Raw genomic sequence first — 135,096 nt, forward strand, 5'->3', positions numbered from 1 at the left:
GGTTTAAAACTGTTTTATAAGATGTTGAAGCTTTGTCGAGTTGATTAGTTTTAGGATAAGATGTTACGGTTTTGTAGGCTTAAGTAGTTTTTAAGATAAGGCTTGTGGGTTTGTAAGATGTTTATATTTGTTAAGGTTGTAATATTTGTTAAGGATATTGTCAAGAAGATGCTTGTGATTGTAATATTTGCTGGACGTTTTGTTTGTTGTTGTATTGCGCATTCTTCTGGCCTTTTTCTCTCTCTGTCCTTCTGTCTTTCACACCGCCATGAAGCCAGCGATGTTGAGCCACGGGGCGGTGTAAGGGGCCGTAACCGTTGAACTGCTTTGGCTCAACATCGCTGCCAACCCCCCCACGATCTCGTAAGGGATCTTTATTGCAATGAAGAGCCGATCTCGTGAGCGCTGCCAAACTGTCCCCAACGGAAAAACCATGACATCCACCCGAAGTGCGCTTACCGAGTGGCACCTGGGCATTCCTGAAAATGGTTGGACTATTCGGGGAAACCGTGGACTGGGGCGATAAATGGGGGAGCCTCTGGCTTCTTCGTTGCTCGGTGGGCTCGGGGTGCTCGACTTCGTCATTGCTCGGCGGGCTCAGGGTGCTTGACTTCCCCATTGCTCGGCAGGCTCAGGGTGCTGGACTCCTTCATTGCTTGCTTCTTCGTTGCTGGTGGACTCGACCTCGTGTGTGTTGCTGTGTGTGCCTTCGCCGGGCTTCCTGGAGCTTGGAACATCATCATCACCCCGTGGCTGTGTCTTCATCATCACCTGCACCGAGACCGATCCAACGGGACATCGCTGGATTCGTGGTGGTGGTAATTAGCCGCATCTCTACCGTCTTCTTGCTTAGGGATTCTAACTTTTCCTTTCTTTTCCTCTCTGTCCTGTCGCTGTTGTCAGTTGTTAAAATAAAGCTCACAAGATTGTACGGCACCTGACCTCGTTTGTGCCTTAATCTTGGTCTCTTGGGATCGTTTAAGAACCCTCCCTGATATTGGATCGGGACGCATCTCCGAGTGTATTGTCTGCTCCTTAAACCTTTTCTCTCTCCTTCTCTTCCTGTATCTTTCCCACCACCGATCACACTTTCTATTACCCATGATAGACACACACAACAAGAAAAGTGCCTGCAGAACTAACCGCACAAGAAGTTTGGGATAAAATCTTTTCTTAACGATCTCCCTGCGTAATCTCACTCTGTCCTGCGTGTCCGTGAAGGGTAAGGGCTGTGATCCAGCTCCCGGGCTCTGGCGTGGATGGACTGGGCGAGGTCTAGAGCCCCCCAGGACCCCTTTAGGACTCCTCAGGACCCCTCTAGGGGCCCCGTAGGACCTCTCCACGACCTCCAGGGCCCCTCTAGCGACCCCTAGGACCCCTATAGAGCCCTCTAGGGCCCCCACGGGGTCCCCCAGAATCCCTCACGAGCCCCGAAGGACCCCTCCTGGGACAACCAGGACCCCTCTAGAGACACCCAGGATCCCTCTAAAGCCACCAGCACCCACAGGACGTCTAAACAGCCACCCAGGACCCATTTAGTGATGTCAAGGACCCCTCTAGGGGCCACCAGGACGCCTCTAGCACCTCCAGGACCCCTTTACAGACCCTCAAGATGCCTCTCGACTCTCCAGGATGACTCTAGGACTCCCCGGGACCCCCCGAATCATTCTAAGACCTCCCTAGAGCCTTATGGGACCCCGCTAGCACCATGCACCGCTAGAACCCCTAGGGGCCCCCAGGACCCCTCTAGGACCCCCAGAACTCCTTTAAGGACGCCTAGAAATCATCTAGGGACGCATAGGACCCCTCCAGAACCCCCGTGATGACTCTAGGGGTCCCCAGAACCGCCCAAATAACTCTAAGGCTCCTCGAGACCCCTCTAGAGCCCCTCGAGGGACCCCAGGACTCCTCTAGAACCCCCAGAAGCCCTCTAGGCCCCCGCAGGATACCCTGAATCCCTCTAAGAAGCCCCAGGGCCCCTCTAGGGATCCACAGGATCTCTCTAGACCCTCCAAGACCAATCTAAGGACTCCCAGGACCCCCTGAATCCTTCTAAGAAGCCCCAAGTCCCCTCGAGATCCTCACAGGACCACTCCAGGGACAACCAGCACCCCTCTAGGGACCCCCAGAACCCCTTTAAGGACCCCCAGGAACCCTCTAGGGATTCCCCAAGACCCCTCTGGAATCCCCTAGGATCCTTCTAAGACCCCCCCAGGGCCCCTCTAGGAACCTGCAGGATTTCTTTAGGGATCCCAGAACCCCTCTAGGGCCCCCCAGGGCCCCCCTCAATCCCTCTAGGAACCCCCAAATCCCCTCTAGATCCCCGCAGGACCCCTCAAGGGACAACCAAGACCCATCTAGTGACCCCCAGAACCCATGTAAAGATCCCCAGGACCCCTCTAGGGACCCCCAAGACTCCTCTAGAACACCCCGGGATACTTCTATGACCTTCCCCGGACCCTAGATGGGTCCTGGGGTGGGGGGGAGTTGTGTCTCCAGAGGGGTCCTGGCCTTCCCTATAAGGATCCTGGGGTCCCTACACGGGTTATGGGGGGTCCTAGAGAGGCCCTGGGGGAGCCTAGAGGATTCCTGGGCTTCCCTGTGGGCTTTTGGGGGTCCTGAAGGGGTCCTGGGGGGCCCCAGAGGGGTCCTGGTGTCCCTCGAGGGATTTGGGGGATCCTAGAGGGGACCTGAGGAGTTGCTAGAGGGGTTCTGGGGTCTCTAGAGGGTTCTGAGGGGTCATAGAGAGGGCTTGGGCAGCTCCAGAGGGGTCCTGGGATTCCCTATAGGGGTCTTTGCGTCCTTAGAGTGCTTCTGGGGAGACATAGAGAGGGCTTGGGCAGCTCCAGGGGAGTTCTGGGCTTCACTCTAGGTGTTTTGGGGGTTCTAGAGGGGTCCTGGAGTCCCTAGAGGGGGCCCTGTAAACCCCACCAGCACCTTGACCCCCCACGACTCTCTTCCCCCTCCAGCCCCCCAGTTCCCCCCACACCCTTAGGGCTTCGCCCTAGCCCCGCCCCCAGGCCCCGCCGCAGCCAATGGGAGGGGCCCGTCCCCGCCCCAGCCAATGGGAGGGGCCCGTCCCCGCCGCAGCCAATGGGAGGGGCCCGTCCCCGCCCCAGCCAATCGGAGCCGCGTCCGCGCGGGTCCAACCGCCGTCGGGGGCTGCGGGAGCCCCAACCGCATCGCGGAGGTTCGGGCGGCAGCGGGTCCGGGGGAGGCAGCGAGCGGCGGGTCCGGGGGAGGCGGGGAGGGGCGCGGAGAGGGGGAGAGAGGGAGGGGAGGGAAGGGGAGAGAGAGGAGAAGGGGCAGGGGAGGAGAATGGGGGGAGAGGGGGGAGGAGGAAAGGGGAGTGGCCTCACGTGCCTCCCAGGACCCATCTAGGACCCCCAGGACCCCTCTAGGGACCCCCCAGGACCTCTCCACGACCCCCAGGATCCCTCTGGAGCCCCCCAGGCCCCTTCTAGGACCCCCCCCGGCCCCGTCTCGGGACCCCCAGGACCCCTCTAGGGACCACTAGGATGCCTCTATGTCCTTCAGGACCCCTCTAGAGCCCCCCAGGACCCCGCTAGGACTCCTCAGGACCCCTCTAGGAACCCCCTGAAGGACCTCTCCACCACCTCCAGGGCCCCCCTAGGGATCCCTAGGAGCCCCCTAGAGCCTCGGGACCCGTTTAGTGATGCCAAGGACCCCTCTAGGGACCCACAGAACCCCTATAGAACCCCAAAAACCCCTGCAGGACCCCCCAGGACCCGTCTGGGGTTCCCGCCTGGGGGAATTGGGGTGGGAAAAAGGGAGAAGGAGCAGCTTGTGGAAGAGACTCTTGCAGCCCTTCCTGCAGTACCGCGATGCGGCCACACGGCGGCGGCACTGAGCTGGGGGGGGCGCTCTTTTCCCCTTTGATCCCCACCTTGTTGCAGGGGAGCTCGAGAGGCGGCCTGGAGTTCCCTAAAGGGGTTCTGGGTCCCCGGGGTGTTCTAGGAGGTCCTAACGGGGTCCTGGGGGACTCCAGAGGGGTCCTGGGGTCCCTAGAGGGTTTCTGGGGTGTCCTATGGGTGTCTTGCGGGGGTGCCTAGAGGATTCTGGAAGTTCCCTCTAGGGGTTTGGGGGTCCCAAAGGGGTCCTGGGGGTCTCCAGAGGGGTTCTGCTGTTCCTAGAGGGATTCGTGGGGTCCTAGAGGAGCTGTGGAGAGGGAAAGAAAGGGAGAGGAGGAGGGAAGAGAGGGAGAGCAGGGTGGGAGGGAGAGAGGGGAGAGGGAGAGGAGGGATGGGAGAGAGAGAGAAAGAGGGGAGAGGGAAGGGGCAGGAGAAGGGGGGCAGAGGGAGAGGCCGGGCCAGAGGAGGCCTCAGTGCTGAGGGTGCTGAGGATCAGCCCAGGGCCCTGGCAGCCAGGCTGCAGCCCAGTCCCGTTGCTGCCTGCGCTGACGCCCTCGCCTGCGTCCCACGTGCAGTTGATGCTCGAGGCGACCCTTCCGCTCGAGGCGATTCCCGAAGCGATTCTCGAGGCGATTCCGGAGGCGATTCCCAAGGCGATCCCTGCAGTGATCCCCGCGGCGCTGCTGCAGCCGCTCCCGGCGATCCCCGAGGCCCAGCAGAGCTCAGCCCCGGGCTCAGCCCCATCAGCCGCAGCTCCAGCGCGATGTGGTGCGGCGCAGCCGGTGAGCGGGGAGCGGTGGCAGAGGGGGGTGCGGGGAGCCGAGGGGCTCTGGAGGCCGGGGGCACAGAGCTCGGCAGCCTCTAACTGGTGCGTTAGACGGGGGGCAGAGCTACGAGCGAGTTGGGCTTTGGATGGCACGAGCGCTGGGAGTCCCGCTCGTCTGCGAGGGGGGATGTGGCAAAGCGCCGGCTTGGCTGCCTCGGGAGGGCTCTCCTCTGGGCTCTTGCGTAGCTGTCAGACAATATTGATGCGTGTGAGTGCAGGTAAACGAGGATCCAAAATGCAGAGGAGCCAAACGACCGCTCGGCCAGATCGCTACATTCCCAGCCGTCGCGCTCTGAGGATGGAGGTGGCCAAGTTCCTCCTGAGCCAAGAGCAGGACCCTGCCTTGGTGTCACCCACCAAGAAGGTGAGCGTGTTGCTGAGTTGCAGGGACTGCGCTGCTCCCTCCCAAACGCCCTCGCGGCCTTTCCCAGGGAAGCAAACTGTAAGTTGTGTCGCGTGGTTGCGTGAGGCTGACAGCCCCGAGCGCCGCTGCCTCCAGCTCTGCCCTTGAGGAGCCGGGGATGAGGTTGGAGCTGTAGGGCCTGGGAATGGAACGGGGACGCGGGACCCTGAGCGAAGCTGTTCTGTAGGGACGTGTCCCTGGGAAGAGCCTCTGGCCCTTGTGGGAGCCAAACACAGCTTTGCTCCGTTTTAAAGCCTCATCAGCCCAGGGGACAGAGCTCCTAGGCTGTGAGCCTGTGCCCAGGGACACTGCTGGCGGGAGCTGTTCCAGCACAATGTCTGCGTGGGGAGCCGCTCTGGAACGTGTCTGCTGGGTTCTGAAATCTCTGTAGGAAGCATTTGGTTCCTTGTGGCTGTGGCTTTGTCCGCTGGCCGTGAGACGCTGACCTGGCCGCTCTTCTGTGCTCAAATGTGAGCAGGAGAGCTTGCTGGTGTCTGAGGAAAAACCCCTTGGAGCTGTGTCACGGGTTAGCCCCAGCCCGGCTGATTTCAGCAGCTAAAACCGTGCAGTTGCGCTCCCAAATCCCTCCACTCCCTACCCCTGGAAAGGGGGAAAGGGAAATGAGAGGAAAGAGACTTGTGAGTTGGAAACTAAAACCGCAGCTTTAATTAAAATTACAATAATAATAATAATAATGGTTATTGATCTTATTAGGAGTGGTAATATATATATATACACACAAATATCTGAGATCGCGCCCTCGATGACTCAACGTCACCACAGATCCTGCAGAGCAGAATCGAGGGAATGGCTCCACAGCCAGGAGGGAGCTGAGCTCAGGAACTGGAGTCAGGAACACGCGGGTCCAGGGTCGGGGGCAAAGAGAGAGACGAGGTCCTCAGCGGCCGTCACAGAGGAGGGGGCCGACCCTCGTGGTCTTTGGGTTTCAAAGCGAGGGCGACGTAGATGGGATGGAACCCTCCGTTGGTCGCTTTGGGGTCACCTGTCCTGTTCGACCTGCCTTGACAGGCGCGCCAGAAAGCCTGGGCAGTGAGGCTGAACGGCTTCGATGTGGAAGAGGCAAAGATCCTGAGCCTCAGTGGAAAGGCTCCGAGCCCTACGGCAGGTGAGGGACAGGCTCTGGGTGAGGCGACTCGGCTGGAGAGCCCTGGGCAGGGGAACAGCGGCACAGAGGCTCCGCATTTGGAGGCATTGACCGGCTTCTGGGAGCTGCTGTGCACACCGGGCTCTCCCTAATCCTTAGGTGTCCAGCGGCTGAGGGGCTGTGTGACAGCTCCAGAGAACTGATTTACCAGAGCTGGTTCAGCAGTTCACCCCGGCAGTGCCGTTAGCGCCCTGCATTCCTCTGAGCGTGGCTCTGCTCTCAGGGCTGCATTTTCCCCGGGAGGGATTTCTCCTCGGGTGAGCAGGGCTTAGCTGGGAGGAAACGGGACCTCCGGTTAACAGAAGTGTTTCTCTGCACACAGGCTTTCAGAACAACGTCACAGCGCTCTGCGGGCACGAGGTGATGCCTGGGTGCGGCAGGAGGAAGGGCAGATACATTCCCTGCGCGCCAGAGCGGGTCCTGGATGCCCCAGACATCCGTGATGACTATTGTAAGTGGGCTGCGATGTCGCGCGCTGGGCATTGAGATCGTTGTGTAGCGCAGTGCGGTTCCTAGGCCAGCATGGTCTGAGGGACTGGAGCTCTGCCTGGGCTGTTTCGGTCTCTTCTGCCCTCGGGCTGGCATGGACCACTTCTGGGGTGAAGCCTTGTAGGAGCAGTGGTCCCGAGTGCTGGGCAGGTGGCTTGGACTGGGGCTGGGGGACACGCATACCTGGTGGAGGTGGAATAGGGTTGGACTCGGTGATCCGGTGGGTCTCTTCCAACCTGGTTATTCTATGATGAGCACCGGTGAAGGGCAGGGCTCTCCAGGGCAGCGCAGGGTGGCCTGCATTGCATTGCTCTTCCAAACGGTAGATCTGAATCTCCTGGACTGGAGCTCTCAAAACCTCCTGGCGCTGGCTCTGGACACCACTGTCTACCTGTGGCACCACGTCTCTGGGGAGATCATCAACCTCATGGAGACGGAGCACGTAGCTGATTACGTTTCGTCTGTGTCGTGGGGTAACGGAGGCAGCTGCCTGGCTGTTGGCTTGAGCAACGGTGAGGTCCAGGTGAGTGCAGGAGTCGAGCTGGAGCTGTTTAGGGGTTGCTGGAGCTGTGGGGCCTTGGGACGAAGGCTTGGCTGGCGCTAGAAGGATGCAACGCGCTCCGACTTGCCTGGTGTGGGCTGGAGATGTCCTCCGGCAGTGAGCAGCTGCGGCAGTGAGGCAGAGCTTGGGTTTGGGGTTCCTGACCCCTGGCGTTCTCCTTCCGTTCTGCGGGCAGGAGATACAAATAGTTCCCTGCTCCCAGAGTGAGCAGGCTGAATGGCAGAGCCTGCGCGCTGCGGTTTGTAGGGCAAAGCAACGGGGCTGGCGTTTCCTGGCCCTCTGGAGAACTTGTTGTTCTGCTTCCCTAGCTGTGGGACGTGGAGCGTCGGAAACGTGTCCGCACGCTGAGCAGCCACGTGTCCCGTGTCGGGTGTCTCAGCTGGAACAGCTACATCCTGTCCAGGTGAAGCAGTGGGTGGGGTTGGAAGGGCGGAGCGGAGCCGGTGCAGATCCTTGTGGATGTGCTCGGCTCACGCCAAGAGCCCGGATCTGCCGGCAGCACCGGTGTGAAACCCTGCGGCAGGTGCAGCCGTCCTGCCCCAGCGCCAGGATGGCTTTTCCCAGCACTGTGTGCAGCCTGACCCTGTGAGCCTTCTCTCTGCAGCGGGGCTCGCAGCGGCTGCATCCAGCACCACGACGTCAGAGTCGCTCAGCACCAGGTGGCCACGCTTGCTGGTCACACGCGGGAGGTGTGTGGCCTCAAGTGGTCTCCAAACGGCCGCTTCCTCGCCAGTGGTGGTGACGACCACGTGGTGAACATCTGGCCGAGCAGCCAGGGGGGCCGTGGAGGATTTGCTCCAGCGCAGAGCTTCCGTCAGCACCAGGGTGCTGTCAAGGTGAGCGCGGGGCAGCTGTGGGCTCGCGTTTGTGTGCGAGGCAGCCGTGCGGCACTGCCTGCGCGCAGGGTGCTCGTTGCACGCCTCAGGCTGACCCCTCTTCTGGCAGGCTGTGGCGTGGTGTCCGTGGCAGCCCAGCGTTCTGGCCACTGGAGGCGGAGGCGGCGACAAACGCATCCGCCTCTGGAACGTGTCTTCTGGCACCTGCCTGGGCAATATCGATGCCCGCTCCCAGGTGAGACGTGAGCGTCGGCTTGGATGTAAACAGCTTGTGGTGGGACGCCTGAGCGGAGCTGCTGGCTCCTGAGGCCCCGAGGCAGGGCCGAGGAGGGGGCCGTGCTCCTCTCGGGGTGCTGAGCATCGGCACGAGCAGCTCGTCTTCCCTGCATTGCCGCCTCCTGCCAGGTCTGTTCCATCGTGTGGTCGACCACCTACAAGGAGCTCATTTCGGGCCACGGCTCCGCAAAGAATCAGCTGGTGATCTGGAAGTATCCAGCCATGTCCAAGGTCACTGAGCTGCAAGGTAGGCAGGGCCCTTTGCCTGGGGCAGGGAGGGCTGCTGGCGGCTGAAGGAGACGTGATCCTTGGGTTGAGCGGAGCGGTGGCCCGAGCTGGAGCTCGGCTGGTGCGGGCTGCTGAGCAGAGGCGTGTGCTGCTCGAGGGAGGCCCTCCTGGGGGCTGCTGAAGGAACGCTGTTGGTGCAAATGCCCGCCTGGGCTGTGAATTCCTGCTGCTGCAGCCCGGTGCGGGGCCAGCTCTGCGAGCTGCTGGGGTTCCCGGGGCCCACGCAGTAAACGTGAGCGTGGTGGCAGAAGCAGAGGGAGCGGGGCGTGCGCCGAGCGGCCCGTCCCTGAGCGCACACCTCCTCTTCAGGTCACACGGCGAGAGTCTTGAGCATGGCTCTGAGCCCCGATGGCGAAACAGTGGCCTCGGCTGCTGCGGATGAAACGCTGCGACTCTGGCGCTGCTTTGCGGTGGATCCCATCAGGAAGAAGGAGAGAGAGAAGGCAGACATAGTCCAGAGCAGCTTCATTCGCCAGGCCATACGATGAGGGCATGGGGGTGGGGGGGGAGCGGGGAAACCTGGTTTCCCCTGTACATAGTTTCAATGGTTTCCCCTGTACATAGTTTCAATGGTTTCCCCTGTACGTAGTTTAAATGTTAATAAATGTTAATTAAGGTTTTAAAATTAACCAAGTGCTTTCCTTTGTCTTTTTTATGGAGTCTGCTGGAAGAGAAGGCCGTGGCTGATGGGAGCAAGCCCAGCGTGGATGCGGAGGACGAGTCCCGCGGTGTCCCAGCAGGACGGTCTCCAAGCCTGGGTCCCCTGCCTTCCTGCGCGCCGAGGAGGTTGCAGCGCCCTGCGCCCTGCGTGCTGCTCACAGAGACAGCCCTGGGGTGACGGCTGGGACGTCAGCGACTCGGGAGCGATCGCAGGGAAGCGTCTGCCGAACCGCCGAGCCCAGAGGCGTGTGGGAGCTGAGAGACCTCCTGGGAACGGCTGATGGTGTCGCCTGGGGATACCTCGTGACGGACTTGTGGTAAAGGCTCTCTAGAAGGCCCTTAAGGCCTCTGGGGAAGGGCTGCTCGTGTGGGGACCGGTGGGTCCTTTTCTAAGGAATTGAGTAACGTGAGCCGGGGGTGGCCAGGGCCTGCGGGCAGCGGCGACACCAGTGCTCCTGATTCAAGGAGCTGAAAACAGCTACGGGAGGAAATGCAGCTGCCTTTCTAGGGGTAAAGGTAACAGGGGAATTACCGTATCAGGACAGCTTTCAGAAGGTAAATAGATGGATGGCCTCCAAATACGCTTTGGGGTTGGTCCGTGCCCGTGGGGCAACGTGGAAAGGAAGAGGAGTGTTAACTGCACGAGGATCCCCCGTCAAGCACCGAGAAGAAATCCTGCAGTTGCGGGAAGACGTCGGGCAACGGAGAGAAGCGGCGTTAATGCATCGCAAGGCTCCTCGGGTGGGAAAGTCCCCGATGAAGGTATGTAGTGGACTGGCAGAGCGAGCAGCTCGAGGGCAGCAGGAAAAGGTATCTTGGTATTAATCCCTTCTGTGGAGAGGGATCTGAATATCCGTTGTGGGGGGATGCGAATGCGTTTGAACAATAATCCCGTCCCTCTCAAGTGCCATTTCTAGCGATGCTGATCTGGAACTGGCAAAATCAGTGAGGGCAACAGCAAACGAGAGGGGGTGGATGGTGACCCCTACAAAAGAGGCTGTAGTTTCTCCCTGGTAGTGCTAAAATTCATTGAGAAAAAGCATCAAGAAACTCACTGGGGAGCAGAGGCTGTAATCGATGATTTAAGGGGACAAGTAGTTAGCGTGAGGATGAGCAGGCTTGCTAAATCCATTGTGGGGAGGCCTGAAATCTGTTTGAAAAATAATCCCGTCCCTCTCAAGCGCCCTCCCCTAGGAGTTGCTCGCAGAGGAAATGCCCCCGGTGATCCCTGGCAGAGAGATTTCTCTGAGCTGCCCAGACAGGGCGGATCCCGGGACCTGTGGGGACCAGGAGCCACATTTTGAGGCTGGCCAGAGGCATTGCCCTGCAGCACCGTCAAAGCAAGAGAGGTGACTCAAACCTCCTTGTAGGGAATTTGACCAAGGTTTGGAATTGCCATAGGCCTGTTGTCAGCTAGAGGTCCTCGCTTTCTGGCGGGGATTGTACAAGAGCTGAGCCGAGTCCGAGGAATAAAATGGGCCCTGCACCCGCCCTGGAGCCCCCAGAGTAGTGGGAAGGTGGAAAGGGTGAATCAAACTCTGCAGAGGGAAAAGGGTAAAATTTGTGAGGAGACTTCTTTGTGGTGGCCTCGAGCTCTTGTACTGGCTGTGCTAAGAACAAGGCTACAGCCGAGAGCTGAGACAAAGAGCAGTCTGTATGAATCAGTGTTTGGGAGGCCTTATCAAATGACCCTTTTTCCTCGAGACGTGCTGCTGGAAGGAGAAACAGAGCTAAAATCTTCTCTGCTGTTGTCGGGTAAAAGAGTGAATGACCTGGGGCGGTGCGTAACGTGTCCTGAGCCTCTCGCTTTAGATTCTCCAGGACGCCCCTTCCAGCCTGGAGACTCCGTCGACATCAAGCCGTGGGAGAGCGGAAGTTCCAGAAAGCTGGAAGGGACCCTTTCAGGTGCTGAAAACAACACGCAGCTCCAGGTCGAAGGAATCAACAGGTGGATCCGTTCCATGCGAGTCGAGTCAGCGCCGAGTTGGGAGTGGAGAACCGTCCTTGAGCCCGGGAAGCCTCTCCAGAGAAAACTGCAGAGAAGAACCAGGGACTGACATTTGAAAAGCAAGGAGGTGGGTTTTCGCCCGTGTCTGCGTTTGGTGTATGGATGCAGGCGACTTTCAGAGGTTGTTTCCACAGAGGGTTAAAGGCCAGAACGGGAGGGAACTTTTAGCCAGAGGGGTGGTAAGTAAGTCCTCCTTCTGCATGGGGTCAGGAAATCGGGTAGGAGAAATGTACAGCTCTTGGATAACAGGAGTTCCCACTCCCCTCAGCTCACTTACAAACTCTGCTTTTCTGGGGCTCCTAGAGTGTGCTCTGACAGGCTTCGCCCTGCCGAGGGTCCTTGGCGCAACATTCCTTTGCGCAGACGCCTAAAGCTCCTTCAGCACCGGGCAACTGCTGTTGCTTCCAGGGATGTAGGAAGCTTCTCTGTAGGAATGGAAAATCCCTGTGCCTCTGTTGTGGGTTACCTTAGGGAGTGAAAAATTAACTCCTGGGATTTATCCTCCTTTCTCCCCGCAGAGGGAGCAGTGGCTGTGGCAGAGGTGTTCTGTGCTGGCCAGAAGGAATCGGTTGGTGGCAGTGATCAGCCAGTGACAGGTTGTTTAACTGATGAGGGAATATTTGAACGGCTCTTTTTTTCTTCCCTTAGTAATAATTTTCTGTTAGGTCTTCCCAGAGCGAGTGCTGTAATTGGATTCAAGTGTACGGTCTTCTCCTTCCAGAGATCAAAGGCGCTCCTGTCCCCTCTCTGGATTTAGAAGACCTGAGAAACCTCTTTGGATCAGAGGTATCTGGAGACAGCATGTGGTGTTCTGTGTTGAACCAGACTGAATGAAGATCTGCTTCAAAGCTTGTCCTGAAGGAAGCAGCTATGGGTTGTTTGTGTCAATTCTGACCTCAGCCCCCAAGAAACGCCATGGGATGAGAAGCTCTGGTGATGGATGCGCCTGCAGCCCAGAAGCCAACGGTGTCCTGGGCTGCGTCCAAAGCAGTGGGACCGGCGAGGGAGGGGATTCCAGCCCTCTGCTCCGCTCTGGTGAGACCCCACCTGGAGCCCTGTGTTCAGCTCTGGAATCCCCAACATGCCACTGACACAGACCTGTTAGAGCGAGTCCAGATGATGGATCTGAAAAATCATAGAGAATTCCCCCCCAGTCTGGATCTGTGCTTATGGCTTCTGGAGGTCCATGGTGCATCATTGCCTTACACAGATGCCTAGAGCTTCCTTGGACGCAGGGCAACTGCTGTTGCCGAAAGGGATGTAGGAAGCTTCTCTGTTTGCAAGAACTGAAAATCCTTGTGCTTCTGATGCTGGTGACCTTAGCGAGTGGAAAATGAACTGCTGGGATTTACTCTCTTTTGTCCCCACAGAGGGAGCAGTGGCTGTGGCAGAGATGTTCTGTGCAGTGGGACCGGCGAGGGAGGTGACTGCGGCCCTCTGCTCCGCTCCGGTGAGACCCCACCTGGAGCCCTGTGTTCAGCTCTGGAATCCCCAACATGCCAGTGACACAGACCTGTTAGAGCGAGTCTGGACGAGGGCTACAAAGATGATGCGAGGGCTGGAGCAGCTCTGCTGTGAGGACAGGCTGAGAGAGTCGGGGTTGTTCAGCCTGGAGGAGAGAAGGCTCTGGGGAGACCCTAGAGCAGCTTCCAGAACTGAAAGGGGCTCTGGGAAAGCTGGGGAGGGACTCTTTACAGGGGCGTGGAGTGACAGTACAAGGGGGGATGGCTGTAAATTGGAGGGGGGACGATTTCGATTAGGCAGTAGGAAGAAATTCTTGGTGCTTTGGGTGGTGAGGCCCTGGCCCCGGTTGCCCAGGGAAGTGGTGGGTGTCCCATCCCTGGAGGTGTTCAAGGCCAGGTTGGAAGGGGTTTCGAGCCACGTGATCCAGTGGGAGGTGTCCCTGCCCTCGGCAGGGCGTGGAACTGGATTGTTCTGTGTCGGTGACTTACTGAGTGGAAAATTAACTGCTGGGATTCATCCTCTTTTGTCCCCACAGAGGGAGCAGTGGCTGTGGCAGAGATGTTCTGTGCAGTGGGACCGGCGAGGGAGGTGACTGCGGCCCTCTGCTCCGCTCTGGTGAGACCCCACCTGGAGCCCTGTGTTCAGCTCTGGAATCCCCAACGTGCCACTGACACAGACCTGTTAGAGCGACTCAGTCTGCTCTCCCAGGCCGAGAGGGAGGCAATATTTGAGGGCACCTCATTTCCCGCCTGTGCCGGCAGGGCTCTCTCCGCCTGGGCACATCCGAGGGATTTGTCCAGTGTGTTTGGCAGAGGCCGAGCAGGGAGGCTGTTACCTTGACTCCGGCTCAGGGCAGAAAGAATTGCTGAGCGTGGTCTGGTTTTGAGAGAAAGTAATTTTGTCTGATTTTGAGATGTGGGACAGGCTCAATATCCAGGAGGTCACTGTAACTGACTTTGTCTCCCTTGTAAGTGAGCGTTCCCTGTTGCACTCCAGAAGATCTATTTAGGGTCACTGATTTCAGGCTAGGAAAGAAATAACGTTCCAAGTGCCTTCACTGTGAGAGGCTACAGACCTTTTGTGTTTCCAGCCCAGGGCTCTCCTGCTGTCTCCAGGAGTTGTGTGAACACTGCTGACCCAGTGGTCTTGCCCGGAGGGTGTGACAGTGGTTCCTTAGGCTGCACGTTTGTTGTGGGTGAAAGCATTCCCTAGTGTCCTTTCCCAGCTGGATCCACAGCGTGGGTCAGTGTGGAGAAGGAGAAAGAATGGCAATTAAAACTTCTTCCCTTAGTCCTTCCGTGCGTCCTGTCTCTTTGACATCAAAGCGGGAGGGGAGATGAACTTTCTTATGGATGTGATACCTTGGGCATGTTTTAACTCCATGGAATTTTTAATGGATTTGCTTTGTTGTTTAGTTTTCCTTTCAGAAACGTGTTTCCAAGGAAGTCTCTCAGGAGTCAAGGCTTGGCCAGTTCCAGGGATCGAGACAAAGCAAACATTAAAGAACAGCAGTGCCCGAGTACATTCTTGGTGTCCTTTCCTAGTAGCATTGCACTCCTCGTCCCCTGCTGTTACTCCTTACCTCCTCCCCCTACAGCTCCGTGGGGTCTCAGCATCTCCGCTGCTCTTCACACACACAGAATCACACACAGAATCACCAGGTTTTATAACCAGCTGGGGAAGGGGCTGGAGAAGAGGTCTTAGGAGGAGCAGCTGAGAGAGCTGGGGTTGTTTAGCCTGGAGAAGAGGAGGCTGAGGGGAGACCTCATTGCTCTCTCCAACTACCTGAAAGGAGGTTGTAGAGAGGAGGGTGCTGGCCTCTTCTCCCAAGTGACGGGGGACAGGACGAGAGGGAATGGCCTCAAGCTCCGCCAGGGGAGATTTAGGCTGGACATTAGGAAAAAATTCTTCACAGAAAGGGTCATTGGGTGACGGAAGAAAATATGGGACAACACGCAGTGATCAATATGATCCAAGTGAAGCCATTTAATCGAAGTTCCCAACACATTTTATACCCTACTTGCTGAAGCAAGCCATTGTTTTACAAGCTGATTTGACAATTCTCCATTTGCAACAAGTAATCATTAGTTACAATACATTATTATGTTTTCCCATGAGAAATAGCTATGTGAGCATTTCAGTCTACAAATTGATAGACTACAAAGTAACAAGTCAAGGACTACCGAGGAAAGCTTCCCCTGAGAAATGAGAGGCGTCTAGGGTAGAACGACTCTCTATTGTTGCAAAGAGAAACCTTGAAGAGAGTGTGTCATTTACAGCAGCTGCTGCTTCTGCAAAGTTAGCTTTAATTCCGGTGCAAAAGCTGTGAGGCCTTATGCTAAGGTGCCTTTGTTTCATTTAGCATAAGCTGCTCAGTGCTTGGGGTGCTCATTAAATGTCCTCTGGTTCGTAACCATCCATCAATTGGGCACTGGAACAGGCTGCCCAGGGAGGGGGTTGAGTCACCTTCCCTGGAGGTGTTTAAGGCACGGGTGGATGAGGTGCTAAGGGACATGGTTTAGTGTTTGATAGGAATGGTTGGACTCGATGATCCAGTGGGTCTCTTCCAACCTGGTTATTCTATAATTCTATGATTCTATGACTGGTACGTGAGGATGCCCCTGGAGCTCAGATGCTCGTGTGAGCAGAGAGACGCGAAGGGGGGGATTTTTTCCACTTCCCAGCCACTTGTGAGGGGCCTGGTTTGTGCGGTGCCCTTGCTGTGAAAAAGCCGGCAAGCACTCGCAGAGAGAGTATTATGGGAGCTCCGAGTGTTGAGGAGGCGACTCCAGGGAGCCGAGGGGTTGGTTAAATACAACGTGAGCCGGATTCCCCCTTGTCAGCTCGGTGGGAGCTGGTTCAATGGATCGCTTCTCACGCTTCGGATGCCCCTCAGCTGAGCTCTTGTCCTGCCGCACCCCCAGCGGAAGCGGGAGCAGCACAGCCTCCCTTCCCTCTAGAGAGCTGATGGACCTTGCAGGGAAGTGCCAGGCCATGAAGGCTGCCCCTTCCTCCTCTTCCCTTTCCTCTCAGCTCAGAACTAGGGACAAAATCCTTGGTTACCTGTGTGCGTTTGTGTGTGAGTGAAATCTCACGCCCGGGGCTGCACACGGGACCCAGCTTGTTCCCCTGTCCCAGGAGAACCTGCCTGTACACTGAGCCCCTTCCTGTTTCCAGGCTCACCCTGCGCCGTCCTCCTGCCTGTTTGGTTTGAGGACGGGGACGTTTATGTCTGTCCTTGCTGCGGAGGTGATGGATTGAAAGACCAGGCTCTAGGGTGTCAAGGTGCATCTGGCCCTGTGAAGGGGAAGGGATGACACCCATGTTCCCTCAGCCACTGCTCCTTACGCTCTATATTTTTCCCTTTCCAAAAAACCAGAGGCTTCTGGAACCATGCGCAACCCGCTTCACGTCACACGCCTGGGCTGCCTTCCCTCCTGCGTCCAGACCAGGACCCGCTGGTGGCTGCCAGTAGCCCAGCTCCACTCCGAGTGACCAGAGGCGGCGTGGGCCCCGTTTCTGGGACAGCTCTCAGGAATTGCCTCTCCTGCTCTGGACAACAGGGGAGGGTTTCGCATGCAAAACTGCAAAGGAACATACGTGGGCTTTAATTAAGAGGCTGCTTCTGTGATGGGAAAAGGCATTAGAAGCCACTGGCCCTAAGAGGGAGCAAAGCCGTCCCGTCTCCTGTGTAGCTGTGCCTGCTTGGAGGGCACCAGCATGTGAGCTTCGGTTCCATACGAGGAAGGGGAGTGACGCAGCTGGAGGGATCTCAGTAACCACCTTACCAGGCCCTCTGGCTTTGCCAGGAAGGAGACGCCCACGTCGGAAAACGATGGCTCTCTCATACTCCCGCACTACCTGCAGGGGAAACAAAAGCTGGATGCGCTGCAAAGGGAGGGTTTCAGCAGGTGTGAGCTGCCGGAGTTACCTGTCCCTGTGTCCCTTTACCCCCGCAGAGGACCTGACACAGAACTGCTGGCTGGCCTTGTGTGTGAGCAGAGAAGGAGCAGCCACGAGACACCCAGGATTTGGGAGAGCAGCCCATGTTAGAGGGGCCTGGGCTTTCCCAGGATGAGGCCAGCGTTCTGCTTCCTCAGAGCCTGGCCAAACTCAAACATCCTGAGCTAAAATTTTGCGTGCTTGTTGTTTGCCTCCGAGGGAACCGTGTGTGCATGTGCTCACCCCTGTGAGATCCGAGGGATGACACTGACACCCTTGTTGAGAGCAAGATTCACGTGAAATTTCCCCAGAAGTGGGAACCAAAATATGCCTACTCGTAGCCACGCTAGAAATGTGAGAAAAGGGGGAAAAGAGGGCAAATCCATCGGTACCTGAGAGACCAAACTCTCTTAACATTTTACATTCAAAACCTATTTACCTGCTGCTGCAGTGCCACTCTCTCTGGGCTGGGTGTGCTGAAGGCGATGTTTGAAAGTGAACAGACCTGCAAGCTGTTCAGCAAAAGAGAAACCTAAGCCCTTGCCTGCTGATAATTCAGCAGGAGTATTTGAGAGGTAGCGGAAGATCCCTGTGCAGCCCTTTGTTGCAGCAATGTGCGAGGAAGGAAAGTCAAAATTAACGATGGGTTGAAGAAGTGTAAATAGAACCTTAGACCCAGAAAAAGCTTTATGCTCACGTCCAAAACGTGCCGAACCAGTGAGTTACGTCCACATCAGACACCGACTACTAAGCCTGGGGAGGCCCCATGACCATTCTCACCTTCATGCAGAACCAGACAGAAACGGGGAAGGTCATTATGATGAACAGGAAAGACAAGATGGTCAGAAGCCACTCACAGATGCCCAGACCTGGAGACTTTACTCCTAGGGAGAAATACAAAAGGACCGTGTTAGCAGAGGCCAGCTCCCAAAATACCGACAGCCTGACAAGCGCCCGGGCCCGTCAGCTTCAGTGTTGGCCTTTGCCTAAACCCGGCGCGTGTGAACCATTTGCTCTCCCTGGAGCTGGCTCAGGTGAGCAGGAGCTGCCAGGATGCACCGACAGGTTTCGTCCCCGCTTTACTGCCAGAAATGGAGCCGTGCTTCCCCGTGGGGCCTCGACTAGAGAGCAGCCTTCAGGCTGAAGACCTGCAGGCACCAAGCGGTGTCCAAGGGTTTGGAAGGAGCAATTTGTTGGCTGACCTGGGAGCCCAGAAGTCCGTCGGGAGAGGTGAGCTAAGGGCAAAGAGAAAGATGGCGAATAGGAAGTTGATTTCAACGTGCACAGCCTGAAGCGCCCTTCCCTGTCAGAGGATCTCAGGCCCTTTGGAACAGGAGTTCAGTCGCATCCCAGCTCCCTGATGCGGTGGGACCGAGCCGCTGGTGCTACTGAAATCTCCCTGCGCCCTCCAGCGGTCACACCGAGGCGTGGGGGCTGACTGGGGTGCTCGGGTCAAAATGACCTTCCCCATCTCCCCAAAGCCAGGACGGGGCGTCTTGACCTGGCTGACCTTTGTTGTGAGGGAAAACCTGCAGGTGTGGCCTGGAAATAGATTCCTTCTGGGGTACCTAGACCCAGAGGGCGGACCAGCAGTGAAGTTAGCGTCCCTGCACGTCTCCCACTTAGATCTTCTCGAGCTCTTCCCTTCTTGCCCCTTTGCCTTTGGAGCTCTCTGCAGAGCCAGCAGGTCTGGAGGGAGGTTCACATGCCAAGAACCTGCGTGATCACTCTAGCTCTACAGCACCAGGAGGCTGTGAGGCTGGCTGGGGTCTCCCGTGTCTCACCCCAAGGAAAACTGTGTCTGTGCCAGGCGGGTGCGATGGCACTCACCGTGCGGAGTTATTCTGTGGCCGTACAGGGTCAAAGAGCCCACAGCTTTCCAGCCCTTCCCCTTCCATAATCCATACCTCCCTCTCGCTGCTCACTGTCCAGCAATGCCATTGCCTCCGTTTCATTCTTTGAGGATTTACACTATTCTTTGCCTAAAACTAGTATATATACCCACTACTTTTGTAAAGCGTGAGGCCTTTTTCTAGAAGGGCATCCAACTCAGCGCCGAATTGTAAACCAAAAATGTTATTGCCTTTGCCTCAAAGACTTGATCCTTTTCAAGGTTTTACCAGTGAATGAGCGTTTCCCACTTGGGACACAGGGGGGACTCCCCATGCCTGGGATTAGGGATGCAGGGAGCTGTGTGAGGGGCAAGGGGGCACGTGGAGCCCAGCGGGGAAGCACAGCTGGTGCTTTTTGGCCCTCGGGCTCTGCCTTTCCCCCCTCAGAAGGGGGGCTCAGGTGCCACTGACCCGCAGGGGCTGCTCCAACAGGGGAAAATTCCCGCCTCCTCCTCCCCCACCCCGCCATTTTCCCGCCAGGAGGCGGCGGCTCCGCCCTCGCGGAGGAGGAGGAGAAGGAGGGAATTAGGGGCCCAGGGAGCTCTGTGGTGAGTAGGGGAGCGCTTGGGGGTACAGGGAAGGTTCTTCATGGTCTGTGAGGGGCGAGGGTGCATCCGCCTTCCTGGAATTAAGGATGCATGGAGTTCTGTGGGGGGCAAGGGAGCACGTAGGACAGAGCAAGGAGACCCCACGCCTGGGATTAAGGGCAGGGGGGTCTCTCTGGGGGGCAGAGAATCCCCATGCCCGGGTTTAGGGGTGCAGGGAGCTCTGTGAGGGGCAAGGGAGCGCTTGGGGCTGGAATTAGGGATGCAGGGAGCTGTGTGAGGGGTACAGGGGGGACTCCCCATGCCTGGGATTAGGGATGCAGGGAGCTGTGTGAGGGGTACAGGGGGGACTCCCCATGCCTGGGATTAGGGATGCAGGGAGCTCTGCGAGGGGCAAGGGGGCACGTAGGACAGAGCAAGGAGACCCCCCGCCTGGAAGAAGGAGGTGAGGTCGCTGCTTATTACCGATAAAGAGGGTTTAACCCCAGCACAGCTGGAGAGGGGAGTACATGGCCATGATGGGCAAACCTCTCCCTCTACGTGACCTGGGCTTCCAATCCACCTTGGAGCTGGTGGCAAAAATGCCTGACGTTGTCAGAATCTGTCCTCAGGAGAAAGGCACGTTTATCCTCAAAGGTGAGGTTTTATTTCCGTAAAAGTGGAGGAGTTGTTTGGAACCTCGTACTGGTATGAAGCGATGCTCTAAAACCAGGAGGTGCAGAATGAATTGCCAGAGCTGTAGGTCATGTATCTCTGTCACTCTTTTTCTCATATAGCTCTGTTTAATTTTTTTGCCGTTGATGTTTTTTGCTGTGTCTTAATCTGCCTTTTTGTACCTTTCTCCTCCTTCCTCCTGGAAAATAACAGAGGCTTCCAGTTCTTTTTGTACATTTTGCACTCTGCTCTTGGTTTAGAAACTGCAGTAACGTTTCTATAGGAAGTTCAGTCTGTATCAAAGAACTTTTATCATTTTCCCAACAAAACTTGCAGCAGATGAGTTTCCTTTTGTGATCCTGTATCCAAGAATTGGACCCGCCTTTCTGCTTGGATCTGGATTTCTAGGGATGAGGGTGCAGGTTGGTTCTTGGCTGTTTCATCTGGTTCATTTCAGTTCACAAAGGGAGAGTAAAAGTTACCCTGTTGGAAATGCGATCTAGCGTGATTGGTTTTGAAAGACACGCCTGCTTCTGAAGAGGGTGGGGAGAATAGGAAAGAGGAGGACCTTTGCTTGTATAAAGCTTTCAGTAGTTTGCTGTCTTGGTAATCTCATAATTTCTTTCTTTCTTTCTTTGGTAGCCATTGCAGATGAGACCACCAAAGGTATTGCAAAACTGGTTGCCAGGCAGGAGGAAAGTGTTAAGTCACGAAAGAATGATGCTGTGAAGGCACGTGCTGCTTTTCCCTCTAGGAACACAAAGTGTCTCCCTCGCAGCCAGCGACTGGGAAGGCTGAGCTGCAGGATCTGCTGAGTTCCTCACCACTTCTGCTCAGGAACTTTGAGAGGGCCTATCGCAGACGCTTTGGCCGGCCGTTCCAGTATAGGCGATACGGATTTGTCTCTGTATTTCAAGTCCTTGAAAGTGTGTCCGATATCATTGTTGTTGAGCAGACAAAAGCAGGTTCCTTGCTGACCCTGAGGAAGTAGCTGGAAGGTGAGACAGCGAAGGAAGAGGTGCCGCACGGTGGGGCGCACAAAGAGGTGCCAGAAGGTGAGGGAGGGTATTATTTAACTGGAAGTATGTAGCTGCCAAGCAGCTGTGTTTCAAGTGATGTTGCTGCCTTTCCAGTAGCTGTCGTAGTCCTGGTTTCCCTAGGCTTTAGCGCAGAAGGGCTGCGAGGTACTGTAGAAGCAGCTGTTACAAGGGTGTTGTTGTGGTAGCAGAGAGCTTAACTGGAAGTTTTCTACGGTTTGCCACTGTTTTTCAGTGCGAGGTGAAAGAAGGGATGTTAAGGCCCTTTCTGAATGCGTGTATAGGACTGGAATTTCTAGTAATTCCAGGCAACAGGTAATAAAACTAGAAGGATCTCTGGCACGTCGGCTCCGCAGGCTGGTAAAGCCTTCCAGATGCGCTTTTTGAGGCTGAAGCACTAATCTGAAAGGCATAGCTATACTGCTTCTCTGAAGAAGAGCCTGTAGATATCCTCAGCGTTCCCCTAACAACTATGAGAGAAAGCAGAGGATTGCATAAGGTTCCTGCCAAATGCCTGACTTTTCTTAGCATCATTCTAGGAATTTATTTAGCCCTTGTCATGCTTGCAAGAGCAAGTGTGTTTTATTTTGCTTGAATTTATTAGTACGGCGAAGGATGCCTCTCAAGCAAATCCCCGTGACTGTGGGTGCTACAAGAGATGAGGAAAATGGCACTAGTACTTGTACGCTTTCATGGCCAGGTGTATTCTCCTTCTGCTTAATATGTAAATAAAGAATAACAACTAAACTCTCTTTACAGCTGCACCTGCAATTGAGATGCCTCCTTTGGAACCCATCCGTGATGCCAAGTGGTTTCACCTGCCGGCAGAAGAGAAGTCAGAGCCGGTGGAAGGACAAGCACTAGATATGAGTGATGTCCTCAAACAAGTAAGTGGCAGGATGAGTGATCTGTAGCTTTGTCATGTCTTCGTCCAGGGGGTGATAATTTTTTTCACTGCTTTTGTTTTTGCTTGGTTTGTATTGTTGATGCACTGTTGCTTCCAAAAAAAAATTGTACCTAGTTTAGATGAGGCTGGAGGTGACCAGAGTCATACTGACCTGATATATAACTCTATGTGCCCTCCAGCCTAGGTCTTTTTCTTGTCTCTTTCTGGTCTTGAGATCTCTGTTGGAGATCGTCCAAAGCCAGTAAAGCATAATCTTGTTCCCCAATAAGAGTGGAGACAATTCTTTTTGTGTTCTTAATAGCCTTCTTCTGAGAGTAGCTGTGTGGCATTTCCCCTGCTGCAGTAGCATGGGTTTAAGTGTCTAGCAGCTACGTGGCAGAGCTGAGGAATGGTCCTTGGAGACCTCAGTGCTGTCGTTGCCACTCTGCTCTTTGGTTGGACTCGAAAGTTTTGTTGCTGTTGTTGTGGTTTAGCAATGTATTTTTAGAAAGGGATGGAGAAGTACAGAGGCTCTGACCTGCCAGACCTGCTTGGGAGAATTTCTTTGTGCCCCCTCTATTTTTTTTTCCTCTTTTGAGCATCTTTAGGCCTTTGTTTTCTCAGGAAAGTTCTCCTGCTGCGAATTATTTCCTCTGCCAAGCTCATCTGGTGGTTCTACACAACTGTACAGTTGGAGTACCTAGACAGGGAAAGGGTTGCAGGGATTCTTTCTGAATTTGGTGTGCTGTTCACTTAATGAACTTGAAAGCTTAGGGCTACGAGTCGGACTTTCTGCGGTGTTTCAAGAAACATACCCTTTAGAAAACTTTGGCAGGCTCTTCTGATAAGACCTTGTCGTCTGGTGGGATGAAGTCCGTGGGGAATTTCCCTAGATCAAACAAAGTCTGCTTGTGGGAAGGGTAGAAAAGGGAGAGAGATGGTCCACGTAGCCCCATTTTTTTCTTGTTATGTGTCGCAAAGGGAATCTGTTTAAAGATTCTAGCAGGGCGAGTCTTGGAACGTGTTTGTACAACTCGTGTTTGCCATGAAGCACCAGTTTTGCTGGTTTGTTTTAAAAGTGCCCTAGAGAGGAGGAAAGTGAGCTGGAATGTGTTTGGGTAGGCAGTGAACCAAGATTTCAAGATGCTGCAAAGTCGAGGGGAAAGATGCGACCTGATTCCTGGCCTGCTGTAAGGTATGGAAGTATCTGGTGATGAGACGCCAATAGCGGAAGCGTTGTAAGGGACAAATGAGGGACAAGGGCCGAGTCAATCTGCTCGGCCCCGAGAAGGGTCAAATATATAGAGCTGCTGCTCTTGGCAGCTTTTTCTTGCCGTGCCGAGCAGAAGGAAAGTTGTCATCCACACCACTCTTGGCAGCTGCCGCTCTGGCTTAAGGCAAGGAGTTAGCCAGTCTTACGAGCCGTGCCTCTTCTAGGGCTAGTTTTACAGTGTGTTCGGTTGTTTACCTTTTTCTTATAATTTTCTTGCTATTTTGTGAAGGTGTTTTTTAAGCAGACATTTCTACGTCTTTCAAAGAAGTGTCTGTTGTCTCTGCCAACGTGTGAACTACGTGATAAACATCACGTGTGCCCGTAACAGTCTGACACGAGGAGCTTTCATGGAGCAAACCTGTCCCTTGGCAATATCACTGTTGACTGGCACTTCTGGGAGGAAATCCATGAAATGTAAGGGGATTTTAGAGGTGCTGCTGCTGCTCAGGCAAGAATTCCCTCAGGTACTCTTTAACTCAAAAATGTTAACTGCCTGGTTAACTCAATGTTTTAGTCAAAGTTTTTAACAAAAAGAATTCAAGGGTGTTCTTCCTCGCTCAGTCTGCAGGAGAGACTCTAATCTGCTTTTTTAAAAAACGGTTCGAAGGGCTAGTATTGTCTCTCGGTTGACTGTAGCCGTGTAAGCAGTGGGGTGTGCTGGAAGACAAATTTCCTGTAAGTTGTCTGGTGTGTGATGCAGTGGTAACTCGTAGCATATTCACAATGAGTAAAACTGGAATAGTTTTGACTTCTGGACGCTGGAGGAGTGCTGTTTGTTGGCACAAACCGAATCTCTGGAGGCAGTGAAAGTAGCTGATGTCTGATTAAGGTTTCCATGCACGCTGGTTCAAGTGGAATAAAGTTTACAGCAGCTAAAGAATGATGCAAAATTGCAAGCTGTGCCAAGAACTGATGTACAAATTTGCCTAGAATGAGAAAAGAATAGGATTTGTAGCGTTTGTATGTTTTTATCTTTTGGGAAATAGCTCTGGTGCGTGTGAGATGCATTTGTGCCTTCTGTGTCTTGAATTGTTTTCAGATAGTTTTTCTACTTCAGTCATGTGCTCTTTCATGGGGACAGAAGATAGAAACAGCATCTTTGGGGTAAAATCCAACAAGCGGGTGGGTTTTTTTGGTGTGAGTTTTTGATTTTTTTTTTTTCTCTTTATCAGTAGCCATTCAATATCTTTGTCTAAATACATAACGTGTCATCGGTTCCTCTTCTTTATTCCTTGAAGGAATATGAGGAAGGTATTTTTGTTGCACCCCTCTTTACACTGGAGGGAGAAAAGAGAGAAGGAAGGTGGAGGGTGTGAAAATAGGTGTTAGGATCCCAGGGACAGTTTTAATCCGAGTTTGCGCTATTTGTTGGGATTCTCTGATCTTCAGTAATTCATGGGTTCCCAGGAAAGCAGAACTACTTTTTTACCTTAATGCAGAGGCCAGTTATGTGTGTTCAGGGCGTAGCAAGACTTCTGAGCGCTACTTTCCTCTTGTCCCTTTGTAGTGTCAAGATTTAGATTTGAAGCTGTCAATCTTCAATCTGGCAACGACTCCAGAAATTCCCCCTGATGCTGTTCAGGACAGAAGCCTTTGCAGTTTCCCACCATTGGAGCGCTTGTGTTTGGTGGGAGTCTTTGTGGAATGTATAATCTCTCCTAGCCGGTTCTACATCCAAGCGTGCCACGCAGAAACATCCGATAAACTCCAGGATATGATGTTTGAGATGAGTTGAGGACGTGCTATGCTGATTCTGTGCTATTACCTGGGTATTTGCACTGAGGGAACAGGGCACCCGGCTGTTTGTTACCGTCACTACAGGCTTGACTTCTGGATGTGGAGATGCCAGTGCCGTACTAAATCACATAATCATAATGCTTCCGCATTCCTTTTATCTAGCAAGCAGTAAGTATCGCTAATAGTTTGGCTGTGTCCTAGACGGCCTTAAACTTTAAAAGCCTGGAAAAGTTGTGGAAAGGAACTTGAGGGTTCTGTATTGTTGACATTGCTATTGCTGATGTGCTTGGTTAAGGCTTTTACTTCCATCTCCAGCACTTACCAAAAGCAGCAGGTAATAAGCGTTAGTCATATCTATATTTGAAAGCAAAACCCCATCAGTGGGTTTGTCTGTCAGGTACGTTGTGCGTTTGGGACTCTTCCACTACGCTGCAGTTGCTGTTAGTCGTGTGCCAAAGTAAATACTGGATGTCCGTGGGGCAACCGTGTGATCGCAGGCTGCAGACAGGTACTGTGTGTGTAAGCCAGGACTCCGGAACCTGGCTCGTAAGAAGCCCTGTGCCAAGTCAGGGTAATGTTAAAAGTGAACGACTAGAATGGCTGTATTTAGTCGCTGATTAGCGCCCATTAGTTAACTTTTTGTTGGACCCCAAGAATACCATTTAAATGTTAAAAGTTTAGGTTTGTGTATTTATTGTCACTTGGTTTAAGTAGAACAGAAACATAAACTATCTATTAGAACAACTCCTGAAAATCCGTCTCGTGGAGCCTTTGAGAAATGAGGATTCTTCTGAACCCTGAAGTGTATTTCTGTTTATCCATCTCCTGCGCCCTACCAAGCACAGTTTTTCATTGTGATCTCTGGCAGACACTGTTACTTGAGTAAACTTGTTTCTGATCGTTCTGTCATGCCTGAGTCTTCAGTACGTCCTGGACAGCTTTGCTGTGTAACGGTCTCAAAATGGTGGTACCGCGTTATCATCCACCGCGTGATCAATGACCAAGAAGCAGAGGTGTTCTACGCAGATTACGGAAACCTGGGAATCGTCCGAAGGTTTGCCTGGAAATGGTTCTCAGGATTAGCTGTTCCATCGCCTTCCCAGGGATGAGGGTGAGGCTGCTGGGCCTGTCACTCTCCAGGAAGACGTCCCACCACGCGGGTTTCCTAGAAAGTGTCTATTTGGATTTTTTTTTCCCGTAGCAGTGCCTTGCAGGTACTTCCTTGCTTACATGTTAATGTGTGAGGTGACGTTAAGAACAAGATCTGCGGTGCAGATCACTCCAAGCCCTTTGCTTATCATCGCTGTGGGCTAAACCCTTTCCTCTTCCTTTATTCACTCTTGCCCCTTTCTGTCCCTTTCGAGCAAGCTCCCTAATCCTCTTCCCTGAGTTTTGTGAATGGAGGTAAACATCTCTTGAACAGACATCCTCCCAGTTGGGAGCATTTGTGGTGTCAGAGGTACTCGTTCTCCTCTGTAATTCAGTACCTTCCCCATATTTGCTTCTGCCCTCTCATTTGCCTCTATTCATGCCTGGCCATAGGCATTCTGTGTTTCAAAAGTGATTTTTCTCTGTCCATAACTTTCTTATCAAAAGAGGTTATGAGGAGAGGATGCTTGGGCAAGGGAAGGCGTAAGGGACCAGTTGTTATTGCTATTTCTGCTGTGCCCCTTCTCTGGCTACGGAGTGTTTTCCAAAGCTGCTGTCGGGCTTTATTCGTAAGCACAAAATGCGATATGTGCCTCTCTATTCCTAAGCTGATCTTAAAACCCAGAAGAGGAGGAAGTTCTGGCATTTGTCATCTCTTCCTGTGTGACGCAGCCACTAAGGACCATATCTACTTCCACGCTGTCTTGAGCAGTAGGGGATGTGCTGACATCTGTGGGAAGAACGTTCCTTCCCAGGTCAGGAGGGAGGCGTGTGCTTCTGACAGGAAAGGCAGGGAAAGGATTGGTTGGGTGCCTGTAGTGGAGAGATCTTTACCTTGAAGCAAGTAGTTTTGTGAAGAGCAAAACCGGTATTCCCTGCTTCCCTGCAATTTACTGTTTTGGGGCTGTATCCCACGGTGTCTATGGTGACGGCTTTCTTTTTGGTTAAGGTGGAATTCGATGATACAGCAGAGATGTTCTGGTTTAGCAGAACAAACTCTTTTCATCCTGACTTCTAAGAGTGGATTAGAAGGTTTCGGTACGGATTTTTAAAGTGGATTAGCTTGTTAATATTGCCGAAAAGGAAAATAGATGTTCTGAACATGAGGCCAAGCTGGGATGGAATTGAGGAGTTGTATTTGTAACTTTTCTAAACATTGTTAAATCCGGTAGGTTTTGTTAGTCATAAGTTGAGGCCTCCGAGTCATCCAGACCATGAGAGCAAGTCCATTAGATGTTACTGTCTGGCTTCAAGTAGCGCTGCATAGAATCGTAGAATTGCCAGGTTGGATGGTAGAGTCCAACCATTCCTATCTGCCGCTAAACCGTGTCCCTGAGCACCTTGTCTGCCTGTCTTTTAAACACCTCCAGGGACAGTGACTCAACCACCTCCCTGGGCAGCCTCTACCAGTGCCCGATGACCCTTTCTGTGAAATTTTTTTTGTCTGATATCCAGTCTGATATCCATTTTTTCTGCTAGCCAGTGGCACGGGCAGTTGAGTGAGGAACAGGGTAGTTAAATAAATAATTTTGGCCTTTCCTGCTCTAGGCCCCGGAGATTGGTTGTGCCGTTAAACTGAATTATAGATATGGTCTTGGCTTACAAAGTCTCTTTCTTTGCCAGTGACGTGTATAGTGCTGGACGGTGTAACCAGGGTAGATTGCATGTTGTGCCTTGAGCAGAGATTGAAGCTGTGAGCCAGCACAGAGAGCATTTATGATTTAGGCCCATCAGTGTTGCCTGAATGTCTCAGCTCCGTTTCAGCAAGAAGTCTGTGGATACGAAAACCTTTAGAAAGGTGCTGCAACAGTTTTGTATCTCAGCAGAAAGTCAGGCTTTGCAGCCCGGAGTGCTCGTATCTGTTGTTTCGTTTAGTAGATGCAGAATGCGTATTTTGGCAGGATTAAATCCAATAATTGTCTTTTTGCGTGTGTGTGTTCCATTTAGCGGGTAGGGGGCTATTGCTGGGTGATTTTATTGCTGGAGGGAGTTGATTTTCTTAGTAAGACAATTTCTCCAAGAATTCAGAGCTCACTTGTGGGTGGTGTGCTTCTTTGTAAAACCCATTAGAATTCTTTTTATTCTTTATGGTGGTGACAACTTACTTTTCTTGACTCAGCTGTTGGGGTTTTATTTGTTCGTAGGGATTTGAGGAAGTGAATCCTTCAGCCTTGTATCTTGAGCCCAGCAGAAAGCAGGAGAATGCTGAACCCGTGGAGCCACACCTTCGCTCGCAGCAGGAATCTTTGAACGTAAATAGTGACATAGCAAGCTCGAAGCTGGATGAGGATGAACTGTGGGAACAGGTGAGAGTTTGGCTGCGGTGTGACTATCGTTCAGTGGAATTGGCTCCAGGGATCAGTAGATGTGTTGGCTTAGTCCTATGCAGTGTCTTGTGGAGTGGTTTTTTTTCCTTTGCTTTTATAAAAAGCAAGCAGAACCGTGACGTAACAACAATTACACGTGGACCATAAATACGTCCGTCGCTGCTTGACCTCTGATCCCTTTGCAGACGTCAGGGAGTCTGTGCTCAGTGAGTTCTCCAACCTTCCATACGCACCATCGTTTTTGAGTTAGAGGGAGAATGGACTCCAAGAACTCAGACCAGTACCAGATCCCTGAGATCAGTTTGACTTAGCAGTTTCCTAGTTTGCACCCCAGGAGCCAAGAGGTGGTGTGGTCTCCTCTAGTGTCTCTGGGGTTTGGCAAAGGATGTGTAATAACTCGGGGTGTCATTTACGTGTGGGAAAGGAGCAGAAGAACTAGTGATGTCTTGTTTGCCTTAAGGGTCTTGCTCATTTTAAACTTCTCCGAAAGGAATCCATTTGCAGTCTTGGTTGTTACAGGGGTTAAAGTTGTACACGACTGGAGTTTTTTTTAAAAGTTAACTCTAAAAGCGACCGATACCCAGGTCTGGATACTGCTGTACGCCTTTGATTTCAGAGCAGGTTGAAGAGAGGAGCCCTTTGCTATTATTTAATGGATGAAAAAGAATGATGAACAGAGGGGTTAAGCAGGGAGTAAAATCCAGGTCTTGGGTGCAGTCTAGCACGGTACCGTTAGAAACACCAGGGGTATTGTTTTACAGGTCACTCTCTCTACTTTTGTGTGATTTAAATTGTAGTTTTTTCATGACACATTTTACTACTGACGCCAAGTAACTGTCAGCTGTTGAAGTGTTCAGCAGTGGGCCGGCTCCAGGGCTGTTTTTCTGACATTCCTCTGAAACGTAAAAACGTAAGAGTTACTGTAGTGTCGGTAACTTGTAAAGCGGTCATTTTAGCCAGGTTTTATTTTAGCCAACTGTGTGTCTGGGCTAGGGAAACTATAAGCTGCACGTGTTGGATATTGGTGGGCTTGCACTGTCAATACATCATCTGAACTGAAGGTCCCAAACATCGTCTTTATGTGGGAGAAATGAATGTGACCGAGACTCTGCAAATCTGAGTTTATTGTGATTTTTATGGTAAAATCTGGTTAAGTGCAGCAAGATCCATGTGTGTAAACGTCAGACAGAGCTGGCAATTTGGAGACTAGAGGAATGTTAAGTGCCTTCAGGTTTTCTTCTGTTTTGAAGGGTCTTAGAATCCTTTTCCAGGAACAGTAATCCTCTCTTTTCTGCTATTCTGTTTAGTTGCTCGAAACGATTCCTCTCCTCCTCGGTGCATCACCGATGTCACCATCAGTATCAACTCTAATAATTGCTCAAAGTGTTTAGAACTGGGATGAAATACGTCTGACTCTTGGTACTGCTCGGCTAGCGTTTTCTGGGAACTCCTCTTTGGCAGTGGGGAACTCCCTTTGTGTTGTCCAATCCTAGATTTGCCTTGTCAGGATTAACTCGACCCCCTCCTCTGCCCTTAAGTGCGAAATGGCTGGACGCCGAGTTGTCTCAGCTGTGCTGTGTGAAGGCACTTCTCCATGGTGAAATTCCTCAGAAGGCAGCAAGCAATAACCAGAAAAGATTGCTCAGATAAAACTGTCCTTTCCAGGTGGTAAGTTTTCCTGTGGAGTACAGAAATGAAAGTGGGAGTCAGTAGCTTTCCTTGCTTTGTCCGTCTCCTTGGCAGTGGCACCTCTCTGCTGAGGAGGAGTTAGAGGGGGATGTGTGGCCAGCTTTGGATGAAGCCAGTGTCCAAAGCACAACGGACCGAGACCCTGAACCTGCACAGGAGGATACAAAAGAAAGTCCTCCAGAGCTCATCACAGAGGCTAAGGTGAGAGCCCTGAGCAGAGCTATTGCAGTTGAGGAGGGTTATTCTTGGTTTTAGGTTGTGTGAATTGCTTTGACCTGTGGTTTTTGTTTTGTTTTTTTTTAAAGCGTCTGGCATGGCCTCGGGGCTGTGTTTTCCTCCTTGCTGTTGTTTCTGGGTGCTCGACTAGTGCTCTGCTGGTGCATTGAGGTGTGGTGGGAAGCAGACTACTCTTCTTTCTCTTTCATGCACAGTCCTGAGGGTTACTGGGAGTCATTGTGGGGTTTTCCTGGATCACTCAGAGGTCCCCCCTGGGTTAGGGGGATGGGTTTGAGAGGGTGGCATTTTGGGCTGTGCTTTGAGGCATTGTGTGGCACCAGTAACACAACTTTACTGCTTAAATAGTGGTTAATGATAATGGTAATGAGTCTGGCCGGGCCTGCAGCATGGCCTTTGGCCTGCGCTCTCCTTTGGGTTCAGCAGGGAGCCGGTGTCACTCAGGGTTTGTCGAGTCACAGAAGGTGTTATAGAGCTGGAAATGGGAGTGTGCCTGCAAGGTTTTGGATATCCGCAGCTCCTTACCCATCTGGAGATTGAGAGTGACTGAGACAAAGCGCTTTGTAGAAGGACGAGGGGGAAGTTGGCTCTCAGATAGTCTAAAGCAGAGCTGGAAGAACTGGTGGCGCTGGGAGATGTTACCTGAAGGGGATGGAGGGAAAGCAAGCTGGAAAGGGACCTTGAGAGAACGAGAGAGGAGGGAAAACCTCTCCTAGGAAGCGTGGGGAGAAAGTACGATGAGGTGAGATGAGAAGTAGGCAGATGAGCAGATAGCAATAGGGTCCTTGTGAGCTGACTTAAGTACTTCCCCACAAGTATTAAACGGCGAGTTCCAAAGCATAGGGATTTGCTAACTGGACCAGAGAAGGCCTGGCTACTCCCTGCTCCTCAAACACTCTCTAGGGTACCTGCTCTCATCTGCCTCTTGTGTGCTAACAGACATTTTTAGCGTCCACCCTTGCACCCTGTCTGTTTCTGCTTTGCTGTGGAGCGGCAGTGATGCTGCCTGTCCCAGTGAGGATAGCATGGGTGGCAAGAGGAGGTGATAGTCATCTTTTACATCTGTTTGGTTCTTTTTTTTTTTTTTTTAAACTCTTGTCCTAACAGTTTTTATTTTTACTGCATGTCAGGTGGGGATTTTACAGTGGGCTGGTGGGTATCGAGCAGAGTCCGGTTGGTTAATTGGATTCACCTCTCACCCAGGTTATTCTGTATGGGTGTCCTATCAGCGCAGAATTTCTGCTGCCCAGCCGTGTAGCTCTCCGTGCTGCTTCAGGAGCACCTTGTGGTCCCCTGGGGAGGCCAGTTTATGTTGTTTAAATCCTTTTTTTTTTTTGTGAAAACAATTGTTTTGTTGTGGGCTAATCCTCTGAACACACTTCCACCGAAGTGTGAAGCACCTTTGAATGGCGATTCACCCCTTGTGAGGATGGATGGCTCTCTTCTGCTGCCTTGACAACAGAAGAAGCCTAGAGAGCAAGTACCGGATTTTTGAACAGCCGTAGTTGGGCAAGGGGAATAGTTGCTTGTCTGTTGTTTCGCTATTTTTCTCGTCCGGGCTGCGTTAACAAATACAAACATTGGCTGTATTACCTGTCTGTGGCCGAAAGGTGGGTAATCGTCCCTGGAACTTGCTTAATTTGAGCAAAAATGCAGAGCGACGGCCTCTGACTCTGTTCCCGCTCCCTTGCAGAAACTCCCTCTGCTGCCATAATTTGTTCTGCGTGGGGCTGCCGAGAGGTGAGCCAGCTGTTCGCTCTTTGCTAAGACGTGGTGATTTGTATCTTGTGCTAATGTGTCCCTCTTTCCAGCTTGCTGTGCAGGAGAGCTGCCCTTTGGCCAAAGTTGTTAGTAATTACTGGTGTTTTGTTTTTAAATTATCCAGTTGCTCTCCTTCCAATTGAGAGAGGATACAGACCAGGGCAGCCGATGAAGCGAATGTACTAATCGTGCCTTCTCATGAGTTTTTGATATACCTTTGCAGACACTTCCCTCTCTTGAAGAGTCCTCAATACCAGTTGTCTTCTTCAAGTCGGTGGAAGACATTTATACCTGCTCCAGGCAACCAAGAGGAATGAGCCAAGATGACCCTGATCGGACAGAAAGATTTCCCAACGAGGCCCAACGTCTTGCTCTGCATCCCGCTGTTCTACTTATGGCAGCGCCATTTATGCTGGACGACCATAACAGTACGAATAGGTTTGTCAGTAAACTTTGAACACAGCAGAAAACTGAGCAGCCTGTAACTGTGCTGCGACTCTTGCAGTCGCTGTTGGGCACCTTGGGACTAGTGCTGCTGTTTTGCTAGAACAGGTGGAAACGTTGGTGTTCCTGTGGGGTGGAGATACGACGATAGTAAATAACCAGGTGCAATGCATCGGTTTGGTCTTTCGTGGGAACAAGTGCATTGAGGGTTATTTCTCTGATTTTTGCTGTCTTTTCTAGACTTCAGGCTGTTTTCGTGCAGAAGTCTGTTTCTCCATGCTAGCCCGTGTTCATTTCATACTGAATCTCTGACTGCCAGAGGTAAGGGACAAAAGCAGTTTTTTAACTTTGTAAGGTCCCTGTGTGGGTGTTCATCTTCCAAATGATGAAAGGATCCACCAACCTGTATGAGCTTTGCCCATTTTACAAGGCCAGTTGACTTGCCAAAGGCGGCGCCTGTTGTTTGTGCCTCGGAACGGATCTGTCTGCGCTCTCTGTGGAGTGGAGGCCCGGTTCTCTGGGCAGGAGCTACTCAATTCACATGTGACTTCCCCCCTCGGGGAAACGGATGGGAAATCAGATGTGAATTGAGTAGCAGCACTGGGAGGAGAGGGAGAGAGGCTCTCAGATTATACTGCGTTGGGCTCACCGAAGAGATGTGCAGTAGAAAGCCCTCTCGCCGTGACCCGGTAAGGTCTAGGCAAAAGGGACATCAGTCTAAAGTGGAGCTCTGAGAGTTGCCATTGTTGATGCCGTCTTTCTTTTCTGTGTTCCTCCTTATGCAGGGAAAGAGGAAGTGAGGAACAGACTTGCCCAGAAGTGCCGAGGTTGGCCTGTGCGGTGCCAGCGGGCTGTGTGACCAAGCGCCGTCTCTGAAACTGCTTGTCCCTCCTGTCACGCTAGCTGCCTTGTTCCCAGCTGCTCGCTTAGCCACTTGCGGTTCCTACTTGCAGTGGTTCCCCGGCCTGAGAAAGAACTTGAGAAGAGGGGAAGAAGGCTGAGCAACTGCCAAGGAAGGCTGCCTGGAGTAGCAAAAGCCACCGGTATGACCACGCTGTTATTTTCTTTGTTCAGAAATGTTTAATGTTTCAGGAAAACAGTTTGATTTGGTACTGATTTATTGCTCTTGGTTGTTGTTCTGCAGCACTGCATTAGAGTGTGACGTTGTGCTATATATCTTCTAAGTTTAGGAGAGGGAAGTGGACTACCTATCCCTCACTCCCTCAGTGCACAAGCAGTTTTGACATTGTGTGGGGAAATGGTTTTTTGATTTTTGACTTCACGGATGCTCCACACGCTCCTTGCTCTTAGGAGAGGTGGTTGTATCCCAGCTGTGGCCTCAGTCCGTGGTGATGCTGAGAACTTGCCAAAGGAAATCTCCTTCCCCGAGAGAAGGATGCTCTGAATTGTTGATGGATCGGGATGCCAGACCTACGAAGCATCGGGAATCCCGTGGTACAGATATTGAATGAGATCTATAAAGAATCCAGTAAGAGAAGGCTTGAAGCTTGACATTGGCCTTGTTTACGTAGCTCTTTGCCTGTGGCAAGAAATCCTCTTGGGCCTGAGTTTATTAATGCAGAGAAAAGTTGTGGGAAGAGATGCGCCCTGGCTGCGAATGCTGACATTCAGCTGCTTTGCTGCTGCCTGGACTGTTCTTCAGGGCTTCAGGGGCCGCTCTGCCCACCCCGAAATGTGCCAGAGGTGTGTTTTGCTGCTGAGCCCCAAGAAAGGCTCAAGGTGGGATTTAACACGAACGCTGAAACAGTTAAAAGCCCAGCATAAGAAGTTTATTGATGGTCTGAGACGATCTTTAAAGCTGTCTTTCAACCCAAACTCTTTCAGGATGTTGTGACTATTTTGTTTTGATTTCAGCATTTGGGGGTGGATTTGGATGTGTGAAAGGGCTAAAAAAAAAAAAAAAGGCAGAGAGAATCTGGGGCTTCTTGGGAGGGGAAGCTAGTGAAGGAGATGGGAGCAGAGAGGTGGGGAGCTATGGCTTGAGCAGGCAGGGGCTGTACAACCCTGTGGGGAGGTTTCTGGCTTCAGACTGGGGGCTTGTCTCACACGTTTGTCGTCCAGCGAAGGGAGCGGATGAAAGGGAGCTGAGCTTGCTCGGAGCACCGGGCGATGGGGTGTTTGTCCCAACAGCACCCTTTCTGCTGCAGCACGTGGGACCTGGGGCTGGGCTGGGGTGTCCGAAGGAGACCCGCGTGTCCTCCCCTGCTTGTCCCCACTGCTGCCGTGTCCCTGCTGGGCTCCACAGCTCGGCTCCCTGCAGCATAGAACTCTTCTTCTGTGGGGGATGAGGAGCTGCAAAGACTGCTGGGTGGGCAGCAGCCCTGTTCCCAGCTGGGGTTGCCTCCATCCCCGTGCCCTGCCTGGGATGGAGTGGGTCCTGCAGCTGCCTGGAAGTGTTGCTGGGGGCTTTTGGGGACGGCTTCCGCTGCGGCTCAGCATGGGATGTCCCGGGAAATTGGGAACGGGGAGATTCTGTCAGGGTCTGGAAGACAGGGTGCGTGGACGCCAGGGGCTTCTATGTGCAGCAAGGGAGCAGCCAGCAAGTATTAAGCAGCGTCGGGACATTGCCTGTGACTTGGGAGCACCCTAACCTGCCAGTCTGGGAGGGAGGAAGCATATTCTGGGCTGTTAGCACTGCACATCACTCTTCTTGCACACTCCTGGGTACCTGTTGGAGGCGGGCGCAGGGCTCTGCTGTGCTCCCATGTACCTTTGCTGGTGCTTCGCTTGTCAGGATAGCATGTTTTCCTACAAGCTTTTGCCATTCACGTGTCTGCGAGTGCTTGAATAGTTTTCCACGCCCTTTTAATCAAGAGAAAAGGTGCATCTCAGAGCATCTCAGCTCACATTTCTCATGCCTGGCAGGTCCCTGTTTGTACATTTGTTCCTTAAGGCACTGGAAAAAGAGAAAGGTGCCTCAGGGGACTGTAAAGTGACTGTGACCCCTCTGGAGATGAAACCCCCTCTGGGACCCCCAGGACCCCTCTAGGATCCCTCTTGGGTCCTGGGGGGGTCATAGAAGTATCCTGGGGTGTTCTAGAGGAGTCTTAGGGGTCCCTAGAGGAGTCCTGGAGGTCTTTCCATGGATTCTGGGGGTCACTAGAGGGGTCCTGGTTGTCCCTTGAGGGGTCCAGCTGGGATCTAGAGGGGATCTGGGGGTTCTTCGAGGGATTCGGGGGCCCTGGTGAGCCCTAGAGTGGTTCTGGGGTCCCTAAAGAAATTCTGCAGGTCCCTAGAGGGGCCCTGGGGGGGTCTTAGAAGGATCCTAGGGGATTCTAGAGGGGTCTTGGGGAATCCCTAGAGGGTTCCTGGGGGTCCTTAAAGGGGTTCTGGGGGTCCCTAGAGGGGTGCTGGTTGTCCCTGGAGTGGTCCTGTGAGGATCTCGAGGGGACTTGGGGCTTCTTAGAAGGATTTAGTGAGTCCTGGGAGTCCCTAGATTGGTCCTGGAGGGTCTAGAGAGATCCTGTGGGTCCCTAGAGGGGCCTTGGGGCCTCTTAGAGGGATTCAGGGTATCCTGCGGGGGCCTAGAGGGCTTCTGGGTGTCTGTAAAGGGGTTCTGGGGGTTCTAGAGGGATGCTCGGGGGTTCTAGAGGAGTCCTGGGGTCCCTAGAGGGGCCTTTGGGGGTTCTTCGAGGGATTCGGGGAGTTCTGGGGAGCCCTAGAGGGTTCTGCAGGGCTCTCGAGGGGTTTTGAGGAGTCTTAGAGTTATTCGGGGTGTCCTGGGGACCCCTAGAGTCGTCACGAGGATTCTAGAGGGGTCCTGTGCATCCTTAGATGGTTTCTAGGGGTCCTTAAAGGAGTTCTGGGGGTCCTCGAGGGGTCCTGGGGAGAGTGAGATGATGCAGGGAGATGGTTAAGAAAAGGTTTAGTAAGAGGACACACAGAAGCCCTCTAGAGCCCCCAGGACCCCTCTATGACCCCCAAAACCCCTATAGGGAAGCCGAGGACCCCTCTAGGGACCCCCTAGGCTCCCTCTAGGACCCCTTCGAGCCCCTCTAGGAACCCCTAGAATCCCTGTGGGGACCCCAGGACCCCTCTGGAGTCCCCCAGGACCCCGTTAGGACCTCCTAGAACACCCCGGGGACCCAGAACCCCTCTAGGGCTCAACAGAACCCCTTTAGGGAACTCCAGGCCGCCTCTCGAGCTCCCCTGCAACAAGGTGGGGATCAAAGGGGAAAAGAGCGCCCCCCCCAGCTCAGTGCCGCCGCCGTGTGGCCGCATCGCGGTACTGCAGGAAGGGCTGCAAGAGGTTTGTTTTTTTTCTTTCTAAGTTTAGGATAGAACCACCTAGAAGTTTCTAGACTCAAACAGCACATGCGCGTTACGCCTTAAAATCGCTTTATAAGGAGGTGTGGAAAGGGATTTTCCCACTGCGCATGCGACCTCCAAATCGGGCGAAGCAGTGACCGCGTGGACTGCCAGGGCCTCAGACGCTTCTTGGTATTTTTCTTTAAAAATGTTGGTGTTAGTCCCCATCTTTTATACCCTTAGCGTTATAGCATTGATTCTCGTGTTTTGCCTTTGTATACGTGTATTTTTTCCTCATGAATGTCCGCAATGTAAACTATTGTGTTGTCGTGCTGACTCGTCGGAGGCACCAGAGGCGGGCCCGGAGGCACCGACGGTCAACGAATCGGAGGTTTAAAACTGTTTTATAAGATGTTGAAGCTTTGTCGAGTTGATTAGTTTTAGGATAAGATGTTACGGTTTTGTAGGCTTAAGTAGTTTTTAAGATAAGACTTGTGGGTTTGTAAGATGTTTATATTTGTTAAGGTTGTAATATTTGTTAAGGATATTGTCAAGAAGATGCTTGTGATTGTAATATTTGCTGGACGTTTTGTTTGTTGTTGTATTGCGCATTCTTCTGGCCTTTTCCTCTCTCTGTCCTTCTGTCTTTCACACCGCCGTGAAGCCAGCGATGTTGAGCCACGGGGCGGTGTAAGGGGCCGTAACCGTTGAACTGCTTTGGCTCAACATCGCTGCCAACGCCCCCACGATCTCGTAAGGGATCTTTGTTGCAATGAAGAGCCGATCTCGTGAGCGCTGCCAAACTGTCCCCAACGGAAAAACCATGACATCCACCCGAAGTGCGCTTATCAAGTTGAACAGCAGCGCACGACAATGCCTTCCTGGACCACGACGTCTACCCGAAGCGCGCTTACCGAGTGGCACCTGGGCATTCCTGAAAATGGTTGGACTATTCGGGGAAACCGTGGACTGGGGCGATAAATGGGGGAGCCTCTGGCTTCTTCGTTGCTCGGTGGGCTCGGGGTGCTCGACTTCGTCATTGCTCGGTGGGCTCAGGGTGCTTGACTTCCCCATTGCTCGGCAGGCTCGGGGTGCTGGACTCCTTCATTGCTTGCTTCTTCGTTGCTGGTGGACTCGACCTCGTGTGTGTTGCTGTGTGTGCCTTCGCCGGGCTTCCTGGAGCTTGGAACATCATCATCACCCCGTGGCTGTGTCTTCATCATCACCTGCACCGAGACCGATCCAACGGGACATCGCTGGATTCGTGGTGGTGGTAATTAGCCGCATCTCTACCGTCTTCTTGCTTAGGGGTTCTAACTTTTCCTTTCTTTTCCTCTCTGTCCTGTCGCTGTTGTCAGTTGTTAAAATAAAGCTCACAAGATTGTACGGCACCTGACCTCGTTTGTGCCTTAATCTTGGTCTCTTGGGATCGTTTAAGAACCCTCCCTGATATTGGATCGGGACGCATCTCCGAGTGTCTTGTCTGCTCCTTAAACCTTTTCTCTCTCCTTCTCTTCCTGTATCTTTCCCACCACCGATCACACTTTCTATTACCCATGATAGACACACACAACAAGAAAAGTGCCTGCAGAACTAACCGCACAAGAAATTTGGGATAAAATCTTTTCTTAACGATCTCCCTGCGTAATCTCACTCTGTCCTGCGTGTCCGTGAAGGGTAAGGGCTGTGATCCAGCTCCCGGGCTCTGGCGTGGATGGACTGGGCGAGGTCTAGAGCCCCCCAGGACCCCTTTAGGACTCCTCAGGACCCCTCTAGGGGCCCCGTAGGACCTCTCCACGACCTCCAGGGCCCCTCTAGCGACCCCTAGGACCCCTATAGAGCCCTCTAGGGCCCCCACGGGGTCCCCCAGAATCCCTCACGAGCCCCGAAGGACCCCTCCTGGGACAACCAGGACCCCTCTAGAGACACCCAGGATCCCTCTAAAGCCACCAGCACCCACAGGACGTCTAAACAGCCACCCAGGACCCATTTAGTGATGTCAAGGACCCCTCTAGGGGCCACCAGGATGCCTCTAGCACCTCCAGGACCCCTTTACAGACCCCCAAGATGCCTCTCGACTCTCCAGGATGACTCTAGGACTCCCCGGGACCCCCCAAATCATTCTAAGACCTCCCTAGAGACTTGTGGGACCCCGCTAGCACCATGCACCGCTAGAACCCCTAGGGGCCCCCAGGACTCCTTTAAGGACGCCTAGAAATCATCTAGGGACGCATAGGACCCCTCCAGAACCCCCGTGATGACTCTAGGGGTCCCCAGAACCGCCCAAATAACTCTTAAGGCTCCTCGAGACCCCTCTAGAGCCCCTCTAGGGACCCCAGGACTCCTCTAGAACCCCCAGAAGCCCTCTAGGCCCCTGCAGGATACCCTGAATCCCTCTAAGAAGCCCCAGGGCCCCTCTAGGGATCCACAGGATCTCTCTAGACCCTCCAGGACCAATCTAAGGACTCCCAGGACCCCCTGAATCCTTCTAAGAAGCCCCAAGTCCCCTCGAGATCCTCACAGGACCACTCCAGGGACAACCAGCACCCCTCTAGGGACCCCCAGAACCCCTTTAAGGACCCCCAGGAACCCTCTAGGGATTCCCCAAGACCCCTCTAGAATCCCCTAGGATCCTTCTAAGACCCCCCCCAGGGCCCCTCTAGGAACCTGCAGGATTTCTTTAGGGACCCCAGAACCCCTCTAGGGCCCCCCAGGGCCCCCCTGAATCCCTCTAAGAACCCCCAAATCCCCTCTAGATCCCCTCAGGACCCCTCAAGGGACAACCAAGACCCATGTAGTGACCCCCAGAACCCATGTAAAGATCCCCAGGACCCCTCTAGGGACCCCCAAGACTCCTCTAGAACACCCCAGGATACTTCTATGACCCTCCCCGGACCCTAGAGGGGTCCTAGAGGGGTGGGGGGGAGTTGTGTCTCCAGAGGGGTCCTGGCCTTCCCTATAAGGATCCTGGGGTCCCTACACGGGTTATGGGGGGTCCTAGAGAGGCCCTGGGGGGGGCGGGCCTAGAGGATTCCTGGGCTTCCCTGTGGGCTTTTGGGGGTCCTGAAGGGGTCCTGGGGGGCCCCAGAGGGGTCCTGGTGTCCCTCGAGGGATTTGGGGGATCCTAGAGGGGACCTGAGGAGTTGCTAGAGGGGTTCTGGGGTCTCTAGTGGATTCTGAGGGGTCATAGAGAGGGCTTGGGCAGCTCCAGAGGGCTCCTGGGATTCCCTATAGGGGTCTTTGCATCCTTAGAGTGCTTCTGGGGAGACACAGAGAGGGCTTGGGCAGCTCCAGGGGAGTTCTGGGCTTCACTCTAGGTGTTTTGGGGGTCCTAGAGGGGTCCTGGAGTCCCTAGAGGGGGCCCTGTAAACCCCACCAGCACCTTGACCCCCCAGGACTCTCTTCCCCCTCCAGCCCCTCAGTTCCCCCCAACACCCTTAGGGCTTCGCCCTAGCCCCGCCCCCAGGCCGCGCCGCAGCCAATGGGAGGGGCCCGTCCCCGCCGCAGCCAATGGGAGGGGCCCGTCCCCGCCCCAGCCAATCGGAGCCGCGTCCGCGCGGGTCCAACCGCCGTCGGGGGCTGCGGGAGCCCCAAACGCATCGCGGAGGTTCGGGCGGCAGCGGGTCCGGGGGAGGCGGGGAGGGGCGGGGAGAGGGGGAGAGAGGGAGGGGAGGGAAGGGGAGAGAGAGGAGAAGGGGCAGGGGGGGAGAATGGGGGGAGATGGGGGAGGAGGAAAGGGGAGTGGCCTCACGTGCCTCCCAGGACCCCTCTAGGGACCCCCAGGACCCCTCTAGGGACCACTAGGATGCCTCTATGTCCTTCAGGACCCCTCTAGAGCCCCCCAGGACCCCGCTAGGACTCCTCAGGACCCCTCTAGGAACCCCCTGCAGGACCTCTCCACCACCTCCAGGGCCCCCCTAGGGACCCCTAGGAGCCCCCTAGAGCCTCGGGACCCATTTAGTGATGCCAAGGACCCCTCTAGGGACCCACAGAACCCCTATAGAACCCCAAAAACCCCTGCAGGACCCCCCAGGACCCGTCTAGGGTTCCCGCCTGGGGGAATTGGGGTGGGAAAAAGGGAGAAGGAGCAGCTTGTGGAAGAGACTCTTGCAGCCCTTCCTGCAGTACCGCGATGCGGCCACACGGCGGCGGCACTGAGCTGGGGGGGCGCTCTTTTCCCCTTTGATCCCCACCTTGTTGCAGGGGAGCTCGAGAGGCGGCCTGGAGTTCCCTAAAGGGGTTCTGTTGAGCCCTAGAGGGGTTCTGGGTCCCCGGGGTGTTCTAGGAGGTCCTAACGGGGTCCTGGGGGACTCCAGAGGGGTCCTGGGGTCCCTAGAGGGGTTCTGGGGTGTCCTATGGGTGTCTTGCGGGGGTGCCTAGAGGATTCCTGAGGTTCCCTCTAGGGGTTTGGGGGTCCCAAAGGGGTCCTGGGGGTCTCCAGAGGGGTTCTGCTGTTCCTAGAGGGATTCGTGGGGTCCTAGAGGAGCTGTGGAGAGGGAAAGAAAGGGAGAGGAGGAGGGAAGAGAGGGAGAGCAGGGTGGGAGGGAGAGAGGGGAGAGGGAGAGGAGGGATGGGAGAGAGAGAGAAAGAGGGGAGAGGGAAGGGGCAGGAGAAGGGGGGCAGAGGGAGAGGCCGGGCCAGAGGAGGCCTCAGTGCTGAGGGTGCTGAGGATCAGCCCAGGGCCCTGGCAGCCAGGCTGCAGCCCAGTCCCGTTGCTGCCTGCGCTGACGCCCTCGCCTGCGTCCCACGTGCAGTTGATGCTCGAGGCGACCCTTCCGCTCGAGGCGATTCCCGAGGTGATTCCCGAGGCGATTCCCAAGGCGATCCCTGCAGTGATCCCCGCGGTGCTGCTGCAGCCGCTCCCAGCGATCCCCGAGGCCCGGCAGAGCTCAGCCCCGGGCTCAGCCCCATCAGCCGCAGCTCCAGCGCGATGTGGTGCGGCGCAGCCGGTGAGCGGGGAGCGGTGGCAGAGGGGGGTGCGGGGAGCCGAGGGGCTCTGGAGGCCGGGGGCACAGAGCTCGGCAGCCTCTAACTGGTGCGTTAGACGGGGGGCAGAGCTACGAGCGAGTTGGGCTTTGGATGGCACGAGCGCTGGGAGTCCCGCTCGTCTGCGAGGGGGATGTGGCAAAGCGCCGGCTTGGCTGCCTCGGGAGGGCTCTCCTCTGGGCTCTTGCGTAGCTGTCAGACAATATTGATGCGTGCGAGTGCAGGTAAACGAGGATCCAAAATGCAGAGGAGCCAAACGACCGCTCGGCCAGATCGCTACATTCCCAGCCGTCGCGCTCTGAGGATGGAGGTGGCCAAGTTCCTCCTGAGCCAAGAGCAGGACCCTGCCTTGGTGTCACCCACCAAGAAGGTGAGCGTGTTGCTGAGTTGCAGGGACTGCGCTGCTCCCTCCCAAACGCCCTCGCGGCCTTTCCCAGGGAAGCAAACTGTAAGTTGTGTCGCGTGGTTGCGTGAGGCTGACAGCCCCGAGCGCCGCTGCCTCCAGCTCTGCCCTTGAGGAGCCGGGGATGAGGTTGGAGCTGTAGGGCCTGGGAATGGAACGGGGACGCGGGACCCTGAGCGAAGCTGTTCTGTAGGGACGTGTCCCTGGGAAGAGCCTCTGGCCCTTGTGGGAGCCAAACACAGCTTTGCTCCGTTTTAAAGCCTCATCAGCCCAGGGGACAGAGCTCCTAGGCTGTGAGCCTGTGCCCAGGGACACTGCTGGCGGGAGCTGTTCCAGCACAATGTCTGCGTGGGGAGCCGCTCTGGAACGTGTCTGCTGGGTTCTGAAATCTCTGTAGGAAGCATTTGGTTCCTTGTGGCTGTGGCTTTGTCCGCTGGCCGTGAGACGCTGACCTGGCCGCTCTTCTGTGCTCAGATGTGAGCAGGAGAGCTTGCTGGTGTCTGAGGAAAAACCCCTTGGAGCTGTGTCACGGGTTAGCCCCAGCCCGGCTGATTTCAGCAGCTAAAACCGTGCAGTTGCGCTCCCAAATCCCTCCACTCCCCACACCCCTGGAAAGGGGGAAAGGGAAATGAGAGGAAAGAGGCTTGTGAGTTGGAAACTAAAACCGCAGCTTTAATTAAAATAATAATAATAATAATAATAACGGTTATTGATCTTATTAGGAGTGGTAATATATATATACACAAATATCTGAGATCGCGCCCTCGATGACTCAACGTCACCACAGATCCTGCAGAGCAGAATCGAGGGAATGGCTCCACAGCCAGGAGGGAGCTGAGCTCAGGAACTGGAGTCAGGAACACGCGGGTCCAGGGTCGGGGGCAAAGAGAGAGACGAGGTCCTCAGCGGCCGTCACAGAGGAGGGGGCCGACCCTCGTGGTCTTTGGGTTTCAAAGCGAGGGTGACGTAGATGGGATGGAATCCTCCGTTGGTTGCTTTGGGGTCACCTGTCCTGTTCGACCTGCCTTGACAGGCGCGCCAGAAAGCCTGGGCAGTGAGGCTGAACGGCTTCGATGTGGAAGAGGCAAAGATCCTGAGCCTCAGTGGAAAGGCTCCGAGCCCTGCGGCAGGTGAGGGACAGGCTCTGGGTGAGTCGACTCGTCTGGAGAGCCCTGGGCAGGGGAACAGCGGCACAGAGGCTCCGCATTTGGAGGCATCGACCGGCTTCTGGGAGCTGCTGTGCACACCGGGCTCTCCCTAATCCTTAGGTGTCCAGCGGCACAGCGTCTCCGCATCTGGAGACTCTGGGGGTGTTGGTTGACAGGGACTGAACAGGAGCCAGCAGGGGCCCAGGCGGCCAAGAAGGCCAATGGCATCTTGGCTTGTGTCAGAAACGGTGTGGCCAGCAGGTCCAGGGAGGTTCTTCTCCCTCTGGACTCGGCCCTGGTGAGACCGCTCCTCGAATCCTGTGTTCAGCCCTGGCCCCTCACCACAAGAAGGATGTTGAGGCTCTGGAGCGAGTCCAGAGAAGAGCAACGACGCTGGGGAAGGGGCTGAGAGAGGTGGGGGCTTTTAGCCTGGAGAAGAGGAGGCTGAGGGGAGACCTCATTGCTCTCTCCAACTACCTGAAAGGACGTTGTGGAGAGGAGGGTGCTGGGCTCTTCTCCCAAGTGACAGGACGAGAGGGAATGGCCTCAAGCTCCACCAGGGGAGGGTCAGGGTGGACATTAGGAAAAAATTTTTCACAGGAAGGGTCACTGGGCACTGGAACAGGCTGCCCAGGGAGGGGGTTGAGTCACCTTCCCTGGAGGTGTTTAAGGCACGGGTGGACGAGGTGCTAAGGGGCATGGTTTAGTGTTTGATAGGAATGGTTGGACTCGATGATCTGGTGGGTCTCTTCCAACCTCGTCATTCTATGATTCTATGACTTCTCCAGGAATTCTGCTCAACTGGAGCCCTGCGTCCAGTCCTGTAGCCCTCAGCACAGGAAGCATATGGAGCTGTTGGAGCGAGTGCAGAGGAGGCCACGGAGATGATCTGAGGGCTGGAGCACTTTTCTTCGAGGCTGCCCACCTGCCAAACCTTTTCTGTTGTTTCCACTATTTCTAGTGAGCTTCCACCTAGGGGCACTGAACCTCCAGTGAATGTGGTCACTGTATTTATTGCTGATGGGTGGAGAAGGAATTCTTGCTTCACGTGCCCAAACTCAGCTGCACGTGCCCAGCTGGGGTGGCCTGGAAACGGTAGGGTTGGGTCCTTATTATTCCAGCTCTCCCAGTTCCTGAAAGAACTGCTGGCACTGTTCTTCATGCTTCAGAAAGCGACCCTTCAGTTCAGTCAGCTTCTCTTGCACCATTTGCAGGGGTCTTTTCTGCTCCCTACGTTCTTCTGTCTGAGCCCTCCTCAAACATTCGCCTCAGGAGCATGGATTTGATCTCCTCATGCTCCTTCTCCAGCTCTCTTCTCCTTTCTACTGCTTGTCTTGTGTCTTTCAGGTTGTTCTCGACCTCTTCCAGCACCTCTGCCACTTGTTCGAGTTTCCTTTTCAGGGCAGCATTTTCCCCTTGAAGCTCTTCTGTCAAACCCACCTGCCTACGGAGGTGAGCGTTTTCCTGGGCCAGGCAGGAGTAGGCATTCCTGATCTTGGTGAGCAGCACCCGCAGTGCCTCACACATTTGGTAGTCGGTGCTGGCAAGGGAGTCCTCTTCATCTGCAACCACTCGATCCTGAGGCTCCTCCGCCACGTCCTGTGTGAATCACAGAATCACGAGGTTAGAAAAGACCCACAGGATCCCTGCCCCCCCCATGGCTGCGGCGGCTCGATGCTGCAACAGCTTCACCGGGCACTCGGGAAACTTCTGGCCTCCTCAAGAAGCGGCTGGGAGGGAGGCAGCCCTGCTCTGAGGCTTTGCTTCCCAGAGCTCCCTGCTGAGCCCCACAAGGAGTCCAGCCACGCGCCCAAAGCAGATCCAGGCTATGATCCTACAGCTCTTCACTAAGTTTGCTACAGCTCTAAGCCAATTCCATTCCGAAGGAGTAAGGTACAAAGCAAAAAACCAATTCAACAACCGGCTTGAGGATCCCATTGATCCCACGTTTTGGCAGCGAACGCTTGCTCTCCTCAGCCAGAGTGTGCACAGGCATAAACCCCAAACCCTCAGCTTGCTGAGAAACACAGCGAGCAGAGTCTGTGAGGGAAGAGCCGGGAAGAGCAGCCCCCAACTGTCTGGGGCCGGGCGGGTGCCAGTCGATCGCTGCTGGTGTGCAGATGGAGCAGGAGCACCCAGGAGTTCCCTGCGGGGCAGGTGTCCCCAGCAGCCCAGCCCTGAGCAGCATTTACCTGCCTGTGGTCAAGCGCCTGAAGCGCTTCAAGGAATCGCTCCATGTCAAGCCTGAATTGCTCCTTGTCCCTCTTCAGGTCCTCCTGGGCCGTATGAAGGCTCTCCAGATTGCGGTGGAAGGAGACCTTCTGCAGCTGCAGCTCCTCTTGATCCTTTTTCAGCTGGTCCATCTCCCGCTTCAATTGAGCCTTCTCCATCTCCACTGTCTCCTGGGATGTATGAAGGCTCTCCAGATCCTGCTGGAAGGAGACCTTCTGCAGCTGCAGCTCCTCTTGATGCTTTTTGAGATCTTGCCACATTCTCTGGAGCTCCTCGTTTTCCTGGGCAAGGTGGGCCTCCTTCACCTCTAGCTCCCTCTGCCGTATTTCAAGTTCATCTCTCCTCTTCTCTCTGAGGGAACCGGGCACCATTGATTCTGCTGACAGCAGGGAGGTCGAGGTTTCCTTCTCTTGCCTTCTCTCTTCTGAGGAGAGTGGCAGGCGCTGTGCAACGCCTGCTGCTGGTTCAGGGGATGAATTCCTCTTAGTCACTTCCTCTTGATTCTCTGCTTTAGGGGCTATTGCTCTTTTTGCATGACTCTTTGCCTGCTTCTTTCTCCGGGAATAGCTCCAGCAGCAGCCAAGAAGCCCCACCGATGCAGGGATGGCATCGAGTACAACATCGTGGAAGTAGAAACGCATTTTACAGACCCTGGGCTGTTCCCTAGAAGGAGAAACAGAAACCATGGTCAGACGGTCACAGGGAAGGTTACAGGAAGGTTCAAGTTGATAAATGCCTTCAGGGATTTCTGTTTGCATCAACAGGCTCTGGGAATTCCGTCTGCTCTCCCAGCAGAGCTCCAGGGATCCCTAGACACTGATCACCAGGGTACTCCTCACTTTTCACCTCACCCTGAGGCCTGAACCAATTTCCCCTTCGTTCGGTGAGTGCTCTGGATGCTGAGGGCTCCCTGCCCCCGGGATGGTCTGTGCTGGCGACCGGCTGCTTCAGGTCTCCCCCAGAAGAGAGAAGAGGACAACTCCCCAGTGACTGAGCCCCCATGCTCTGCGGGGACAGACCCGAGCGCACTGTGCTCCCTGCCTCCTCTGTCTCCCCCCGGGGAGGCTTATGCTGTCAAATCTCAAAACTAGTGGAAGTCGAGGCTGGAGTTGAAGAGCATCGTGAAGGATCACGGAGCAAACGAGCAGGGAGCTAAATTGGAAAGGAGCTTCAGCAGCCAGGCCACGATGCCTCCCTACAAACGCTGCAGTCAGCGATCCAGCGCTCAGGAAAGAAATACGATTGTGGAGACAGAGCGCTGGGCAAGGCTGGCAGAGTGAAACCAAAATGGGAAACCTCTGGGCTCTGGGCGTTTCCCAGCAGAATTTATCCAGAAGGCATAAGAACAGGAGCTGACAATATTGTGAGGGACTGGAGGCCCTTCCATGGAGAATAAAATCATAGAATCATCGAACAGTTTGGGTTGGAAGGGACCTTAAACATGACCCAATTCCAGCCCCTGCCCTGGGCAGGGACATCCCACTGGCTCAGGCTGCCCAAGCCCCATCCAGCCCGGCCTTGGACACCTCCAGGGATGGGGCAGCCACAGCTTCCTGGGGCAACCTGGGCCAGGGCCTCAGCACTCCCATGGCGAAGAAATTCTTCCTAGTGTCTAGTCCAAATCTGCCCCTCTCCAGTTTATCCCCATTGCCCCTCGTCCTGTCACCACAAGCCTTTGTGAACAGCCCCTCCCCGGCTTTCTTGGAGCCCCTTCAGGTACTGGAAGGTCACTATAAGATCTCCTTGGAGCCTTCTCTTCTCCAAGCTGAACAACCCCAACTCTCTCAGCCTGTCCTCGCATGGGAGGTGCTCCAGCCCTCGGATCATCTCTGGAGCTTCCTCCGGGCCTATTCCAACAGCTCCATCTCCTTCTTCTGTTGGGGATTCCAGAAATGGACATAATACACCAGATGAGGTCTGACCAGAGAGGAACAGAGGGGCAGAATCCCTTTCTTTGTCCTGCTGGCCACACTGCTTCGGATGCAGCCCAGGATACGATCGGATTTCTGGGCTCTGAGGGCACTTTGCTGGCTCATGTCGAGCTTCTCATCGACCAAAAATCCAAGCAGTGACTGCCCAGAAGCAGACACGGGCAGAGCTGACGTACCCTTCGCGCAGACAGATTTTCTGTTCCAGCAGAACTGGTACGGGGCACTGCAAAATCCAAATGGCAGCCCAAAAGCTTTGTTGATCTCGCCCTGAGAAAGGCACAGGCAGCTCCCAGTGGAGAGACCACCTGCCTCCTGCAGATCCTCCTGGGGAGTGAATCCAGAGTGTGCTTGCCCTGGGCACCAGAGATGTCTCCAAGGCAACAGGGGAGCATCACAGAGGATGATATCACAGACGGCCGGGGCGGGGCCTGAGGGCCTCCTTTCAGGTAGCTGGAGGGAGGAATGAGGTCTCCCCTCAGCCTCCTCTTCTCCAGGCTAAACACCCCCAGCTCTCTCAGCCCCTTCCCCAGCTTTGTTGCTCTTCTCTGGACTCGCTCCAGAGCCTCAACATCCTTCTTGTGGTGAGGGGCCAGGGCTGAACACAGGATTCGAGGAGTGGTCTCACCAGGGCCAAGTCCAGAGGGAGAAGAACCTCCCTGGACCTACTGGCCACGCCGTTTCTGACACAAGCCAAGATGCCATTGGCCTTCTTGGCCACCTGGGCCCCTGCTGGCTCCTGTTCAGTCGCTGCCAACCAACACCCCCAGGTCCTTCTCCCCCGGGCAGCTTTCCAGCCAGACTTCTCCTAGTCTGGAGCTGCTCAGGGTTGTTGTGCCCCAAGTGCAGGACCCGGCCCTTGGCCTTGCTAAACCTCATGCCACTGCTCTCAGCCCAGCGGTCCAGCCTGTTCAGATCCCTTTGGAGCCTCCCGGCCCTCCATCAGCCCTCCTCCCCTCGGCTCAGCTCCTGCCCTTTCACTTCCCATGCAGCATCTCTCCTCGCTTCAGAGCAGACCTCCCCTGCAGAGCCATTCCCAGCCCAACAGGCCGTTGAACAGAGAGATCTTGAGTGATATCAAGAAGAAGAGAAATGTTTATGGGCTCTGGAAGAGGGGACAGGCCTCTTGGGTGGACTACAGGAGGGAAGTGAGATTGTGTAGAGAAAAAATCAGAAGGGCTAAGGCTCAGCTGGAAATCAGATTGGCCAAGTCTGTGAAAGATAACAAAAAATCCTTCTATAAATATATAAATAATAAAAGGAGGACTAGGGAGACCATACAGTCCCTATTGGACGCAGAAGGAACAACAGTGACAGGGGATGAGGAAAAACCTGAGGTGCTTAATGCCTTCGTTGCCTCAGTCTTCAGTTGTAAAGAAAGTCGTTCCGTCTGTGTGCAAACCCAGGAGCTAGAGGAGCGAAATGAGGCTCCCACGATCCAAGAGGAGGTGGTCAGAGCCTTTCTAGCCCGACTAGACACCCACAAGTCTGTGGGGCCGGATGGGATCCATCCAAGGGTGTTGAAGGAGCTGGCGGATGTGCTGGCCAAACCCCTTTCCATCATCTTCCAGCAGTCCTGGAAGACTGGGGAAGTCCCACTGGACTGGAGGCTGGCTGATGTTGTGCCCATTTACAAGAAGGGTCACAGGGAGGACCCAGGGAACTCCAGGCCTGTCAGTCTGACCTCAGTGCCAGGGATAGTCATGGAGCAGGTGATCTTGAGTGCTACCATGAAGCACATGCAAGAGAACCGGGTGATCAGGCCCAGGCAACACGGGTTCACAAAAGGCAGGTCTTGCCAAACTAACCTGATCGCCTTCTATGACAAAGTGACTCGGCTGCTGGATGAGGGAAAGGCTGTGGCTGTGTCTTCCTGGACTTCAGTAAAGCCTTTGACACAGTCTCTCACAGCATTCTGCTTCGGAAACTGTCACCTCTGGCCTGGACAGGCGCACACTCTCCTGGGTGGAAAACCGGTTGGCTGGAGGGCCCAGAGAGTGGTGGGAAATGGTGTGAAATCCAGCTGGAGGCCAGTGACAAGTGGGGTTCCCCAGGGCTCAGTGCTGGGTCCAGCCCTGTTCAATGTCTTTATCAATGACCTGGATGAACGCATCAAGTGCACCCTTAGCAAGTTTGCGGACGACACTAAGCTGGGTGGAAGTGTCGATCTGCTGGAGGGTAGGGAGGCTCTGCAAAGGGATCTGAACAGGCTGGACCGCTGGGCAGAGTCCAATGGCATGAGGTTTAACAAGGCCAAATGCCAGGTCCTGCACTTGGGGCACAACAACCCTGAGCAGTGCTACAGACTAGGAGAAGTCTGGCTGGAAAGCTGCCTGGAGGAGAGGGACCTGGGGGTGTTGGTTGACAGGGACTGAACATGAGCCAGCAGTGGCCCAGGTGGCCAAGAAGGCCAATGGCATCTTGGCTTGGATCAGAAACGGCATGTCTCTAAATTGGGGGGGGGAAGATTTGGATTAGGCAGTAGGAAGAAATTCTTGGTGATTTGGGTGGCGAGGCCCTGGCCCAGGTTGCCCAGGACAGTGGTGGGTGTCCCATCCCTGGAGGTGTTCAAGGCCAGGTTGAAAGGGGTTTCGAGCCACGTGATCCAGTGGGAGGTGTCCCTGCCCTCGGCAGGGCGTGGAACTGGATGGGCTTTTAGGTCCCTTCCCACCCAAACCGTTCTGAGATCTGTGATTTGAATACATTTGAAATATATTCCTGCTCGGGATCCCCTGGGTGGTTGGAGTGCAAATCTAGCCGTGTGCAAGAGAAAGTCAGAGACCAGTCAGCTTTGCCCGGGTTCTCTGGAGGGACAAAGGCAGCGCTACCAACCTAATCCTCACCGTGTCTCACAGGAACTGCAGCTGAAGCGTTAGCTCAAGGACCCTGTCATTTCTTCAACCCGGGGACAGCTTGAAGCTGAAGATGCCAACAGCTGCCCGAAGCGCGGAGCAGAGGAAGAAACATTGGAAGGAAAGGAGGAAATTGCTGTTGTGCAGGTGTCTGTCGTAGCTGCAGGGCGCTGCTTTCCAGCAGGGCCTTTTTATTTCTCGCTGGCTGCTTGCAATGGGAAACAGCATGAAGATCAGCCTCTCGGCCTTCCGTGAAACACAGAGTTTTAAACTAAATTCCGTTTGCAAGGTTTACATAGATGTGCTGTGAAGTCGTTTAGAGATCTTCAAGCAATGCCCTTGTCTGGCACCATGATGTGTTTCATAGCGTCACTCAAAGCGACCGAATGCTTCAGCTTTCAAAATGTTTCTTTTAGGGGTCCTGCCAGCAGCTGCTTAGATTTCAGGTGTCAGCGTTGTCTTTGCTTCTGTGTTTCAGAGAAACAGGCAACTGATGTTGCTTGAAGGGATGTAGGAAGCTTCTGTGTTTTCAAGGACTGAAAATCCTTGTGCTTCTGTTGTTGGTGACCTTAGTGAGTGGAAAATTAACTGCTGGGATTCATCCTCTTTTGTCCCCACAGAGGGAGCAGTGGATGTGGCAGAGATGTTCTGTGCAGTGGGACCGGCGAGGGAGGTGACTGCGGCCCTCTGCTCCGCTCTGGTGAGACCCCACCTGAAGCCCTGTGTTCAGCTCTGGAATCCCCAACGTGCCAGTGACACAGACCTGTTAGAGCGACTCAGTCTGCTCTCCCAGGCTGAGAGGGAGGCAATATTTGAGGGCACCTCATTTCCCGCCTGTGCCGGCAGGGCTCTCTCCGCCTGGGCACATCCGAGGGATTTGTCCAGTGTGTTTGGCAGAGGCCGAGCAGGGAGGCTGTTACTTTGACTGCAGCTCAGGGCAGAAAGAATTGCTGAGCGTGGTGTGGTTCTGAGAGAAAGTAATTTTGTCTGATTTTGAGATGTGGGACAGGCTCAATATCCAGGAGGTCACTGTAACTGACTTTGTCTCCCTTGTAAGTGAGCGTTCCCTGTTGCACTCCAGAAGATCTATTTAGGGTCACTGATTTCAGGCTAGGAAAGAAATAACGTTCCAAGTGCCTTCACTGTGAGAGGCTACAGACCTTTTGTGTTTCCAGCCCAGGGCTCTCCTGCTGTCTCCAGGAGTTGTGTGAACACTGCTGACCCAGTGGTCTTGCCCGGAGGGTGTGACAGTGGTTCCTTAGGCTGCACGTTTGTTGTGGGTGAAAGCATTCCCTAGTGTCCTTTCCCAGCTGGATCCACAGTGTGGGTCAGTGTGGAGAAGGAGAAAGAATGGCAATTAAAACTTCTTCCCTTAGTCCTTCCGTGCGTCCTGTCTCTTTGACATCAAAGCGGGAGGGGAGATGAATTTTCTTATGGATGTGATACCTTGGGCATGTTTTAGCTCCATGGAATTTTTAATGCATTTGCTTTGTTGTTTAGTTTTCCTTTCAGAAACGTGTTTCCAAGGAAGTCTCTCAGGAGTCAAGGCTTGGCCAGTTCCAGGGATCGAGACAAAGCAAACATTAAAGAACAGCAGTGCCCGAGTACTTTCTTGGTGTCCTTTCCTAGTAGCATTGCACTCCTCATCCCCTGCTGTTACTCCTTACCTCCTCCCCCTACAGGTCCGTGCCATCTCAGCATCTCCACTGCTCTTCTAGCTGGCTCTACCGCTTCCCCCTCTGTCTTTGCTTGTCCTCGACCTTCTCCCACAGCCCTAATACCTTTCCAGCTTTGCCTTCCTTGTAACAGCTCTGCTACCCCGGCTTTCCCCTGCCCGCAGCTCTCCCGCCTGCGTGCCTCCTCCCTTCTCCTCAGCCCCTCCAGGGGTTTTTCCTCTGGGCAGTGTGGCCCGGTTGCGTATCTGATCCCGGGGACCTCCTCCACCCTCTGGCCTCAGATGCTCCAGTTCCCAGCGGGCTGGTTGGGAAGAAATTGTACAGAAGGGTAGGGGCAAATGCTTGTTCCCCTTGGAGTCCTTTTCTTTGGAAGGCTTCGTCCTTCTTTCCGAAGGTGTGAAGCAGCCTGAAGCTGGGTGTGATCCTGAAGGCCTTTCTCGAGCTGCTGTCACTGGAGAGCTGCCTGCGGCCAAGGTCACAAACCCAGAGCTCGGCTGATGCTGGTTCACCCTCTCGGGGCGCTGGGATGGCACTTATCACCTGCTCCTTCTCCCTGTGGTTTCCGTGTCTGGCTCCCCACCCGCAGTAACCCCTACAGCCTATGGAAACATTTATATATCACAAATCCTGAAGGTCATTTTAAATGCTACCAAGAGCCCTCAGCCTCGGCCTCTCCAGGTCGCCAGCGCGGGAACGTTGGGCTGGGAATGGCTCTGCAGGGGAGCTCTGCTCTGAAGCGAGGAGAGATGCTGCATGGGAAGTGAAAGGGCAGGAGCTGAGCCGAGGGGAGGAGGGCTGATGGAGGGCCGGGAGGCTCCAAAGGGATCTGAACAGGCTGGACCGCTGGGCTGAGAGCAGTGGCATGAGGTTTAGCAAGGCCAAGGGCCGGGTCCTGCACTTGGGGCACAACAACCCTGAGCAGCTCCAGACTAGGAGAAGTCTGGCTGGAAAGCTGCCCGGGGGAGAAGGACCTGGGGGTGTTGGTTGGCAGCGACTGAACAGGAGCCAGCAGGGGCCCAGGCGGCGAAGAAGGCCAATGGCATCTTGGCTTGTGTCAGAAACAGCGTGGCCAGCAGGTCCAGGGAGGTTCTTCTCCCTCTGGACTCGGCCCTGGTGAGACCGCTCCTCGAATCCTGTGTTCAGCCCTGGCCCCTCACCACAAGAAGGATGTTGAGGCTCTGGAGCGAGTCCAGAGAAGAGCAACGAAGCTGGGGAAGGGGCTGAGAGAGGTGGGGGTGTTTAGCCTGGAGAAGAGGAGGCTGAGGGGAGACCTCATTGCTCTCTCCAACTACCTGAAAGGACGTTGTGGAGAGGAGGGTGCTGGGCTCTTCTCCCAAGTGACAGGAGACAGGACGAGAGGGAATGGCCTCAAGCTCCACCAGGGGAGGGTCAGGGTGGACGTTAGGAAAAATTTTTCACAGAGAGGGTCACTGGGCACTGGCAGAGGCTGCCCAGGGAGGGGGTTGAGTCACCATCCCTGGAGGGGTTTAAGGCACGGGTGGACGAGGTGCTAAGGGGCATGGTTCATGTTTGATAGGAATGGTTGGACTCTGTAGAGCCATATTTACAACAATGGCTTTCAGAAAGAAGTATCAAGGACGTGTCGTCCTTGTAAAATGTGAGTCATACTGATTAAGCAAAACTTAAATGTCAAAAGAAAAACATGTTGAGGGAGTAGTCAAGATGGAACATAGCTGTGCAAGCATGATAAACCGCAACTTCTGCAAATGAATGTAACCAATCATGAGCTAAGCTTTTGCAATATGTATGAGCTAATTAAACACTGTATAAAAGAAGCAGCCGTGAATCAATAAAACTGAGCTCTGATCACCTATCATAGTGTGTTCGACTCCCTCCGTCGCTCTCCAATTTCAACAGACTCGATGATCTGGTGGGTCTCTTCCAACCTCGTCATTCTATGATTCTATGACTTCTCCAGGAATTCTACTCAACTGGAGCCCTGCGTCCAGTCCTGGAGCCCTCAGCACAGGAAGCATATGGAGCTGTTGGAGCGAGTGCAGAGGAGGCCACGGAGATGATCTGAGGGCTGGAGCACTTTTCTTCGAGGCTGCCCACCTGCCAAACCTTTTCTGTTGTTTCCACTATTTCTAGTGAGCTTCCACCTAGGGGCACTGAACCTCCAGTGAATGTGGTCACTGTATTTATTGCTGATGGGTGGAGAAGGAATTCTTGCTTCACGTGCCCAAACTCAGCTGCACGTGCCCAGCTGGGGTGGCCTGGAAACGGTAGGGTTGGGTCCTTATTATTCCAGCTCTCCCAGTTTCTGAAAGAACTGCTGGCATTGTTCTTCATGCTTCAGAATGCGACCCTTCAGTTCAGTCAGCTTCTCTTGCAGCATTTGCAGGGGTCTTTTCTGCTCCCTGCTTTCTTCTGTCTGAGCCCTCCTCAAACATTCGCCTTCCACTGATTTCCTCAGGAGCATGGACTTGATCTCCTCACGCTCCTTCTCCAGCTCTTCTCTCCTTTCTGCTTCTTGTCTCGTGCCTTTCAGGGTGTTCTCGACCTCTTCCAGCACCTCTGCCACTTGTTCGAGTTTCCTTTTCAGGGCAGCATTTTCCCCTTGAAGCTCTTCTGTCAAACCCACCTGCCTACGGAGGTGAGCGTTTTCCTGGGCCAGGCAGGAGTAGGCATTCCTGATCTTGGTGAGCAGCACCCGCAGTGCCTCACACATTTGGTAGTCGGTGCTGGCAAGGGAGTCCTCTTCGTGTGCAACCACTCGAGCCTGAAGCTCCTCCGCCACGTCCTGTGTGAATCACAGAATCACGAGGTTAGAAAAGACCCACAGGATCCCTGCCCCTCCCATGGCTGCGGCGGCTCGATGCTGCAACAGCTTCACCGGGCGCTCGGGAAACTTCTGGCCTCCTCAGGAAGCGGCTGGGAGGGAGGCAGCCCTGCTCTGAGGCTTTGCTTCCCAGAGCTCCCTGCTGAGCCCCACAAGGAGTCCAGCCACGCGCCCAAAGCAGATCCAGGCTACGATCCTACAGCTCTTCACTAAGTTTGCTACAGCTCTAAGCCAATTCCATTCCGAAGGAGTAAGGTACAAAGCAAAAAACCAATTCAACAACCGGCTTGAGGATCCCATTGATCCCACGTTTTGGCAGCGAACGCTTGCTCTCCTCAGCCAGAGTGTGCACAGGCATAAACCCCAAACCCTCAGCTTGCTGAGAAACACACCGAGCAGAGTCTGTGAGGGAAGAGCCGGGAACAGCAGCCCCCAACTGTCTGGGGCTGGGCGGGTGCCGGTCGATCGCTGCTGGCGTGCAGATGGAGCAGGAGCACCCAGGAGTTCCCTGCGGGGCAGGTGTCCCCAGCAGCCCAGCCCTGAGCAGCATTTACCTGCCTGTGGTCAAGCGCCTGAAGCGCTTCAAGGAATCGCTCCATGTCAAGCCTGAATTGCTCCTTGTCCCTCTTCAGGTCCTCCTGGGCCGTATGAAGGCTCTCCAGATTGCGGTGGAAGGAGACCTTCTGCAGCTGCAGCTGCTCTTGATCCTTTTTAAGCTGGTCCATGTCCAGCTTCAGTTGAGCCTTCTCCATCTCCACTGCCTCCTGGGATGTACGAAGGCTCTCCAGATCTCGCTGGAAGGAGATCTTCTGCAGCTGCAGCTGCTCTTGATCCTTTTTCAGCTGGTCCATGTCCAGCTTCAATTGAGCCTTCTCCACCTCCACTGTCTCCTGGGATGTATGAAGGCTCTCCAGATCCCGCTGGAAGGAGACCTTCTGCAGCTGCAGCTGCTCTTGATCCTTTTTAAGCTGGTCCATGTCCGGCTTCAATTGAGCCTTCTCCATCTCCACTGCCTCCTGGGATGTACGAAGGCTCTCCAGATCAACCTGCAAGGAGACCTTCTGCAGCTGCAGCTGCTCTTGATCCTTTTTCAGCTGGTCCATGTCCCGCTTCAATTGAGCCTTCTCCATCTCCACTGCCTCCTGGGATGTATGAAGGCTCTCCAGCTCCTGCTGGAAGGAGACCTTCTGCAGCTGCAGCTCCTCTTGATGCTTTTTGAGATCTTGCCACATTCTCTGGAGCTCCTCGTTTTCCTGGGCAAGGTGGGCCTCCTTCACCTCTAGCTCCTTCTCCCGTATTTCAAGTTCGTCTCTCCTCTTCTCTCTGAGGGAACCGGGTACCACTGATTCTGCTGACAGCAGGGAGGTCGAGGTCTCCTTCTCTTGCCTTCTCTCTTCTGAGGAGAGTGGCAGGCGCTGTGCAACGCCTGCTGCTGGTTCAGGGGATGAATTCCTCTTAGTCACTTCCTCTTGATTCTCTCCTTTAGGGGCTATTGCTCTTTTTGCATGACTCTTTGCCTGCTTCTTTCTCCGGGAATAGCTCCAGCAGCAGCCAAGAAGCCCCACCGATGCAGGGATGGCATCGAGTACAACATCGTGGAAGTAGAAACGCATTTTACAGACCCTGGGCTGTTCCCTAGAAGGAGAAACAGAAACCATGGTCAGACGGTCACAGGGAAGGTTACAGGAAGGTTCAAGTTGATAAATGCCTTCAGGGATTTCTGTTTGCATCAACAGGCTCTGGGAATTCCGTCTGCTCTCCCAGCAGAGCTCCAGGGATCCCTAGACACTGATCACCAGGGTACTCCTCACTTTTCACCTCACCCTGAGGCCTGAACCAATTTCCCCTTCCTTCGGTGAGTGCTCTGGATGCTGAGGGCTCCCTGCCCCCGGGATGGTCTGTGCTGGCGACCGGCTGCTTCAGGTCTCCCCCAGAAGAGAGAAGAGGACAACTCCCCAGTGACTGAGCCCCCATGCTCTGCGGGGACAGACCCGAGCGCACTGTGCTCCCTGCCTCCTCTGTCTCCCCCCAGGGAGGCTTATGCTGTCAAATCTCAAAACTAGTGGAAGTCGAGGCTGGAGTTGAAGAGCATCGTGAAGGATCACGGAGCAAACGAGCAGGGAGCTAAATTGGAAAGGAGCTTCAGCAGCCAGGCCACGATGCCTCCCTACAAACGCTGCAGTCAGCGATCCAGCGCTCGGGAAAGAAATACGATTGTGGAGACAGAGCGCTGGGCAAGGCTGGCAGAGTGAAACCAAAATGGGAAACCTCTGGGCTCTGGGCGTTTCCCAGCAGAATTTATCCAGAAGGCATAAGAACAGGAGCTGACAATACTGTGAGGGACTGGAGGCCCTTCCATGGAGAATAAAATCATAGAATCATCGAACAGTTTGGGTTGGAAGGGACCTTAAACATGACCCAATTCCAGCCCCTGCCCTGGGCAGGGACATCCCACTGGCTCAGGCTGCCCAAGCCCCATCCAGCCCGGCCTTGGACACCTCCAGGGATGGGGCAGCCACAGCTTCCCGGGGCAACCTGGGCCAGGGCCTCAGCACTCCCATGGTGAAGAAATTCTTCCTAGTGTCTAGTCCAAATCTGCCCCTCTCCAGTTTATCCCCATTGCCCCTCATCCTGTCACCACAAGCCTTTGTGAACAGCCCCTCCCCGGCTTTCTTGGAGCCCCTTCAGGTACTGGAAGGTCACTATAAGATCTCCTTGGAGCCTTCTCTTCTCCAAGCTGAACAACCCCAACTCTCTCAGCCTGTCCTCGCATGGGAGGTGCTCCAGCCCTCGGATCATCTCTGGAGCTTCCTCCGGGCCTATTCCAACAGCTCCATCTCCTTCTTCTGTTGGGGATTCCAGAAATGGACATAATACACCAGATGAGGTCTGACCAGAGAGGAACAGAGGGGCAGAATCCCTTTCTTTGTCCTGCTGGCCACACTTCTTCGGATGCAGCCCAGGATACGATCGGATTTCTGGGCTCTGAGGGCACTTTGCTGGCTCATGTCGAGCTTCTCATCGACCAAAAATCCAAGCAGTGACTGCCCAGAAGCAGACACGGGCAGAGCTGACGTACCCTTCGCGCAGACAGATTTTCTGTTCCAGCAGAACTGGTACGGGGCACTGCAAAATCCAAATGGCAGCCCAAAAGCTTTGTTGATCTCGCCCTGAGAAAGGCGCAGGCAGCTCCCAGTGGAGAGACCACCTGCCTCCTGCAGATCCTCCTGGGGAGTGAATCCAGAGTGTGCTTGCCCTGGGCACCAGAGATGTCTCCAAGGCAACAGGGGAGCATCACAGAGGATGATATCACAGACGCGGCTCCCACAGGCCGGGGCGGGGCCTGAGGGCCTCCTTTCAGGTAGCTGGAGGGAGGAATGAGGTCTCCCCTCAGCCTCCTCTTCTCCAGGCTAAACACCCCCAGCTCTCTCAGCCCCTTCCCCAGCTTTGTTGCTCTTCTCTGGACTCGCTCCAGAGCCTCAACATCCTTCTTGTGGTGAAGGGCCAGGGCTGAACACAGGATTCGAGGAGTGGTCTCACCAGGGCCAAGTCCAGAGGGAGAAGAACCTCCCTGGACCTACTGGCCACGCTGTTTCTGACACAAGCCAAGATGCCATTGGCCTTCTTGGCCACCTGGGCCCCTGCTGGCTCCTGTTCAGTCGCTGCCAACCAACACCCCCAGGTCCTTCTCCCCCGGGCAGCTTTCCAGCCAGACTTCTCCTAGTCTGGAGCTGCTCAGGGTTGTTGTGCCCCAAGTGCAGGACCCGGCCCTTGGCCTTGCTAAACCTCATGCCCCTGCTCTCAGCCCAGCGGTCCAGCCTGTTCAGATCCCTTTGGAGCCTCCCGGCCCTCCATCAGCCCTCCTCCCCTCGGCTCAGCTCCTGCCCTTTCACTTCCCATGCAGCATCTCTCCTCGCTTCAGAGCAGACCTCCCCTGCAGAGCCATTCCCAGCCCAACAGGCCGTTGAACAGAGAGATCTTGAGTGATATCAAGAAGAAGAGAAATGTTTATGGGCTCTGGAAGAGGGGACAGGCCTCTTGGGTGGACTACAGGAGGGAAGTGAGATTGTGTAGAGAAAAAATCAGAAGGGCTAAGGCTCAGCTGGAAATCAGATTGGCCAAGTCTGTGAAAGATAACAAAAAATCCTTCTATAAATATATAAATAATAAAAGGAGGACTAGGGAGACCATACAGTCCCTATTGGACGCAGAAGGAACAACAGTGACAGGGGATGAGGAAAAACCTGAGGTGCTTAATGCCTTCTTTGCCTCAGTCTTCAGTTGTAAAGAAAGTCGTTCCGTCTGTGTGCAAACCCAGGAGCTAGAGGAGCAAAATGAGGCTCCCACGATCCAAGAGGAGGTGGTCAGAGCCTTTCTAGCCCGACTAGACACCCACAAGTCTGTGGGGCCGGATGGGATCCATCCAAGGGTGTTGAAGGAGCTGGCGGATGTGCTGGCCAAACCCCTTTCCATCATCTTCCAGCAGTCCTGGAAGACTGGGGAAGTCCCACTGGACTGGAGGCTGGCTGATGTTGTGCCCATTTACAAGAAGGGTCACAGGGAGGACCCAGGGAACTCCAGGCCTGTCAGTCTGACCTCAGTGCCAGGGATAGTCATGGAGCAGGTGATCTTGAGTGCTACCATGAAGCACATGCAAGAGAACCGGGTGATCAGGCCCAGGCAACACGGGTTCACAAAAGGCAGGTCTTGCCAAACTAACCTGATCGCCTTCTATGACAAAGTGACTCGGCTGCTGGATGAGGGAAAGGCTGTGGATGTGTCTTCCTGGACTTCAGCAAAGCCTTTGACACAGTCTCTCACAGCATTCTGCTTCGGAAACTGTCACCTATGGCCTGGACAGGCGCACACTCTCCTGGGTGGAAAACCGGTTGGCTGGAGGGCCCAGAGAATGGTGGGAAATGGTGTGAAATCCAGCTGGAGGCCAGTGACAAGTGGGGTTCCCCAGGGCTCAGTGCTGGGTCCAGCCCTGTTCAATGTCTTTATCAATGACCTGGATGAAGGCATCGAGTGCACCCTTAGCAAGTTTGTGGACGACACTAAGCTGGGTGGAAGTGTTGATCTGCTGGAGGGTAGGGAGGCTCTGCAAAGGGATCTGGACAGGCTGGACCGCTGGGCAGAGTCCAGTGGCATGAGGTTTAACAAGGCCAAATGCCGGGTCCTGCACTTGGGGCACAACAACCCTGAGCAGTGCTACAGACTAGGAGAAGTCTGGCTGGAAAGCTGCCTGGAGGAGAGGGACCTGGGGGTGTTGGTTGACAGGGACTGAACATGAGCCAGCAGTGGCCCAGGTGGCCAAGAAGGCCAATGGCATCTTGGCTTGGATCAGAAACGGCGTGTCTCTAAATTGGGGGTGGGAAGATTTGGATTAGGCAGTAGGAAGAAATTCTTGGTGATTTGGGTGGCGAGGCCCTGGCCCAGGTTGCCCAGGACAGTGGTGGGTGTCCCATCCCTGGAGGTGTTCAAGGCCAGGTTGAAAGGGGTTTCGAGCCACGTGATCCAGTGGGAGGTGTCCCTGCCCTCGGCAGGGCGTGGAACTGGATGGGCTTTTAGGTCCCTTCCCACCCAAACCGTTCTGAGATCTGTGATTTGAATACATTTGAAATATATTCCTGCTCGGGATCCCCTGGGTGGTTGGAGTGCAAATCTAGCCGTGTGCAAGAGAAAGTCAGAGACCAGTCAGCTTTGCCCGGGTTCTCTGGAGGGACAAAGGCAGCGCTACCAACCTAATCCTCACCGTGTCTCACAGGAACTGCAGCTGAAGCGTTAGCTCAAGGACCCTGTCATTTCTTCAACCCGGGGACAGCTTGAAGCTGAAGATGCCAACAGCTGCCCGAAGCGCGGAGCAGAGGAAGAAACATTGGAAGGAAAGGAGGAAATTGCTGTTGTGCAGGTGCCTGTCGTAGCTGCAGGGCGCTGCTTTCCAGCAGGGCCTTTTTATTTCTCGCTGGCTGCTTGCAATGGGAAACAGCATGAAGATCAGCCTCTCGGCCTTCCGTGAAACACAGAGTTTTAAACTAAATTCCGTTTGCAAGGTTTACATAGATGTGCTGTGAAGTCGTTTAGAGATCTTCAAGCAATGCCCTTGTCTGGCACCATGATGTGTTTCATAGCGTCACTCAAAGCGACCGAATGCTTCAGCTTTCAAAATGTTTCTTTTAGGGGTCCTGCCAGCAGCTGCTTAGATTTCAGGTGTCAGCGTTGTCTTTGCTTCTGTGTTTCAGAGAAACAGGCAACTGATGTTGCTTGAAGGGATGTAGGAAGCTTCTGTGTTTTCAAGGACTGAAAATCCTTGTGCTTCTGTTGTTGGTGACCTTAGTGAGTGGAAAATTAACTGCTGGGATTCATCCTCTTCTGTCCCCACAGATGGAGCAGTGGATGTGGCAGAGATGTTCTGTGCAGTGGGACCGGCGAGGGAGGTGACTGCGGCCCTCTGCTCCGCTCTGGTGAGACCCCACCTGGAGCCCTGTGTTCAGCTCTGGAATCCCCAACGTGCCAGTGACACAGACCTGTTAGAGCGACTCAGTCTGCTCTCCCAGGCTGAGAGGGAGGCAATATTTGAGGGCACCTCATTTCCCGCCTGTTCCGGCAGGGCTCTCTCCGCCTGGGCACATCCGAGGGATTTGTCCAGTGTGTTTGGCAGAGGCCGAGCAGGGAGGCTGTTACTTTGACTGCAGCTCAGGGCAGAAAGAATTGCTGAGCGTGGTGTGGTTCTGAGAGAAAGTAATTTTGTCTGATTTTGAGATGTGGGACAGGCTCAATATCCAGGAGGTCACTGTAACTGACTTTGTCTCCCTTGTAAGTGAGCGTTCCCTGTTGCACTCCAGAAGATCTGTTTAGGGTCACTGATTTCAGGCTAGGAAAGAAATAATGTTCCAAGTGCCTTCACTGTGAGAGGCTACAGACCTTTTGTGTTTCCAGCCCAGGGCTCTCCTGCTGTCTCCAGGAGTTGTGTGAACACTGCTGACCCAGTGGTCTTGCCCGGAGGGTGTGACAGTGGTTCCTTAGGCTGCACGTTTGTTGTGGGTGAAAGCATTCCCTAGTGTCCTTTCCCAGCTGGATCCACAGTGTGGGTCAGTGTGGAGAAGGAGAAAGAATGGCAATTAAAACTTCTTCCCTTAGTCCTTCCGTGCGTCCTGTCTCTTTGACATCAAAGCGGGAGGGGAGATGAATTTTCTTATGGATGTGATACCTTGGGCATGTTTTAGCTCCATGGAATTTTTAATGCATTTGCTTTGTTGTTTAGTTTTCCTTTCAGAAACGTGTTTCCAAGGAAGTCTCTCAGGAGTCAAGGCTTGGCCAGTTCCAGGGATCGAGACAAAGCAAACATTAAAGAACAGCAGTGCCCGAGTACTTTCTTGGTGTCCTTTCCTAGTAGCATTGCACTCCTCATCCCCTGCTGTTACTCCTTACCTCCTCCCCCTACAGGTCCGTGCCATCTCAGCATCTCCACTGCTCTTCTAGCTGGCTCTACCGCTTCCCCCTCTGTCTTTGCTTGTCCTCGACCTTCTCCCACAGCCCTAATACCTTTCCAGCTTTGCCTTCCTTGTAACAGCTCTGCTACCCCGGCTTTCCCCTGCCCGCAGCTCTCCCGCCTGCGTGCCTCCTCCCTTCTCCTCAGCCCCTCCAGGGGTTTTTCCTCTGGGCAGTGTGGCCGGGTTGCGTATCTGATCCCGGGGACCTCCTCCACCCTCTGGCCTCAGATGCTCCAGTTCCCAGCGGGCTGGTTGGGAAGAAATTGTACAGAAGGGTAGGGGCAAATGCTTGTTCCCCTTGGAGTCCTTTTCTTTGGAAGGCTTTGTCCTTCTTTCCGAAGGTGTGAAGCAGCCTGAAGCTGGGTGTGATCCTGAAGGCCTTTCTCGAGCTGCTGTCACTGGAGAGCTGCCTGTGGCCAAGGTCACAAACCCAGAGCTTGGCTGATGCCGGTTCACCCTCTCGGGGCGCTGGGATGGCACTTATCACCTGCTCCTTCTCCCTGTGGTTTCCGTGTCTGGCTCCCCACCCGCAGTAACCCCTACAGCCTATGGAAACATTTATATATCACAAATCCTGAAGGTCATTTTAAATGCTACCAAGAGCCCTCAGCCTCCGCCTCTCCAGGTCGCCAGCGCGGGAACGTTGGGCTGGGAATGGCTCTGCAGGGGAGCTCTGCTCTGAAGCGAGGAGAGATGCTGCATGGGAAGTGAAAGGGCAGGAGCTGAGCCGAGGGGAGGAGGGCTGATGGAGGGCCGGGAGGCTCCAAAGGGATCTGAACAGGCTGGACCGCTGGGCTGAGAGCAGTGGCATGAGGTTTAGCAAGGCCAAGGGCCGGGTCCTGCACTTGGGGCACAACAACCCTGAGCAGCTCCAGACTAGGAGAAGTCTGGCTGGAAAGCTGCCCAGGGGAGAAGGACCTGGGGGTGTTGGTTGGCAGCGACTGAACAGGAGCCAGCAGGGGCCCAGGCGGCGAAGAAGGCCAATGGCATCTTGGCTTGTGTCAGAAACAGCGTGGCCAGCAGGTCCAGGGAGGTTCTTCTCCCTCTGGACTCGGCCCTGGTGAGACCGCTCCTCGAATCCTGTGTTCAGCCCTGGCCCCTCACCACAAGAAGGATGTTGAGGCTCTGGAGCGAGTCCAGAGAAGAGCAACGACGCTGGGGAAGGGGCTGAGAGAGCTGGGGGTGTTTAGCCTGGAGAAGAGGAGGCTGAGGGGAGACCTCATTGCTCTCTCCAACTACCTGAAAGGACGTTGTGGAGAGGAGGGTGCTGGGCTCTTCTCCCAAGTGACAGGAGACAGGACGAGAGGGAATGGCCTCAAGCTCCACCAGGGGAGGGTCAGGGTGGACGTTAGGAAAAATTTTTCACAGAGAGGGTCACTGGGCACTGGCAGAGGCTGCCCAGGGAGGGGGTTGAGTCACCATCCCTGGAGGGGTTTAAGGCACGGGTGGACGAGGTGCTAAGGGGCATGGTTCATGTTTGATAGGAATGGTTGGACTCTGTAGAGCCATATTTACAACAATGGCTTTCAGAAAGAAGTATCAAGGACGTGTCGTCCTTGTAAAATGTGAGTCATACTGATTAAGCAAAACTTAAATGTCAAAAGAAAAACATGTTGAGGGAGTAGTCAAGATGGAACATAGCTGTGCAAGCATGATAAACCGCAACTTCTGCAAATGAATGTAACCAATCATGAGCTAAGCTTTTGCAATATGTATGAGCTAATTAAACACTGTATAAAAGAAGCAGCCGTGAATCAATAAAACTGAGCTCTGATCACCTATCATAGTGTGTTCGACTCCCTCCGTCGCTCTCCAATTTCAACAGACTCGATGATCTGGTGGGTCTCTTCCAACCTCGTCATTCTATGATTCTATGACTTCTCCAGGAATTCTACTCAACTGGAGCCCTGCGTCCAGTCCTGGAGCCCTCAGCACAGGAAGCATATGGAGCTGTTGGAGCGAGTGCAGAGGAGGCCACGGAGATGATCTGAGGGCTGGAGCACTTTTCTTCGAGGCTGCCCACCTGCCAAACCTTTTCTGTTGTTTCCACTATTTCTAGTGAGCTTCCACCTAGGGGCACTGAACCTCCAGTGAATGTGGTCACTGTATTTATTGCTGATGGGTGGAGAAGGAATTCTTGCTTCACGTGCCCAAACTCAGCTGCACGTGCCCAGCTGGGGTGGCCTGGAAACGGTAGGGTTGGGTCCTTATTATTCCAGCTCTCCCAGTTTCTGAAAGAACTGCTGGCATTGTTCTTCATGCTTCAGAATGCGACCCTTCAGTTCAGTCAGCTTCTCTTGCAGCATTTGCAGGGGTCTTTTCTGCTCCCTGCTTTCTTCTGTCTGAGCCCTCCTCAAACATTCGCCTTCCACTGATTTCCTCAGGAGCATGGACTTGATCTCCTCACGCTCCTTCTCCAGCTCTTCTCTCCTTTCTGCTTCTTGTCTCGTGCCTTTCAGGGTGTTCTCGACCTCTTCCAGCACCTCTGCCACTTGTTCGAGTTTCCTTTTCAGGGCAGCATTTTCCCCTTGAAGCTCTTCTGTCAAACCCACCTGCCTACGGAGGTGAGCGTTTTCCTGGGCCAGGCAGGAGTAGGCATTCCTGATCTTGGTGAGCAGCACCCGCAGTGCCTCACACATTTGGTAGTCGGTGCTGGCAAGGGAGTCCTCTTCGTGTGCAACCACTCGAGCCTGAAGCTCCTCCGCCACGTCCTGTGTGAATCACAGAATCACGAGGTTAGAAAAGACCCACAGGATCCCTGCCCCCCCCATGGCTGCGGCGGCTCGATGCTGCAACAGCTTCACCGGGCGCTCGGGAAACTTCTGGCCTCCTCAGGAAGCGGCTGGGAGGGAGGCAGCCCTGCTCTGAGGCTTTGCTTCCCAGAGCTCCCTGCTGAGCCCCACAAGGAGTCCAGCCACGCGCCCAAAGCAGATCCAGGCTACGATCCTACAGCTCTTCACTAAGTTTGCTACAGCTCTAAGCCAATTCCATTCCGAAGGAGTAAGGTACAAAGCAAAAAACCAATTCAACAACCGGCTTGAGGATCCCATTGATCCCACGTTTTGGCAGCGAACGCTTGCTCTCCTCAGCCAGAGTGTGCACAGGCATAAACCCCAAACCCTCAGCTTGCTGAGAAACACACCGAGCAGAGTCTGTGAGGGAAGAGCCGGGAACAGCAGCCCCCAACTGTCTGGGGCTGGGCGGGTGCCAGTCGATCGCTGCTGGCGTGCAGATGGAGCAGGAGCACCCAGGAGTTCCCTGCGGGGCAGGTGTCCCCAGCAGCCCAGCCCTGAGCAGCATTTACCTGCCTGTGGTCAAGCGCCTGAAGCGCTTCAAGGAATCGCTCCATGTCAAGCCTGAATTGCTCCTTGTCCCTCTTCAGGTCCTCCTGGGCCGTATGAAGGCTCTCCAGATTGCGGTGGAAGGAGACCTTCTGCAGCTGCAGCTGCTCTTGATCCTTTTTAAGCTGGTCCATGTCCAGCTTCAGTAGAGCCTTCTCCATCTCCACTGCCTCCTGGGATGTACGAAGGCTCTCCAGATCTCGCTGGAAGGAGATCTTCTGCAGCTGCAGCTGCTCTTGATCCTTTTTCAGCTGGTCCATGTCCAGCTTCAATTGAGCCTTCTCCACCTCCACTGTCTCCTGGGATGTATGAAGGCTCTCCAGATCCCGCTGGAAGGAGACCTTCTGCAGCTGCAGCTGCTCTTGATCCTTTTTAAGCTGGTCCATGTCCGGCTTCAATTGAGCCTTCTCCATCTCCACTGCCTCCTGGGATGTACGAAGGCTCTCCAGATCAACCTGCAAGGAGACCTTCTGCAGCTGCAGCTGCTCTTGATCCTTTTTCAGCTGGTCCATGTCCCGCTTCAATTGAGCCTTCTCCATCTCCACTGCCTCCTGGGATGTATGAAGGCTCTCCAGCTCCTGCTGGAAGGAGACCTTCTGCAGCTGCAGCTCCTCTTGATGCTTTTTGAGATCTTGCCACATTCTCTGGAGCTCCTCGTTTTCCTGGGCAAGGTGGGCCTCCTTCACCTCTAGCTCCTTCTCCCGTATTTCAAGTTCGTCTCTCCTCTTCTCTCTGAGGGAACCGGGTACCACTGATTCTGCTGACAGCAGGGAGGTCGAGGTCTCCTTCTCTTGCCTTCTCTCTTCTGAGGAGAGTGGCAGGCGCTGTGCAACGCCTGCTGCTGGTTCAGGGGATGAATTCCTCTTAGTCACTTCCTCTTGATTCTCTCCTTTAGGGGCTATTGCTCTTTTTGCATGACTCTTTGCCTGCTTCTTTCTCCGGGAATAGCTCCAGCAGCAGCCAAGAAGCCCCACCGATGCAGGGATGGCATCGAGTACAACATCGTGGAAGTAGAAACGCATTTTACAGACCCTGGGCTGTTCCCTAGAAGGAGAAACAGAAACCATGGTCAGACGGTCACAGGGAAGGTTACAGGAAGGTTCAAGTTGATAAATGCCTTCAGGGATTTCTGTTTGCATCAACAGGCTCTGGGAATTCCGTCTGCTCTCCCAGCAGAGCTCCAGGGATCCCTAGACACTGATCACCAGGGTACTCCTCACTTTTCACCTCACCCTGAGGCCTGAACCAATTTCCCCTTCGTTCGGTGAGTGCTCTGGATGCTGAGGGCTCCCTGCCCCCGGGATGGTCTGTGCTGGCGACCGGCTGCTTCAGGTCTCCCCCAGAAGAGAGAAGAGGACAACTCCCCAGTGACTGAGCCCCCATGCTCTGCGGGGACAGACCCGAGCGCACTGTGCTCCCTGCCTCCTCTGTCTCCCCCCGGGGAGGCTTATGCTGTCAAATCTCAAAACTAGTGGAAGTCGAGGCTGGAGTTGAAGAGCATCGTGAAGGATCACGGAGCAAACGAGCAGGGAGCTAAATTGGAAAAGAGCTTCAGCAGCCAGGCCACGATGCCTCCCTACAAACGCTGCAGTCAGCGATCCAGCGCTCGGGAAAGAAATACGATTGTGGAGACAGAGCGCTGGGCAAGGCTGGCAGAGTGAAACCAAAATGGGAAACCTCTGGGCTCTGGGCGTTTCCCAGCAGAATTTATCCAGAAGGCATAAGAACAGGAGCTGACAATACTGTGAGGGACTGGAGGCCCTTCCATGGAGAATAAAATCATAGAATCATCGAACAGTTTGGGTTGGAAGGGACCTTAAACATGACCCAATTCCAGCCCCTGCCCTGGGCAGGGACATCCCACTGGCTCAGGCTGCCCAAGCCCCATCCAGCCCGGCCTTGGACACCTCCAGGGATGGGGCAGCCACAGCTTCCTGGGGCAACCTGGGCCAGGGCCTCAGCACTCCCATGGTGAAGAAGTTCTTCCTAGTGTCTAGTCCAAATCTGCCCCTCTCCAGTTTATCCCCATTGCCCCTCGTCCTGTCTCCACAAGCCTTTGTGAACAGCCCCTCCCCGGCTTTCTTGGAGCCCCTTCAGGTACTGGAAGGTCACTATAAGATCTCCTTGGAGCCTTCTCTTCTCCAAGCTGAACAACCCCAACTCTCTCAGCCTGTCCTCGCATGGGAGGTGCTCCAGCCCTCGGATCATCTCTGGAGCCTCCTCCGGGCCTGTTCCAACAGCTCCATCTCCTTCTTCTGTTGGGGATTCCAGAAATGGACATAATACACCAGATGAGGTCTGACCAGAGAGGAACAGAGGGGCAGAATCCCTTTCTTTGTCCTGCTGGCCACACTGCTTCGGATGCAGCCCAGGATACGATCGGATTTCTGGGCTCTGAGGGCACTTTGCTGGCTCATGTCGAGCTTCTCATCGACCAAAAATCCAAGCAGTGACTGCCCAGAAGCAGACACGGGCAGAGCTGACGTACCCTTCGCGCAGACAGATTTTCTGTTCCAGCAGAACTGGTACGGGGCACTGCAAAATCCAAATGGCAGCCCAAAAGCTTTGTTGATCTCGCCCTGAGAAAGGCGCAGGCAGCTCCCAGTGGAGAGACTACCTGCCTCCTGCAGATCCTCCTGGGGAGTGAATCCAGAGTGTGCTTGCCCTGGGCACCAGAGATGTCTCCAAGGCAACAGGGGAGCATCACAGAGGATGATATCACAGACGCGGCTCCCACAGGCCGGGGCGGGGCCTGAGGGCCTCCTTTCAGGTAGCTGGAGGGAGGAATGAGGTCTCCCCTCAGCCTCCTCTTCTCCAGGCTAAACACCCCCAGCTCTCTCAGCCCCTTCCCCAGCTTTGTTGCTCTTCTCTGGACTCGCTCCAGAGCCTCAACATCCTTCTTGTGGTGAGGGGCCAGGGCTGAACACAGGATTCGAGGAGTGGTCTCACCAGGGCCGAGTCCAGAGGGAGAAGAACCTCCCTGGACCTGCTGGCCACGCCGTTTCTGACACAAGCCAAGATGCCATTGGCCTTCTTGGCCACCTGGGCCCCTGCTGGCTCCTGTTCAGTCGCTGCCAACCAACACCCCCAGGTCCTTCTCCCCCGGGCAGCTTTCCAGCCAGACTTCTCCTAGTCTGGAGCTGCTCAGGGTTGTTGTGCCCCAAGTGCAGGACCCGGCCCTTGGCCTTGCTAAACCTCATGCCACTGCTCTCAGCCCAGCGGTCCAGCCTGTTCAGATCCCTTTGGAGCCTCCCGGCCCTCCATCAGCCCTCCTCCCTTCGGCTCAGCTCCTGCCCTTTCACTTCCCATGCAGCATCTCTCCTCGCTTCAGAGCAGAGCTCCCCTGCAGAGCCATTCCCAGCCCAACAGGCTGTTGAACAGAGAGATCTTGAGTGATATCAAGAAGAAGAGAAATGTTTATGGGCTCTGGAGGAGGGGACAGGCCTCTTGGGTGGACTACAGGAGGGAAGTGAGATTGTGTAGAGAAAAAATCAGAAGGGCTAAGGCTCAGCTAGAAATCAGATTGGCCAAGTCTGTGAAAGATAACAAAAAATCCTTCTATAAATATATAAATAATAAAAGGAGGACTAGGGAGACCATACAGTCCCTATTGGACGCAGAAGGAACAACAGTGACAGGGGATGAGGAAAAACCTGAGGTGCTTATTGCCTTCTTTGCCTCAGTCTTTAATTGTAAAGAAAGTCATTCCGTCTGTGTACAAACCCAGGAGCTAGAGGAGCGAAATGAGGCTCCCACGATCCAAGAGGAGGTGGTCAGAGCCTTGCTAGCCCGACTGGACACCCACAAGTCTGTGGGGCCGGATGGGATCCATCCAAGGGTGTTGAAGGAGCTGGCGGATGTGCTGGCCAAACCCCTTTCCATCATCTTCCAGCAGTCCTGGAAGACTGGGGAAGTCCCACTGGACTGGAGGCTGGCTGATGTTGTGCCCATCTACAAGAAGGGTCACAGGGAGGACCCAGGGAACTCCAGGCCTGTCAGTCTGACCTCAGTGCCAGGGAAAGTCATGGAGCAGGTGATCTTGAGTGCTACCATGAAGCACATGCAAGAGAACCGGGTGATCAGGCCCAGGCAACACGGGTTCACAAAAGGCAGGTCTTGCCAAACTAACCTGATCGCCTTCTATGACAAAGTGACTCGGCTGCTGGATGAGGGAAAGGCTGTGGCTGTGTCTTCCTGGACTTCAGTAAAGCCTTTGACACAGTCTCTCACAGCATTCTGCTTCGGAAACTGTCACCTCTGGCCTGGACAGGCGCACACTCTCCTGGGTGGAAAACCGGTTGGCTGGAGGGCCCAGAGAGTGGTGGGAAATGGTGTGAAATCCAGCTGGAGGCCATTGACAAGTGGGGTTCCCCAGGGCTCAGTGCTGGGTCCAGCCCTGTTCAATGTCTTTATCAATGACCTGGATGAAGGCATCGAGTGCACCCTTAGCAAGTTTGCGGACGACACTAAGCTGGGTGGAAGTGTTGATCTGCTGGAGGGTAGGGAGGCTCTGCAAAGGGATCTGGACAGGCTGGACCGCTGGGCAGAGTCCAATGGCATGAGGTTTAACAAGGCCAAATGCCGGGTCCTGCACTTGGGGCACAACAACCCTGAGCAGTGCTACAGACTAGGAGAAGTCTGGCTGGAAAGCTGCCTGGAGGAGAGGGACCTGGGGGTGTTGGTTGACAGGGACTGAACATGAGCCAGCAGTGGCCCAGGTGGCCAAGAAGGCCAATGGCATCTTGGCTTGGATCAGAAACGGCGTGTCTCTAAATTGGAGGGGGGAAGATTTGGATTAGGCAGTAGGAAGAAATTCTTGGTGATTTGGGTGGCGAGGCCCTGGCCCAGGTTGCCCAGGGCAGTGGTGGGTGTCCCATCCCTGGAGGTGTTCAAGGCCAGGTTGGAAGGGGTTTCGAGCCACGTGATCCAGTGGGAGGTGTCCCTGCCCTCGGCAGGGTGTGGAACTGGATGGGCTTTTAGGTCCCTTCCCACCCAAACCGTTCTGAGATCTGTGATTTGAATACATTTGAAATATATTCCTGCTCGGGATCCCCTGGGTGGTTGGAGCGCAAATCTAGCCGTGTGCAAGAGAAAGTCAGAGACCAGTCAGCTTTGCCCGGGTTCTCTGGAGGGACAAAGGCAGCGCTACCAACCTAATCCTCACCGTGTCTCACAGGAACTGCAGCTGAAGCGTTAGCTCAAGGACCCTGTCATTTCTTCAACCCGGGGACAGCTTGAAGCTGAAGATGCCAACAGCTGCCCGAAGCGCGGAGCAGAGGAAGAAACATTGGAAGGAAAGGAGGAAATTGCTGTTGTGCAGGTGCCTGTCGTAGCTGCAGGGCGCTGCTTTCCAGCAGGGCCTTTTTATTTCTCGCTGGCTGCTTGCAATGGGAAACGGCATGAAGATCAGCCTCTCGGCCTTCCGTGAAACACAGAGTTTTAAACTAAATTCCGTTTGCAAGGTTTACATAGATGTGCTGTGAAGTCGTTTAGAGATCTTCAAGCAATGCCCTTGTCTGGCACCATGATGTGTTTCATAGCGTCACTCAAAGCGACCGAATGCTTCAGCTTTCAAAATGTTTCTTTTAGGGGTCCTGCCAGCAGCTGCTTAGATTTCAGGTGTCAGCGTTGTCTTTGCTTCTGTGTTTCAGAGAAACAGGCAACTGATGTTGCTTGAAGGGATGTAGGAAGCTTCTGTGTTTTCAAGGACTGAAAATCCTTGTGCTGCTGTTGTTGGTGACCTTAGTGAGTGGAAAATTAACTGCTGGGATTCATCCTCTTTTGTCCCCACAGAGGGAGCAGTGGCTGTGGCAGAGATGTTCTGTGCAGTGGGACCGGCGAGGGAGGTGACTGCGGCCCTCTGCTCCGCTCTGGTGAGACCCCACCTGGAGCCCTGTGTTCAGCTCTGGAATCCCCAACGTGCCAGTGACACAGACCTGTTAGAGCGACTCAGTCTGCTCTCCCAGGCCGAGAGGGAGGCAATATTTGAGGGCACCTCATTTCCCGCCTGTTCCGGCAGGGCTCTCTCCGCCTGGGCGCATCCGAGGGATTTGTCCAGTGTGTTTGGCAGAGGCCGAGCAGGGAGGCTTTTACCTTGACTCCGGCTCAGGGCAGAAAGAATTGCTGAGCGTGGTGTGGTTCTGAGAGAAAGTAATTTTGTCTGATTTTGAGATGTGGGACAGGCTCAATATCCAGGAGGTCACTGTAACTGACTTTGTCTCCCTTGTAAGTGAGCGTTCCCTGTTGCACTCCAGAAGATCTGTTTAGGGTCACTGATTTCAGGCTAGGAAAGAAATAATGTTCCAAGTGCCTTCACTGTGAGAGGCTACAGACCTTTTGTGTTTCCAGCCCAGGGCTCTCCTGCTGTCTCCAGGAGTTGTGTGAACACTGCTGACCCAGTGGTCTTGCCCGGAGGGTGTGACAGTGGTTCCTTAGGCTGCACGTTTGTTGTGGGTGAAAGCATTCCCTAGTGTCCTTTCCCAGCTGGATCCACAGCGTGGGTCAGTGTGGAGAAGGAGAAAGAATGGCAATTAAAACTTCTTCCCTTAGTCCTTCCGTGCGTCCTGTCTCTTTGACATCAAAGCGGGAGGGGAGATGAATTTTCTTATGGATGTGATACCTTGGGCATGTTTTAGCTCCATGGAATTTTTAATGCATTTGCTTTGTTGTTTAGTTTTCCTTTCAGAAACGTGTTTCCAAGGAAGTCTCTCAGGAGTCAAGGCTTGGCCAGTTTCAGGGATCGAGACAAAGCAAACATTAAAGAACAGCAGTGCCCGAGTACTTTCTTGGTGTCCTTTCCTAGTAGCATTGCACTCCTCGTCCCCTGCTGTTACTCCTTACCTCCTCCCCCTACAGCTCCGTGGGGTCTCAGCATCTGCGCTGCTCTTCTAGCTGGCTCTACCGCTTCCCCCTCTGTCTTTGCTTGTCCTCGACCTCCTCCCACAGCCGTAAAATCTTTCCAGCTTTGCCTTCCTTGTAACAGCTCTGCTACCCCGGCTTTCCCCTGCCCGCAGCTCTCCCGCCTGCGTGCCTCCTCCCTTCTCCTCAGCCCCTCCAGGGGTTTTTCCTCAGGGCAGTGTGGCCCGGTTGCGTATCTGATCCCGGGGACCTCCTCCACCCTCTGGCCTCAGATGCTCCAGTTCCCAGCGGGCTGGTTGGGAAGAAATTGTACAGAAGGGTAGGGGCAAATGCTTCTTCCCCTTGGAGTCCTTTTCTTTGGAAGGCTTCGTCCTTCTTTCCGAAGGTGTGAAGCAGCCTGAAGCTGGGTGTGATCCTGAAGGCCTTTCTCGAGCTGCTGTCACTGGAGAGCTGCCTGCGGCCAAGGTCACAAACCCAGAGCTCGGCTGATGCCGGTTCACCCTCTCGGGGCGCTGGGATGGCACTTATCACCTGCTCCTTCTCCCTGTGGTTTCCGTGTCTGGCTCCCCACCCGCAGTAACCCCTACAGCCTATGGAAACATTTATATATCACAAATCCTGAAGGTCATTTTAAATGCTACCAAGAGCCCTCAGCCTCGGCTTCTCCAGGTCGCCAGCGCGGGAACGTTGGGCTGGGGATGGCTCTGCAGGGGAGCTCTGCTCTGAAGCGAGGAGAGATGCTGCATGGGAAGTGAAAGGGCAGGAGCTGAGCCGAGGGGAGGAGGGCTGATGGAGGGCCGGGAGGCTCCAAAGGGATCTGAACAGGCTGGACCGCTGGGCTGAGAGCAGTGGCATGAGGTTTAGCAAGGCCAAGGGCCGGGTCCTGCACTTGGGGCACAACAACCCTGAGCAGCTCCAGACTAGGAGAAGTCTGGCTGGAAAGCTGCCCGGGGGAGAAGGACCTGGGGGTGTTGGCTGGCAGCGACTGAACAGGAGCCAGCAGGGGCCCAGGTGGCCAAGAAGGCCAATGGCATCTTGGCTTGTGTCAGAAACAGCGTGGCCAGTAGGTCCAGGGAGGTTCTTCTCCCTCTGGACTCGGCCCTGGTGAGACCGCTCCTCGAATCCTGTGTTCAGCCCTGGCCCCTCACCACAAGAAGGATGTTGAGGCTCTGGAGCAAGTCCAGAGAAGAGCAACGAAGCTGGGGAAGGGGCTGAGAGAGGTGGGGGTGTTTAGCCTGGAGAAGAGGAGGCTGAGGGGAGACCTCATTGCTCTCTCCAACTACCTGAAAGGACGTTGTGGAGAGGAGGGTGCTGGGCTCTTCTCCCAAGTGACAGGAGACAGGACGAGAGGGAATGGCCTCAAGCTCCACCAGGGGAGGGTCAGGGTGGACGTTAGGAAAAATTTTTCACAGAGAGGGTCACTGGGCACTGGCAGAGGCTGCCCAGGGAGGGGGTTGAGTCACCATCCCTGGAGGGGTTTAAGGCACGGGTGGACGAGGTGCTAAGGGGCATGGTTCATGTTTGATAGGAATGGTTGGACTCTGTAGAGCCATATTTACAACAATGGCTTTCAGAAAGAAGTATCAAGGACGTGTCGTCCTTGTAAAATGTGAGTCATACTGATTAAGCAAAACTTAAATGTCAAAAGAAAAACATGTTGAGGGAGTAGTCAAGATGGAACATAGCTGTGCAAGCATGATAAACCGCAACTTCTGCAAATGAATGTAACCAATCATGAGCTAAGCTTTTGCAATATGTATGAGCTAATTAAACACTGTATAAAAGAAGCAGCCGTGAATCAATAAAACTGAGCTCTGATCACCTATCATAGTGTGTTCGACTCCCTCCGTCGCTCTACAATTTCAAGAAATGGTGACCCCGACGTGATAAGGGTTAACGGAGAGAAAACGGAGAATATACCCGGGTCCAGTGGAATAAAGGACGACCAAAGTGCTTCTGTGATAGCACCGGGTCCCGAGGGGCGAATAACGCATCGGCCGGAGGACGCTGCGAGGACTGCCAGACTGAGCTAAGCCATTAAGGTATAGATTTATGAATAATATTTAAAGAGAGATAAATAAGAGAAATATATAAATAAGAGAAATAAATAAGAGAAAATAAAAAAATGGAAAGGCAGGCAGTGTTAACCCTATTTACTCAATTTTTGAGACAAAAAGGGGTAAAAGAGATTGATTTAAATAAGGAACTTCCAAATTTGGTAGCTTATGGGGTAGTGAAAGGATGTTTTATCAATCCAAGTACTATCCATGAACTGTCAGAGTGGAGGAAGTTCGGGGATGTAATATGGGAGGCTGTATTGGACGACGATAAGACTGCAAAAAAGTTAGGAAAACAATGGCGGGTTGTTCATAATGTTTTATTGCAACACGCTACGGAAATAAAAGCTGCAAAATCCGCTCATGCTGCAAGTGCAAAAAATCAAGAGTATCTGGATGAGGCATCGGCGGGACCTCCGCGTTATAAGACTCTGGTAATGCCTATGTCGAGCAATGACCATGTTGCCCCCCCCGCACCTTCTCAGGCAGAACCTCCTCCGCCTAGCGAGGTCTCTGTTCCCGAAGAGCAGCGGCAATCGCTGGGATCGGAGGTAGCGGAACAACTGCGGAAAAGGGCAGAGTGTTGGTCGAAACTTGCCGCGGAATACATTACGCAGGGGGATAACGAAGCGGTTGAGTCGCTGGCCTTTCCTGTTATATACGAACGACGTGATAATAACGTAGTAATGCAATTCACACCAATAGATTGGAAGCTGTTATCACAGCTACGAGCAACTGTAGCAGAGAGCGGATTGCAGGGCGAGCCCACGATACAAATTTTAGAATATTTGTTTGAAAACAATACCATTATGCCATCAGAATGTCGGAATATAATGAAATTGATTTGTACCCCATCTCAACAGTTATTACGTGGGGCACATTGGCAGGCGGCAGCACAAGAATCCGTGGCCATGCAACGTCAACAAGGGGACCCGTTATTTGGTATAACGGTAGAAGCGTTATTAGGAATCGGTCCATATCATTCTATTGAGGCACAAGCGACATTAGGGCCAGATAGACTGCGAGAAGCAATGAGAGTATTCCGAAAAGCATTAAGTTTAGTCAAAGATGTAGGAGGAGTACCAGCTTATATGAGCATTAAGCAAGGACAAGAGGAACCGTTAGGGGCATTTATAGATAAACTGATTGCCGCGATAAAGAAGGCAGGAGTAGCAGTATATATGCATGGGGCAATATTAAAGCAATGTGTAATACAGAATGGTAATACCAAAACGAGACATATGTTGTCATCAATGGGTGCCAATTGGACAATAGAAGAGACCTTAGAAAGAGCAGCTAATATGCCACAAGGCCAGGCCGCGTTTGTTGTGCAGGCAATAGAGGAAGTGGGAAATCAGATAGCTGAAAAACTAAAAGAGGGTTTGAGAGAGGGGCAGGAAAATAGCTCACAAATAATGGCAGCATTAGCTCCTTTGAGGTCCTCTTCAGCAAGTCCTGTGCCAAGGCCACGAACCACGTTACATTGTTACCGGTGTGGACGCAATGGACATACCCAACGGGAATGCCGAACAAGATCTGTCTGGTGTAACCACTGTAATAGCGGCACTCATAACACTGCAGTCTGTCGACGGATTCCGGGAAACGGTCAGAACAGCGCGAATGCCAACAGCCGCGCCGGGACACAAATAGCTGCAGCAACGGTCTGCCCATCCAACCAGCAGGTCTACAACCCGCAACCAGAGGGAAATGCAAAAGCAGATGCATTGGTATCATGGGAACTCGATGGATTCCAGCTAAATGGGTGAAGCCGGCTCTGCATGATCGAGATGTGGACAATCAACATCTATCTTTGGATAGCTTCGACAACGACAATCATCCAGTCGCGCTCGTTGTGGACCAGGCCTCCGCGTGAAACTGTTTGGGTAACCATTGCCAACATTACCAACCAATCATCTATCTGTCTTGCCTTGGGATCAGTAACATCACCATTTCGTACATGTTTAATAGGTACCCCCACATGGAGACCAGAAGAGTTTAGTGGCTATGTAAACAATTTGACTTTGTTGAACTTTACAGCGGTTTATACAACAGTATATACAACCGGTCTATACCCTAGGCAAACAGATGGTGGTTGGCAATGTCAGCTAATATTGGGTTTGAATCAGACACTGACTAATGAACCTGAAGAACTGGAATTATTTGGTAGTCTAAATACCACCAATAGTACCAACAATGGAGGATGGTTTAGTTTTTGACCAAAAAACCACAGTAACTTTCACATTAAGCGTTATAAATGGGCATCATTATCTTCTGTTTTAGATCCCGGAAGTGTACACGAGAGTCTTTATAGCAATTGTAATGCTAGCAATGTCACCCAAGCGCATAGATTACCACCGGGAATATTCCTTATATGCGGTGACAGAGCATGGAATGGAGTCCCAAGTAATTTACAAGGAGGACCATGTTATATAGGGAAACTGGTATTATTCCACCCCAATATCAGTTCACTATTGTCATGGAGTAAGACACGAAAAAGGCGGTCTGTACATGAACTAGATTGTAACGAAATAGGGAGCCCGAAATTTTGGTCAGAATTAAGAGGAGTGATTACCTCAACGCTTTTGCCAGGCGCTTCAGCTAATAAAGCTTTAAATTTAGCCAAAGAAGTAGCATGTTGGGCAAAAGATGAAATAAATCGTACATCTGACGTTTTAGACTTGTTATCTCAAGATTCTGTTACTACACAACATGCTATTTTAGAAAATAGAGCAGCAATTGATTTTTTGCTTTTAGCGTAAGGACATGGTTGTGAAGAATTTGAAGGAATGTGTTGTATGTCTTTAACAAACAACTCTGTATCGATACACCGACGCATTGCAGAAATACAAGAACATTTACATGATTTAAAGGAAACAACCGGGTTTGACATATCATCTTGGTTTTCAAAGCTTGGTATTGGACCTTGGCTCCAGGGGTTGTTGAAAGAAGGTTTACGTTCGTTTGGTATCATCATTTTAATACTGATAGGCATGCAAGTTGCCATTAAGTGTGTATCAAAACGTATTAATCAAATTGTACTAGCAATACCTAAAGAAAACGGGGGAGATGTAGAGCCATATTTACAACAATGGCTTTCAGAAAGAAGTATCAAGGACGTGTCGTCCTTGTAAAATGTGAGTCATACTGATTAAGCAAAACTTAAATGTCAAAAGAAAAACATGTTGAGGGAGTAGTCAAGATAGAACATAGCTGTGCAAGCATGATAAACCGCAACTTCTGCAAATGAATGTAACCAATCATGAGCTAAGCTTTTGCAATATGTATGAGCTAATTAAACACTGTATAAAAGAAGCAGCCGTGAATCAATAAAACTGAGCTCTGATCACCTATCATAGTGTGTTCGACTCCCTCCGTCGCTCTCCAATTTCAACAGACTCGATGATCTGGTGGGTCTCTTCCAACCTCGTCATTCTATGATTCTATGACTTCTCCAGGAATTCTACTCAACTGGAGCCCTGCGTCCAGTCCTGGAGCCCTCAGCACAGGAAGCATATGGAGCTGTTGGAGCGAGTGCAGAGGAGGCCACGGAGATGATCTGAGGGCTGGAGCACTTTTCTTCGAGGCTGCCCACCTGCCAAAACTTTTCTGTTGTTTCCAATATTTCTAGTAAGCTTCCACCTAGGGGCACTGAACCTCCAGTGAATGTGGTCACTGTATTTATTGCTGATGGGTGGAGAAGGAATTCTTGCTTCACGTGCCCAAACTCAGCTGCACGTGCCCAGCTGGGGTGGCCTGGAAACGGTAGGGTTGGGTCCTTATTATTCCAGCTCTCCCAGTTTCTGAAAGAACTGCTGGCAGTGTTCTTCATGCTTCAGAATGCGACCCTTCAGTTCAGTCAGCTTCTCTTGCAGCATTTGCAGGGGTCTTTTCTGCTCCCTGCGTTCTTCTGTCTGAGCCCTCCTCAAACATTCGCCTTCCACTGATTTCCTCAGGAGCATGGACTTGATCTCCTCACGCTCCTTCTCCAGCTCTTCTCTCCTTTCTGCTTCTTGTCTCGTGCCTTTCAGGGTGTTCTCGACCTCTTCCAGCACCTCTGCCACTTGTTCGAGTTTCCTTTTCAGGGCAGCATTTTCCCCTTGAAGCTCTTCTGTCAAACCCACCTGCCTACGGAGGTGAGCGTTTTCCTGGGCCAGGCAGGAGTAGGCATTCCTGATCTTGGTGAGCAGCACCCGCAGTGCCTCACACATTTGGTAGTCGGTGCTGGCAAGGGAGTCCTCTTCATCTCCAACCACTCGAGCCTGAAGCTCCTCCGCCACGTCCTGTGTGAATCACAGAATCACGAGGTTAGAAAAGACCCACAGGATCCCTGCCCCTCCCATGGCTGCGGCGGCTCGATGCTGCAACAGCTTCACCGGGCGCTCGGGAAACTTCTGGCCTCCTCAGGAAGCGGCTGGGAGGGAGGCAGCCCTGCTCTGAGGCTTTGCTTCCCAGAGCTCCCTGCTGAGCTCCACAAGGAGTCCAGCCACGCGCCCAAAGCAGATCCAGGCTACGATCCTACAGCTCTTCACTAAGTTTGCTACAGCTCTAAGCCAATTCCATTCCGAAGGAGTAAGGTACAAAGCAAAAAACCAATTCAACAACCGGCTTGAGGATCCCATTGATCCCACGTTTTGGCAGCGAACGCTTGCGCTCCTCAGCCAGAGTGTGCACAGGCATAAACCCCAAACCCTCAGCTTGCTGAGAAACACAGCGAGCAGAGTCTGTGAGGGAAGAGCCGGGAACAGTAGCCCCCAACTGTCTGGGGCTGGGCGGGTGCCAGTCGATCGCTGCTGGCGTGCAGATGGAGCAGGAGCACCCAGGAGTTCCCTGCGGGGCAGGTGTCCCCAGCAGCCCAGCCCTGAGCAGCATTTACCTGCCTCTGGTCAAGCGCCTGAAGCGCTTCAAGGAATCGCTCCATGTCAAGCCTGAATTGCTCCTTGTCCCTCTTCAGGTCCTCCTGGGCCGTATGAAGGCTCTCCAGATTGCGGTGGAAGGAGACCTTCTGCAGCTGCAGCTGCTCTTGATCCTTTTTAAGCTGGTCCATGTCCAGCTTCAATTGAGCCTTCTCCATCTCCACTGCCTCCTGGGATGTACGAAGGCTCTCCAGATCTCGCTGGAAGGAGACCTTCTGCAGCTGCAGCTGCTCTTGATCCTTTTTCAGCTGGTCCATGTCCCGCTTCAATTGAGCCTTCTCCATCTCCACTGCCTCCTGGGATGTACGAAGGCTCTCCAGATCTCGCTGGAAGGAGATCTTCTGCAGCTGCAGCTGCTCTTGATCCTGTTGCAGCTGGTCCATGTCCAGCTTCAATTGAGCCTTCTCCATCTCCACTGTCTCCTGGGATGTATGAAGGCTCTCCAGATCCCGCTGGAAGGAGACCTTCTGCAGCTGCAGCTGCTCTTGATCCTTTTTCAGCTGGTCCATGTCCAGCTTCAATTGAGCCTTCTCCATCTCCACTGCCTCCTGGGATGTACGAAGGCTCTCCAGATCAACCTGCAAGGAGACCTTCTGCAGCTGCAGCTGCTCTTGATCCTTTTTCAGCTGGTCCATGTCCCGCTTCAATTGAGCCTTCTCCATCTCCACTGCCTCCTGGGATGTATGAAGGCTCTCCAGCTCCTGCTGGAAGGAGACCTTCTGCAGCTGCAGCTCCTCTTGATGCTTTTTGAGATCTTGCCACATTCTCTGGAGCTCCTCGTTTTCCTGGGCAATGTGGGCCTCCTTCACCTCTAGCTCCTTCTGCCGTATTTCAAGTTCGTCTCTCCTCTTCTCTCTGAGGGAACCGGGCACCATTGATTCTGCTGACAGCAGGGAGGTCGAGGTTTCCTTCTCTTGCCTTCTCTCTTCTGAGGAGAGTGGCAGGCGCTGTGCAACGCCTGCTGCTGGTTCAGGGGATGAATTCCTCTTAGTCACTTCCTCTTGATTCTCTGCTTTAGGGGCTATTGCTCTTTTTGCATGACTCTTTGCCTGCTTCTTTCTCCGGGAATAGCTCCAGCAGCAGCCAAGAAGCCCCACCGATGCAGGGATGGCATCGAGTACAACATCGTGGAAGTAGAAACGCATTTTACAGACCCTGGGCTGTTCCCTAGAAGGAGAAACAGAAACCATGGTCAGACGGTCACGGGGAAGGTTACAGGAAGGTTCAAGTTGATAAATGCCTTCAGGGATTTCTGTTTGCATCAACAGGCTCTGGGAATTCCGTCTGCTCTCCCAGCAGAGCTCCAGGGATCCCTAGTCACTGGTCACCAAGGTACTCCTCACTTTTCACCTCACCCTGAGGCCTGAACCAATTTCCCCTTCGCTCTGTGAGTGCTCTGGATGCTGAGGGCTCCCTGCCCCCGGGATGGTCTGTGCTGGCGACCGGCTGCTTCAGGTCTCCCCCAGAAGAGAGAAGAGGACAACTCCCCAGTGACTGAGCCCCCATGCTCTGCGGGGACAGACCCGAGCGCACTGTGCTCCCTGCCTCCTCTGTCTCCCCCCGGGGAGGCTTATGCTGTCAAATCTCAAAACTAGTGGAAGTCGAGGCTGGAGTTGAAGAGCATCGTGAAGGATCACAGAGCAAACGAGCAGGGAGCTAAATTGGAAAGGAGCTTCAGCAGCCAGGCCACGATGCCTCCCTACAAACGCTGCAGTCAGCGATCCAGCGCTCAGGAAAGAAATACGATTGTGGAGACAGAGCGCTGGGCAAGGCTGGCAGAGTGAAACCAAAATGGGAAACCTCTGGGCTCTGGGCGTTTCCCAGCAGAATTTATCCAGAAGGCATAAGAACAGGAGCTGACAATATTGTGAGGGACTGGAGGCCCTTCCACGGAGAATAAAATCATAGAATCATCGAACAGTTTGGGTTGGAAGGGACCTTAAACATGACCCAATTCCAGCCCCTGCCCTGGGCAGGGACATCCCACTGGCTCAGGCTGCCCAAGCCCCATCCAGCCCGGCCTTGGACACCTCCAGGGATGGGGCAGCCACAGCTTCCTGGGGCAACCTGGGCCAGGGCCTCAGCACTCCCATGGTGAAGAAATTCTTCCTAGTGTCTAGTCCAAATCTGCCCCTCTCCAGTTTATCCCCATTGCCCCTCGTCCTGTCACCACAAGCCTTTGTGAACAGCCCCTCCCCGGCTTTCTTGGAGCCCCTTCAGGTACTGGAAGGTCACTATAAGATCTCCTTGGAGCCTTCTCTTCTCCAAGCTGAACAACCCCAACTCTCTCAGCCTGTCCTCGCATGGGAGGTGCTCCAGCCCTCGGATCATCTCTGGAGCCTCCTCCGGGCCTGTTCCAACAGCTCCATCTCCTTCTTCTGTTGGGGATTCCAGAACTGGACATAATACCCCAGATGAGGTCTGACCAGAGAGGAACAGAGGGGCAGAATCCCTTTCTTTGTCCTGCTGGCCACACTGCTTCGGATGCAGCCCAGGATACGATCGGATTTCTGGGCTCTGAGGGCACTTTGCTGGCTCATGTCGAGCTTCTCATCGACCAAAAATCCAAGCAGTGACTGCCCAGAAGTAGACACGGGCAGAGCTGACGTACCCTTCGCGCAGACAGATTTTCTGTTCCAGCAGAACTGGTACGGGGCACTGCAAAATCCAAATGGCAGCCCAGAAGCTTTGTTGATCTCGCCCTGAGAAAGGCGCAGGCAGCTCCCAGTGGAGAGACCACCTGCCTCCTGCAGATCCTCCTGGGGAGTGAATCCAGAGTGTGCTTGCCCTGGGCACCAGAGATGTCTCCAAGGCAACAGGGGAGCATCACAGAGGATGATATCACAGACGGCCGGGGCGGGGCCTGAGGGCCTCCTTTCAGGTAGCTGGAGGGAGGAATGAGGTCTCCCCTCTGCCTCCTCTTCTCCAGGCTAAACACCCCCAGCTCTCTCAGCCCCTTCCCCAGCATCGTTGCTCTTCTCTGGACTCGCTCCAGAGCCTCTACATCCTTCTTGTGGTGAGGGGCCAGAGCTGAACACAGGATTCGAGGAGCGGTCTCACCAGGGCCGAGTCCAGAGGGAGAAGAACCTCCCTGGACCTACTGGCCACGCTGTTTCTGACCCAAGCCAAGATGCCATTGGCCTTCTTGGCCACCTGGGCCCCTGCTGGCTCCTGTTCAGTCGCTGCCAGCCAACACCCCCAGGTCCTTCTCCCCCGGGCAGCTTTCCAGCCAGACTTCTCCTAGTCTGGAGCTGCTCAGGGTTGTTGTGCCCCAAGTGCAGGACCCGGCCCTTGGCCTTGCTAAACCTCATGCCACTGCTCTCAGCCCAGCGGTCCAGCCTGTTCAGATCCCTTTGGAGCCTCCCGGCCCTCCATCAGCCCTCCTCCCCTCGGCTCAGCTCCTGCCCTTTCACTTCCCATGCAGCATCTCTCCTCGCTTCAGAGCAGACCTCCCCTGCAGAGCCATTCCCAGCCCAACAGGCCGTTGAACAGAGAGATCTTGAGTGATATCAAGAAGAAGAGAAATGTTTATGGGCTCTGGAAGAGGGGACAGGCCTCTTGGGTGGACTACAGGAGGGAAGTGAGATTGTGTAGAGAAAAAATCAGAAGGGCTAAGGCTCAGCTGGAAATCAGATTGGCCAAGTCTGTGAAAGATAACAAAAAATCCTTCTATAAATATATAAATAATAAAAGGAGGACTAGGGAGACCATACAGTCCCTATTGGACGCAGAAGGAACAACAGTGACAGGGGATGAGGAAAAACCTGAGGTGCTTAATGCCTTCGTTGCCTCAGTCTTCAGTTGTAAAGAAAGTCGTTCCGTCTGTGTACAAACCCAGGAGCTAGAGGAGCAAAATGAGGCTCCCACGATCCAAGAGGAGGTGGTCAGAGCCTTTCTAGCCCGACTGGACACCCACAAGTCTATGGGGCCGGATGGGATCCACCCAAGGGTGTTGAAGGAGCTGGCGGATGTGCTGGCCAAACCCCTTTCCATCATCTTCCAGCAGTCCTGGAAGACTGGGGAAGTCCCACTGGACTGGAGGCTGGCTGATGTTGTGCCCATTTACAAGAAGGGTCACAGGGAGGACCCAGGGAACTCCAGGCCTGTCAGTCTGACCTCAGTGCCAGGGATAGTCATGGAGCAGGTGATCTTGAGTGCTACCATGAAGCACATGCAAGAGAACCGGGTGATCAGGCCCAGGCAACACGGGTTCACAAAAGGCAGGTCTTGCCAAACTAACCTGATCGCCTTCTATGACAAAGTGACTCGGCTGCTGGATGAGGGAAAGGCTGTGGCTGTGTCTTCCTGGACTTCAGTAAAGCCTTTGACACAGTCTCTCACAGCATTCTGCTTCGGAAACTGTCACCTCTGGCCTGGACAGGCGCACACTCTCCTGGGTGGAAAACCGGTTGGCTGGAGGGCCCAGAGAGTGGTGGGAAATGGTGTGAAATCCAGCTGGAGGCCAGTGACAAGTGGGGTTCCCCAGGGCTCAGTGCTGGGTCCAGCCCTGTTCAATGTCTTTATCAATGACCTGGATGAAGGCATCGAGTGCACCCTTAGCAAGTTTGCGGACGACACTAAGCTGGGTGGAAGTGTTGATCTGCTGGAGGGTAGGGAGGCTCTGCAAAGGGATCTGGACAGGCTGGACCGCTGGGCAGAGTCCAATGGCATGAGGTTTAACAAGGCCAAATGCCGGGTCCTGCACTTGGGGCACAACAACCCTGAGCAGTGCTACAGACTAGGAGAAGTCTGGCTGGAAAGCTGCCTGGAGGAGAGGGACCTGGGGGTGTTGGTTGACAGTGACTGAACATGAGCCAGCAGTGGCCCAGGTGGCCAAGAAGACCAATGGCATCTTGGCTTGGATCAGAAACAGCGTGTCTCTAAATTGGAGGGGGGAAGATTTGGATTAGGCAGTAGGAAGAAATTCTTGGTGATTTGGGTGGCGAGGCCCTGGCCCAGGTTGCCCAGGACAGTGGTGGGTGTCCCATCCCTGGAGGTGTTCAAGGCCAGGTTGGAAGGGGTTTCGAGCCACGTGATCCAGTGGGAGGTGTCCCTGCCCTCGGCAGGGTGTGGAACTGGATGGGCTTTTAGGTCCCTTACCACCCAAGCCGTTCTGAGATCTGTGATTTGAATACATTTGAAATATTTTCCTGCTCGGGATCCCCTGGGTGGTTGGAGCGCAAATCTAGCCGTGTGCAAGAGAAAGTCAGAGACCAGTCAGCTTTGCCCGGGTTCTCTGGAGGGACAAAGGCAGCGCTACCAACCTAATCCTCACCGTGTCTCACAGGAACTGCAGCTGAAGCGTTAGCTCAAGGACCCTGTCATTTCTTCAACCCGGGGACAGCTTGAAGCTGAAGACGCCAACAGCTGCAGGAAGCGCGGAGCAGAGGAAGAAACATTGGAAGGAAAGGAGGAAATTGCTGTTGTGCAGGTGCCTGTCGTAGCTGCAGGGCGCTGCTTTCCAGCAGGGCCTTTTTATTTCTCGCTGGCTGCTTGCAATGGGAAACGGCATGAAGATCAGCCTCTCGGCCTTCCGTGAAACACAGAGTTTTAAACTAAATTCCGTTTGCAAGGTTTACATAGATGTGCTGTGAAGTCGTTTAGAGATCTTCAAGCAATGCCCTTGTCTGGCACCATGATGTGTTTCATAGCGTCACTCAAAGCGACCGAATGCTTCAGGTTTTGAAATGTTTCTTTTAGGGGTCCTGCCAGCAGCTGCTTAGATTTCATGTGTCAGCGTTGTCTTTGCTTCTGTGTTTCAGAGAAACAGGCAACTGATGTTGCTTGAAGGGATGTAGGAAGCTTCTCTGTTTTCAAGGACTGAAAATCCTTGTGCTGCTGTTGTTGGTGACCTTAGTGAGTGGAAAATTAACTGCTGGGATTCATCCTCTTTTGTCCCCACAGAGGGAGCAGTGGCTGTGGCAGAGATGTTCTGTGCAGTGGGACCGGCGAGGGAGGTGACTGCGGCCCTCTGCTCCGCTCTGGTGAGACCCCACCTGGAGCCCTGTGTTCAGCTCTGGAATCCCCAACGTGCCAGTGACACAGACCTGTTAGAGCGACTCAGTCTGCTCTCCCAGGCCGAGAGGGAGGCAATATTTGAGGGCACCTCATTTCCCGCCTGTGCCGGCAGGGCTCTCTCCGCCTGGGCGCATCCAAGGGATTTGTCCAGTGTGTTTGGCAGAGGCCGAGCAGGGAGGCTTTTACCTTGACTCTGGCTCAGGGCAGAAAGAATTGCTGAGCGTGGTCTGGTTCTGACAGAAAGTAATTTTGTCTGATTTTGAGATGTGGGACAGGCTCAATATCCAGGAGGTCACTGTAACTGACTTTGTCTCCCTTGTAAGTGAGCGTTCCCTGTTGCACTCCAGAAGATCTGTTTAGGGTCACTGATTTCAGGCTAGGAAAGAAATAATGTTCCAAGTCCCTTCACTGTGAGAGGCTACAGACCTTTTGTGTTTCCAGCCCAGGGCTCTCCTGCTGTCTCCAGGAGTTGTGTGAACACTGCTGACCCAGTGGTCTTGCCCGGAGGGTGTGACAGTGGTTCCTTCGGCTGCACGTTTGTTGTGGGTGAAAGCATTCCCTAGTGTCCTTTCCCAGCTGGATCCACAGTGTGGGTCAGTGTGGAGAAGGAGAAAGAATGGCAATTAAAACTTCTTCCCTTAGTCCTTCCGTGCGTCCTGTCTCTTTGACATCAAAGCGGGAGGGGAGATGAATTTTCTTATGGATGTGATACCTTGGGCATGTTTTAGCTCCATGGAATTTTTAATGCATTTGCTTTGTTGTTTAGTTTTCCTTTCAGAAACGTGTTTCCAAGGAAGTCTCTCAGGAGTCAAGGCTTGGCCAGTTCCAGGGATCGAGACAAAGCAAACATTAAAGAACAGCAGTGCCCGAGTACTTTCTTGGTGTCCTTTCCTAGTAGCATTGCACTCCTCGTCCCCTGCTGTTACTCCTTACCTCCTCCCCCTACAGCTCCGTGCCATCTCAGCATCTGCGCTGCTCTTCTAGCTGGCTCTACCGCTTCCCCCTCTGTCTTTGCTTGTCCTCGACCTCCTCCCACAGCCGTAAAATCTTTCCAGCTTTGCCTTCCTTGTAACAGCTCTGCTACCCCGGCTTTCCCCTGCCCGCAGCTCTCCCGCCTGCGTGCCTCCTCCCTTCTCCTCAGCCCCTCCAGGGGTTTTTCCTCAGGGCAGTGTGGCCCGGTTGCGTATCTGATCCCGGGGACCTCCTCCACCCTCTGGCCTCAGATGCTCCAGTTCCCAGCGGGCTGGTTGGGAAGAAATTGTACAGAAGGGTAGGGGCAAATGCTTCTTCCCCTTGGAGTCCTTTTCTTTGGAAGGCTTCGTCCTTCTTTCCGAAGGTGTGAAGCAGCCTGAAGCTGGGTGTGATCCTGAAGGCCTTTCTCGAGCTGCTGTCACTGGAGAGCTGCCTGCGGCCAAGGTCACAAACCCAGAGCTCGGCTGATGCCGGTTCACCCTCTCGGGGCGCTGGGATGGCATTTATCACCTGCTCCTTCTCCCTGTGGTTTCCGTGTCTGGCTCCCCACCCGCAGTAACCCCTACAGCCTATGGAAACATTTATATATCACAAATCCTGAAGGTCATTTTAAATGCTACCAAGAGCCCTCAGCCTCGGCTTCTCCAGGTCGCCAGCGCGGAAACGTTGGGCTGGGGATGGCTCTGCAGGGGAGCTCTGCTCTGAAGCGAGGAGAGATGCTGCATGGGAAGTGAAAGGGCAGGAGCTGAGCCGAGGGGAGGAGGGCTGATGGAGGGCCGGGAGGCTCCAAAGGGATCTGAACAGGCTGGACCGCTGGGCTGAGAGCAGTGGCATGAGGTTTAGCAAGGCCAAGGGCCGGGTCCTGCACTTGGGGCACAACAACCCTGAGCAGCTCCAGACTAGGAGAAGTCTGGCTGGAAAGCTGCCCGGGGGAGAAGGACCTGGGGGTGTTGGCTGGCAGCGACTGAACAGGAGCCAGCAGGGGCCCAGGTGGCCAAGAAGGCCAATGGCATCTTGGCTTGTGTCAGAAACAGTGTGGCCAGTAGGTCCAGGGAGGTTCTTCTCCCTCTGGACTCGGCCCTGGTGAGACCGCTCCTCGAATCCTGTGTTCAGCCCTGGCCCCTCACCACAAGAAGGATGTTGAGGCTCTGGAGCGAGTCCAGAGAAGAGCAACGAAGCTGGGGAAGGGGCTGAGAGAGGTGGGGGTGTTTAGCCTGGAGAAGAGGAGGCTGAGGGGAGACCTCATTGCTCTCTCCAACTACCTGAAAGGACGTTGTGGAGAGGAGGGTGCTGGGCTCTTCTCCCAAGTGACAGGAGACAGGACGAGAGGGAATGGCCTCAAGCTCCACCAGGGGAGGGTCAGGGTGGACGTTAGGAAAAATTTTTCACAGAAAGGGTCACTGGGCACTGGCAGAGGCTGCCCAGGGAGGGGGTTGTGTCACCATCCCTGGAGGGGTTTAAGGCACGGGTGGACGAGGTGCTAAGGGACATGGTTTAGTGTTTGATAGGAATGGTTGGACTCTGTAGAGCCATATTTACAACAATGGCTTTCAGAAAGAAGTATCAAGGACGTGTCGTCCTTGTAAAATGTGAGTCATACTGATTAAGCAAAACTTAAATGTCAAAAGAAAAACATGTTGAGGGAGTAGTCAAGATGGAACATAGCTGTGCAAGCATGATAAACCGCAACTTCTGCAAATGAATGTAACCAATCATGAGCTAAGCTTTTGCAATATGTATGAGCTAATTAAACACTGTATAAAAGAAGCAGCCGTGAATCAATAAAACTGAGCTCTGATCACCTATCACAGTGTGTTCGACTCCCTCCGTCGCTCTCCAATTTCAAGAAATGGTGACCCCGACGTGATAAGGGTTAACGGAGAGAAAACGGAGAATATACCCGGGTCCAGTGGAATAAAGGACGACCAAAGTGCTTCTGTGATAGCACCGGGTCCCGAGGGGCGAATAACGCATCGGCCGGAGGATGCTGCGAGGACTGCCAGACTGAGCTAAGCCATTAAGGTATAGATTTATGAATAATATTTAAAGAGAGATAAATAAGAGAAATATATAAATAAGAGAAATAAATAAGAGAAAATAAAAAAATGGAAAGGCAGGCAGTGTTAACCCTATTTACTCAATTTTTGAGACAAAAAGGGGTAAAAGAGATTGATTTAAATAAGGAACTTCCAAATTTGGTAGCTTATGGGGTAGTGAAAGGATGTTTTATCAATCCAAGTACTATCCATGAACTGTCAGAGTGGAGGAAGTTCGGGGATGTAATATGGGAGGCTGTATTAGACGACGATAAGACTGCAAAAAAGTTAGGAAAACAATGGCGGGTTGTTCATAATGTTTTATTGCAACACGCTACGGAAATAAAAGCTGCAAAATCCGCTCATGCTGCAAGTGCAAAAAATCAAGAGTATCTGGATGAGGCATCGGCGGGACCTCCGCGTTATAAGACTCTGGTAATGCCTATGTCGAGCAATGACCATGTTGCCCCCGCCGCACCTTCTCAGGCAGAACCTCCTCCGCCTAGCGAGGTCTCTGTTCCCGAAGAGCAGCGGCAATCGCTGGGATCGGAGGTAGCGGAACAACTGCGGAAAAGGGCAGAGTGTTGGTCGAAACTTGCCGCGGAATACATTACGCAGGGGGATAACGAAGCGGTTGAGTCGCTGGCCTTTCCTGTTATATACGAACGACGTGATAATAACGTAGTAATGCAATTCACACCAATAGATTGGAAGCTGTTATCACAGCTACGAGCAACTGTAGCAGAGAGCGGATTGCAGGGCGAGCCCACGATACAAATTTTAGAATATTTGTTTGAAAACAATACCATTATGCCATCAGAATGTCGGAATATAATGAAATTGATTTGTACCCCATCTCAACAGTTATTATGTGGGGCACATTGGCAGGCGGCAGCACAAGAATCAGTGGCCATGCAACGTCAACAAGGGGACCCGTTATTTGGTAGAAGCGTTATTAGGAATCGGTCCCTATCATTCTATTGAGGCACAAGCGACATTAGGGCCAGATAGACTGCGAGAAGCAATGAGAGTATTCCGAAAAGCATTAAGTTTAGTCAAAGATGTAGGAGGAGTACCAGCTTATATGAGCATTAAGCAAGGACAAGAGGAACCGTTAGGGGCATTTATAGATAAACTGATTGCCGCGATAAAGAAGGCAGGAGTAGCAGTATATATGCATGGGGCAATATTAAAGCAATGTGTAATACAGAATGGTAATACCAAAACGAGACATATGTTGTCATCAATGGGTGCCAATTGGACAATAGAAGAGACCTTAGAAAGAGCAGCTAATATGCCACAAGGCCAGGCCGCGTTTGTTGTGCAGGCAATAGAGGAAGTGGGAAATCAGATAGCTGAAAAACTAAAAGAGGGTTTGAGAGAGGGGCAGGAAAATAGCTCACAAATAATGGCAGCATTAGCTCCTTTGAGGTCCTCTTCAGCAAGTCCTGTGCCAAGGCCACGAACCACGTTACATTGTTACCGGTGTGGACGCAATGGACATACCCGACGGGAATGCCGAACAAGATCTGTCTGGTGTAACCACTGTAATAGCGGCACTCATAACACTGCAGTCTGTCGACGGATTCCGGGAAACGGTCAGAACAGCGCGAATGCCAACAGCCGCGCCGGGACACAAATAGCTGCAGCAACGGTCTGCCCATCCAACCAGCAGGTCTACAACCCGCAACCAGAGGGAAATGCAAAAGCAGATGCATTGGTATCATGGGAACTCGATGGATTCCAGCTAAATGGGTGAAGCCGGCTCTGCATGATCGAGATGTGGACAATCAACATCTATCTTTGGATAGCTTCGACAACGACAATCATCCAGTCGCACTCGTTGTGGACCAGGCCTCCGCGTGAAAATGTTTGGGTAACCATTGCCAACATTACCAACCAATCATCTATCTGTCTTGCCTTGGGATCAGTAACATCACCATTTCGTACATGTTTAATAGGTACCCCCACATGGAGACCAGAAGAGTTTAGTGGCTATGTAAACAATTTGACTTTGTTGAACTTTACAGCGGTTTATACAACAGTATATACCACCGGTCTATACCCTAGGCAAACAGATGGTGGTTGGCAATGTCAGCTAATATTGGGTTTGAATCAGACACTGACTAATGAACCTGAAGAACTGGAATTATTTGGTAGTCTAAATACCACCAATAGTACCAACAATGGAGGATGGTTTAGTTTTTGACCAAAAAACCACAGTAACTTTCACATTAAGCGTTATAAATGGGCATCATTATCTTCTGTTTTAGATCCCGGAAGTGTACACGAGAGTCTTTATAGCAATTGTAATGCTAGCAATGTCACCCAAGCGCATAGATTACCACCGGGAATATTCCTTATATGCGGTGACAGAGCATGGAATGGAGTCCCAAGTAATTTACAAGGAGGACCATGTTATATAGGGAAACTGGTATTATTCCACCCCAATATCAGTTCACTATTGTCATGGAGTAAGACACGAAAAAGGCGGTCTGTACATGAACTAGATTGTAACGAAATAGGGAGCCCGAAATTTTGGTCAGAATTAAGAGGAGTGATTACCTCAACGCTTTTGCCAGGCGCTTCAGCTAATAAAGCTTTAAATTTAGCCAAAGAAGTAGCATGTTGGGCAAAAGATGAAATAAATCGTACATCTGACGTTTTAGACTTGTTATCTCAAGATTCTGTTACTACACAACATGCTATTTTAGAAAATAGAGCAGCAATTGATTTTTTGCTTTTAGCGCAAGGACATGGTTGTGAAGAATTTGAAGGAATGTGTTGTATGTCTTTAACAAACAACTCTGTATCGATACACCGACGCATTGCAGAAATACAAGAACATTTACATGACTTAAAGGAAACAACCAGGTTTGACATATCATCTTGGTTTTCAAAGCTTGGTATTGGACCTTGGCTCCAGGGGTTGTTGAAAGAAGGTTTACGTTGGTTAGGTATCATCATTTTAATACTGATAGGCATGCAAGTTGCCATTAAGTGTGTATCAAAACGTATTAATCAAATTGCACTAGCAATACCTAAAGAAAACGGGGGAGATGTAGAGCCATATTTACAACAATGGCTTTCAGAAAGAAGTATCAAGGACGTGTCGTCCTTGTAAAATGTGAGTCATACTGATTAAGCAAAACTTAAATGTCAAAAGAAAAACATGTTGAGGGAGTAGTCAAGATAGAACATAGCTGTGCAAGCATGATAAACCGCAACTTCTGCAAATGAATGTAACCAATCATGAGCTAAGCTTTTGCAATATGTATGAGCTAATTAAACACTGTATAAAAGAAGCAGCCGTGAATCAATAAAACTGAGCTCTGATCACCTATCATAGTGTGTTCGACTCCCTCCGTCGCTCTCCAATTTCAACAGACTCGATGATCTGGTGGGTCTCTTCCAACCTCGTCATTCTATGATTCTATGACTTCTCCAGGAATTCTACTCAACTGGAGCCCTGCGTCCAGTCCTGGAGCCCTCAGCACAGGAAGCATATGGAGCTGTTGGAGCGAGTGCAGAGGAGGCCACGGAGATGATCTGAGGGCTGGAGCACTTTTCTTCGAGGCTGCCCACCTGCCAAAACTTTTCTGTTGTTTCCACTATTTCTAGTGAGCTTCCACCTAGGGGCACTGAACCTCCAGTGAATGTGGTCACTGTATTTATTGCTGATGGGTGGAGAAGGAATTCTTGCTTCACGTGCCCAAACTCAGCTGCACGTGCCCAGCTGGGGTGGCCTGGAAACGGTAGGGTTGGGTCCTTATTATTCCAGCTCTCCCAGTTTCTGAAAGAACTGCTGGCAGTGTTCTTCATGCTTCAGAATGCGACCCTTCAGTTCAGTCAGCTTCTCTTGCAGCATTTGCAGGGGTCTTTTCTGCTCCCTGCGTTCTTCTGTCTGAGCCCTCCTCAAACATTCGCCTTCCACTGATTTCCTCAGGAGCATGGACTTGATCTCCTCACGCTCCTTCTCCAGCTCTTCTCTCCTTTCTGCTTCTTGTCTCGTGCCTTTCAGGGTGTTCTCGACCTCTTCCAGCACCTCTGCCACTTGTTCGAGTTTCCTTTTCAGGGCAGCATTTTCCCCTTGAAGCTCTTCTGTCAAACCCACCTGCCTACGGAGGTGAGCGTTTTCCTGGGCCAGGCAGGAGTAGGCATTCCTGATCTTGGTGAGCAGCACCCGCAGTGCCTCACACATTTGGTAGTCGGTGCTGGCAAGGGAGTCCTCTTCATCTCCAACCACTCGAGCCTGAAGCTCCTCCGCCACGTCCTGTGTGAATCACAGAATCACGAGGTTAGAAAAGACCCACAGGATCCCTGCCCCTCCCATGGCTGCGGCGGCTCGATGCTGCAACAGCTTCACCGGGCGCTCGGGAAACTTCTGGCCTCCTCAGGAAGTGGCTGGGAGGGAGGCAGCCCTGCTCTGAGGCTTTGCTTCCCAGAGCTCCCTGCTGAGCCCCACAAGGAGTCCAGCCACGCGCCCAAAGCAGATCCAGGCTACGATCCTACAGCTCTTCACTAAGTTTGCTACAGCTCTAAGCCAATTCCATTCCGAAGGAGTAAGGTACAAAGCAAAAAACCAATTCAACAACCGGCTTGAGGATCCCATTGATCCCACGTTTTGGCAGCGAACGCTTGCTCTCCTCAGCCAGAGTGTGCACAGGCATAAACCCCAAACCCTCAGCTTGCTGAGAAACACAGCGAGCAGAGTCTGTGAGGGAAGAGCCGGGAACAGCAGCCCCCAACTGTCTGGGGCCGGGCGGGTGCCAGTCGATCGCTGCTGGCGTGCAGATGGAGCAGGAGCACCCAGGAGTTCCCTGCGGGGCAGGTGTCCCCAGCAGCCCAGCCCTGAGCAGCATTTACCTGCCTCTGGTCAAGCGCCTGAAGCGCTTCAAGGAATCGCTCCATGTCAAGCCTGAATTGCTCCTTGTCCCTCTTCAGGTCCTCCTGGGCCGTATGAAGGCTCTCCAGATTGCGGTGGAAGGAGACCTTCTGCAGCTGCAGCTGCTCTTGATCCTTTTTAAGCTGGTCCATGTCCAGCTTCAATTGAGCCTTCTCCATCTCCACTGCCTCCTGGGATGTACGAAGGCTCTCCAGATCTCGCTGGAAGGAGATCTTCTGCAGCTGCAGCTGCTCTTGATCCTTTTTCAGCTGGTCCATGTCCAGCTTCAATTGAGCCTTCTCCATCTCCACTGCCTCCTGGGATGTACGAAGGCTCTCCAGATCTCGCTGGAAGGAGACCTTCTGCAGCTGCAGCTGCTCTTGATCCTGTTGCAGCTGGTCCATGTCCAGCTTCAATTGAGCCTTCTCCATCTCCACTGCCTCCTGGGATGTACGAAGGCTCTCCAGATCCCGCTGGAAGGAGACCTTCTGCAGCTGCAGCTCCTCTTGATGCTTTTTGAGATCTTGCCACATTCTCTGGAGCTCCTCGTTTTCCTGGGCAATGTGGGCCTCCTTCACCTCTAGCTCCTTCTGCCGTATTTCAAGTTCGTCTCTCCTCTTCTCTCTGAGGGAACCGGGCACCATTGATTCTGCTGACAGCAGGGAGGTCGAGGTTTCCTTCTCTTGCCTTCTCTCTTCTGAGGAGAGTGGCAGGCGCTGTGCAACGCCTGCTGCTGGTTCAGGGGATGAATTCCTCTTAGTCACTTCCTCTTGATTCTCTGCTTTAGGGGCTATTGCTCTTTTTGCATGACTCTTTGCCTGCTTCTTTCTCCGGGAATAGCTCCAGCAGCAGCCAAGAAGCCCCACCGATGCAGGGATGGCATCGAGTACAACATCGTGGAAGTAGAAACGCATTTTACAGACCCTGGGCTGTTCCCTAGAAGGAGAAACAGAAACCATGGTCAGACGGTCACGGGGAAGGTTACAGGAAGGTTCAAGTTGATAAATGCCTTCAGGGATTTCTGTTTGCATCAACAGGCTCTGGGAATTCCGTCTGCTCTCCCAGCAGAGCTCCAGGGATCCCTAGACACTGATCACCAGGGTACTCCTCACTTTTCACCTCACCCTGATGCCTGAACCAATTTCCCCTTCGTTCGGTGAGTGCTCTGGATGCTGAGGGCTCCCTGCCCCCGGGATGGTCTGTGCTGGCGACCGGCTGCTTCAGGTCTCCCCCAGAAGAGAGAAGAGGACAACTCCCCAGTGACTGAGCCCCCATGCTCTGCGGGGACAGACCCGAGCGCACTGTGCTCCCTGCCTCCTCTGTCTCCCCCCGGGGAGGCTTATGCTGTCAAATCTCAAAACTAGTGGAAGTCGAGGCTGGAGTTGAAGAGCATCGTGAAGGATCACGGAGCAAACGAGCAGGGAGCTAAATTGGAAAGGAGCTTCAGCAGCCAGGCCACGATGCCTCCCTACAAACGCTGCAGTCAGCGATCCAGCGCTCGGGAAAGAAATACGATTGTGGAGACAGAGCGCTGGGCAAGGCTGGCAGAGTGAAACCAAAATGGGAAACCTCCGGGCTCTGGGCGTTTCCCAGCAGAATTTATCCAGAAGGCATAAGAACAGGAGCTGACAATACTGTGAGGGACTGGAGGCCCTTCCATGGAGAATAAAATCATAGAATCATCGAACAGTTTGGGTTGGAAGGGACCTTAAACATGACCCAATTCCAGCCCCTGCCCTGGGCAGGGACATCCCACTGGCTCAGGCTGCCCAAGCCCCATCCAGCCTGGCCTTGGACACCTCCAGGGATGGGGCAGCCACAGCTTCCCGGGGCAACCTGGGCCAGGGCCTCAGCACTCCCATGGTGAAGAAATTCTTCCTAGTGTCTAGTCCAAATCTGCCCCTCTCCAGTTTATCCCCATTGCCCCTCGTCCTGTCACCACAAGCCTTTGTGAACAGCCCCTCCCCGGCTTTCTTGGAGCCCCTTCAGGTACTGGAAGGTCACTATAAGATCTCCTTGGAGCCTTCTCTTCTCCAAGCTGAACAACCCCAACTCTCTCAGCCTGTCCTCGCATGGGAGGTGCTCCAGCCCTCGGATCATCTCTGGAGCCTCCTCCGGGCCTGTTCCAACAGCTCCATCTCCTTCTTCTGTTGGGGATTCCAGAACTGGACATAATACCCCAGATGAGGTCTGACCAGAGAGGAACAGAGGGGCAGAATCCCTTTCTTTGTCCTGCTGGCCACACTGCTTCGGATGCAGCCCAGGATACGATCGGATTTCTGGGCTCTGAGGGCACTTTGCTGGCTCATGTCGAGCTTCTCATCAACCAAAAATCCAAGCAGTGACTGCCCAGAAGCAGACACGGGCAGAGCTGACGTACCCTTCACGCAGACAGATTTTCTGTTCCAGCAGAACTGGTACGGGGCACTGCAAAATCCAAATGGCAGCCCAAAAGCTTTGTTGATCTCGCCCTGAGAAAGGCGCAGGCAGCTCCCAGTGGAGAGACCACCTGCCTCCTGCAGATCCTCCTGGGGAGTGAATCCAGAGTGTGCTTGCCCTGGGCACCAGAGATGTCTCCAAGGCAACAGGGGAGCATCACAGAGGATGATATCACAGACGCGGCTCCCACAGGCCGGGGCGGGGCCTGAGGGCCTCCTTTCAGGTAGCTGGAGGGAGGAATGAGGTCTCCCCTCAGCCTCCTCTTCTCCAGGCTAAACACCCCCAGCTCTCTCAGCCCCTTCCCCAGCTTTGTTGCTCTTCTCTGGACTCGCTCCAGAGCCTCAACATCCTTCTTGTGGTGAAGGGCCAGAGCTGAACACAGGATTCGAGGAGCGGTCTCACCAGGGCCGAGTCCAGAGGGAGAAGAACCTCCCTGGACCTGCTGGCCATGCCGTTTCATAGAATCATAGAATCACCAGGTTGGAAAAAACCCACCGGATCATCGAGTCCAACCATTCCTATCAAACACGCACTGCTGCTCAGGCTTGGTGCCTCTCCCATCCAGCGAGGGACCGCAGGACACAGCTGCTCACGGCTTGGACACTGGCTTTCAAACAGGAGTCTGGGTTTCCTCGCAGATGAAACAGAGCTTGTGTAGGAAGGTCTCCAAGGTTCCTTTCTCAACAGGCATTGAGGATGGCAAATCACACGGGAGATTTGCAGCAGCTGTGCAGATCACCCCTCAGAGCTCCTTTTCCCGCTCTTTTCTGTCATGGCACTCCCGCCCTCTGCCTCAAGCCAAGAGGCTTGTTTTCTGACACAAGCCAAGATGCCATTGGCCTTCTTGGCCACCTGGGCCCCTGCTGGCTCCTGTTCAGTCGCTGCCAACCAACACCCCCAGGTCCTTCTCCCCCGGGCAGCTTTCCAGCCAGACTTCTCCTAGTCTGGAGCTGCTCAGGGTTGTTGTGCCCCAAGTGCAGGACCCGGCCCTTGGCCTTGCTAAACCTCATGCCACTGCTCTCAGCCCAGCGGTCCAGCCTGTTCAGATCCCTTTGGAGCCTCCCGGCCCTCCATCAGCCCTCCTCCCTTCGGCTCAGCTCCTGCCCTTTCACTTCCCATGCAGCATCTCTCCTCGCTTCAGAGCAGAGCTCCCCTGCAGAGCCATTCCCAGCCCAACAGGCTGTTGAACAGAGAGATCTTGAGGGATATCAAGAAGAAGAGAAATGTTTATGGGCTCTGGAAGAGGGGACAGGCCTCTTGGGTGGACTACAGGAGGGAAGTGAGATTGTGTAGAGAAAAAATCAGAAGGGCTAAGGCTCAGCTAGAAATCAGATTGGCCAAGTCTGTGAAAGATAACAAAAAAACCTTCTATAAATATATAAATAATAAAAGGAGGACTAGGGAGACCATACAGTCCCTATTGGACGCAGAAGGAACAACAGTGACAGGGGATGAGGAAAAACCTGAGGTGCTTAATGCCTTCTTTGCCTCAGTCTTTAATTGTAAAGAAAGTCATTCCGTCTGTGTACAAACCCAGGAGCTAGAGGAGCGAAATGAGGCTCCCACGATCCAAGAGGAGGTGGTCAGAGCCTTGCTAGCCCGACTAGACACTCACAAGTCTGTGGGGCCGGATGGGATCCATCCAAGGGTGTTGAAGGAGCTGGCGGATGTGCTGGCCAAACCCCTTTCCATCATCTTCCAGCAGTCCTGGAAGACTGGGGAAGTCCCACTGGACTGGAGGCTGGCTGATGTTGTGCCCATCTAAGAGAAGGGTCGCAGGGAGGACCCAGGGAACTCCAGGCCTGTCAGTCTGACCTCAGTGCCAGGGAAAGTCATGGAGCAGGTGATCTTGAGTGCTACCATGAAGCACATGCAAGAGAACCGGGTGATCAGGCCCAGGCAACACGGGTTCACAAAAGGCAGGTCTTGCCAAACTAACCTGATCGCCTTCTATGACAAAGTGACTCGGCTGCTGGATGAGGGAAAGGCTGTGGCTGTGTCTTCCTGGACTTCAGTAAAGCCTTTGACACAGTCTCTCACAGCATTCTGCTTCGGAAACTGTCACCTCTGGCCTGGACAGGCGCACACTCTCCTGGGTGGAAAACCGGTTGGCTGGCCGGGCCCAGAGAGTGGTGGGAAATGGTGTGAAATCCAGCTAGAGGCCAGTGACAAGTGGGGTTCCCCAGGGCTCAGTGCTGGGTCCAGCCCTGTTCAATGTCTTTATCAATGACCTGGATGAAGGCATCGAGTGCACCCTTAGCAAGTTTGCGGACGACACTAAGCTGGGTGGAAGTGTCGATCTGCTGGAGGGTCGGGAGGCTCTGCAAAGGGACCTGAACAGGCTGGACCGCTGGGCAGAGTCCAATGGCATGAGGTTTAACAAGGCCAAATGCCAGGTCCTGCACTTGGGGCACAACAACCCTAAGCAGTACTACAGACCAGGAGAAGTCTGTCTAGAAAGCTGCCTGGAGGAGAGGGACATGGGGGTGTTGGTTGACAGCCAACTGAATATGAGCCAGCAGTGGCCCAGATGGCCAAGAAGGCCAATGGCATCTTGGCTTGGATCAGAAACAGCATGACCAGCAGGTCCAGGGAGGTTCTTCTCCCTCTGGACTCGGCCCTGGTGAGACCACTCCTCGAATCCTGTGTTCAGTTCCGGGCCCCTCACCACAAGAAGGATGTTGAGGCTCTGGAGCGAGTCCAGAGAAGAGCAACAAAGCTGGGGAAGGGGCTGGAGAACAGGTCTTACGAGGAGCAGCTGAGAGAGCTGGGGTTGTTTAGTCTGGAGACGAGGAGGCTGAGGGGAGACCTCATTGCTCTCTCCAACTACCTGAAAAGAGGTTGTAGAGAGGAGGGTGCTGGCCTCTTCTTCCAAGTGACAGGGGACAGGACGAGAGGGAATGGCCTCAAGCTCCGCCAGGGGAGGGTCAGGGTGGACATTAGGAAAAAATTCTTTACAGAAAGGGTCATTGGGCACTGGAACAGGCTGCCCAGGGAGGTGGTTGAGTCACCTTCCCTGGAGGGGTTTAAGGCACGGGTGGATGAGGTGCTGAGGGACATGGTTTAGTGTTTGATGGGAACGGTTGGACTCGATGATCCGGTGGGTCTCTTCCAACCTGGTTATTCTGTGATTCTGTGATTCTGTGAAATAATTCTTCACAGAAAGGGTCATTGGGTGACAGAAGAAAATATGGGACAACACGCAGTGATCAATATGATCCAAGTGAAGCCATTTAATCGAAGTTCCCAACACATTTTATACCCTACTTGCTGAAGCAAGCCATTGTTTTACAAGCTGATTTGACAATTCTCCATTAGCAACAAGTGATCATTGGTTACAATACATTATTATGTTTTCCCATGAGAAATAGCTATGTGAGCATTTCAGTCTACAAATTGATAGCCTACAAAGTAACAAGTCAAGGACTACCGAGGAAAGCTTCCCCTGAGAAATGAGAGGCGTATATGGTAGAACGACTCTCTATTGTTGCAAAGAGAAACCTTGAAGAGAGTGTGTCATTTACAGCAGCTGCTGCTTCTGCAAAGTTAGCTTTAATTGTGGTGCAAAAGCTGTGAGGCCTTATGCTAAGGTGCCTTTGTTTCATTTAGCATAAGCTGCTCAGTGCTTGGGGTGCTCATTAGATGTCCTCTGGTTCGTAACCATCCATCAATTCCCCCGTTTTCTTTTTGAGCAGTCCAAGCACTATTGAAAACGTTTTTCATGGCCACATCAATCATTCGTCTCACACAAGACAAAATACATGGTATCACACTTAAAATTACCAAAATGACAATCAGAATAATCAAACCTTGCTTTAACAATTCTTCAAGCCATCCTGTTAAACCTAATCCTGTAAACCAATTATCTAAAAAATTTTCAGATTGTAATTTTTTCATGGCATCCGCCATCCCTTTCAATTTCATATGTATCGATTGAGAGTGATCAGAAAGCTTCACACAACACATTCCAGCGAAATCCTCACATCCATGGCCATGAGCTAAAAGCAAAAACTCAATCGCTGCTCGATTTTGCAGTGTGGCATGCCTAATACTATCTACGTCATTGGCAAGCTCATATAAAATCTGCGAGGTACGATTCAGCCGTTTACCTGTCCAGCAAGCTAAAGTATGCAATGAATTTAGTGCCTGCATGCTCGTTATTTGTGGAAAAAAGAGAGAACCAACTATAGATAAAGCTCGGCCCCATAAAACCACGTTATCATTACAGGTCTCTCTCAATTGGAGGGTGGATCGCCTTTTTCTTAGCACTGTTTTCTTAAGTTCCTTAAAAAATTCCATGTGCTCTTTTCGAGGCATCGGGAAACTCAATTTTCCAATATAACGAGGCCCTCCAAAAGGCAGAGCAGGTATTCTGGGCCATGCCCTATCTCTGCAAATTAAAAAGTATCCAGGTGGAAGTGCCTTTGGTTTAGTATCATGATAGGGTATGTGAGGGGAGGATCCGTTACAATAAGAACCATCATGTTACCCTATTCTTTGAGGTGACATATGAGTTTCATCCCCGACAGATGGAGTACTAAAATACCAACATCCTCGAGATGAATCTGACCCTAATAAATCTAGTTCTTGCGGGGGCAACATTGTCTCATTTAAATTTTTTACTATTAGAGCCATGGCAGTGGAGACATAACCCCACCCCATTGTTGTAGCAGTTTTATTTATGACCGTTTTCTTCAACCAGTGGTCCACTGTGGTCCAATTTCAGAAGTCTTCTAGGTTCAAATACGCTATTCCTCTCAGACAGGTTCTAAAAGGATCTCCTACTTGCTTTAACGACAAACAAAAGTCAGTAATATTGGCTTTGTAGGCCCAAGAGACCCACACATTCGGTGAATTTTGTGTCAGAGCCATATCAAGTGTGACCGATTGAACTCCCGCTACTAAACACAATAGGCCACAAGAGAGAATGACGCTGAAGGATTTCATTTTTGACTCCTTTTCTTTTTCCAGCTAAAACACTTTTCACACTGTTTTACTGTTCTGTCCCAATTGTCACTATTTACTGTCCAAATATGAGGCACTAATAATTTTTTGCTACATACTGTTTTCAATACACAAATAAGATCACTTTTATTTCTGATTTCTGTTTGCCACACAATTTGACTGCTATAGAACCGAAATGTAAAACCTGGTTCATGACCTGTGACTGTCGCAATTCTAATGGCTTGTTCTATAATTTCGAATTGTTTTTGTAAACATCGATCACACCATCTACATGTTAACGATGCCTTTCGGTAAAAACAAACATTGCATTCTTTACATACGGTTTCCACCCAAGGTTCACATTTTACACGTTCTTCACATGCTACTCTCCGTCGATGCACTTCCTTATACTCTCTTCGTTGTCCGGATTCTGTATATCCAGTGACGACCGCTCCTTCCAGGGCTTGATCCACTTCTGTGGTACCCAGCGAGGTCCTGTATCTGTTAAAACACAAGCATAACCTCTCCCAGTAATTTTGAGTTCAACAGGTCCTTCCCATTTGCCTGAATCCCAGTCTTTGTACTGTACTTTGATGCCTTGCTGATCCTGGTTATTCAATCCTGATTCCAGTGATCGATGATGAATTACGATTGGAGGGCTATTCCTGGTTCCAGTGAGACACAAAAAAATTAACACATAAGTCGCTTTTGCAATTCATTCACTAGGGACTAATACATCTCCTCCCCCTTTTTGTTTTTGCAAAAGGGACTTCGAGGTTGCATGAGAACGTTCAATGATTGTTGGGCGCCATTTGACGAAAGAAAATATGGGACAACACGCAGTGATCAATATGATCCAAGTGAAGCCATTTAATCGAAGTTCCCAACACATTTTATACCCTACTTGCTGAAGCAAGCCATTGTTTTACAAGCTGATTTGACAATTCTCCATTAGCAACAAGTAATCATTGGTTACAATACATTATTATGTTTTCCCATGAGAAATAGCTATGTGAGCATTTCAGTCTACAAATTGATAGCCTACAAAGTAACAAGTCAAGGACTACCGAGGAAAGCTTCCCCTGAGAAATGAGAGGCGTCTAGGGTAGAACGACTCTCTATTGTTGCAAAGAGAAACCTTGAAGACAGTGTGTCATTTACAGCAGCTGCTTCTTCTGCAAAGTTAGCTTTAATTCCGGTGCAAAAGCTGTGAGGCCTTATGCTAAGGTGCCTTTGTTTCATTTAGCATAAGCTGCTCAGTGCTGGGGGTGCTCATTAAACGTCCTCTGGTTCGTAACCATCCATCAATTGGGCACTGGAACAGGCTGCCCAGGGAGGGGGTTGAGTCCCCTTCCCTGGAGGGGTTTAAGGCGCGGGTGGACGAGGTGCTAAGGGACATGGTTTAGTGTTTGATAGGAATGGTTGGACTCGATGATCCAGTGGGTCTCTTCCAACCTGGTTATTCTATGATTCTATGATTCTATGACTGGTACGTGAGGATGCCCCTGGAGCTCAGATGCTCGTGTGAGCAGAGAGACGCGAAGGGGGGGATTTTTTCCACTTCCCAGCCACTCGTGAGGGGCCTGGTTTGCGCGGTGCCCTTGCTGTGAAAAAGCCGGCAAGCACTCGCAGAGAGAGTATTATGGGAGCTCCGAGTGTTGAGGAGGCGACTCCAGGGAGCCGAGGGGCTGGTTAAATACAACGTGAGCCGGATTCCCCCTTGTCAGCTCGGTGGGAGCTGGTTCAATGGATCGCTTCTCACGCTTCGGATGCCCCTCAGCTGAGCTCTTGTCCTGCCGCACCCCCAGCGGAAGCGGGAGCAGCACAGCCTCCCTTCCCTCTAGAGAGCTGATGGACCTTGCAGGGAAGTGCCAGGCCATGAAGGCTGCCCCTTCCTCCTCTTCCCTTTCCTCTCAGCTCAGAACTAGGGACAAAATCCTTGGTTACCTGTGTGCGTTTGTGTGTGAGTGAAATCTCACGCCCGGGGCTGCACACGGGACCCAGCTTGTTCCCCTGTCCCAGGAGAACCTGCCTGTACACTGAGCCCCTTCCCGTTTCCAGGCTCACCCTGCGCCGTCCTCCTGCCTGTTTGGTTTGAGGACGGGGACGTTTATGTCTGTCCTTGCTGCGGAGGTGATGGATTGAAAGACCAGGCTCTAGGGTGTCAAGGTGCATCTGGCCCTGTGAAGGGGAAGGGATGACACCCATGTTCCCTCAGCCACTGCTCCTTACGCTCTATATTTTTCCCTTTCCAAAAAACCAGAGGCTTCTGGAACCATGCGCAACCCGCTTCACGTCACACGCCTGGGCTGCCTTCCCTCCTGCGTCCAGACCAGGACCCGCTGGTGGCTGCCAGTAGCCCAGCTCCACTCCGAGTGACCAGAGGCGGCGTGGGCCCCGTTTCTGGGACAGCTCTCAGGAATTGCCTCTCCTGCTCTGGACAACAGGGGAGGGTTTCGCATGCAAAACTGCAAAGGAACATACGTGGGCTTTAATTAAGAGGCTGCTTCTGTGATGGGAAAAGGCATTAGAAGCCACTGGCCCTAAGAGGGAGCAAAGCCGTCCCGTCTCCTGTGTAGCTGTGCCTGCTTGGAGGGCACCAGCATGTGAGCTTCGGTTCCATACGAGGAAGGGGAGTGACGCAGCTGGAGGGATCTCAGTAACCACCTTACCAGGCCCTCTGGCTTTGCCAGGAAGGAGACGCCCACGTCGGAAAACGATGGCTCTCTCATACTGCCGCACTACCTGCAGGGGAAACAAAAGCTGGATGCGCTGCAAAGGGAGGGTTTCAGCAGGTGTGAGCTGCCGGAGTTACCTGTCCCTGTGTCCCTTTACCCCCGCAGAGGACCTGACACAGAACTGCTGGCTGGCCTTGTGTGTGAGCAGAGAAGGAGCAGCCACGAGACACCCAGGATTTGGGAGAGCAGCCCATGTTAGAGGGGCCTGGGCTTTCCCAGGATGAGGCCAGCGTTCTGCTTCCTCAGAGCCTGGCCAAACTCAAACATCCTGAGCTAAAATTTTGCGTGCTTGTTGTTTGCCTCCGAGGGAACCGTGTGTGCATGTGCTCACCCCTGTGAGATCCGAGGGATGACACTGACACCCTTGTTGAGAGCAAGATTCACGTGAAATTTCCCCAGAAGTGGGAACCAAAATATGCCTACTCGTAGCCACGCTAGAAATGTGAGAAAAGGGGGAAAAGAGGGCAAATCCATCGGTACCTGAGAGACCAAACTCTCTTAACATTTTACATTCAAAACCTATTTACCTGCTGCTGCAGTGCCACTCTCTCTGGGCTGGGTGTGCTGAAGGCGATGTTTGAAAGTGAACAGACCTGCAAGCTGTTCAGCAAAAGAGAAACCTAAGCCCTTGCCTGCTGATAATTCAGCAGGAGTATTTGAGAGGTAGCGGAAGATCCCTGTGCAGCCCTTTGTTGCAGCAATGTGCGAGGAAGGAAAGTCAAAATTAACGATGGGTTGAAGAAGTGTAAATAGAACCTTAGACCCAGAAAAAGCTTTATGCTCACGTCCAAAACGTGCCGAACCAGTGAGTTACGTCCACATCAGACACCGACTACTAAGCCTGGGGAGGCCCCATGACCATTCTCACCTTCATGCAGAACCAGACAGAAACGGGGAAGGTCATTATGATGAACAGGAAAGACAAGATGGTCAGAAGCCACTCACAGATGCCCAGACCTGGAGACTTTACTCCTAGGGAGAAATACAAAAGGACCGTGTTAGCAGAGGCCAGCTCCCAAAATACCGACAGCCTGACAAGCGCCCGGGCCCGTCAGCTTCAGTGTTGGCCTTTGCCTAAACCCGGCGCGTGTGAACCATTTGCTCTCCCTGGAGCTGGCTCAGGTGAGCAGGAGCTGCCAGGATGCACCGACAGGTTTCGTCCCCGCTTTACTGCCAGAAATGGAGCCGTGCTTCCCCGTGGGGCCTCGACTAGAGAGCAGCCTTCAGACTGAAGACCTGCAGGCACCAAGCGGTGTCCAAGGGTTTGGAAGGAGCAATTTGTTGGCTGACCTGGGAGCCCAGAAGTTCGTCGGGAGAGGTGAGCTAAGGGCAAAGAGAAAGATGGCGAATAGGAAGTTGATTTCAACGTGCACAGCCTGAAGCGCCCTTCCCTGTCAGAGGATCTCAGGCCCTTTGGAACAGGAGTTCAGTCGCATCCCAGCTCCCTGATGCGGTGGGACCGAGCCGCTGGTGCTACTGAAATCTCCCTGCGCCCTCCAGCGGTCACACCGAGGCGTGGGGGCTGACTGGGGTGCTCGGGTCAAAATGACCTTCCCCATCTCCCCAAAGCCAGGACGGGGCGTCTTGACCTGGCTGACCTTTGTTGTGAGGGAAAACCTGCAGGTATGGCCTGGAAATAGATTCCTTCTGGGGTACCTAGACCCAGAGGGCGGACCAGCAGTGAAGTTAGCGTCCCTGCGCGTCTCCCACTTAGATCTTCTCGAGCTCTTCCCTTCTTGCCCCTTTGCCTTTGGAGCTCTCTGCAGAGCCAGCAGGTCTGGAGGGAGGTTCACATGCCAAGAACCTGCGTGATCACTCTAGCTCTACAGCACCAGGAGGCTGTGAGGCTGGCTGGGGTCTCCCGTGTCTCACCCCAAGGAAAACTGTGTCTGTGCCAGGCGGGTGCGATGGCACTCACCGTGCGGGGTTATTCTGTGGCCGTACAGGGTCAAAGAGCCCACAGCTTTCCAGCCCTTCCCCTTCCATAATCCATACCTCCCTCTTGCTGCTCACTGTCCAGCAATGCCATTGCCTCCGTTTCATTCTTTGAGGATTTACACTATTCTTTGCCTAAAACTAGTATATATACCCACTGCTTTTGTAAAGCGTGAGGCCTTTTTCTAGAAGGGCATCCAACTCAGCGCCGAATTGTAAACCAAAAATGTTATTGCCTTTGCCTCAAAGACTTGATCCTTTTCAAGGTTTTACCAGTGAATGAGTGTTTCCCACTTGGGACACAGGGGGGACTCCCCATGCCTGGGATTAGGGATGCAGGGAGCTGTGTGAGGGGGACAGGGGGGACTCCCCATGCCTGGGATTAGGGATGCAGGGAGCTGTGCGAGGGGCAAGGGGGCACGTGGAGCCCAGCGGGGAAGCACAGCTGGTGCTTTTTGGCCCTCGGGCTCTGCCTTTCCCCCCTCAGAAGGGGGGCTCAGGTGCCACTGACCCGCAGGGGCTGCTCCAACAGGGGAAAATTCCCGCCTCCTCCTCCCCCACCCCGCCATTTTCCCGCCAGGAGGCGGCGGCTCCGCCCTCGCGGAGGAGGAGGAGAAGGAGGGAATTAGGGGCCCAGGGAGCTCTGTGGTGAGTAGGGGAGCGCTTGGGGGTACAGGGAAGGTTCTTCATGGTCTGTGAGGGGCGAGGGTGCATCTGCCTTCCTGGAATTAAGGATGCATGGAGTTCTGTGGGGGGCAAGGGAGCACGTAGGACAGAGCAAGGAGACCCCACGCCTGGGATTAAGGGCAGGGGGGTCTCTCTGAGGGGCAGAGAATCCCCATGCCCGGGTTTAGGGGTGCAGGGAGCTCTGTGAGGGGCAAGGGAGCGCTTGGGGCTGGAATTAGGGATGCAGGGAGCTGTGTGAGGGGTACAGGGGGGACTCCCCATGCCTGGGATTAGGGATGCAGGGAGCTCTGCGAGGGGCAAGGGGGCACGTAGGACAGAGCAAGGAGACCCCACGCCTGGAAGAAGGAGGTGAGGTCGCTGCTTATTACCGATAAAGAGGGTTTAACCCCAGCACAGCTGGAGAGGGGAGTACATGGCCATGATGGGCAAACCTCTCCCTCTACGTGACCTGGGCTTCCAATCCACCTTGGAGCTGGTGGCAAAAATGCCTGACGTTGTCAGAATCTGTCCTCAGGAGAAAGGCACGTTTATCCTCAAAGGTGAGGTTTTATTTCCGTAAAAGTGGAGGAGTTGTTTGGAACCTCATACTGGTATGAAGCGATGCTCTAAAACCAGGAGGTGCAGAATGAATTGCCAGAGCTGTAGGTCATGTATCTCTGTCACTCTTTTTCTCATATAGCTCTGTTTAATTTTTTTGCCGTTGATGTTTTTTACTGTGTCTTAATCTGCCTTTTTGTACTTTTCTCCTCCTTCCTCCTGGAAAATAACAGAGGCTTCCAGTTCTTTTTGTACATTTTGCACTCTGCTCTTGGTTTAGAAACTGCAGTAACGTTTCTATAGGAAGTTCAGTCTGTATCAAAGAACTTTTATCATTTTCCCAACAAAACTTGCAGCAGATGAGTTTCCTTTTGTGATCCTGTATCCAAGAATTGGACCCGCCTTTCTGCTTGGATCTGGATTTCTAGGGATGAGGGTGCAGGTTGGTTCTTGGCTGTTTCATCTGGTTCATTTCAGTTCACAAAGGGAGAGTAAAAGTTACCCTGTTGGAAATGCGATCTAGCGTGATTGGTTTTGAAAGACACGCCTGCTTCTGAAGAGGGTGGGGAGAATAGGAAAGAGGAGGACCTTTGCTTGTATAAAGCTTTCAGTAGTTTGCTGTCTTGGTAATCTCATAATTTCTTTCTTTCTTTCTTTGGTAGCCATTGCAGATGAGACCACCAAAGGTATTGCAAAACTGGTTGCCAGGCAGGAGGAAAGTGTTAAGTCACGAAAGAGTGATGCTGTGAAGGCACGTGCTGCTTTTCCCTCTAGGAACACAAAGTGTCTCCCTCGCAGCCAGCGACTGGGAAGGCTGAGCTGCAGGATCTGCTGAGTTCCTCACCACTTCTGCTCAGGAACTTTGAGAGGGCCTATCGCAGACGCTTTGGCCGGCCGTTCCAGTATAGGCGATATGGATTTGTCTCTGTATTTCAAGTCCTTGAAAGTGTGTCCGATATCATTGTTGTTGAGCAGACAAAAGCAGGTTCCTTGCTGACCCTGAGGAAGTAGCTGGAAGGTGAGACAGCGAAGGAAGAGGTGCCGCACGGTGGGGCGCACAAAGAGGTGCCAGAAGGTGAGGGAGGGTATTATTTAACTGGAAGTATGTAGCTGCCAAGCAGCTGTGTTTCAAGTGATGTTGCTGCCTTTCCAGTAGCTGTCGTAGTCCTGGTTTCCCTAGGCTTTAGCGCAGAAGGGCTGCGAGGTACTGTAGAAGCAGCTGTTACAAGGGTGTTGTTGTGGTAGCAGAGAGCTTAACTGGAAGTTTTCTACGGTTTGCCACTGTTTTTCAGTGCGAGGTGAAAGAAGGGATGTTAAGCCCCTTTCTGAATGCGTGTATAGGACTGGAATTTCTAGTAATTCCAGGCAACAGGTAATAAAACTAGAAGGATCTCTGGCACGTCGGCTCCGCAGGCTGGTAAAGCCTTCCAGATGCGCTTTTTGAGGCTGAAGCACTAATCTGAAAGGCATAGCTATACTGCTTCTCTGAAGAAGAGCCTGTAGATATCCTCAGCGTTCCCCTAACAACTATGAGAGAAAGCAGAGGATTGCATAAGGTTCCTGCCAAATGCCTGACTTTTCTTAGCATCATTCTAGGAATTTATTTAGCCCCTGTCATGCTTGCAAGAGCAAGTGTGTTTCATTTTGCTTGAATTTATTAGTACGGCGAAGGATGCCTCTCAAGCAAATCCCCGTGACTGTGGGTGCTACAAGAGATGAGGAAAATGGCACTAGTACTTGTACGCTTTCATGGCCAGGTGTATTCTCCTTCTGCTTAATATGTAAATAAAGAATAACAACTAAACTCTCTTTACAGCTGCACCTGCAATTGAGATGCCTCCTTTGGAACCCATCCGTGATGCCAAGTGGTTTCACCTGCCGGCAGAAGAGAAGTCAGAGCCGGTGGAAGGACAAGCACTAGATATGAGTGATGTCCTCAAACAAGTAAGTGGCAGGATGAGTGATCTGTAGCTTTGTCATGTCTTCGTCCAGGGGGTGATAATTTTTTTCACTGCTTTTGTTTTTGCTTGGTTTGTATTGTTGATGCACTGTTGCTTCCAAAAAAAAATTGTACCTAGTTTAGATGAGGCTGGAGGTGACCAGAGTCATACTGACCTGATATATAACTCTATGTGCCCTCCAGCCTAGGTCTTTTTCTTGTCTCTTTCTGGTCTTGAGATCTCTGTTGGAGATCGTCCAAAGCCAGTAAAGCATAATCTTGTTCCCCAATAAGAGTGGAGACAATTCTTTTTGTGTTCTTAATAGCCTTCTTCTGAGAGTAGCTGTGTGGCATTTCCCCTGCTGCAGTAGCATGGGTTTAAGTGTCTAGCAGCTACGTGGCAGAGCTGAGGAATGGTCCTTGGAGACCTCAGTGCTGTCGTTGCCACTCTGCTCTTTGGTTGGACTTGAAAGTTTTGTTGCTGTTGTTGTGGTTTAGCAATGTATTTTTAGAAAGGGATGGAGAAGTACAGAGGCTCTGACCTGCCAGACCTGCTTGGGAGAATTTCTTTGTGCCCCCTCTATTTTTTTTTCCTCTTTTGAGCATCTTTAGGCCTTTGTTTTCTCAGGAAAGTTCTCCTGCTGCGAATTATTTCCTCTGCCAAGCTCATCTGGTGGTTCTACACAACTGTACAGTTGGAGTACCTAGACAGGGAAAGGGTTGCAGGGATTCTTTCTGAATTTGGTGTGCTGTTCACTTAATGAACTTGAAAGCTTAGGGCTACGAGTCGGACTTTCTGCGGTGTTTCAAGAAACATACCCTTTAGAAAACTTTGGCAGGCTCTTCTGATAAGACCTTGTCGTCTGGTGGGATGAAGTCCGTGGGGAATTTCCCTAGATCAAACAAAGTCTGCTTGTGGGAAGGGTAGAAAAGGGAGAGAGATGGTCCACGTAGCCCCATTTTTTTCTTGTTATGTGTCGCAAAGGGAATCTGTTTAAAGATTCTAGCAGGGCGAGTCTTGGAACGTGTTTGTACAACTCGTGTTTGCCGTGAAGCACCAGTTTTGCTGGTTTGTTTTAAAAGTGCCCTAGAGAGGAGGAAAGTGAGCTGGAATGTGTTTGGGTAGGCAGTGAACCAAGATTTCAAGATGCTGCAAAGTTGAGGGGAAAGATGCGACCTGATTCCTGGCCTGCTGTAAGGTATGGAAGTATCTGGTGATGAGACGCCAATAGCGGAAGCGTTGTAAGGGACAAATGAGGGACAAGGGCCGAGTCAATCTGCTCGGCCCCGAGAAGGGTCAAATATATAGAGGTGCTGCTCTTGGCAGCTTTTTCTTGCCGTGCCGAGCAGAAGGAAAGTTGTCATCCACACCACTCTTGGCAGCTGCTGCTCTGGCTTAAGGCAAGGAGTTAGCCAGTCTTACGAGCCGTGCCTCTTCTAGGGCTAATTTTACAGTGTGTTCGGTTGTTTACCTTTTTCTTATAATTTTCTTGCTATTTTGTGAAGGTGTTTTTTAAGCAGACATTTCTACGTCTTTCAAAGAAGTGTCTGTTGTCTCTGCCAACGTGTGAACTACGTGATAAACATCACGTGTGCCCGTAACAGTCTGACACGAGGAGCTTTCATGGAGCAAACCTGTCCCTTGGCAATATCACTGTTGACTGGCACTTCTGGGAGGAAATCCATGAAATGTAAGGGGATTTTAGAGGTGCTGCTGCTGCTCAGGCAAGAATTCCCTCAGGTACTCTTTAACTCAAAAATGTTAACTGCCTGGTTAACTCAATGTTTTAGTCAAAGTTTTTAACAAAAAGAATTCAAGGGTGTTCTTCCTCGCTCAGTCTGCAGGAGAGACTCTAATCTGCTTTTTTAAAAAACGGTTCGAAGGGCTAGTATTGTCTCTCGGTTGACCGTAGCCGTGTAAGCAGTGGGGTGTGCTGGAAGACAAATTTCCTGTAAGTTGTCTGGTGTGTGATGCAGTGGTAACTCGTAGCATATTCACAATGAGTAAAACTGGAATAGTTTTGACTTCTGGACGCTGGAGGAGTGCTGTTTGTTGGCACAAACCGAATCTCTGGAGGCAGTGAAAGTAGCTGATGTCTGATTAAGGTTTCCATGCACGCTGGTTCAAGTGGAATAAAGTTTACAGCAGCTAAAGAATGATGCAAAATTGCAAGCTGTGCCAAGAACTGATGTACAAATTTGCCTAGAATGAGAAAAGAATAGGATTTGTAGCGTTTGTATGTTTTTATCTTTTGGGAAATAGCTCTGGTGTGTGTGAGATGCATTTGTGCCTTCTGTGTCTTGAATTGTTTTCAGCTAGTTTTTCTGCTTCAGTCATGTGCTCTTTCATGGGGACAGAAGATAGAAACAGCATCTTTGGGGTAAAATCCAACAAGCAGGTGGGTTTTTTTGGTGTGAGTTTTTGATTTTTTTTTTTCTCTTTATCAGTAGCCATTCAATATCTTTGTCTAAATACATAACGTGTCATCGGTTCCTCTTCTTTATTCCTTGAAGGAATATGAGGAAGGTATTTTTGTTGCACCCCTCTTTACACTGGAGGGAGGAAAGAGAGAAGGAAGGTGGAGGGTGTGAAAATAGGTGTTAGGATCCCAGGGACAGTTTTAATCCGAGTTTGCGCTATTTGTTGGGATTCTCTGATCTTCAGTAATTCATGGGTTCCCAGGAAAGCAGAACTACTTTTTTACCTTAATGCAGAGGCCAGTTATGTGTGTTCAGGGCGTAGCAAGACTTCTGAGCGCTACTTTCCTCTTGTCCCTTTGTAGTGTCAAGATTTAGATTTGAAGCTGTCAATCTTCAATCTGGCAACGACTCCAGAAATTCCCCCTGATGCTGTTCAGGACAGAAGCCTTTGCAGTTTCCCACCATTGGAGCGCTTGTGTTTGGTGGGAGTCTTTGTGGAATGTATAATCTCTCCTAGCCGGTTCTACATCCAAGCGTGCCACGCAGAAACATCCGATAAACTCCAGGATATGATGTTTGAGATGAGGTGAGGACGTGCTATGCTGATTCTGTGCTATTACCTGGGTATTTGCACTGAGGGAACAGGGCACCCAGCTGTTTGTTACCGTCACTACAGGCTTGACTTCTGGATATGGAGATGCCAGTGCCGTACTAAATCACATAATCATAATGCTTCCCCATTCCTTTTATCTAGCAAGCAGTAAGTATCGCTAATAGTTTGGCTGTGTCCTAGACGGCCTTAAACTTTAAAAGCCTGGAAAAGTTGTGGAAAGGAACTTGAGGGTTCTGTATTGTTGACATTGCTATTGCTGATGTGCTTGGTTAAGGCTTTTACTTCCATCTCCAGCACTTACCAAAAGCAGCAGGTAATAAGCGTTAGTCATATCTATATTTGAAAGCAAAACCCCATCAGTGGGTTTGTCTGTCAGGTACGTTGTGCGTTTGGGACTCTTCCACTACGCTGCAGTTGCTGTTAGTTGTGTGCCAAAGTAAATACTGGATGTCCGTGGGGCAACCGTGTGATCGCAGGCTGCAGACAGGTACTGTGTGTGTAAGCCAGGACTCCGGAACCTGGCTCGTAAGAAGCCCTGTGCCAAGTCAGGGTAATGTTAAAAGTGAACGACTAGAATGGCTGTATTTAGTCGCTGATTAGCGCCCATTAGTTAACTTTTTGTTGGACCCCAAGAATACAATTTAAATGTTAAAAGTTTAGGTTTGTGTATTTATTGTCACTTGGTTTAAGTAGAACAGAAACATAAACTATCTATTAGAACAACTCCTGAAAATCCGTCTCGTGGAGGCTTTGAGAAATGAGGATTCTTCTGAACCCTGAAGTGTATTTCTGTTTATCCATCTCCTGCGCCCTACCAAGCACAGTTTTTCATTGTGATCTCTGGCAGACACTGTTACTTGAGTAAACTTGTTTCTGATCGTTCTGTCATGCCTGAGTCTTCAGTACGTCCTGGACAGCTTTGCTGTGTAACGGTCTCAAAATGGTGGTACCGCGTTATCATCCACCGCGTGATCAATGACCAAGAAGCAGAGGTGTTCTACGCAGATTACGGAAACCTGGGAATCGTCCGAAGGTTTGCCTGGAAATGGTTCTCAGGATTAGCTGTTCCATCGCCTTCCCAGGGATGAGGGTGAGGCTGCTGGGCCTGTCACTCTCCAGGAAGACGTCCCACCACGCGGGTTTCCTAGAAAGTGTCTATTTGGATTTTTTTTCCCCGTAGCAGTGCCTTGCAGGTACTTCCTTGCTTACATGTTAATGCGTGAGGTGACGTTAAGAACAAGATCTGCGGTGCAGATCACTCCAAGCCCTTTGCTTATCATCGCTGTGGGCTAAACCCTTTCCTCTTCCTTTATTCACTCTTGCCCCTTTCTGTCCCTTTCGAGCAAGCTCCCTAATCCTCTTCCCTGAGTTTTGTGAATGGACGTAAACATCTCTTGAACAGACATCCTCCCAGTTGGGAGCATTTGTGGTGTCAGAGGTACTCGTTCTCCTCTGTAATTCAGTACCTTCCCCATATTTGCTTCTGCCCTCTCATTTGCCTCTATTCATGCCTGGCCATAGGCATTCTGTGTTTCAAAAGTGATTTTTCTCTGTCCATAACTTTCTTATCAAAAGAGGTTATGAGGAGAGGATGCTTGGGCAAGGGAAGGCGTAAGGGACCAGTTGTTATTGCTATTTCTGCTGTGCCCCTTCTCTGGCTACGGAGTGTTTTCCAAAGCTGCTGTCGGGCTTTATTCGTAAGCACAAAATGCGATATGTGCCTCTCTATTCCTAAGCTGATCTTAAAACCCAGAAGAGGAGGAAGTTCTGGCATTTGTCATCTCTTCCTGTGTGACGCAGCCACTAAGGACGATATCTACTTCCACGCTGTCTTGAGCAGTAGGGGATGTGCTGACATCTGTGGGAAGAACGTTCCTTCCCAGGTCAGGAGGGAGGCGTGTGCTTCTGACAGGAAAGGCAGGGAAAGGATTGGTTGGGTGCCTGTAGTGGAGAGATCTTTACCTTGAAGCAAGTAGTTTTGTGAAGAGCAAAACCGGTATTCCCTGCTTCCCTGCAATTTACTGTTTTGGGGCTGTATCCCACGGTGTCTATGGTGACGGCTTTCTTTTTGGTTAAGGTGGAATTCGATGATACAGCAGAGATGTTCTGGTTTAGCAGAACAAACTCTTTTCATCCTGACTTCTAAGAGTGGATTAGAAGGTTTCGGTACGGATTTTTAAAGTGGATTAGCTTGTTAATATTGCCGAAAAGGAAAATAGATGTTCTGAACATGAGGCCAAGCTGGGATGGAATTGAGGAGTTGTATTTGTAACTTTTCTAAACATTGTTAAATCCGGTAGGTTTTGTTAGTCATAAGTTGAGGCCTCCGAGTCATCCAGACCATGAGAGCAAGTCCATTAGATGTTACTGTCTGGCTTCAAGTAGCGCTGCATAGAATCGTAGAATTGCCAGGTTGGATGGTAGAGTCCAACCATTCCTATCTGCCGCTAAACCGTGTCCCTGAGCGCCTTGTCTGCCTGTCTTTTAAACACCTCCAGGGACAGTGACTCAACCACCTCCCTGGGCAGCCTCTACCAGTGCCCGATGACCCTTTCTGTGAAATTTTTTTTGTCTGATATCCAGTCTGATATCCATTTTTTCTGCTAGCCAGTGGCACGGGCAGTTGAGTGAGGAACAGGGTAGTTAAATAAATAATTTTGGCCTTTCCTGCTCTAGGCCCCGGAGATTGGTTGTGCCGTTAAACTGAATTATAGATATGGTCTTGGCTTACAAAGTCTCTTTCTTTGCTAGTGACATGTATAGTGCTGGACGGTGTAACCAGGGTAGATTGCATGTTGTGCCTTGAGCAGAGATTGAAGCTGTGAGCCAGCACAGAGAGCATTTATGATTTAGGCCCATCAGTGTTGCCTGAATGTCTCAGCTCCGTTTCAGCAAGAAGTCTGTGGATACGAAAACCTTTAGAAAGGTGCTGCAACAGTTTTGTATCTCAGCAGAAAGTCAGGCTTTGCAGCCCGGAGTGCTCGTATCTGTTGTTTCGTTTAGTAGATGCAGAATGCGTATTTTGGCAGGATTAAATCCAATAATTGTCTTTTTGCGTGTGCGTGTTCCATTTAGCGGGTAGGGGGCTATTGCTGGGTGATTTTATTGCTGGAGGGAGTTGATTTTCTTAGTAAGACAATTTCTCCAAGAATTCAGAGCTCACTTGTGGGTGGTGTGCTTCTTTGTAAAACCCATTAGAATTCTTTTTATTCTTTATGGTGGTGACAACTTACTTTTCTTGACTCAGCTGTTGGGGTTTTATTTGTTCGTAGGGATTTGAGGAAGTGAATCCTTCAGCCTTGTATCTTGAGCCCAGCAGAAAGCAGGAGAATGCTGAACCCGTGGAGCCACACCTTCGCTCGCAGCAGGAATCTTTGAACGTAAATAGTGACATAGCAAGCTCGAAGCTGGATGAGGATGAACTGTGGGAACAGGTGAGAGTTTGGCTGCGGTGTGACTATCGTTCAGTGGAATTGGCTCCAGGGATCAGTAGATGTGTTGGCTTAGTCCTATGCAGTGTCTTGTGGAGTGGTTTTTTTTCCTTTGCTTTTATAAAAAGCAAGCAGAACCGTGACGTAACAACAATTACACGTGGACCATAAATACGTCCGTCGCTGCTTGACCTCTGATCCCTTTGCAGACGTCAGGGAGTCTGTGCTCAGTGAGTTCTCCAACCTTCCATACGCACCATCGTTTTTGAGTTAGAGGGAGAATGGACTCCAAGAACTCAGACCAGTACCAGATCCCTGAGATCAGTTTGACTTAGCAGTTTCCTAGTTTGCACCCCAGGAGCCAAAAGGTGGTGTGGTCTCCTCTAGTGTCTCTGGGGTTTGGCAAAGGATGTGTAATAACTCGGGGTGTCATTTACGTGTGGGAAAGGAGCAGAAGAACTAGTGATGTCTTGTTTGCCTTAAGGGTCTTGCTCATTTTAAACTTCTCCGAAAGGAATCCATTTGCAGTCTTGGTTGTTACAGGGGTTAAAGTTGTACACGACTGGAGTTTTTTTTAAAAGTTAACTCTAAAAGCGACCGATACCCAGGTCTGGATACTGCTGTACGCCTTTGATTTCAGAGCAGGTTGAAGAGAGGAGCCCTTTGCTATTATTTAATGGATGAAAAAGAATGATGAACAGAGGGGTTAAGCAGGGAGTAAAATCCAGGTCTTGAGCGCAGTCTAGCACGGTACCGTTAGAAACACCAGGGGTGTTGTTTTACAGGTCACTCTCTCTACTTTTGTGTGATTTAAATTGTAGTTTTTTCATGACACATTTTACTACTGACGCCAAGTAACTGTCAGCTGTTGAAGTGTTCAGCAGTGGGCCGGCTCCAGGGCTGTTTTTCTGACATTCCTCTGAAACGTAAAAACGTAAGAGTTACTGTAGTGTCGGTAACTTGTAAAGCGGTCATTTTAGCCAGGTTTTATTTTAGCCAACTGTGTGTCTGGGCTAGGGAAACTATAAGCTGCACGTGTTGGATATTGGTGGGCTTGCACTGTCAATACATCATCTGAACTGAAGGTCCCAAACATCGTCTTTATGTGGGAGAAATGAATGTGACCGAGACTCTGCAAATCTGAGTTTATTGTGATTTTTATGGTAAAATCTGGTTAAGTGCAGCAAGATCCATGTGTGTAAACGTCAGACAGAGCTGGCAATTTGGAGACTAGAGGAATGTTAAGTGCCTTCAGGTTTTCTTCTGTTTTGAAGGGTCTTAGAATCCTTTTCCAGGAACAGTAATCCTCTCTTTTCTGCTATTCTGTTTAGTTGCTCGAAACGATTCCTCTCCTCCTCGGTGCATCACCGATGTCACCATCAGTATCAACTCTAATAATTGCTCAAAGTGTTTAGAACTGGGATGAAATACGTCTGACTCTTGGTACTGCTCGGCTAGCGTTTTCTGGGAACTCCTCTTTGGCAGTGGGGAACTCCCTTTGTGTTGTCCAATGTTAGATTTGCCTTGTCAGGATTAACTCGACCCCCTCCTCTGCCCTTAAGTGCGAAATGGCTGGACGCTGAGTTGTCTCAGCTGTGCTGTGTGAAGGCACTTCTCCATGGTGAAATTCCTCAGAAGGCAGCAAGCAATAACCAGAAAAGATTGCTCAGATAAAACTGTCCTTTCCAGGTGGTAAGTTTTCCTGTGGAGTACAGAAATGAAAGTGGGAGTCAGTAGCTTTCCTTGCTTTGTCCGTCTCCTTGGCAGTGGCACCTCTCTGCTGAGGAGGAGTTAGAGGGGGATGTGTGGCCAGCTTTGGATGAAGCCAGTGTGCAAAGCACAACGGACCGAGACCCTGAACCTGCACAGGAGGATACAAAAGAAAGTCCTCCAGAGCTCATCGCAGAAGCTAAGGTGAGAGCCCTGAGCAGAGCTATTGCAGTTGAGGAGGGTTATTCTTGGTTTTAGGTTGTGTGAATTGCTTTGACCTGTGGTTTTTGTTTTGTTTTTTTTAAAGCGTCTGGCATGGCCTCGGGGCTGTGTTTTCCTCCTTGCTGTTGTTTCTGGGTGCTCGACTAGTGCTCTGCTGGTGCATTGAGGTGTGGTGGGAAGCAGACTACTCTTCTTTCTCTTTCATGCACAGTCCTGAGGGTTACTGGGAGTCATTGTGGGGTTTTCCTGGATCACTCAGAGGTCCCCCCTGGGTTAGGGGGATGGGTTTGAGAGGGTGGCATTTTGGGCTGTGCTTTGAGGCATTGTGTGGCACCAGTAACACAACTTTACTGCTTAAATAGTGGTTAATGATAATGGTAATGAGTCTGGCCGGGCCTGCAGCATGGCCTTTGGCCTGCGCTCTCCTTTGGGTTCAGCAGGGAGCCGGTGTCACTCAGGGTTTGTCGAGTCACAGAAGGTGTTATAGAGCTGGAAATGGGAGTGTGCCTGCAAGGTTTTGGATATCCGCAGCTCCTTACCCATCTGGAGATTGAGAGTGACTGAGACAAAGCGCTTTGTAGAAGGACGAGGGGGAAGTTGGCTCTCAGATAGTCTAAAGCAGAGCTGGAAGAACTGGTGGCGCTGGGAGATGTTACCTGAAGGGGATGGAGGGAAAGCAAGCTGGAAAGGGACCTTGAGAGAAGGAGAGAGGAGGGAAAACCTCTCCTAGGAAGCGTGGGGAGAAAGTACAATGAGGTGAGATGAGAAGTAGGCAGATGAGCAGATAGCAATAGGGTCCTTGTGAGCTGACTTAAGTACTTCCCCACAAGTATTAAACGGCGAGTTCCAAAGCATAGGGATTTGCTAACTGGAGCAGAGAAGGCCTGGCTACTCCCTGCTCCTCAAACACTCTCTAGGGTACCTGCTCTCATCTGCCTCTTGTGTGCTAACAGACATTTTTAGCGTCCACCCTTGCACCCTGTCTGTTTCTGCTTTGCTGTGGAGTGGCAGTGATGCTGCCTGTCCCAGTGAGGATAGCATGGGTGGCAAGAGGAGGTGATAGTCATCTTTTACATCTGTTTGGTTCTTTTTTTTTTTTTTAAACTCTTGTCCTAGCAGTTTTTATTTTTACTGCATGTCAGGTGGGGATTTTACAGTGGGCTGGTGGGTATCGAGCAGAGTCCGGTTGGTTAATTGGATTCACCTCTCACCCAAGTTATTCTGTATGGGTGTCCTATCAGTACAGAATTTCTGCTGCCCAGCCGTGTAGCTCTCCGTGCTGCTTCAGGAGCACCTTGTGGTCCCCTGGGGAGTCCAGTTTATGTTGTTTAAATCCTTTTTTTTTTGTGAAAACAATTGTTTTTTTGTGGGCTAATCCTCTGAACACACTTCCACCAAAGTGTGAAGCAGCTTTGAATGGCGATTCACCCCTTGTGAGGATGGATGGCTCTCTTCTGCTGCCTTGACAACAGAAGAAGCCTAGAGAGCAAGTACCGGATTTTTGAACAGCCGTACTTGGGCAAGGGGAATAGTTGCTTGTCTGTTGTTTCGCTATTTTTCTTGTCCGGGCTGCGTTAACAAATACAAACGTTGGCTGTATTACCTGTCTGTGGCCGAAAGGTGGGTAATCGTCCCTGGAACTTGCTTAATTTGAGCAAAAATGCAGAGCCACGGCCTCTGACTCTGTTCCCGCTCCCTTGCAGAAACTCCCTCTGCTGCCATAATTTGTTCTGCGTGGGGCTGCCGAGAGGTGAGCCAGCTGTTCGCTCTTTGCTAAGACATGGTGATTTGTATCTTGTGCTAATGTGTCCCTCTTTCCAGCTTGCTGTGCAGGAGAGCTGCCCTTTGGCCAAAGTTGTTAGTAATTACTGGTGTTTTGTTTTTAAATTATCCAGTTGCTCTCCTTCCAATTGAGAGAGGATACAGACCAGGGCAGCCGATGAAGCGAATGTACTAATCGTGCCTTCTCATGAGTTTTTGATATACCTTTGCAGACACTTCCCTCTCTTGAAGAGTCCTCAATACCAGTTGTCTTCTTCAAGTCGGTGGAAGACATTTATACCTGCTCCAGGCAACCAAGAGGAATGAGCCAAGATGACCCTGATCGGACAGAAAGATTTCCCAACGAGGCCCAACGTCTTGCTCTGCATCCCGCTGTTCTACTTATGGCAGCGCCATTTATGCTGGACGACCATAACAGTACGAATAGATTTGTCAGTAAACTTTGAACACAGCAGAAAACTGAGCAGCCTGTAACTGTGCTGCGACTCTTGCAGTCGCTGTTGGGCACCTTGGGACTAGTGCTGCTGTTTTGCTAGAACAGGTGGAAACGTTGGTGTTCCTGTGGGGTGGAGATACGACGATAGTAAATAACCAGGTGCAATGCATCGGTTTGGTCTTTCGTGGGAACAAGTGCATTGAGGGTTATTTCTCTGATTTTTGCTGTCTTTTCTAGACTTCAGGCTGTTTTCGTGCAGAAGTCTGTTTCTCCATGCTAGCCCGTGTTCATTTCATACTGAATCTCTGACTGCCAGAGGTAAGGGACAAAAGCAGTTTTTTAACTTTGTAAGGTCCCTGTGTGGGTGTTCGTCTTCCAAATGATGAAAGGATCCACCAACCTGTATGAGCTTTGCCCATTTTACAAGGCCAGTTGACTTGCCAAAGGCGGCGCCTGTTGTTTGTGCCTCGGAACGGATCTGTCTGCGCTCTCTGTGGAGTGGAGGCCCGGTTCTCTGGGCAGGAGCTACTCAATTCACATGTGACTTCCCCCCTCGGGGAAACGGATGGGAAATCAGATGTGAATTGAGTAGCAGCACTGGGAGGAGAGGGAGAGAGGCTCTCAGATTATACTGCGTTGGGCTCACCGAAGAGATGTGCAGTAGAAAGCCCTCTCGCCATGACCCGGTAAGGTCTAGGCAAAAGGGACATCAGTCTAAAGTGGAGCTCTGAGAGTTGCCATTGTTGATGCCGTCTTTCTTTTCTGTGTTCCTCCTTATGCAGGGAAAGAGGAAGTGAGGAACAGACTTGCCCAGAAGTGCCGAGGTTGGCCTGTGCGGTGCCAGCGGGCTGTGTGACCAAGCGCCGTCTCTGAAACTGCTTGTCCCTCCTGTCACGCTAGCTGCCTTGTTCCCAGCTGCTCGCTTAGCCACTTGCGGTTCCTACTTGCAGTGGTTCCCCAGCCTGAGAAAGAACTTGAGAAGAGGGGAAGAAGGCTGAGCAACTGCCAAGGAAGGCTGCCTGGAGTAGCAAAAGCCAGCGGTATGACCACGCTGTTATTTTCTTTGTTCAGAAGTGTTTAATGTTTCAGGAAAACAGTTTGATTTGGTACTGATTTATTGCTCTTGGTTGTTGTTCTGAAGCACTGCGTTAGAGTGTGACGTTGTGCTATATATCTTCTAAGTTTAGGAGAGGGAAGTGGACTACCTATCCCTCACTCCCTCAGTGCACAAGCAGTTTTGACGTTGTGTGGGGAAATGTTTTTTTGATTTTTGACTTCACGGATGCTCCACACGCTCCTTGCTCTTAGGAGAGGTGGTTGTATCCCAGCTGTGGCCTCAGTCCGTGGTGATGCTGAGAACTTGCCAAAGGAAATCTCCTTCCCCGAGAGAAGGATGCTCTGAATTGTTGATGGATCGGGATGCCAGACCTACGAAGCATCGGGAATCCCGTGGTACAGATATTGAATGAGATCTATAAAGAATCCAGTAAGAAAAGGCTTGAAGCTTGACATTGGCCGTGTTTTTGTAGCTCTTTGCCTGTGGCAAGTAATCCTCTTGGGCCTGAGTTTATTAATGCAGAGAAAAGTTGTGGGAAGAGATGCGCCCTGGCTGCGAATGCTGACATTCAGCTGCTTTGCTGCTGCCTGGACTGTTCTTCAGGGCTTCAGGGGCCGCTCTGCCCACCCCGAAATGTGCCAGAGGTGTGTTTTGCTGCTGAGCCCCAAGAAAGGCTCAAGGTGGGATTTAACACGAACGCTGAAACAGTTAAAAGCCCAGCATAAGAAGTTTATTGATGGTCTGAGACGATCTTTAAAGCTGTCTTTCAACCCAAACTCTTTCAGGATGTTGTGACTATTTTGTTTTGATTTCAGCATTTGGGGGTGGATTTGGATGTGTGAAAGGGCTAAAAAAAAAAAAAGGCAGAGAGAATCTGGGGCTTCTTGGGAGGGGAAGCTAGTGAAGGAGATGGGAGCAGAGAGGTGGGGAGCTATGGCTTGAGCAGGCAGGGGCTGTACAACCCTGTGGGGAGGTTTCTGGCTTCAGACTGGGGGCTTGTCTCACACGTTTGTCGTCCAGCGAAGGGAGCGGATGAAAGGGAGCTGAGCTTGCTCGGAGCACCGGGCGATGGGGTGTTTGTCCCAACAGCACCCTTTCTGCTGCAGCACGTGGGACCTGGGGCTGGGCTGGGGTGTCCGAAGGAGACCCGCGTGTCCTCCCCTGCTTGTCCCCACTGCTGCCGTGTCCCTGCTGGGCTCCACAGCTCGGCTCCCTGCAGCATAGAACTCTTCTTCTGTGGGGGATGAGGAGCTGCAAAGACTGCTGGGTGGGCAGCAGCCCTGTTCCCAGCTGGGGTTGCCTCCATCCCCGTGCCCTGCCTGGGATGGAGTGGGTCCTGCAGCTGCCTGGAAGTGTTGCTGGGGGCTTTTGGGGACGGCTTCCGCTGCGGCTCAGCATGGGATGTCCCGGGAAATTGGGAACGGGGAGATTCTGTCAGGGTCTGGAAGACAGGGTGCGTGGACACCAGGGGCTTCTATGTGCAGCAAGGGAGCAGCCAGCAAGTATTAAGCAGCGTCGGGACATTGCCTGTGACTTGGGAGCACCCTAACCTGCCAGTCTGGGAGGGAGGAAGCATATTCTGGGCTGTTAGCACTGCACATCACTCTTCTTGCACACTCCTGGGTACCTGTTGGAGGCGGGCGCAGGGCTCTGCTGTGCTCCCATGTACCTTTGCTGGTGCTTCGCTTGTCAGGATAGCATGTTTTCCTACAAGCTTTTGCCATTCACGTGTCTGCGAGTGCTTGAATAGTTTTCCACGCCCTTTCAATCAAGAGAAAAGGTGCATCTCAGAGCATCTCAGCTCACATTTCTCATGCCTGGCAGGTCCCTGTTTGTACATTTGTTCCTTAAGGCACTGGAACAAGAGAAAGGTGCCTCAGGGGACTGTAAAGTGACTGTGACCCCTCTGGAGATGAAACCCCCTCTGGGACCCCCAGGACCCCTCTAGGACCCCTCTTGGGTCCTGGGGGGGTCATAGAAGTATCCTGGGGTGTTCTAGAGGAGTCTTAGGGGTCCCTAGAGGAGTCCTGGAGGTCTTTACATGGATTCTGGGGGTCACTAGAGGGGTCCTGGTTGTCCCTTGAGGGGTCCAGCTGGGATCTAGAGGGGATCTGGGGGTTCTTCGAGGGATTCGGGGGCCCTGGTGGGCCCTAGAGTGGTTCTGGGGTCCCTAAAGAAATTCTGCAGGTCCCTAGAGGGGCCCTGGGGGGGTCTTAGAAGGATCCTAGGGGATTCTAGAGGGGTCTTGGGGAATCCCTAGAGGGTTCCTGGGGGTCCTTAAAGGGGTTCTGGGGGTCCCTAGAGGGGTGCTGGTTGTCCCTGGAGTGGTCCTGTGAGGATCTCGAGGGGACTTGGGGCTTCTTAGAAGGATTTAGTGAGTCCTGGGAGTCCCTAGATTGGTCCTGGAGGGTCTAGAGAGATCCTGTGGGTCCCTAGAGGGGCCTTGGGGCCTCTTAGAGGGATTCAGGGTATCCTGCGGGGGCCTAGAGGGCTTCTGGGTGTCTGTAAAGGGGTTCTGGGGGTTCTAGAGGGATGCTCGGGGGTTCTAGAGGAGTTCTGGGGTCCCTAGAGGGGCCTTTGGGGGTTCTTCGAGGGATTCGGGGAGTTCTGGGGAGCCCTAGAGGGTTCTGCAGGGCTCTCGAGGGGTTTTGAGGAGTCTTAGAGTTATTCGGGGTGTCCTGGGGACCCCTAGAGTCGTCACGAGGATTCTAGAGGGGTCCTGTGCATCCTTAGATGGTTTCTAGGGGTCCTTAAAGGAGTTCTGGGGGTCCTCGAGGGGTCCTGGGGAGAGTGAGATGATGCAGGGAGATGGTTAAGAAAAGGTTTAATAAGAGGACACACAGGACCCCTCTAGAGCCCCCAGGACCCCTCTATGACCCCCAAAACCCCTATAGGGAAGCCGAGGACCCCTCTACGGAACCCCTAGGCTCCCTCTAGGACCCCTTCGATCCCCTCTAGGAACCCCTAGAATCCCTGTAGGGATCCCAGGACCCCTCTGGAGTCCCCCAGGACCCCGTTAGGACCTCCTAGAACACCCCGGGGACCCAGAACCCCTCTAGGGCTCAACAGAACCCCTTTAGGGAACTCCAGGCCGCCTCTCGAGCTCCCCTGCAACAAGGTGGGGATCAAAGGGGAAAAGAGCGCCCCCCCCCAGCTCAGTGCCGCCGCCGTGTGGCCGCATCGCGGTACTGCAGGAAGGGCTGCAAGAGGTTTTTTTTTTCTTTCTAAGTTTAGGATAGAACCACCTAGAAGTTTCTAGACCCAAACAGCACATGCGCGTTACGCCTTAAAATCGCTTTATAAGGAGGTGTGGAAAGGGATTTTCCCACTGCGCATGCGACCTCCAAATCGGGCGAAGCAGCGACCGCGTGGACTGCCAGGGCCTCAGACGCTTCTTGGTATTTTTCTTTAAAAATGTTGGTGTTAGTCCCCATCGTTTATACCCTTAGCGTTATAGCATTGATTCTCGTGTTTTGCCTTTGTATACGTGTATTTTTTCCTCATGAATGTCCGCAATGTAAACTATTGTGTTGTCGTGCTGACTCGTCGGAGGCACCAGAGGCGGGCCCGGAGGCACCGACGGTCAACGAATCGGAGGTTTAAAACTGTTTTATAAGATGTTGAAGCTTTGTCGAGTTGATTAGTTTTAGGATAAGATGTTACGGTTTTGTAGGCTTAAGTAGTTTTTAAGATAAGACTTGTGGGTTTGTAAGATGTTTATATTTGTTAAGGTTGTAATATTTGTTAAGGATATTGTCAAGAAGATGCTTGTGATTGTAATATTTGCTGGACGTTTTGTTTGTTGTTGTATTGCGCATTCTTCTGGCCTTTTCCTCTCTCTGTCCTTCTGTCTTTCACACCGCCGTGAAGCCAGCGATGTTGAGCCACGGGGCGGTGTAAGGGGCCGTAACCGTTGAACTGCTTTGGCTCAACATCGCTGCCAACGCCCCCACGATCTCGTAAGGGATCTTTATTGCAATGAAGAGCCGATCTCGTGAGCGCTGCCAAACTGTCCCCAACGGAAAAACCATGACATCCACCCGAAGTGCGCTTATCAAGTTGAACAGCAGCGCACGACAATGCCTTCCTGGACCACGACGTCTACCCGAAGCGCGCTTACCGAGTGGCACCTGGGCATTCCTGAAAATGGTTGGACTATTCGGGGAAACCGTGGACTGGGGCGATAAATGGGGGAGCCTCTGGCTTCTTCGTTGCTCGGTGGGCTCGGGGTGCTCGACTTCGTCATTGCTCGGTGGGCTCAGGGTGCTTGACTTCCCCATTGCTCGGCAGGCTCGGGGTGCTGGACTCCTTCATTGCTTGCTTCTTCGTTGCTGGTGGACTCGACCTCGTGTGTGTTGCTGTGTGTGCCTTCGCCGGGCTTCCTGGAGCTTGGAACATCATCATCACCCCGTGGCTGTGTCTTCATCATCACCTGCACCGAGACCGATCCAACGGGACATCGCTGGATTCGTGGTGGTGGTAATTAGCCGCATCTCTACCGTCTTCTTGCTTAGGGGTTCTAACTTTTCCTTTCTTTTCCTCTCTGTCCTGTCGCTGTTGTCAGTTGTTAAAATAAAGCTCACAAGATTGTACGGCACCTGACCTCGTTTGTGCCTTAATCTTGGTCTCTTGGGATCGTTTAAGAACCCTCCCTGATATTGGATCGGGACGCATCTCCGAGTGTCTTGTCTGCTCCTTAAACCTTTTCTCTCTCCTTCTCTTCCTGTATCTTTCCCACCACCGATCACACTTTCTATTACCCATGATATACACACACAACAAGAAAAGTGCCTGCAGAACTAACCGCACAAGAAATTTGGGATAAAATCTTTTCTTAACGATCTCCCTGCGTAATCTCACTCTGTCCTGCGTGTCCGTGAAGGGTAAGGACTATGATCCAGCTCCCGGGCTCTGGCGTGGATGGACTGGGCGAGGTCTAGAGCCCCCCAGGACCCCTTTAGGACTCCTCAGGACCCCTCTAGGGGCCCCGTAGGACCTCTCCACGACCTCCAGGGCCCCTCTAGCGACCCCTAGGACCCCTATAGAGCCCTCTAGGGCCCCCACGGGGTCCCCCAGAATCCCTCACGAGCCCCGAAGGACCCCTCCTGGGACAACCAGGACCCCTCTAGAGACACCCAGGATCCCTCTAAAGCCACCAGCACCCACAGGACGTCTAAACAGCCACCCAGGACCCATTTAGTGATGTCAAGGACCCCTCTAGGGGCCACCAGGATGCCTCTAGCACCTCCAGGACCCCTTTACAGACCCTCAAGATGCCTCTCGACTCTCCAGGATGACTCTAGGACTCCCCGGGACCCCCCAAATCATTCTAAGACCTCCCTAGAGACTTGTGGGACCCCGCTAGCACCATGCACCGCTAGAACCCCTAGGGGCCCCCAGGACTCCTTTAAGGACGCCTAGAAATCATCTAGGGACGCATAGGACCCCTCCAGAACCCCCGTGATGACTCTAGGGGTCCCCAGAACCGCCCAAATAACTCTTAAGGCTCCTCGAGACCCCTCTAGAGCCCCTCTAGGGACCCCAGGACTCCTCTAGAACCCCCAGAAGCCCTCTAGGCCCCTGCAGGATACCCTGAATCCCTCTAAGAAGCCCCAGGGCCCCTCTAGGGATCCACAGGATCTCTCTAGACCCTCCAGGACCAATCTAAGGACTCCCAGGACCCCCTGAATCCTTCTAAGAAGCCCCAAGTCCCCTCGAGATCCTCACAGGACCACTCCAGGGACAACCAGCACCCCTCTAGGGACCCCCAGAACCCCTTTAAGGACCCCCAGGAACCCTCTAGGGATTCCCCAAGACCCCTCTAGAATCCCCTAGGATCCTTCTAAGACCCCCCCCAGGGCCCCTCTAGGAACCTGCAGGATTTCTTTAGGGACCCCAGAACCCCTCTAGGGCCCCCCAGGGCCCCCCTGAATCCCTCTAAGAACCCCCAAATCCCCTCTAGATCCCCTCAGGACCCCTCAAGGGACAACCAAGACCCATGTAGTGACCCCCAGAACCCATGTAAAGATCCCCAGGACCCCTCTAGGGACCCCCAAGACTCCTCTAGAACACCCCAGGATACTTCTATGACCCTCCCCGGACCCTAGAGGGGTCCTAGAGGGGTGGGGGGGAGTTGTGTCTCCAGAGGGGTCCTGGCCTTCCCTATAAGGATCCTGGGGTCCCTACACGGGTTATGGGGGGTCCTAGAGAGGCCCTGGGGGGGGCGGGCCTAGAGGATTCCTGGGCTTCCCTGTGGGCTTTTGGGGGTCCTGAAGGGGTCCTGGGGGGCCCCAGAGGGGTCCTGGTGTCCCTCGAGGGATTTGGGGGATCCTAGAGGGGACCTGAGGAGTTGCTAGAGGGGTTCTGGGGTCTCTAGTGGGTTCTGAGGGGTCATAGAGAGGGCTTGGGCAGCTCCAGAGGGCTCCTGGGATTCCCTATAGGGGTCTTTGCATCCTTAGAGTGCTTCTGGGGAGACATAGAGAGGGCTTGGGCAGCTCCAGGGGAGTTCTGGGCTTCACTCTAGGTGTTTTGGGGGTCCTAGAGGGGTCCTGGAGTCCCTAGAGGGGGCCCTGTAAACCCCACCAGCACCTTGACCCCCCAGGACTCTCTTCCCCCTCCAGCCCCCCAGTTCCCCCCAACACCCTTAGGGCTTCGCCCTAGCCCCGCCCCCAGGCCCCGCCGCAGCCAATGGGAGGGGCCCGTCCCCGCCGCAGCCAATGGGAGGGGCCCGTCCCCGCCGCAGCCAATGGGAGGGGCCCGTCCCCGCCGCAGCCAATGGGAGGGGCCCGTCCCCGCCCCAGCCAATCGGAGCCGCGTCCGCGCGGGTCCAACCGCCGTCGGGGCTGCGGGAGCCCCAACCGCATCGCGGAGGTTCGGGCGGCAGCGGGTCCGGGGGAGGCGGGGAGGGGCGGGGAGAGGGGGAGAGAGGGAGGGGAGGGAAGGGGAGAGAGAGGAGAAGGGGCAGGGGAGGAGAATGGGGGGAGAGGGGGGAGGAGGAAAGGGGAGTGGCCTCACGTGCCTCCCAGGACCCATCTAGGACCCCCAGGACCCCTCTAGGGACCCCCAGGACCCCTCTAGGGACCACTAGGATGCCTCTATGTCCTTCAGGACCCCTCTAGAGCCCCCCAGGACCCCGCTAGGACTCCTCAGGACCCCTCTAGGAACCCCCTGCAGGACCTCTCCACCACCTCCAGGGCCCCCCTAGGGACCCCTAGGAGCCCCCTAGAGCCTCGGGACCCATTTAGTGATGCCAAGGACCCCTCTAGGGACCCACAGAACCCCTATAGAACCCCAAAAACCCCTGCAGGACCCCCCAGGACCCGTCTAGGGTTCCCGCCTGGGGGAATTGGGGTGGGAAAAAGGGAGAAGGAGCAGCTTGTGGAAGAGACTCTTGCAGCCCTTCCTGCAGTACCGCGATGCGGCCACACGGCGGCGGCACTGAGCTGGGGGGGCGCTCTTTTCCCCTTTGATCCCCACCTTGTTGCAGGGGAGCTCGAGAGGCGGCCTGGAGTTCCCTAAAGGGGTTCTGTTGAGCCCTAGAGGGGTTCTGGGTCCCCGGGGTGTTCTAGGAGGTCCTAACGGGGTCCTGGGGGACTCCAGAGGGGTCCTGGGGTCCCTAGAGGGGTTCTGGGGTGTCCTATGGGTGTCTTGCGGGGGTGCCTAGAGGATTCCTGAGGTTCCCTCTAGGGGTTTGGGGGTCCCAAAGGGGTCCTGGGGGTCTCCAGAGGGGTTCTGCTGTTCCTAGAGGGATTCGTGGGGTCCTAGAGGGATCCTGGGGGGGTCCTAGAGGGATTCTGGGGGGTCCTAGAGGAGCTGTGGAGAGGGAAAGAAAGGGAGAGGAGGAGGGAAGAGAGGGAGAGCAGGGTGGGAGGGAGAGAGGGGAGAGGGAGAGGAGGGATGGGAGAGAGAGAGAAAGAGGGGAGAGGGAAGGGGCAGGAGAAGGGGGGCAGAGGGAGAGGCCGGGCCAGAGGAGGCCTCAGTGCTGAGGGTGCTGAGGATCAGCCCAGGGCCCTGGCAGCCAGGCTGCAGCCCAGTCCCGTTGCTGCCTGCGCTGACGCCCTCGCCTGCGTCCCACGTGCAGTTGATGCTCGAGGCGACCCTTCCGCTCGAGGCGATTCCCGAAGCGATTCTCGAGGCGATTCCTGAGGCGATTCCCGAGGCGATTCCCGAGGCGATCCCTGCAGTGATCCCCGCGGTGCTGCTGCAGCCGCTCCCGGCGATCCCCGAGGCCCAGCAGAGCTCAGCCCCGGGCTCAGCCCCATCAGCCGCAGCTCCAGCGCGATGTGGTGCGGCGCAGCCGGTGAGCGGGGAGCGGTGGCAGAGGGGGGTGCGGGGAGCCGAGGGGCTCTGGAGGCCGGGGGCACAGAGCTCGGCAGCCTCTAACTGGTGCGTTAGACGGGGGGCAGAGCTACGAGCGAGTTGGGCTTTGGATGGCACGAGCGCTGGGAGTCCCGCTCGTCTGCGAGGGGGGATGTGGCAAAGCGCCGGCTTGGCTGCCTCGGGAGGGCTCTCCTCTGGGCTCTTGCGTAGCTGTCAGACAATATTGATGCGTGCGAGTGCAGGTAAACGAGGATCCAAAATGCAGAGGAGCCAAACGACCGCTCGGCCAGATCGCTACATTCCCAGCCGTCGCGCTCTGAGGATGGAGGTGGCCAAGTTCCTCCTGAGCCAAGAGCAGGACCCTGCCTTGGTGTCACCCACCAAGAAGGTGAGCGTGTTGCTGAGTTGCAGGGACTGCGCTGCTCCCTCCCAAACGCCCTCGCGGCCTTTCCCAGGGAAGCAAACTGTAAGTTGTGTCGCGTGGTTGCGTGAGGCTGACAGCCCCGAGCGCCGCTGCCTCCAGCTCTGCCCTTGAGGAGCCGGGGATGAGGTTGGAGCTGTAGGGCCTGGGAATGGAACGGGGACGCGGGACCCTGAGCGAAGCTGTTCTGTAGGGACGTGTCCCTGGGAAGAGCCTCTGGCCCTTGTGGGAGCCAAACACAGCTTTGCTCCGTTTTAAAGCCTCATCAGCCCAGGGTACAGAGCTCCTAGGCTGTGAGCCTGTGCCCAGGGACACTGCTGGCGGGAGCTGTTCCAGCACAATGTCTGCGTGGGGAGCCGCTCTGGAACGTGTCTGCTGGGTTCTGAAATCTCTGTAGGAAGCATTTGGTTCCTTGTGGCTGTGGCTTTGTCCGCTGGCCGTGAGACGCTGACCTGGCCGCTCTTCTGTGCTCAGATGTGAGCAGGAGAGCTTGCTGGTGTCTGAGGAAAAACCCCTTGGAGCTGTGTCACGGGTTAGCCCCAGCCCGGCTGATTTCAGCAGCTAAAACCGTGCAGTTGCGCTCCCAAATCCCTCCACTCCCCACACCCCTGGAAAGGGGGAAAGGGAAATGAGAGGAAAGAGGCTTGTGAGTTGGAAACTAAAACCGCAGCTTTAATTAAAATAATAATAATAATAATAATAACGGTTATTGATCTTATTAGGAGTGGTAATATATATATACACAAATATCTGAGATCGCGCCCTCGATGACTCAACGTCACCACAGATCCTGCAGAGCAGAATCGAGGGAATGGCTCCACAGCCAGGAGGGAGCTGAGCTCAGGAACTGGAGTCAGGAACACGCGGGTCCAGGGTCGGGGGCAAACAGAGAGACGAGGTCCTCAGCGGCCGTCACAGAGGAGGGGGCCGACCCTCGTGGTCTTTGGGTTTCAAAGCGAGGGTGACGTAGATGGGATGGAATCCTCCGTTGGTCGCTTTGGGGTCACCTGTCCTGTTCGACCTGCCTTGACAGGCGCGCCAGAAAGCCTGGGCAGTGAGGCTGAACGGCTTCGATGTGGAAGAGGCAAAGATCCTGAGCCTCAGTGGAAAGGCTCCGAGCCCTACGGCAGGTGAGGGACAGGCTCTGGGTGAGTCGACTCGGCTGGAGAGCCCTGGGGAGGGGAACAGCGGCACAGAGGCTCCGCATTTGGAGGCATCGACTGGCTTCTGGGAGCTGCTGTGCACACCGGGCTCTCCCTAATCCTTAGGTGTCCAGCGGCACAGCGTCTCCGCATTTGGAAACTCTGGGGGTGTTGGTTGACAGGGACTGAACAGGAGCCAGCAGGGGCCCAGGCGGCCAAGAAGGCCAATGGCATCTTGGCTTGTGTCAGAAACGGTGTGGCCAGCAGGTCCAGGGAGGTTCTTCTCCCTCTGGACTCGGCCCTGGTGAGACCGCTCCTCGAATCCTGTGTTCAGCTCTGGCCCCTCACCACAAGAAGGATGTTGAGGCTCTGGAGCGAGTCCAGAGAAGAGCAACGACGCTGGGGAAGGGGCTGAGAGAGGTGGGGGCTTTTAGCCTGGAGAAGAGGAGGCTGAGGGGAGACCTCATTGCTCTCTCCAACTACCTGAAAGGACGTTGTGGAGAGTAGGGTGCTGGGCTCTTCTCCCAAGTGACAGGACGAGAGGGAATGGCCTCAAGCTCCACCAGGGGAGGGTCAGGGTGGACATTAGGAAAAAATTTTTCACAGGAAGGGTCACTGGGCACTGGAACAGGCTGCCCAGGGAGGGGGTTGAGTCACCTTCCCTGGAGGTGTTTAAGGCATGGGTGGATGAGGTGCTAAGGGGCATGGTTTAGTGTTTGATAGGAATGGTTGGACTCGATGATCTGGTGGGTCTCTTCCAACCTCGTCATTCTATGATTCTATGATTCTATGACTTCTCCAGGAATTCTGCTCAACTGGAGCCCTGCGTCCAGTCCTGTAGCCCTCAGCACAGGAAGCATATGGAGCTGTTGGAGCGAGTGCAGAGGAGGCCACGGAGATGATCTGAGGGCTGGAGCACTTTTCTTCGAGGCTGCCCACCTGCCAAACCTTTTCTGTTGTTTCCACTATTTCTAGTGAGCTTCCACCTAGGGGCACTGAACCTCCAGTGAATGTGGTCACTGTATTTATTGCTGATGGGTGGAGAAGGAATTCTTGCTTCACGTGCCCAAACTCAGCTGCACGTGCCCAGCTGGGGTGGCCTGGAAACGGTAGGGTTGGGTCCTTATTATTCCAGCTCTCCCAGTTCCTGAAAGAACTGCTGGCATTGTTCTTCATGCTTCAGAAAGCGACCCTTCAGTTCAGTCAGCTTCTCTTGCACCATTTGCAGGGGTCTTTTCTGCTCCCTACGTTCTTCTGTCTGAGCCCTCCTCAAACATTCGCCTCAGGAGCATGGATTTGATCTCCTCATGCTCCTTCTCCAGCTCTCTTCTCCTTTCTACTGCTTGTCTTGTGTCTTTCAGGTTGTTCTCGACCTCTTCCAGCACCTCTGCCACTTGTTCGAGTTTCCTTTTCAGGGCAGCATTTTCCCCTTGAAGCTCTTCTGTCAAACCCACCTGCCTACGGAGGTGAGCGTTTTCCTGAGCCAGGCAGGAGTAGGCATTCCTGATCTTGGTGAGCAGCATCCGCAGTGCCTCACACATTTGGTAGTCGGTGCTGGCAAGGGAGTCCTCTTCATCTGCAACCACTCGATCCTGAGGCTCCTCCGCCACGTCCTGTGTGAATCACAGAATCACGAGGTTAGAAAAGACCCACAGGATCCCTGCCCCCCCCATGGCTGCGGCGGCTCGATGCTGCAACAGCTTCACCGGGCGCTCGAGAAACTTCTGGCCTCCTCAAGAAGCGGCTGGGAGGGAGGCAGCCCTGCTCTGAGGCTTTGCTTCCCAGAGCTCCCTGCTGAGCCCCACAAGGAGTCCAGCCACGCGCCCAAAGCGGATCCAGGCTACGATCCTACAGCTCTTCACTAAGTTTGCTACAGCTCTAAGCCAATTCCATTCCGAAGGAGTAAGGTACAAAGCAAAAAACCAATTCAACAACCGGCTTGAGGATCCCATTGATCCCACGTTTTGGCAGCGAACGCTTGCTCTCCTCAGCCAGAGTGTGCACAGGCATAAACCCCAAACCCTCAGCTTGCTGAGAAACACAGCGAGCAGAGTCTGTGAGGGAAGAGCCGGGAAGAGCAGCCCCCAACTGTCTGGGGCCGGGCGGGTGCCAGTCGATCGCTGCTGGCGTGCAGATGGAGCAGGAGCACCCAGGAGTTCCCTGCGGGGCAGGTGTCCCCAGCAGCCCAGCCCTGAGCAGCATTTACCTGCCTGTGGTCAAGCGCCTGAAGCGCTTCAAGGAATCGCTCCATGTCAAGCCTGAATTGCTCCTTGTCCCTCTTCAGGTCCTCCTGGGCCGTATGAAGGCTCTCCAGATTGCGGTGGAAGGAGACCTTCTGCAGCTGCAGCTGCTCTTGATCCTTTTTAAGCTGGTCCATGTCCAGCTTCAATTGAGCCTTCTCCATCTCCACTGCCTCCTGGGATGTACGAAGGCTCTCCAGATCTCGCTGGAAGGAGACCTTCTGCAGCTGCAGCTGCTCTTGATCCTGTTGCAGCTGGTCCATGTCCAGCTTCAATTGAGCTTTCTCCATCTCCACTGCCTCCTGGGATGTACGAAGGCTCTCCAGATCCCGCTGGAAGGAGACCTTCTGCAGCTGCAGCTGCTCTTGATCCTTTTTAAGCTGGTCCATGTCCAGCTTCAATTGAGCCTTCTCCATCTCCACTGCCTCCTGGGATGTACGAAGGCTCTCCAGATCTCGCTGGAAGGAGATCTTCTGCAGGTGCAGCTCCTCTTGATCCTTTTTCAGCTGGTCCATGTCCCGCTTCAGTTGAGCCTTCTCCATCTCCACTGTCTCCTGGGATGTATGAAGGCTCTCCAGATCCCGCTGGAAGGAGACCTTCTGCAGCTGCAGCTCCTCTTGATGCTTTTTGAGATCTTGCCACATTCTCTGGAGCTCCTCGTTTTCCTGGGCAAGGTGGGCCTCCTTCACCTCTAGCTCCTTCTGCCGTATTTCAAGTTCGTCTCTCCTCTTCTCTCTGAGGGAACCGGGCACCATTGATTCTGCTGACAGCAGGGAGGTCGAGGTTTCCTTCTCTTGGCTTCTCTCTTCTGAGGAGAGTGGCAGGCGCTGTGCAACACCTGCTGCTGGTTCAGGGGATGAATTCCTCTTAGTCACTTCCTCTTGATTCTCTCCTTTAGGGGCTATTGCTCTTTTTGCATGACTCTTTGCCTGCTTCTTTCTCCGGGAATAGCTCCAGCAGCAGCCAAGAAGCCCCACCGATGCAGGGATGGCATCGAGTACAACATCGTGGAAGTAGAAACGCATTTTACAGACCCTGGGCTGTTCCCTAGAAGGAGAAACAGAAACCATGGTCAGACGGTCACAGGGAAGGTTACAGGAAGGTTCAAGTTGATAAATGCCTTCAGGGATTTCTGTTTGCATCAACAGGCTCTGGGAATTCCGTCTGCTCTCCCAGCAGAGCTCCAGGGATCCCTAGACACTGATCACCAGGGTACTCCTCACTTTTCACCTCACCCTGATGCCTGAACCAATTTCCCCTTCGTTCGGTGAGTGCTCTGGATGCTGAGGGCTCCCTGCCCCCGGGATGGTCTGTGCTGGTGACCGGCTGCTTCAGGTCTCCCCCAGAAGAGAGAAGAGGACAACTCCCCAGTGACTGAGCCCCCATGCTCTGCGGGGACAGACCCGAGCGCACTGTGCTCCCTGCCTCCTCTGTCTCCCCCCGGGGAGGCTTATGCTGTCAAATCTCAAAACTAGTGGAAGTCGAGGCTGGAGTTGAAGAGCATCGTGAAGGATCACGGAGCAAACGAGCAGGGAGCTAAATTGGAAAGGAGCTTCAGCAGCCAGGCCACGATGCCTCCCTACAAACGCTGCAGTCAGCGATCCAGCGCTCGGGAAAGAAATACGATTGTGGAGACAGAGCGCTGGGCAAGGCTGGCAGAGTGAAACCAAAATGGGAAACCTCTGGGCTCTGGGCGTTTCCCAGCAGAATTTATCCAGAAGGCATAAGAACAGGAGCTGACAATATTGTGAGGGACTGGAGGCCCTTCCACGGAGAATAAAATCATAGAATCATCGAACAGTTTGGGTTGGAAGGGACCTTAAACATGACCCAATTCCAGCCCCTGCCCTGGGCAGGGACATCCCACTGGCTCAGGCTGCCCAAGCCCCATCCAGCCCGGCCTTGGACACCTCCAGGGATGGGGCAGCCACAGCTTCCCGGGGCAACCTGGGCCAGGGCCTCAGCACTCCCATGGCGAAGAAATTCTTCCTAGTGTCTAGTCCAAATCTGCCCCTCTCCAGTTTATCCCCATTGCCCCTCGTCCTGTCACCACAAGCCTTTGTGAACAGCCCCTCCCCGGCTTTCTTGGAGCCCCTTCAGGTACTGGAAGGTCACTATAAGATCTCCTTGGAGCCTTCTCTTCTCCAAGCTGAACAACCCCAACTCTCTCAGCCTGTCCTCGCATGGGAGGTGCTCCAGCCCTCGGATCATCTCTGGAGCCTCCTCCGGGCCTGTTCCAACAGCTCCATCTCCTTCTTCTGTTGGGGATTCCAGAACTGGACATAATACCCCAGATGAGGTCTGACCAGAGAGGAACAGAGGGGCAGAATCCCTTTCTTTGTCCTGCTGGCCACACTGCTTCGGATGCAGCCCAGGATACGATCGGATTTCTGGGCTCTGAGGGCACTTTGCTGGCTCATGTCGAGCTTCTCATCAACCAAAAATCCAAGCAGTGACTGCCCAGAAGCAGACACGGGCAGAGCTGACGTACCCTTCGCGCAGACAGATTTTCTGTTCCAGCAGAACTGGTACGGGGCACTGCAAAATCCAAATGGCAGCCCAAAAGCTTTGTTGATCTCGCCCTGAGAAAGGCGCAGGCAGCTCCCAGTGGAGAGACCACCTGCCTCCTGCAGATCCTCCTGGGGAGTGAATCCAGAGTGTGCTTGCCCTGGGCACCAGAGATGTCTCCAAGGCAACAGGGGAGCATCACAGAGGATGATATCACAGACGCGGCTCCCACAGGCCGGGACGGGGCCTGAGGGCCTCCTTTCAGGTAGCTGGAGGGAGGAATGAG

General features: G+C 53.0%; 4 protein-coding genes across 4 annotated transcripts; 3 read left to right on the forward strand and 1 right to left on the reverse strand.

Moving 5' to 3' along the window:
• The first annotated feature begins 3,064 nt into the window (after window positions 1-3,064).
• Window positions 3,065-9,205, forward strand: LOC138723356 (cell division cycle protein 20 homolog). Its single transcript, XM_069862302.1, has 11 exons — window positions 3,065-3,231; window positions 3,624-3,700; window positions 4,914-5,062; window positions 6,131-6,227; window positions 6,589-6,717; window positions 7,082-7,278; window positions 7,626-7,720; window positions 7,922-8,153; window positions 8,263-8,388; window positions 8,559-8,676; window positions 9,027-9,205. Exons 1-11 carry the CDS (start codon window positions 3,065-3,067, stop codon window positions 9,203-9,205), a joined length of 1,566 nt encoding a protein of 521 aa, XP_069718403.1.
• Window positions 9,206-17,557: 8,352 nt separating this feature from the next.
• Window positions 17,558-32,702, forward strand: LOC138723357 (tudor domain-containing protein 5-like). Its single transcript, XM_069862303.1, is given in 15 exon segments — window positions 17,558-17,825; window positions 17,881-18,021; window positions 19,164-19,231; window positions 19,668-19,730; window positions 19,732-19,864; window positions 20,525-20,644; window positions 20,647-20,937; window positions 21,679-21,806; window positions 24,586-24,808; window positions 25,656-25,900; window positions 27,912-27,914; window positions 28,109-28,270; window positions 30,035-30,181; window positions 32,199-32,413; window positions 32,660-32,702. Coding segments are annotated over 15 exon segments (2,250 nt in total).
• A 31,717-nt stretch (window positions 32,703-64,419) lies between these two features.
• On the reverse strand, window positions 64,420-76,415 carry LOC138723358 (golgin subfamily A member 6-like protein 25). The gene is made up of 5 exons (XM_069862304.1): window positions 76,393-76,415; window positions 75,948-76,047; window positions 74,943-75,028; window positions 65,514-66,594; window positions 64,420-64,920 (listed from the first exon to the last, which is right to left on the reverse strand). The coding sequence occupies exons 1-5, from the start codon at window positions 76,413-76,415 to the stop codon at window positions 64,420-64,422; spliced, it is 1,791 nt and encodes a 596-aa protein (XP_069718405.1).
• A 27,849-nt stretch (window positions 76,416-104,264) lies between these two features.
• Window positions 104,265-119,979, forward strand: LOC138723359 (tudor domain-containing protein 5-like). Its single transcript, XM_069862305.1, is given in 15 exon segments — window positions 104,265-104,532; window positions 104,588-104,728; window positions 105,926-105,993; window positions 106,375-106,437; window positions 106,439-106,571; window positions 107,232-107,363; window positions 107,366-107,644; window positions 108,386-108,513; window positions 111,292-111,515; window positions 112,390-112,575; window positions 113,296-113,425; window positions 114,815-114,982; window positions 116,741-116,887; window positions 118,900-119,104; window positions 119,906-119,979. Coding segments are annotated over 15 exon segments (2,346 nt in total).
• The last annotated feature ends 15,117 nt before the right edge of the window (window positions 119,980-135,096 follow it).

This window comes from Phaenicophaeus curvirostris, chromosome 8 (genome assembly GCF_032191515.1).
Source record: "Phaenicophaeus curvirostris isolate KB17595 chromosome 8, BPBGC_Pcur_1.0, whole genome shotgun sequence".
NCBI lineage: Eukaryota > Metazoa > Chordata > Aves > Cuculiformes > Cuculidae > Phaenicophaeus > Phaenicophaeus curvirostris.

Bases quoted from the DNA above. Each gene is read 5' to 3' on its own strand.
- LOC138723356 (XM_069862302.1), top strand. From the start codon at position 3,065: ATGGGAGGGGCCCGTCCCCGCCGCAGCCAATGGGAGGGGCCCGTCCCC. The intron at 3,232-3,623 runs GTCCGGGGGAGG...CACCACCTCCAG, and splicing joins GGGGAGGCAGCGAGCGGCGG to GGCCCCCCTAGGGATCCCTA. The intron at 8,677-9,026 runs GTAGGCAGGGCC...CCTCCTCTTCAG, and splicing joins CAAGGTCACTGAGCTGCAAG to GTCACACGGCGAGAGTCTTG.
- LOC138723358 (XM_069862304.1), bottom strand. From the start codon at position 76,415: ATGGTGATGTTACTGATCCCAAG. The intron at 75,029-75,947 runs GTAACGTGGTTC...CCTTTTCCGCAG, and splicing joins GCGTCCACACCGGTAACAAT to TTGTTCCGCTACCTCCGATC. The intron at 66,595-74,942 runs GTGCGGGGGGGG...TTCTCCTTCTAG, and splicing joins AGGAGGTTCTGCCTGAGAAG to GGAACAGCCCAGGGTCTGTA.